The sequence below is a fragment of the Podarcis tiliguerta genome (genome assembly GCF_965153285.1).
Source record: "Podarcis tiliguerta genome assembly, chromosome: 1".
Taxonomy (NCBI): Eukaryota; Metazoa; Chordata; class Lepidosauria; order Squamata; family Lacertidae; genus Podarcis; species Podarcis tiliguerta.
In genome coordinates, this window is record NC_139534.1 from 100,331,444 (window position 1) to 100,475,622 (window position 144,179).

The following is a 144,179-nucleotide window of genomic DNA, read 5'->3' on the forward strand; positions in this document are numbered from 1 at the left end:
TGGGTAGTGGCCATGCCTACTTTTAGCCTGGCCACATCCAGCATGTGCATGCTGCCTCTGGAAGACCGGCTAAGAAGGAATACAGTCCTTGGGGTGGGAAAAAATGGTTTCCTACCCTGGTTTAAAACTTGTGAAAGTGAGGCTTGGCTCCCAGTATACATAGCCAGAACTGCTTTGCCCAGGAGAGCTGTTAACCTCTGATGCTACTGCCAGGTGGCTCAATGGGTCAGTGTGTCTGGCTGATAACCAGAAGGTTGGTGGTTTGAGCCCACCCAGGCACAGTTGTGGGCAGCATTCCTGCATTGCAGAGGGTTTGACTAGATGATCCTCATTGTCCCTTCCAGCTCAATGATTTAATTCTATGACCTCTGCCACTTAAACTTATGCTTCAGGTTGGGCATCTATGGTGCGGGGGGGGGGGAGAGACACTCCTTTTTTGCTTTTGTTGGGATTTTTGTCTTACTATACAATAAAATTGTAAGGGGGTTGCCATGCTGCAGTTTGCATAGCTGCCTACTGGAACAGCCTGGACAGGCCGGGGCAGCTCCTCCGCAATTGTCCTGCTTTGCTGTCCTCACACTGATGGTGGTATTTCGGCCTCAGCAGCACAGGAGACTGAGGAAGAAAGAAGCAGCAGAACAGGACAGTTGCTAGGGAACTGCACTACCCTGCCTGTTCTTCCGTGGCTCGCTTGGGCCACAGTCAGACCAACCTAAAACAGAAGGGGAAGGGAGTGGCATGGGTGAGGAGAAAAATGATTCTGAGGAAACCAAAGGAAGAAGAAGAAGAAGAAAAGTTTGGATTTGATATCCCGCTTTATCACTACCCAAAGGAATCTCAAAGCAGCTAACATTCTCCTTTCCCTTCCTCCCTCACAATAAACACTCTGTGAGGTGAGTGGGGCTGAGAGACTTCAAAGAAGTGTGACTGGCCCAAGGTCACCCAGCAGCTGCATGTGGAGGAGCGGAGACGCGAACCCGGTTCACCAGATTACGAGTCTACCACTCTTAACCACTACACCACACTTGCTCTGTGGCACCACACTGCCACAAAGGCAGACAGGCAGGTGGTTGAGAAGGCTGGAAAGGGCCCTGAGCTTTTATAGCCCTCTACAGCCAGAGTACCTGAAGAACTGCTTTCTCCCACAGGAACCTATCCACCCATTAAGATTTGCATTCAAGGCCTTGTTTTGGTTTCCCTGTCTATATGAAGTATGGTAGGGTATTAATGTTTTAGTTCAATAAACATTTTAAAAGTTACAGATATATTTATCAGGGTTCAGCTACGTCCATTCTTGATAGTTTTATTTATTTATTTCATAAAACTTACATACAGTAGTACCTTGGATCCTGAACACCTTGGAACTTGGACGTTTTAGATCCCGAACGCCGCAACCCCAGAAGTAATTGTTCCGGTTTGCGAACGTTCTTTTGGAACTCGAACGTCCGTTGCGGCTTCTGCGGCTTCTGATTGGCTGCAGGAGCTTCTGCGGCTTCTGATTGGCTGCAGAAGCAAGAGGTATAAGCATGTTTGCAGTAGAAATAAAATGTGTTCAAAGATAAAGGGGTATCTTCCCCGCCCCCAACAAAAAGCCAAAAGAGTATGCTTAGCCATGAAACATGGATGTGGAAAAACCAAAGGAAAAACCACGAGGAGAGGAACAAAATGGGAGAATACATGGTCAGCTGGCTGTAGCCCTGAACAGGAGCTCTTCAAATAGGAGGTAAGAATGCATTGCAACATTTGGTTGCAGGTCCCACTCGTTTCTTCCAAATCCACATTGTAACCCAGAACAGACACAATCTGGAACTCCTTATGACCATTATATAAGGCTGCAGGTGATGACAAATTTACAAGCTTTACACTCACCTCTTAGATGGAATAATTATTGCCCAGGTAGTAATCCTAAGATTTCTGTTTAGAGTGAATAAACAGTCTATATTCATTTGAAAAGGCTTTCCCCCCAGCCACCTAGAAGGATATAAACATAAATTTGAGCATTTCCCGCCCTATTTCATTCCCAGTGGCTTTTTACTCTGCATAAACCTCACCACTAATTGTTTTTCCTAGCTTTAAAACTACCTATAAAACTTTGAGTGTTCAATAAATATTTTTTTTCCAGAACTAGAGCAGTTGTAAAGGACCTGAAATATTAAAAGTACCCTTCAGCTGTGTGTCACTACGATCTCTAGTTTCAAAGCAAATCGTTCTCCCCGCCACCTCCCCGCCCTTTGGAATAGTTTCTGAACTATTACAAGCTATCAAAAGCTCCCTGCTGAATGATGCTTCTAAAACACTATTTTAAGAGGGTTTTGCTTCCTTTTAGCAGGCAGTTTCACATTTGTTAACCTTAAGAGTCTACTCTCCCTTTCAGGAGGAAGTGGGAGACTTTGGGATATGTTTGTGTCTGGGAGAACATGCATAAATTCCAGCAAACCTCTGGGGAAAAGTTACAGACACCAAGAGAATAGAGACATGCTTCGGCTGATTCTTGTTGCATTTTCCTGCTGCTGTAATGATTTTCTAGATGAAAGAAATGAGGCAACTTTCAGAGTGAAGTGACTACGGGCCCAGCCACACTTCTCCTTAAGTCTGCACCTCTTTCACCTGTTTTCAATTTGGGCATTCCCACCTGTGTTTTTTGCCTCAGATTTTCCTTAGGGAAAGACCCCTGAGACCTTGTTCATTCTTCCTATAATATTTCCTGTTCATTCTTCCTACAATGAACAGTCTGGGTTACCTCCAGCTTCAGCTCTGTCCTCCCATGGCAGAGAGTCAGGGGCAGGCGGACAGATCCTTGAGGGATAGGAGATGATGTGAGAGTGGACCACCCCTTGATTGCAGCTCTGGGAAAGGTACAAGGAATCCTGTTCAACGGGGGTCAAATGAAAGTGTGGATGATCCCTTATAGACCCGAGCGGAAGGATTGACCCGTAGTGCCCTCCTTCTGACAAGACTCCTTTCTGCAGTAAGGAATTGAATTGAAATTGAAAGTCCGTGTAGACATGCCAGAATCTGAACTCCAGACCTGCTTCTTACAAACTCCCCATCTGAAGTAACTTTCATCTAGGGAGTAACATGAATTCTGTCTGCAGCCAGGGACCCCAGAAGAGGAGGGCAGGAGGGGCTAGAGCAGCCTTTCTCAACCTGTGGGTCCCCAGATGTTGTTGAACTACAACTCCCATCACCCCAGCTAGCAAGGGATGATGGGAGTTGTAGTTCAACAACACCTGGGGACCCACAGGTTGAGAACCACTGGGCTAGAGCCTCCTTTTTGACAGGTCAGGGAGAAGCTGAGCCAGGGCAGAAAAGAGACTGCTGTTGTAGTCAAGGCCAAACTGAGAAAGCTCCCTTTCCAGTCATTTTACACTTCACGGAGGACAGCAGGGTAACTTGGAGGAGAGCCTTTGTAGATGAAGCTGGTGCACAAACAAATTGATACGGGTTCAAGCATTATTTCAGGTACACACGTCCCAAGCCATGCAGGGCTTTTAAAGTAAGCACTGGAGTTTTGAATGGCACTTGGAAACCAGAATCAGCCCTGTGTAGCAGCTAGTCCACAGAACAGGACAGCTGGATTTTTCTTCCTTTCTGTATGGTTTGACTCAGAGCTGGATCTGAAGGTATATCTTTTACATGCAAAATTGCTGGGAAAACGCTGGCATGTTGATATGCATAAGGGACTTCTGAAATGTTTTGTATGATTATTATTTATTAATTCATACATCACATAATGCCAAAATTTTCTCCGAAGCCTTTTACAAACACAGTCAAACCTTGGTTGTCGAATGTAATCCGTTCCGGAAGACCGTTCGACTTCCAAAACGTTCGACAACTGAGGCGCAGCTTCTGATTGGTTGCAAGAGCTTCTTCCACTCAAGCAGAAGCTGTGTCGGATGTTCGGGTTCCGAAAAATGTTTGAAAACCGGAGCATTTACTTCCGGGTTTTCACATGCAGAAGCCGAATCATACGATAACGGAGGCGTTCGGGAACCAAGGTTTGACTGTACAAAAACCAGTCACATTTAATGTGTAACAGTGTAACACCACATTTCCTTTTATTTGTATAGGGATTTTGTGTAGATTGCTCTTTCATTTAGCAACTGGAAGGTTTTTTTAGTGCAATAAATTTATGTGCTTGTTTAGGAAGACTGTTCAGTACAGAATTGCTTTCTTACCAAATGAAATATTGTAGACATTGATTGCACAATACAAACCATTAAGTATGAAACTAGTTTTTGAAAGCAAACAGATGATGATGATGTTTCTCTGACTAAAAACTGAGTTTCTGTGTGGAAAATATTACGACAAATAACTATATGGAACTGAATATATGTTTAAATATCAACTGCCTAACTACCTTACGGGAAGTTGTGAGTGCAGGTATTTATATTAATATTATTCATAACTAATGTGTGTGAAATTATTGTTAGAATATGCGCCAAGAACAGACAACATTCAGAGAGGTATTCTTTGTGGCTGCTTTCCAGCGCTTGAATTTGCTTCTTCTAAGAGCTTTGAACATCTCCTGAAAGTAATTAGTGTGTTCATTACTTGTTTCAAGGGATACAACAACAGTATACTCAAAAAGGTTTAATATTACTTCCCCCTAGGAATCCTGGGAGTTTCATTTCTTTGGGACGCCTGAGAATTCTTTTGCAGAGATTTCTAACCCTCCTTAGAAAAAAACAATTCCTATGTTATGTTCCGCTTCATTCGGATTAACTGAGCTAGAGGGACTCTTTAAAAACTGATTTTATTCAAGCTACAACAGCATAACAGTATACGCCAAACCAGCTTGTCCAACCATCTGCTGGTTAGGACTGTCTGGAACTAGTTTAGTGAGGAAACATAAACTGTCCTTCAGGAAAAAAAACACAGCTTAATTCCCTTTCAGCTCAGCAATGCAGTTACAACTAGACCTCAGGTCTGAATTCCAGGGTCTGGCAGTTCCCCCTGCCCCCAATGTATGTGTTTATTTATTAGGATTGAATGTATTTCCCACCATGCTTCCCGAAGAACCCCAGGTGGCAAACAGATCCACAATTTAAAACAAAACAAAAACATCATAAAACAGTTAAAACGTCCTAAATAAAATGACCACCGACAAAACAGTAAGTCGTCGGGACAGCAGCAAGCAGACCCCATGTCACACCCTCCAACCTTTTTGTCATTTCACCACCCAATCAGGATGCAGAAGGGGTGTACCTTCCGGTCTGGTGCTCTGACGTGACCCTGCTGAGAAGTGCTGGACTGGAAGGTGTGCCCCTGCTGCGCCCTGATTTTGGGGATGAGAATGATGTAGGGTATGACATGGGGACATTCCAGGATGCAAACAAGACAGGATTGGCTTCTGTGATTCCAGGGTGTCCTGCTTAAAATGGGACAGTTGTGAGTTATGCCATGTCCCACTAGATACTGCAAGTTGTATCTCTAGCATCATTCCTTTCTTCTTTTAAAAACAGACTATAAACTGGTTACAGACTATACTGAACTGGATTTGGCTCACAGACCAGATCCAAATCTTCTCCATCCTCCATGGGCCACTTCTGACAAGTGGACAAGGCTGTCAACTTGCCAGTTACCTGACATCATATTATGTCAAATGATTCAAACTTCAAAGGAAGATTCGGGAGCATACTCTTAGGGTGCACTTCCAGTTGTTCCTTTGCAGTTCTGCTTTGATTTAAGCTGGGGTTGGAAAAGAATAATCTCGGCAGTGTGGCTTAAATTCATAATGGGACTGCAATAATTCCTCTCAAAAGTGAGGCTTGTGTTAGGCACTGGATTTAATAAATTAAGCATGGAAACAAACTCTGCTTTCACCAGGGAGCAGGTCCACTTGGGCACTTTCTAATTGAGTACTCCTGAATGCAGTTAGTCCCCCTTGTTCTTCCACTCTCTGGTTCAATTTCTCATTTCCCTTCCTTTCTAATGATAACAGTGGTTTTTCATTACATGTGCCCTGACACAATGTTTCAAGCAAACCATTTCCTGTGTAAGTATGGTTTTCAATCCCACTTAAAACCATGATGATAACCTCTAGTTCGTGAGGGAACCATGGCTTGCATTACAGTGGTACCTCGGGTTACAGATGCTTCAGGTTACAGACGCTTCAGGTTACAGACTCCGCTAACCCGGAAGTAGTACCTTGGGCTAAGAACTTTGCTTCAGGATGAGAACAGAAATCAACTGGTGGCGATGTGGTGGCAGCAGGAGGCCCCATTACCTAAAGTGGTTCCTCGGGTTAAGAACAGTTTCAGGTTAAAAACAGACCTCCAGAACAAATTACAGTCATACCTCAGGTTGAATATGCTTCAGGTTGAGTGTTTTCAGGTTATGCTCCGCAGTGACCCGGAAGAAACGGAGCGCGTTACTTCCGGGTTTTGCAGCTTGCGCATGCGCAGACGCTCAAAATGACACGGGCTACGCGGGCTACGCGGGACACGCAGACGCGGGCTACGTTCACTTCAGGATGTGAACGGAGCTCCGGAACAGATCCCGTTCGCATCTAGAGGTACCACTGTAAGTTACCACTGTAGTTGTTGTTTGTGTAGATAGGAAGAATGGGGAGCACACATTCAGAATCTGGCTGGTTATCAATGTGCAAATGGTGGTTTGCAGGAAGATAATCTTATGTCTGCACTGTACCTAATTTGCTATACTTCCCATTTTAACCAATCCCCAGTTTCCCCCTCGTCACAATCTTGCCACCTTCTCCCACTTGAACTATGACATACTTTTGGGACTGTCCTAGGCCTTAAAAATTGTTACTTGTCAGCATAGCGAGAGCAAAGAACCAAAACAATAAGGCCTTGTCTGCACTATACATGGCTCATACCACTTTAAACAGTCATGGCTTCCTGCAAAGAATGCTGGGAAGTATTATGGAGGCCCCTATCCCCCTTACAGAGCTTCAGTTCCTGGAGTGGTTTAAGGACCAATTCCTCTTCACAGGGAACTCTTGAGAACTGTAGCTCTGTGAGGGGAATAGGAGGTCTCCTAAAAACTATACTTCCCAAATTTATTTGGGGGAAGCCATGACCATTTAAAGTCATATATGATAGTACAGATGGGGCCTTAATTAATAAATACATACATACATACATACATACAGCCCCACCTGAGTCATTTTACACATGCAAGAGTAAAAGGAATATGCTTCTGGACAACTGTGCGCATGCTTATTTGTCGAGTATAACGCAGTACCTTAACTGTAAAAAGTGCTGTTTTGCTGAAGCAAGCGCTTTGAAAAAGCTCTGCTGCTTTTGTAGGCACATCCTAGATACCTACAATAGAGGCAAAAATAAAAGATCATGTTTATAAGGGCATCGTATTGACGGACTAATTGGAAGGATACTGACTAAATTCTCAGTGGAGATGATCTACAGTACCATGACTTTCACAGTCAATATTCTTCTTAGCCAGCACAAATATTTCTTTTAATGGCATATAAATCCATTTAAATTGAAAGTGCCATCTGTCAAACTTCTTAATCTGACCAGAGGTTCAAAAACAACCAATCGCCATTGAGCAGATGATAAAATGGATGTCACCGCAGTTGAACAAATTTGTATTAAAGATAGATGAGGCTGTGAGCCTCAAGCCTGGTTCCACTTAAATCTGCAGGAGGTTTCCTCGTTTGCTTCCAATGAGAGAGGGGTGACATCCTTTATATCTTGTAGCAAATGTTTCTTTCTTTCTTTCTTTTAAAAAACCACCTATTTATGTGTTACCCTCCCCTTCCCGCATTAGACTCTGGAATATTTTTCTGCCTCCTCCTCTGTGATGCTTACTGAATGATGATATTGTATCATATTTCTCAGATACAAAAAGCCACTGGATTATAGCACTGCTGAAAGCGCCAGTCAGTTAGAAAAGGATGATTATAGAGGGAAGAGCTTCTGTTTTTATGGTAATCCTTGTCACTAAGAAGCAACAAGAGTAAAAAAGCAAGAAGCTATACTGCCTAGAAGCAAATAGACGTGAAAAATAAAGGGTGTGTGGGCAGATGTATCTTTCTGCAGTGGCAGCCTTCTTTTGGCAAAACCGCTCCATATTATAATCCTCATTGTTCTATCTCATATTTGGCCTACTTTAGTCCCTTGCTCTCTAGGTCATCTTACTTCCAGTGTACTGTCTAGTTACACGTTTGCACTTTTTTCCCTGCTCCTTTTCCTTGGTCTCATTTTCTCACATTTCCATTCTCTGTGGCACATGAGCGATGTTGACGTGGCCTAAAATGGTTTCAGAGCAAACCAACGTGGTTGGTGTGGAGCCATTTTCAAATCAGGTATATGAATTTAAACCCTTGGGGCAGGAGAGAAATGACTGCAGAGTTCTGACCGCCCTTTTCACACGTACAGGGGAGCTGTTTTCCTGTCATGATACGTCACATGGCAACCTTGTGTTAATAATAATAATTTATTTATAATTTTCCCCAGCCACTCTGGGCGGCTTCCAACAAAATATTAAAATACAATAGTCAGTCAAACCTTAAAAGCTTCCCTAAACAGGGCTGCCTTCAGATGTCTTCTAAAAGTCTGGTAGTTGGTTTTCTCTTTGACATCTGGTGGGAGGGCATTCCACAGGGCGGGTGCCACTACCGAGAAGGCCCTCTGCCTGGTTCCCTGTAACTTGGCTTCTCGCAGCGAGGGAACCGCTAGAAGGCCCTCGGCGCTGGACCTCAGTGTCCGGGTAGAACCCATGTTACCCATTCCATGTAGGCAGAACCAATAGTTGAGGTTTCCCCATCAAATCAGCACCCCAAGAGGAGGTAAAAATTAGAGCCAAGCAAGAATGCCTCCCCTTTATGGCTCTACTAAAGTAGAGTCTTCTCCTACCTTCTCCCCACCACAAATTTTTCTGTAAATGATGCCACATTATGACAGTGTGTTGTTTCAAAGAAAGGATTGTGGAGGGAAATTGCAGCCTTCCAGCCACTTAGTGTTGCAGTTCTGCTGTTGTGTGGGGTGGCAGAGCAGTGAAATAAGCAAATTAAAATTAAAAAGCCTTCTTTTCTTTAAATTTAATGTATTATGCCGCCTTTCTGTCAAGGCACCAAAGGCAGCTTACAATTTCAAAATACCAAAGCATATCAACGATATGCAATGTAAAGTTTGCAGCGGGGGGCACAATACAAGTGGAATGGACTCTGATCTTTTCTTTGCCTGCCTGCCTCACTCTCATATTCCTTCCCACAAGGCAGATGGTGTCAGGTCCTGTCGTTTTTCCTAGTAAGTCCATCATATCCCAAGAATGTGAGACTTTTCTCCCCTCCCCCGCATTTCCTTTTGCCTTCCCACCTTTTGCTCTGCCCCATTCAGAGCAAAAATAAAATAAAATTCCGAAAGACATTTGGCTGAGTTCTAATGTATACATCCATTCAAGAGCATTACAGTGTTGATAATGCACAATTTAAAAGATTAGCATAAAAAGGTTTGCACTCTCAGCTATGCTTTAGCAATAATGTTTTACACTTGGAATACTGTTTTACACTTGGAATACTGAGGACAGGTGTATCAATATCATTCCAACCATCTCTATACCCTGAGAAAGATGAATTTAAGTTGATGAATTCTGTAAGTTACAGGAACTGCAAGAAATCCAATAAGAAAAGAGAGTTCGGTCCTTCAATATATTGCCCATCCTGCTCAAAATGTGTGCTTTCTCCAGGCAGAATATATCTACTGTGAAAGGTTCTAAATGCATTGGTTTCACATAAATTGTTGTTTTCTGGGTTGACAGAGCTAGCATTATCCTGGTTTAGAAGATCAGGGTTTCCCCCCCCTTTTTTAAAAATGCTATTTTTCTACCCACTATGGAAAACATCGTATTAACAAACCTTGGGATGTAGGGTTAAGAGAGACTCACGCAGAAAGTGGCACATCTGAACCCCAGTTTTATACATGTTGTAGCATAAGGTTTGCCTTATGCTTAGGATCTTTTAAATACCGCTGAAATGTTGTGCCATAAGGTCCTCTGTTTACTTTCGTGTGCACATTTCTGCCTTCGTTTGCTAACAAACGCTAACAGAAAGCCTGTTTGTTTGGGAGGTACTGGTAAGGGAATGAATGTACATGGAGATGGACGTCATAATGGCTGGCTATGTCTCAGCCAGGATTGAATAGCGTAAAAAATGTGTGCGACTTTCTCTTTCCTGGAAATTCATTATGTCAGCCTTAGAACAAGGGGGTAAAATTCTGCTTGCCTGACTCACACCAAAGATTGTGGTAAAGTGAAAGGGACAATGGGAATGAGATGGTTGAAGGCAAGGCCATCGTTAACTGTGGCTTTCAAAAATACCACTAAAATAGCTATGAACCGGTCCACAGAATGCAAGCACTCTCTGATTACATGACTTGTACTGTGAGTAATTGTTTGGTATTGTGTACTGTTAAATAATTATCATAGTAACCAACCAGATGCCTATGGAAACAGGACATGAACCTAATATCCTCCTTCCCACTTGTGATTCCCAGAAGCAAGACATACTGCCTAGGACAGAAGAGGGAGAACATAGCCAGTAAAGGAATGAGTGCAGGAGAACCTCCTGGGGGATTGGACTCAACATTGCCAAATGTATGTTACAATAGCATTAACTTGTTGTTGTTTAGTCGTTTAGTCGTGTCCGACTCTTCATGACCCCATGGACCAGAGCACGCCAGGCACTCCTGTCTTCCACTGCCTCCCGCAGTTTGGTCAGACTCATGTTGGTAGCTTTGAGAACACTGTCCAACCATCTCGTCCTCTGTCGTCCCCTTCTCCTTGTGCCCTCCATCTTTCCCAACATCAGGGTCTTTTCCAGTGAGTCTTCTCTTCTCATGAGGTGGCCAAAGTATTGGAGCCTCAGCTTCACGATCTGTCCTTCCAGTGAGCACTCAGGGATGGTTTCCTTAAGAATGGCTAGGTTTGATTTTCTTGCAGTCTGTAGGACTCTCAAGAGTCTCCTCCAGCACCATAATTCAAAAGCATTAATTCTTCGGTGAGCAGCCTTCTTTACAGTCCAGCTCTCACTTCCATACATCACTACTGGGAAAACCATAGCTTTTACTATATGGACCTTTGTTGGCAAGGTGATGTCTCTGCTTTTTAAGATGCTGTCTAGGTTTGTCATTGCTTTTCTCCCAAGGAGCAGGCGTCTTTTAATTTCGTGACTGCTGTCACCATCTGCAGTGATCATGGAGCCCAAGAAAGTAAAATCTCTCACTGCCTCCATTTCTTCCCCTTCTATTTGCCAGGAGGTGATGGGACCAGTGGCCGTGATCTTCGTTTTTTTGATGTTGAGCTTCAGACCATATTTTGTGCTCTCCTCTTCCACCCTCATTAAAATGTTCTTTAATTCCTCCTCACTTTCTGCCATCATTAACTAGCATTAACTAGAAGACGCTCTATTCCGACCCTAATTTTAAAGTGTTGAATGGTGGCAGTGGTCAATTGCAACCTGAAGGCATAGCATTCCATTTCATAGTGTTTTCGTGAAAGGGCTACCTTTTCCACAATATTTTAAGAATCCCCCTCACCCCACTTTGAAGCTCCATGAAAACAATCTACAATGCAGTCAACTGCTGCAACAAGTTCTTTCTTCTTCAAAAGAGAGTGCAGCATCAGAGTCTCAGCTGAAGGAGTAGAGGAATAAATGTGACCACATTGAGTGAGTCTGACCACATTGACTCAGTACTTTTGTAGGCTGCAGAAATGGCTCTAATCTTGTTTGGATCAGGGCTGGCTTAGCCTTTCCTTTTTCCAGAGCCCCAGGCAGACCTCAGGAATAGCGCACATCTTCTTGTTAAATGTCTGTCTTGTTGAGCATCAGCTGCTTAGTTTCCTGGCTATTCCCCAGTCCATGCTGGTGGAGAAATAGGTGACATGTCTTTAGGACTATTTTTTAGGTTGGGCGTTATGGCATGTTCCTTGCATGAGGCCCTGAAAAATATTGTTACACAAGGATGACATATTGTTAGATGAAGGTGAATGTCAGGTAGAGGAATCCATTTCCTAGACCCTATAGCTTCAACATTATGTAGGAGCACTACCGAGAGAGCCCAGGTCTATGTAAGAGGCAACAAATCTCCAGCATAATAATAATAATAATAATAATAATAATAATAATAATAATTTATTATTTATACCCCGCCCATTTGGCTGGGTTTTCCCAGCCACTCTGGGCAGCTTCCAACACAATATTAAAATACAGTAATGTCTCAAACATTAAAAGCTTACCTAAACAGGGCTGCCTTCAGATGTTGTCTAAAAGTCTGGTAGTTGTTCTTCTCTTTGACATCTGGTGGGAGGGCGTGCCACAGGTCGGGTGCCACTACCGAGAAGGCCGTCTGCCTGGTTCCCTGCAACTTGGCTTCTCACAGTGAGGGAACTGCCAGAAGGCCCTTAGAGCTGGACCTCAGTGTCCGGGTAGAACGATGGAGGTGGAGATGCTCTTTCAGATATATTGGACCGAGGCTGTTTAGGGCTTTAAAGGTCAGCACCAACACTTTGAATTGTGCTCGGAAACGTACTGGGAGCCAATGTAGGTCTTTCAAGACCAGTGTTATGTGCTCCCAGTCATCAGTCTAGCTGCCACATTCTGGATTAGTTGTAGTTTCCGAGTAAATTGTACAATCTAATAGCCAGTTGCTCCAGGTCCTATCAGCTTTGGGCGATCAACTGCCACCAGCTCAGTTAATGGAAGTACTGGTAGCCAGCATTGTTCTCTCAGCTCGGGGAAGTATCCAGGCCCTTCTCACACCTGACCAGGTAGCCTGAAGAAACAGAGGGCGCTGATTCATTCACTATCTTGAGATGATTTGGATTTAGTGCAAGACTCTGTGCAGACACAGTAAATGGGATAATGCTAATGGTTTGTGATGGGATGAAGGCTTAATACTCCCTAAGAATGTAGTTAGCTCCTAACTGACATTAGTGAATTGCACGAAAGCTTTTTAAAAGCATTATATTAGAACACCGAGGTTTGTCCCCATATATTAACTATAATGGTGTTAATGCTACTTGACTTCTGCACAAGGGCTTCTAGGGTTAGGTGACACTTCAAAAAGGAAGAAAAGGTTCATTACACTTTGTGAACCACGAGTCTCCACTAATGTGACACTCGGTTGTTTTATTTCAAAGAATCCGCAACTGCAGACAATAAGTAATCAAGCAGAGAAACCACACACATGGACTTCTGTTACTGTAATAAAAAAATCATTGCAATTAAACAGGGATGTTGACATAAAAATGAACATCTGAGGAAATTGTGTTACAATGACATAATTATTATCTTGTGGGAATCCTCCAGAGCTATCATGTTGCCAAATTTGTAATGATCACATACCAGTGTAAAGAAAAACAACTTGGAAAAGAAACATGATTTATATGCAGAACAAGGCAGATTAAGTAAAGCAAACGAATTAAAGAATTACCTGAAACCTCTGAAATTTCATATCTAATCACACTGGCTGTATATTATTGACAATATTCACCAATAATTAGAAAATTATCATCTCTGAGGAAAAAGGATCATTTTTCATAATTGATTATCTTACCGAGTCCTTTATTGTACTTGTATCCTGCTCTTCTTTGGGGAACTCTGAGCAACTTACCCAGAACTTTCAAGAATTCTCCCACTTACAACCCAACTTCTCCACTGAGTGTTTCTTCAGATGCAACATTGTGGTATGGATAGCCTTTCCAGAATAGAGCTGTGTACATATTATTAGCTTAATATGCAGTGCCAATTCAAAAACCAGTGGGAGGGAGTGCAATAGATGTAAAGTAAACAGGAGTGTGTGTGCGGCCGACGTCTTTGAAGCTAATGTTAGAACTTCCTCAGGGTCCCAGAGTCCACAAAATGGTTCTTCCCCACCCACATGATCATCATCAAGGGTCACCCATGCATTAAGTGAGGTGAAACCGTTTGCCTCAGGCGGCAGATCCAAACGCCCCCCCCCCCATTGTGCTGCTGCCTGACCTGCTGGGTCTTCACCCACACCACCAACACTGCCCTGTTGCCCTCACCCGTGCCACTGCGCCCACACCACTACACCCTTGCAGTGCAGTTGTGGTGATGGGGCTGGCAGCAGCATGGGCAGGGTGGACATCCAGATATGCGTGGGGGTGGTGATGTGTGGGCATGGGCAGTATTGGGATGCTTTGCCTACGGCAGCTAAACATCACAGGGGTGAGAAGGAGCTGCAGTGTAGACTTTTGACATGCGACTTGTGGCTTCTGATGTCATCTGGCTGCTGGAAGGAACATGGAGCAGCTGCTCCTTCACCACAGAGATAAGGTGAGAAGAGTCTCTGAGACAGACAGCTTAGCTTTATTAGTTTTTAGTTTAACTGCCCTACACCATTCCCTGGACTCATTTTAGTTATAATATGAACTATGACATCAAACCCACCAGTTGTTGTGCTTGTTTTTGTTTTGTTTTGTTTTTTGGAGTGAAGCCAGAAATACTGGAACATTATGGTGTATTTTCCTCCACTGTACACACACAAAACCCTACTATGATGTCTTTATGACAGAGTTTGACATATTTTCTACAATAAACATTTTGAACAACTCTTGTTTTATTCAGCAGTCTAAGTTAAGTAAAACATCGCTATGATATGATGCAAGATGGTGTGAGCTTTCGGCTTAATATCTAATCAGCACAAACTTAAACCAGTTTAATCGTTGTCATGTGGTGAGTTCACCCTTTCTCAAACTTGGCTCCCCATATGTTGTTGAACTACAACTCCCATCATCCCTGACCACTGATCCTGGTAGCTAGGGATGGTAGGAGTTGTAGTCCATCAACATCTGGAGAGCCAAGTTTGAGAAAGGCTGGGTGACCTAGTTGGCCTCCTCTACAAACATTCCAGCCAAACAAAAGTCTGTGTGCACACCTCTCTATTCGTCTAGCAAGCGAAAGGTATTGCCACAATTCAAGGACGCATTCCAGAATAAAAGCACTTCAGGAGTGCCTGGAACAGGACTGGTGAGTGGTGTGGCCTCCAGACTGTTCTGGGGGTTGGATAGAGGCCTGAAGGGCCACACCTGGCCTTTGGGCCTAAGGTTCCCCAGCCCTGCTTAGATGGATTTATGTATCAGTGTGGAGAAGCATGACACCAAAACCCATTACCATTCCTACAGAACGAGGATGTGTATGAAATAGTCCATAACAGTGTCCCCCCAAGCAAGCAATAGGATGGAAGTTCTGAAAGGGAGCTCTAGCAGATTTCTAAGATGTTTATAGAATCCCCAGTCCCAATGTGTGTGTGTCTGGTTTTATTTTTTTGTGGGGTTAGGGAGGTTCACCCGTCCAGCTTGTGTGTGAGAGTGTGACAGAGCGAGTTGAGACTAAAGTATTTTGCAGTCCTATTACGAAAACAGAAATAAACACCAACAATTGATTCCCCTCCACCCAAAATAGGGTTGCCAGGTCAGGAGTGGCCTAGACCCTGAGATTTCAGGGCCCAAACCTGAGACTTAGGGGCAGCTTCTGGTGATGTCTTGGGGTGGTGAAGTCACAGGGGGTAGGCCCCGGTGATGCCATTAAGCATGGCACATTAAACATTAATCAGTCAGTGAGAACATGTCATTCAGATAAAAAGCACAAAGTCTAACACATGAGTCAGGCATGCCAGCATAGTCAGAACCCTCTCTTCCTCTTTAGCCTGGCCCAGTTCTTTGTCTTTCTCTGCACTCCCTCCTACCACCGAGCCCTGGAGATGGAGGCTAATTGCAGGAGAGGAAGAGGGCAGACACCCCAGAGAGTCCATGCAATAATTTGCAGCTGCCTTCTGATGAACTGAAGATTGTAAGCTTCTTAAAAAAACTTTTTATAAAAAAAACTTTTTTTAAAGGTGTTTTTGTCTATCGAGAGATTCAAGCCCTCCTTCTGCTACCTTGGCAGCATGGCAATGGTTGTTGTGGTTTAGTTGTTTAGTCGTGTCCAACTCCTCGTGACCCCATGGACCAGAGCACGCCAGGCACCCCTGTCCTCTATTGCCTCCCGCAGCTCAGTCAAACTCCTGCTGGTAGCCTCGAGAACACCGTCCAACCATCTCGTCCTCTGTCGTCCCCTTCTCCTTGTGCCCTCAATCTAACCCAAAGTCGACCCTGAGGGTTCTGCCAACTCTACCCCAACGCCTTGTTGAACTGCATTGGTCTGGGCAGGAAGTGGAAGGGCAGGCTAACTTCTTTTTTACATTGCACAGTTGCCTCTCCCCCCCCCCTCCCCTTGAGCCTTGCCCCAAGAATGTCCTACTTTGGGGGCCCAGTGCTAACTACCACCAGAAGGAACACTTCCAGCTATAGATCTGCTGCATGCTCATAGAGCTTTCTGTGGGTCCAGCAGGGCCTTCTGCAGCAGACATGACCCGGTGGAAGTCTTTCCTGGTGGAGGAACACTTGCACTCAGTTCTAATCTCCTCCATCCAGTTGATCTGGGGTTTAGGACTATTCGACCCATTTGAAAAATAAATTATTACTGTGCAGCAAGAGTGCTTTCGTAACAAAAAAAAAAAGCAAAAAAAAAAAAAAAGCAAAGAAGTTCCTCTTTAAAACAACATGAAAATAAAATGACATCATGAGTTCCAGGGAAGGATATGCATGATTCATTTATATCTTGGAATGCATTTACTAATAAATCACTCCAAGGTTGTTCTAATTTGCACTTCCCGCTGTGCTGAAACATTGCTAAATATTTTTCTTAAAAGAAAATAAAGGTTCCTTGTTGTTCTGACTTCGCGGAACCTCTCTTACTGTATAATGTATTTCATTTCTGAACTAATCATCTTTTCCTTCCAGCACAATAGGAAGCAAAGGAATGAAGCCGAAAAGGTGATGATAGCTTTGGTGAGGAATGTGTGAAGCACAGTTGTACATCGTTTGGATGCAGATGTAGCTTATAAAAATCTGATATGCTTCCCTGACTCTAAACTGCGCTGAAGCAGTCAATATTTAAGAGCAAAATTGTGCTTTTTACCAATTGATGGATTGCGTCATAAATAGAAGTAATCACTAAAATAAAAGTGGGAAATTTATCCACATTGGGAATTTTAATGTAAATTATTACCAAAAGAATAATTTGCTTCAAAATAATTTTGACAAAGGGAGAAACTTCACATCATTTTTGGATGTCACTGGCCATGTACAGTAACAGAGCGCAACAGTGGTGGCATGTTGGCCGGACCATTGGGAAGAAGCTGGGAAAGCGGTCTGAATGCTCTCTTTGTACAGCAGAATTCTATGATTGCTTGGGAAAATTGAATCTGGCTAAATGGAGCGGGATTTAACTCCAAGCAAATACACATAGGATCGCAGCATGTATTCCAACACATTCTGATCAATTACCAGGCAAGTCTGAAAACGTTACGTCCCTTGAAACCCAGGACGTGAAGTTCATGTCATTACATCAGCCTACACTTCAGCAATTTCTGGGACGGAGTCTGGGCTGTGGAAACTCCCTTCCCACACTTGAAGCAGCCTCAAATTGGGGAAGAAAGACTTGCTGTGGCAGAAAGTCTGAAAAGTGAAAATGGAACAAGCGTGTGGGACTGTTCCCTTGCTTTATAGAAGTGCTGATTGGGGAAAGAATATCTGATTTAATCTAGGCATTTCATCAAAGACAAAACCAATGTTTTGCACATTTTACCTTTTTTTTCCGTTTTCCGGGGAACTGAGAGGCCGGGGGGGGGGGGGAGGGAGAGAGAGTTACTCATTCCATGACCTATCAGGGAGAAACAGAAAGAATGCTGAACATCTGGCCAGCTCCAGCACTTCTCCACTTAAAAAGAATAGTGATGCCTGCATGCTGGGCAGCATGCTTTTGGTCTTATGGCCAGGCATTTTCTAAGGCCTCCAAGCTTCTTAAATAAAGATATGATGCAATGGTGCCTAAAATGCTTAATAACTCAATCCTAAACACATTTAGTTGGAAAGCAGTCCCGCTGAGTGCAGTGGAGCCGCCTCCCAAATTATTGTGGTCTGGCAGCCTAGCAGACAGAGAGAACCTGTCCTCAGGTTATGCTCACGTGCGAGACAGGACCACTTCCACAACTCCATGCATCACTGAAGCACAACACTCTGCTGAAGAGGAAGAAATGATCAGCACAGCAATACTGTTGAGCTGCCAAGACTCCACCAGCTCAAGGGGCAAATCAGCCAGACTTGGGTTGTGGCAAGGAAGGAGCATAGTTAAAAGTCTCTGCGCACACAGGGCTGGTTCTGCCTCTAATGACAGCGTGTTAATCCTGCAAAGGATAGAACATTTTTTTAACATTTCCATCCATATGGACGGCTTGAGTCCCAAGTTGCCCTTTTGTGAACGTGTTATGTACCGAGTTGAATAGGATCCAAAATGCAGGAGTCTGATTGTCCCTAGAACAATAGGATCCAAAATGCAGCAGTCTGATTGGTCCTAGAACAATAGGATTCAGAATGCAGTAGTCTGATTGGTCCTAGAACAATAGGATTCAGAATGCAGAAGTCTGATTGGTTCTAGAACAATGCAGCAGTATGATTGGTCCGCAGGAGCCACCCAATCATGCTCCAGATAGAAGTGAATCCACAACCTGATTGGCCTACAGGAGAATCCAGGAATCAGCCAATCACATGCAGCCCATTGTGTAAATAATGTATATAAAGCAGATATTGTGCGGGAACTTTCATTCCTCCTCACCACTATGAGCTGAATAAAGAGCATGAAATCCACTCTCAACCCCGAGTATATTTCATAACAGAAGAAGTTCTTCTGTTCAAGGAATGGGCACCAGCCCAATAGAGGCTTCCATTGGTGGGAGGTGGAGGAAATTTCCGCTAATTCCCCCTGCAGCCCCCATGTTGCTCTGGAGGGTTCCCTGCAGAAGGTTTTTGGAGGAATGAGGACTGCAGGGCTCAAGAGATGTTAGGGTCCAAGCTCTTGAAGAGTCCTACACATTCCCCCTCATCCTTCTCCACCCAAGTTGGCTGCATTGGAGTATAAGATTGGCCTCTCCTCTGGAGGAGGACCAGCAGGAAGGGAGGGGTTCCCAATATTCAACATATTTCTGACCCTTTCCTTCTGCTTACTGTAGGTATGATGAGCCAAAATCAAGTGGAGTGGAGCTGGGAAAATTGATATGTTTTGAGGCAGTAACGACTGGAAACTGGGAATTATCCTAATGAACATAAGGGCCTGTGGCTGAATGGTATAAAAGAAGTTGACGATACAAACCCTTTGAATTTTGGACCTCTTGTATGTGAAAGTGGTGCTATTCCACTGAGCTATGATTCCACATTACTTCCCTTGGAGCTGGGCTATATGTCTGAAGTCCTTCCACAAAGGAACAGGGAGGGAGAGAAGTGAGTGTGTGGGATAGGGACTTTGTCCCTGGGAGACTATAATATAATACAGAGATTCTGCCTCTGGATTCTCAATGCAGGCCTCAGATCTGTAGCAGTTTGTGCAGGCAGGAAGGTGTTTTGGTCTCCTTTCTGGCAGCATGGTTGTGCATTGTGTCAGTGTGTATTTTTGGTTAGATGATAGCAGGAGGTTCCTCGGCTGTTGTTGTGCATTGAGGCCAGTGCTTTCTGTGTGTGGCAATTACATGTATTGTTGGTGTGCAATGCTGTGATTAATTGGTGGTACCAGGTTTGCCAGATGCTACATTAGCTTTGGTTTCAATAGCTTTTGTTGTACCGTTAACTTTGCTACTGATTGGTCAGTATTGCAAAATTTAACCTTGAAAAATCATTCCAATTATGGTCAAATTGATTTAATTTCAATTGAAAAGAGATAAGTGAAAATGGTATGTTTTTCTAATTCAGGGAATTTTGATGTTGTTTAGTCCATAAACATGCAGTTTACTGAGAGATCCTGCTCAGTTCAGTGGTGCAGATTCCACAAAGTCCTGCTGCAAGTGGAGCACCTCAATATCAGCGAAGAAAATCCTCATGTTGTTTTCCTCAGTGCTCCAAAACAAACCCCTCACATAAAAGGTGCAACCCTTAACCTATTGAATAGCTGATTGTGTAACTTTTTATTATTAAAAAAACAACACCACAGGAAAATACTCAAATCAAACTTATATTAACATATTTGTGTGTGTGTGTGTGTATTCTTTTTATGTCTGGCAAACTTCCAGCTGCCAACAAATTCTCATAAATTCTAAAGATCCCCCTTCAAGTTTATGCAGATTTTTAATCCACAAAGTGTGTGTCAAATTGAGGAATTTTTGTCACCACAGGCGCTTACTAATGTTAGATACACTTGTTGCTGCTTCATATTGTTTGCAATCATCTTCACTAGTGTCAAAATATTTTTCACCACTTCTGCCAAGACGTTTCGCACCTTTCCCTTTTAGAAAGAGAAATCTATTGTAGCCTTAAAATAACCAGGAATCTGCTTTCTCTCTCTCCCCCATTTTCCATACTCTCGAATATCCCTGAGGCATCTGGCGCTGAAGTGTTCTGGCACCGTCCAATTATTTTACAAAAAGCCATCATAGAAATAATCTCCTCCCCAACCTCTCCCCTCGGTGCTGCCCCAAGCAGATCAATGCATTTCAAAGCGGAATGGCTTGAGAGCAGTGAGGGAAGGAGGAGCATGAATGGTAACAGGCGCAGCACCAGTCAGCCTCCTCCTTCATGCTCTGTCTCCGAGACTTTTTGCTGGCATCTGCCTCTCACAAGCCCCTTTTGTGTTCATGTGATAAATCTAATCTCCCCTCTAGCAGCTCCCATAGTGTCTCATTGATTGATTCAATAACAAATGGAAGGTTTATTTACAAAGCTTTATGCCTCTGAGACTATTCTCTCTATAAAAATTATAGTACACCTAGCATATTTATGAGTTTGCATCCAAATAATTGCAGGTCTCCGCAAGAGGCCTTTGCAAGGTTTTGGTGAAGATGCATGACTCTGCTGATATATGAGTGATCTACTGTTGGGTGAGCAAATGTCTTACATGCATACAGCTTTACTGTGCTCAAGGATCTTCCTGCTCCCAGATTACAAGGCTGTTGCTGTTGGGATTTCCTTATGCTAACACGACTGCAAGGTCTCCAGTTTAATTGATATTAATGCATCGTCACTGCCGCACCCGTGTCTGGCTTGCATGTCTATTCCTTTTCAGGGTAATGAGGCTACATGAAATGAAAAGTCCTTCCCACAGGTGTGCCTCTGTTTTCCTGTTCTTAGCCCTCACACAGCAAATTGGCATTGCTAAGACTGAATGCAATTCTCTCCTCAACCCAGTGCCTCTGCTGCTGCTAAAATGCTACCTGTACATGGCTGCAGGCATGTATTGGATAGTGCCCATGCTATCACTGACGAGGGACACAACCTGCACTTGCCATGCCTGTACATCTCTGGTATATAAAAGGAGTTTTAAGATTTGATTTTAAACTGGTTTAGTTCTTCATATAGTTCTTTGAAAGAAAGCTGCTATTGCAAGCTAGGCTACCACTCCCCCCTCCCGCAGCAACGCCCCACCATTTCCATAGGTTTTTTGCTTTTTACTTCTGTTTCTCCCCACCTATACCCCCAATAGCAAGGCTATCTCCTTCCCTTCCATCACTTTGAACAGTTTTAACACAATTGCTGTAAGATCAAAGCTACAGCTATGGTAGTGTTTTGGGAAAAGGGGTTGCCTGTACAAGCCCTGCTTAGGGGGCGGGAGGGTATTACACAATCGTAAAGGGCCATTCTAGTTCCTGCAAAATTTACAAAATCTGAATGACAAATGTGTAATAACTTCTCCAATTTAATTCTTTCATGTATTGGCTGGATTTGTCATAACATTTGGCAGCCTGCCCACAGGAAGTTGTTTTACGTTCCCAAGGGCTTAGCATGAGGAATGGAGTGCTACTTCTGTGGGGCTGGGTGAGTCCAATTGCGTTCATGCAGAGGCAGCATTTGGAAGCAGATTTCACCAAGTAGTTGGAAAGAATGTTTCGGATGCCCCGTGAACTATTAGCATATGCTTAGATGCAGCTGTATCTGGAGAGTAGGGCTGTAAATCTCCATGTGATCACTCTTATTTCCTCAGCACGCACCTTTTCTGGGAAGCCTTTGGATCATTCCCCAATTCCATATTGTAACTAAGCCAAACTATGTGTAACTGAGGTAATTCCTCCCCTGCCGACCTATCCATGCCTCTGTTTCTTTCCTTCCTCCATTTGTATGCCTCCAGGGGGAGGGATCAGTTGAGCCTGTTGTTGTTTTTTGTCAAGTGCCATGTGCATAGATATCACTACATAAATAAAGAAAATAATCCTCTGCTCAATAGATCTGGTAGAAGCTTAGTACAGTGCTACCTCTGGTTATGTACTTAATTCGTTCCGGAGGTCCGTTCTTAACCTGAAACTGTTCTTAACCTGAACCACCACTTTAGCTAATGGGGCCTCCTGCTGCTGCTGCGTTGCCAGAGCACGATTTCTGTTCTCATCCTAAAGCAAAGTTCTTAACCCGAGGTACTATTTCAGGGTTAGCAGAGTCTGTAACCTGAAGTGTATGTAACCTGAAGCGTATGTAACCTGAGGTACCACAGTAGCACACCATCAAGGAACTCCATCAAGAGCTCTGACTGGCAGCAGAATCTAGTCTAGACAGAGTCGTAAAATAATTGAATGGTTCTGTTACTTCATATTCTGGGCTTTGATAGCAGAGACCTCTAATAAGTGGTGGAATACCAGCATTGGGTCAGTAATACAGTTTTGCTGCAACCATAATCCATGCCTGAGAATCAGCAATACAGGTGAACATTTCTTTATACCATTTAGCATTTTGTCTGAACCTCCATAAAACTGAAGTTGCTTTTTTCAGACACTTTCTTTCCACCCTTTCATTTTCTGTGTTGAAGTGTGCCTCCACACCACTGATGCCTAAATAAGGTTACAGCCATGGGTTTTATCTGAGCAAATATTGACTCTTCTTCTAGAAAGATTAATGATGGAGAAAGAGTGATCATCATTCTGTTATCACAGTTGCCAAAATCATTGTGAAGCAGTACATTGGAAAAGTAAATCATTCAGTGATTAAATGATGGCAGTGATCTTCTCTTGTAAATCACTGTTATGAAGCAAGGTGTATATTGCATATTTTTCTGTGCTATAAATGGTGAAAGGTATTCTCTTGACCTATGCCCTCAACAGTGTTAGGTCAAAATATGAGAAAGATAACTTTATTCAAAAAATTCAGCACCTTACAGTCTGATCTGGAGCTCTGCTGGGTCAGATCAAAGGCCTATCTAGTCCAGTATTCTATTCTTGCAGTGACCAACCAGAAGCCGCCAAGCAGGACCTGTGTAACCACGCTCCCCTTTTATGATAGCCAGCTACTGCTATTCAGAGACATACTACCTCTGACAAGCGATGGACACTAATCATGGACAGCCTTATCCTCTACAAATTTGTCTAATTTCCTTTTAAAACCAAGTTGGTGGCAATCATATCTTATGGGAACAAATTTCAAGCTGTACGAAGTACTGAATCAGCCAACATTCAGCTTTATTGGTAGCTTTTTCCTAGTACTATGAGGGGTCCCTATGTACTTTTTCCACAACATGTAGAATCTTGTACACCTGTATCATCTTACTTTTCCCTCTAAACTAAATGCCACAACCTTTCCTTATAATTGAATTGTTCCTGTCTCATGATCATTTAGCTTGCCCTTTTCTGAACCTTTTCTGACTCTACAATATTTTTTGAGGAGGAGACCAGAACTGCATACAGTATTCCAAGTGGAGCTGCACCATAGATAACGGTGTTAAGATATAGGTAGTTTTATGGGGATGCGGGTGGTGCTGTGGTCTAAACCACTGAGGTTTGAATCCACACAACAGGGTGATCTCCCATTGCAATGTCCCAGCTTCTGCCAACCTGGCAGTTCGAAAGCACAACAGTGCGAGTAGATAAATAGGTACTGCGGCGGCAGGAAGGTAAACAGTGTTTTGTGTGCTCTAGCACTTGTCACAGTGTCCCATTGTGCCAGAGGTGGTTGAGTCATGCTGGCCACATGACCCGGAAAGCTGTCTGTGGACAAATGCCAGGTCCCTCGGCCTGAGAAGCGAGATGAGCACCGCACACCAGTCATCTTTGACTGGACTTCGCCCTATTGCATTGTGCACCCTTTTCACTTGCTTACATTGAATTGCATTTACCACTTTAATAAGAGAACTTTATGGAGTTATTTACTTTATTTACCACTTTACTAAGAGAACTTTATGGAGTTCTTCACCAGCAAGCTTGGCTACATCACTAGCCATCTCTAGCTCTAGATTGTGAATAAGCAAGCTAAAAAGCATGGATCCCAATACTATTCATTTGGGAAGTCCATCTAAAATATGTGCTACTAAGATTATTCTTGGACCTTTGCATCTTTCAACCTGTCTAGTTAAGATCCTATAATACGCTCTCATATGGTTGGCCATTCAAATTGTATTCTATCCTTGGTGTTCAGGGGCCTTTCCCCATAGATTGGAAGAGCAGTGAAGGAACTCGGGGCCCACCGTAATAATGCTGGGAGAATGCCAAGGTGACATTGTAGATCAATCCCATCAATATTGCATTGATTTCCCTGCACACTGCAGAGAAGAGTATCATTGCACATAACACTTTGATGTTGTGGGGTGGTGTCTGCATGGCTGTGGATTGTGATCACTGTTTTCTCTGTGGAGATATGCCCTGATGTTAGCTCCATGTGTCTGGAGTTGCCACTTGGATTTTTGGCAAAAAATCCTTTCATGGGAGCAAATGCTACCAGTATTCTATAGTATTCCATCCTCTCCCTTCCAGCCTTGCCTGTCTCGTACACGGCAACTAAGGCCTTGCCCATTGCACTTGAGTAGCTTGTACCCAGCTAGTTATGCTTCCACACCTCCATCATGTGCAATGCTGGCACTGACTAGGTAGCACCAATTCCAGAGATAATTATCCTATCCCACTGGTGCACCCCTGGATTTAATTGTTTACATTATTTGTATCTCATACCTTCAAGAGAACACTCTTCCTGCAGCAACTTACAATTAAAATGAAAATACAAAGTAAATAAATCAAAAACAGTAGAACATACAGGTAAAGGACACAGCCCATGCAACTGAGGGAAGCACAATAGAATAACATTGGTGTTGCAAATAATGGCTAGGGAATTTCAAATTTATTCTGCACCATTTTTGAAGCACAACATTAAATAAACCCATTAATCTAATTTTAATTATGACTGCTGTTGCAAACATTTCACCATGAATTGTCACATCTTTCTCAGAGGCAGGGTGGTCCTACCATTAGGCAGAATGAGGCAGCAATTATGCATGTCATGAAATGTCAGCAAATTGTTAATTTGTTATTACTGCATTTTCACTGGTGGTGGGGGCAGTAACATCAGGAAACATCTCCACTTACATACCTCTGGTATTTTTTTGCCCTAGGTTCCAAAATAATGCGGCTGGGTGCTGTCACTTAATCTTCACAGAACTACAATTCCCAGCACCCTTGACGCACTTCAGTTCCCAGGATTCTTTGTGGGAGGGAAATTTACTTTCAATGCATGGTATGTATGCAGCTGGTGGAGGGGACAGGGTGCCATGTGCTATTTTGCCTCTAGCAGCAAAGGGAACAACACATATTTCCCATTGATCAGTTTAATTTCAATAATCTAATAGCGATTTAGCAAAAGAAATCTGCAAGTGAAGGTGTTTTGTATTGGTTTCTCTGTTCATACATGGTAGATACATATCAACTCCACTTCCTTGAATCCAGAACTAAGATGTGTATATACAGGACTCTGGTATCCCATGCACTTATTATTATATTGTAGTTCCAATAATGCTGGATGGTAGAGGGACTTTTAAAAGGATTTCTCTTCCATCTCTCCCTGGGAAACAAGCTGACAACACCAACCATCTAGTTGAAGGAGAACTTTGCATGCTACTCTCTGGCACGCAGGAAGACCTGTTGCTTATAAATGTACATTTAATATATTTGAACATTCTGTCATGTTAAATATTATCTGCACATGAGAAGTTAGTGTGCTAGGAGAAGGCTAGGCTGAAACACTCTCCATGGAATGCAGTATTTCCACCTAATATTCTATTTTTGATCTTCAGGAGACAGTGTTAGTGCTTATGTAGCCAAAACAACACTATCCCAACACAAGAGGTATTGACAGACTCTGAGGGATGACAAGGTTTGCAGAAGTACAAAAAACATAAGCAGGAAAACCCTAAGGTAGAACCCTCCCCCCCCCCCGGCTGAGCATGCATGCTCAGTGAGCATGAAATGTAGAGTAACTGTGGGGGGTGGGTGGGAATGGAATAGCATGTCAAGAAAATGAAAGAGGAAGAAACACAAATATAAAATGGGAAGAAAGAACTCTCTCATTGTTGGAATAGGTTACTGTGGTTCGCAGACAGAAGTTTTTTTTTTTTTTTAATGGCCACAAGAAAGGAAGTGAAAGCCATGCATAGAAATCAAGGGGGGAAATCCAAGAATTTAATGTGCAAGAAAATTTACAAATAAATTGATATCTGCCTAGGAACCATATACTCTCAGTGGGAGATTAGTGGCCAAGTAGGTGTTACTTGTATTAGACATGGCATTGGACTCCAGAATTAATTGGGAGTTTGTGGGTGGCAAATGCCTACAGCTCACACCAGTGTTGTCTCACAACACAGGGGGCTTTCCCTGTTGCTCTCCTTGCAAGTTAAATCACACACACAGTCTTGGGGCATGCAGTTTCAGTTTCAGAACAGAAGAATGCTCAAGAACGCACACATCCTGGCCACCTGGCACACTGCTGACTCTATGGGTGTAGTCTGGGGGGGGGCAGCTGCCACCCCAAATCAAGAAAATTCATTAAAAATACAAAGCTAACTGAGGTTATGCCCCCCCCAAACAAAAATCCTGGCTATGCCCATGGCTGACTCCACCTCCTCTTCCTGCCAGGTTAATATGCCCCCCCCCCAATAAAGGAGGGGATCTGCCAGAGGGCACTTTGCCCAAAGTCCTCATACACTTGTTGCTAACCTTTCTCGAGCTCAGCTCAGATGGGAAGGTTCAACTCCCTTTTCCATTTTGGTTACAGTTTATCGGCTAGCCTTGTTTAAGTCACTTCTCTCGTTGCAGTCGCTGTCCTAAACGCTTGGGTGGATGGCTAGATTAATAATAATTAAAAAGGTATTAATTCGGAGCGACTGGAGTTTCAAGTATGGAGTTTTAGTTAACTGCCCACTTGGATTTTTCTCTCTTCAGTCGCGGGCACATTTCGCAGGCGATGCGCTCGCCCACTCCTTCCCTTAAAAAGAGCCGAGGATGCCACCACAGGTTTTCCAAGGACCACGGCCACGGGCATAAACCTCGCGCGTGGTGTGTGTGCATGTCCCAAAATGTTCCTTCTTCACTTCCACACACTCCTTTAAAAATCCCAGGGGCTGAGGCGGGGACTATGGACCGCCTCCTTTCTCCCTTCCTCCTCCTCCTGACGGCGCTTTCGGCCAGCAGAGGGGAAAGGGAAGAAGGAAAACACACACACATACACATACAACCCGGCCAGGCTCGCGCCCGAGAGGCTGCTGTGTCGCGCGCATGGCGGCGGCAGCAGCGGCGGCGGCGCGTGGGCAGGGCTTCACCGGAGGAGCCTCGCGACGTCCGCCCCGTGGAAGGAACGGAAACGTCTCTCTAACACAAGGTCCTTCTGCCGCGCACGCGCAAAAGCCCGGGTAAGGCCTCGGGGGCGCGCGCGCTGAGCCGCGGCAGCGGGGCGAGAACTGGGAGGAGGGGGGAGGGAGGGAAAGGCAGGGAAAAGCTGCTGAGGTAAAGTTAGAGGTGGGGGCGGGGGAAACAAGGGAGCGAGGGAAGGAGGGGGGGCGGCGGAGCGTAAGCGCGAGGGAGCGGGCGGGCGAGCGGCTCCGTCGGCGAAGCCAGTGCCGGGGAGGCTCGGCCGCCGCCATTACTAAGCCCAGATCACCGGGGAGGGAGGGAGGGAGGGAGGAGGAGGAAAGAGGAGGAGGAGAGATGGGGCCAGGCCGCCGGGAGTTCTTCTGAGGGAGCTGCGGGTCCGGGAAAGGGACGACGACGACGACGAGCCGCCGGCGCTGAGCGAGAGTCCCGGGAATGGTGCCGCGGGAGAGCCGGAGACTGAGGTGAGGAGGAAGAAACCGCTCCTCCTTCCCAACTCCCACCCCCCCTCCCTACACACAACTACACCCAGCCCCATCAGCTGCCGCACCGCCGCCGTCGCCGCCAGCAGCAGCAGCAGCGCTGGGGCTCGGGAGTCGGGGCGGTTGCTGCTGCATCCGCCGGAGAGGTGGAGGCTGCCGCCAGTTCCGAGGAGGGATGGGGCCGCCGCCGCCAGCAGCAGCAGCAGCAGCAGCAGGAACTGCTGAGTGAGTGAGTGAGTGAGAGAACTGGGAAGACCGGAGCTGCCTTTTCTTTTCTCCTTCCTCGCTTCCTTCCTTCCTGCCTCGTCCGAGTCTGCTCCATACCTACACACCCCGCGGAGGAGGAGGGGGAGGGGAATGGTCGGACGCCTCCCCTGCTTGCTTGCTTTGGTCCCAGACAGGTGATGAAGGCCTGAGCCGGCGGGGAGGGTCGGAGCCTGCTCTACCAGGCTCTGGTGGTGGTGGCGGCGGCGGCTGCCAGCTGGTCACGGCCCCCCCAGCGAGGGAGGAGGAGGAGGAGATGAGAAGGCAAGGAAAGGGGCAACCTACCTCCTTTCTTTCTCTGCCTGACCCCCCCTTCCCTTCTTTCTCCTTTTTTTAAAAATAATAATAACCGTAGGTCTTCCGTTCTTGCCTTTCTCTCCAGCACCCCACCCCCCGTTTCTCTTCTTTCTGGTCGTCTCTCTCTTTCTCCCTCTCCGCCCCCCCCCCCCCCCAATCACGCCATAGAAAACTTTCCTCTCAGGCGCGAGTGGCCTGCTCCTCTTCCCCCTCCAACCCTTCCGAACTCCATAGGGTGGATAGGAGGACTTTTGGAAACGGCGGTAGGAGGCGGGGGCTGTGTGTGTTGCTGGTTGCAGTTCTTTCGTGTTCTTTCTTGCCTCTAAAAAACAAAAAAAACCACCACTCCCCACCCCCCACCCCGGATTTCCTCTTGTCAAGGAAAAGCTCTAGATGGGAGTCTGGGAGTGACAGTTCGACGTGGGAAAGATGCACAATAACTTCAGTGGGAGGGTGAAGAGAAGGGGAAAGTGTGGAAACCTTCCCATATGTCCTTTTGTGCATTAGGTTTTTCAGCAACTCCAGTGCCGCAGATTTGCCCGAAAAGTAGGTGGGAAATGTTTTAAATCCAGACTAAAATAGGCCAGTGGGTGGGTGTGCATGTTAAGTTTAGGCTTTTGGAGATAATTAGTGTATTTTCCCTCTTGCTTAGATACTGCAATTGGCAGAGATTTCTTAAGTCTACACTGCACAATAAAAAAGGCAGTACAATTGATCCAAACATTTGTGGATCAATTGCACATTCATTTTGGCTGCCTGTTTAGACAGTTTTCATTGAAGGGAATTATGGAATTCATATTTGTGATCCCCATTTAAAAATGAATGGAGAGTTCATAATAGAATCTCTCTGGCATGGACAACTATGTATTTTTTTACAATCGAGTATATGTATTTATTTTCTTTTATGTAGTATATATTTGTTTCAGAATATTAACGATTTCAGTCCACAAGTTTTTAATTGGTAAGGTTAGTTGTGAGTACTGTATAAAGACAATTGCCTGTGAAAGTTAGTGCCATGATACATCAGTTATAGTGCAAGCCTAAGCATGGTTTGTACAAAATCCCATTGAGTTAAAAAAATCTTAAGAATGCTTGGGATTGCCCCCTTGCAATGCAATCCTGTAGTGTTTACTCAGAAGTCACACTAAATTCAATGGAACTTACTTTCAGGCAAGTATGTGTAGGTTTGTAGCCTTCAACTCTTAAAATACTACTCTGTCATAGGCCCCAAATTTGGAGTAAACACTAGTTAATTCTAAGCTTCACTAGTTAATTCTAACTTAATGTTAAAAACCATTAGCTGTTTGGCATGTAATGAGCTAAGTAAATGGTTATTATGAGTGATAATTAATCATGTTCATTCACCAGCAGAGTGGACTTCTGCTTGTTCAAGAGGACCTATTCCTCCCCTTCCTCCTGCAGCCCTCTGCTCACTATCAAAATCCACTTCCAGAATTGAGGAGCAGATTGAAGAAAGTGGGGCTGTTGGGGAGAGGAAGAGGTCTCGCTGCATTGGTGATCTACCTGGGCAACATTAGATTTCACATTTTTAAAGGAAATAGTTGTTTTTACATATACATACATATATAAGTATGATTTAAAGCTTAATCCAGGTATTCAGCCTTCATTTGTGGATTGGTTTGCAAATGCTATTTACAACTTGCAAGACCATTTTAGCATTTTTCTTTGTACAAGATTTTCCTTCTGTGAGTTCTAGTAGAGTAGTGCAAATACAACCATTCAGCATCTTAAATATGTTTCAAGAATTTATTCAATCTCCAGGTTGTAAAATTTTATTGAATTCTTTTGTTTCTTTTCTGTTTATAAGTCATCACATCTTTCCCCCCACTGAGCCTATTTTAATCAGTAATAATATACTCTGTAGTCCATAAACCACTAACTTCAGAATAGTTTAGCGAAAGACCTGTATTGAAGATTCAGTATTGTTATTTCTAGATGAGTTCTTTATTTTTAGTCTGCTAATAGTCTAGTGTGACTTTTTAACAGATCATCTTAAGGAATGTAATAAGATTTCACTTCCTAAGCATGTGCATGTTTTATATATAATGTACATGTACACATACACACAAAGCTTCATCAAAAAGTTCCTAAATAGTTGTTCTGGTGTATTTACTAAGGATTTGTTGCATTGCTTCTCTGATACTATTATAAGAAGTCTGTACACTTTATGGAACACCAGTATAAGTAAAGTTTGTGATGGGTTTGTGAAACACCTTGGAACTTTGCTGTTCATGTTCACTTCTAATATCTGTTTCATTAGAAGATAGGTTTGAAATAGTCAGGCTTACCAAAATTTACTTAATATTATCAAATGAGCTGGCCCATTATTTAAGTTAGCTGGTGTTTGTAATATGAGGTGTTTAATATTTATAACTTGGTTGCCTTAATTACTTTAAACCCTAACTTTATGAAAGGAGAAGGAAATAACTACTTTGATTCTTTGTATATTTGACAACAATGTATATATATCCACAGTAAATCAAATGATACAACAAATTTCTCCAGGGAGTACTTATATTGTTGGAAGGACTTTGACAATGTGTTATGAAATATTTAATAGGACAATGTGCTCAAACATTTACATTGGCAATATATAGTCATTGAAACTGATAATATTTATTTTGAAAAGCTACTTTTAATCCAAGTAATTCATTTGTTGATTTTTATCTTTTTACTTGATATAAGCAAAACATTTGAAACTATACTAATTATCAGTATATTTGAACATATGGGCTCCTTATTTTAAGAGTTGCTTCAAACTTTTAAAAAGCAAAAAAACTCCCATAATATTTGCACAACACTATTAATCATGTGTGGCTCACACATGATTAAGTGACCTGGTTTCCCTGCATTAAGATATGGAAGCAATAGTTGGGAAAGGATTGAGTCTTTTCCACTGTGAATCTGCTGTACAAATATTTTGAAGCTTAGAAACTGAGTAATGAAATATGTAACCTGTTGAGGTCACAGAAGTCAGTGTGTGAGCTTGAGTATTTTGTCTTTTTGGGGCATTCTGCACTGTAGACTTGTCAGGATTTTACTTCCCAGCATGTTGTTAGGCTTTCTCCTTGCTACTTCCAACTTTCATTGATATCTAGTGTGAAGAAGGATATGATTATTCTTGCTAGGCTTAGGTGGAAGGTTGGAAGCAGCAAGAGCAACTCAAACAGAGGGGTTTTTTTAAAGTTGTTTTTAAATCCAAGCCTGATAAGAAGTGAAAGATGAGACTACCCCCTCCTAAATTCTCTGTGTGCACAAACACATGGAGTAGGGTAGGCTGGGTTCTCATGCCAGACACAAAATTTCTCCCTTCAAGTTACCTTCATTGCAGGGGAAAGTTATGAAAAGAGTGAGGGGCTGTCTCATCTTGTGAAGTGCATTTAGAAAATGGATGAGCAGCCAGCAAATTACCAGTAGTGGTTAGGCCTGATGGACCTGGGAACAACATTTTGGATCCCAACATTACTGTGTACAAACATATTTAGTCCTATATGTGCTCATGAACTGCTCATGAATTGCAGCAGTTACTGCAGTTCATTAGCTTTGGCTGTGGTCTGCATCATTAGTTAACTCTGACTCTGTTCTGCATGTACTTGCTGTCAAAAACTGTGTCTGTACACTAGGTGTGTTCAGACATTTGCCTCAACAGGTGGATGCTGTATGTGTAGATAGAGAGCAAGGGCATGCAAACCCTGCTCCTAGTGTTCCAGCAGCCCTTGGTGCTCTGTTTCTATCTTCCTCCATGTTAAATGGGCAAGATATGTGAGGATTTCTTTTTAGGCTTGCTTAAATGCCTTGCATGAATAAGGATCCTGCTTTACCAGCCTCCCTCATAGTGTGAGATATTCTTCTTGCATTTAAACAAATGTGAATAAAAGCCTACAGACCTCCACACAGGGAAGAAAATACGAAGAGCCCTACTTGATCAGGTCAAAGGCCCATGAATGCATTTGTTAATGATAGAGATTTTATTATGCTTGATGGCAATTATGTTCAGTGTGTACATACTGCTTAGGCCAGGGGTTAGGAACCTGTCACCTTTCAGATGTGCAGGACTCCGATCAGCCCTAGCCAACATGACCAAAGGTCAGGACTGATCAAAGCAATGTCTGGAGGGTGACAGGTTCCCCTTATAGGCCCTTCACACCTATAAGCCTTGGGCTCCTCATATCAGAAATATGCTACAATCTTGGTGGGAGTCTGCATCCTGCAGCAGCTTTCTTCTCCCTGCTTCTTATTCCCCTACCAACTCTCTGTGATAGGAGGACACCAAATAGAAACAGAAGGGTGGCAAGAAAAGTCAGCTGCTCTACAGCTCTTGACCCAGACACAGTATGCTGTGTAGTGGGCCTGTTTGGCTCTGTCACCCTGTCATCTTCTTAACCAGCACAAGTTCTAGGGGTGGGATGGGATGGGGGCTTGCACAGTGGAAGGCAGCCACAGCTGATTACTAAGGAAATGGAATATGTTACAGTCAAATCTTACATCAGGTATAGCCAGCATTTCCTTAAATCACACATAAAGTGATTTATGTGTGTCACTAACTCCCCACCTTTCCCTGTTCTGGCTGTGAGGCATCACCACGTGTTGGCAAAGATGTGGAAGTGCCAATGGGTGGCCTGGGTTCCCACTGGGTCATATCATTCGTTAGTGTCTCTGCTGCCTCCCCCCACTCCTCCATGTATGAGCCTAGAGAGCTCCTCTCTGGCTGGGGGAAAGAGCTTTCCTCAAGGGGAAGAATTCAGGAAATGATAAAAAACAACAAGGAAGAAGAGGCAGTGGGGCAAGGGGAGGGCGATGAAGGCTGGCAGGTCCTAGAGATGAGAAGAAAAAGGTTGGAATGGACCTTTGGATGGGTGGATGGGATCCTAGCAGAGGGGCGGAGGAGTAAGGAAAACAAAACGGTTCCTTGCCACTCTTGCAGGAACGACAGATGTCCTGCTGTGGAGTTGAATTTGCACAAACTAAATATACGCATAATGCCACTCAGCCGTATTGCTGGTGGGGTTATAGTGTTGCCCATAGGTGTCACGAGCAAGGATTCACAATGTAACACTGGGGGAATGCTTCATTGCTGTGCAAACAGGAGGAACGAAACTACATGACCCATCATGCAGCGAAGCCAAGAACCCAGCTTCCATCAAGGGTTTTTTTTGTTTTTGCGACCAAGGGTGGTGGGGAGACTGCAATCCCAAGCTACTCAAACAGGGAACTGGGAATCAGTAGTAAAAGCCGTAGATGATTTTATGGCTATATCCACAACATAAAAATTGCATTCTTCCTTTCAGTGGAATCCTGACAACTATATTTTGATGTAGGGAGATTTTGATTAAGACAGAGCCCTGTTGGATCAGACCAAAGACACATCTAGTCCAGCATACTGTTCTGATAGTGGTCAACTAGATGCCTATGGGAAGTTTGCAGGCAAGAGAGCACTCTCCCTATTTTTCAGCTTTCAGGAATTACAGTAGTATTCAAAGGAACACTGCTTCTGACCGTGGAGGTAGACCATGGTCATCATTGATAGCTCTGTTCTCCATGAATTGGTCTAATATTTTAAAACTGCCAAAATTGGTGGCCATCACTTAATCTCATTGGAGTGAATCTATAGTGCTTCTGTGAAGAAGTATTTTCTTAGTTCTGTCTTGAATGTTTCAACTTTCACCTTCATAGGATGGCCCCAGGTTCTAGTATTAGAATCATGCATAATTTTAAACACCTTTATTAAGTCTATTACTTATGAGTCTTTGGTGAGGTGCTTTATCAAAAGCCTTTTGAAAGTCTTAAGTACAGTATACAGTATCAGTGGGCTCACTCCTATCTATAGAACTCTAAAAATGATGCAGAGCTTTTCCTTGCAGAAGCCATGCTAGTTCTGCTTTAGCATGACTTGTTCTTTGATATGCCTGGTAACTCTGTAATTATGCTTTACATATTTTTTTCTTGGAACAGATGTTAAGATACCTGGATTGTAATTTCCTGCATCCTCTTTTAAAAAAAGAGTTAAATTATACACTCTTCAGTCCTCTGGTGTGGAGGCTGATATAGGGGACAAGTTACATATTTTTGTTAGAAGATCAGCAACTTCACATTTGAGTTCTTTAAGGTGAATGCCATTCAGACATGGTGATTTGTAAGTTTGTAATTTAACATTAAGGCCAGGAACATGTATATTGTCGCCACCCTTGGCCTCAGTTCTTCGGATTCCATTCCTATAAAAAGTTAGTTGAGGCACAGAGATCTGTCCTCCATCTGCTGTGAGTACTGTTGCAAAGAATTCATTCATCTTCTCTGCAGAGAATTACGCATTAAGAGTTGATGCAGTTGGGTTTGTTAGGGATGGGACTTGCATGTGTGCCCTTGTCTATTGATACAGAGTTTGCATGCCTGAACGTGGCTGTTGTTTCATTTGAAAACTGAATGTTTGAAATACCCAGCAGCTCAAATATGGGTCATTCATCTTAGAATAAAACAGTAGCTTCTGATTAAGCTATCTGGTTAAATATTGTAGTGCTTGATTCAGAGGAAGTTAGTCACATTTTAGTTTTATTAAAATCAATGGAACAAGTTAGTTATAACAAACTTAAACACCATTGATTTCTGTGAGACTAACCCATGACCCAATTTAATCTGGGCTAGCCATTCATATTCTCCCTGTTAAGCCAATAAAACTTTATTTAATACAAAGCAAAAATCATCAGCATATTTATAAATGCAAAATGCCTGTTTCCCAAACTGCATTTTTTGACACTAGAACTCTCCTATCGATCATGTTAATGCCTGAAAAAGTTAACATGGATCGGTCAGTATTTGTGGTCTGCTTGAATAAAACATACAGTAATGTCTTAGTATGTAGATCTACATCTTGGGTTAAGAAGGAATCTGGTTAGTCTTCTTCACAGCTAACATTGCTGCTGACATAATTATTAACTGTGGTTAAGCTTGGTAGGGAAAAATAGTTCTTCAGAAGAGTAGGATAAGTGAAACAGCATGCAGTTCTGCAGTTTCCTCCCAATTGCTTAGGCTTCATTAAGCATCATATTTGCAATAGCTGTATAACTGAGTCTTTGTATCTGGTTGCTAACTTATACCTAAGATTTATTTAGTGGCATCTAAGGTTTTTTTTAAAAAAAATCAGTGTTGGTGAACAATTAATGTCACTCTGATTGATAAATTCTAAGAAATTATTCCCTATTTTACTCAGTTAGTAACGCATAGGAGGAAGATTGTTAGTGAAGTATGTGATCATTTCAACAATTTATATTCTTGGCTTCTTTCTAGCATGGTTGCCACAGGGCCACTTAAATACTGGCTCCTCGCTGCTGCTTTGCTCCTCTTGTGCAGCTGGCGAAACAAACCAAGAAAGTTGGCTTGCAAATCTTCTTTGGAAGCCATTAACCATAATTCCTGCTACTCATGTAACAGGAAGCTCTGTTTAACTCTGGCCTCCTAGTCTGTTTTGCAGCTTGTGTGAAGAGAAAAGCTGCAGCAAAGGGGCAGGTAGCAGGGCTTTGGTTGTGTGAGTGCAGCTTTAATGTACAAGTTTTTCACTTGCTCATGGTGGTCTTTGTATGAATTTACATTTATGGGTGGAATTCAGTGTCACACTCTTCCAGCCTCTTCCTATGCAAGCAACATCACAGTTTTCCAGATGGAAGGATCCTACTCTCCTCCCCTTGCATGCAGTTTTCGGGGTTCTGACCTCCCCCGAGGAACTGGGCAATTAGTATTCATATATCACACTTCTTTTCTTGTGAAGGTGATGTTGCCCTAAGTTTTATATGGTCAGTTTAAAATATGGCTAGAGCTATCATATTCAGATAATTGTTGCAACACTCATCAACTTGCAGTATATCATAAGGAAAGGAGGGAATTTTTAATTAGTGTAGTGACTGAATCATCTATGACAATTAATTTCTTTAGATTTCTACGGGTCACCTTGGAGGGAGGACTCAGTAACATTTTTTTCAGAAGGATTCAATCAATAAAGGCTCCTAAGGAAACGGGCCTTTGGAAAGCCTTTGACCTGTGCTCAGTGGATGCTGCTACCTTGCTAACTATGATTGTGCTCATATGCTCATCCTATATGCTTAATACACAGTACTAACAACTGAGACTTATTTTAGAGAGCTTGAATGCCAGGAGTTGGGAATTTAACAAGTGGCTTCCGTAAAACTCCATTGGCAACCAAGATGACAAATTCTAGTGTAACATCTCCTGTTAATGAGCAAAGTGATATTCTCACCAAACTAGCTAAGTTACAGTCCAGGTTGATCCAAATACAACAGCATGGGCAACAAAATGTTGATGAAACAATTGATAATCAAGCCTTTCACCCACAAGCTGTTTCTCCAAAATGTATGGTTAAAAAGAGGGCTACCAGAGAAACTTTTAAGTGTATAGATGCAGAGCTGCAAACTCAACCCCCCTTGGGATATGATATGGTGAGGGACAATCCTGCCCTAAATGATGTGGACGAATCTTGCACCGCTTTCACTAGGTTTCAGGTATCAGATGATTCTGCCTCCCACTGCAATCCTATAAAACAGCCCACAATGTTTGGTAGCCCCCTCCCAAATTTACAGATGAGGCAGATCAGGGGATTACAGGGGGAAGAAGAGGTGGGGAAAGGTCAGTTTCATAACCTTGCCCTTCTGCTCGCATAACATTGGATACACTCATATGGGGTTAAAAGCTAGTGACATTAATAACTGGTATTTGGATAACACCTTTTCATCTAGTCCAGATGAAGTAATTGTTGTTCTAATCTGATGTCTGATGTCACTGTTGAACTGGATTTGGGTGAATAAACTGAAACTGAGTCCAGAGAAGTTGAATATATTGATGATGGGGAGGTCTGTTGACTCTGATGTCCTTTTCTGGATTAGATAAACACTTGCTTTTAACAATCAGTTAAATATTTAGGAGTACTCCTCTGTTATTGGATGCATAGCTGATACATGTGACCAGAACTGGCTTTTCGCTAACTTCCAGTGCTAGCTGCATTCTCTTCTGAAAGGTTACAGATTTGCCATTGTCACCCATGTCTTGGTAATGTTTTGATTATTGCAATGTACTTGGGGTTGGGGTTTTTGAAAATATTCAAAAATTGCATTTTATCCAAAATAACTGCTACCTGCTGTTTTGGGAACATAAGAGAAGTGCTCGAACATCACTTCCAGTTGCTTTCTGTGCTGTTGAGAGTAAATAGCACCTTTGGTGGCAAATATCAGTCAGGAGCAAGGATAACAGTTGGTAGGAAACAGTGATGGGCCCTGATTCAAATGATGACTGCTTTTCATTCAGAAAAAGCAGAATTGTTACCTGTTTTAAAAGTGATTAGTTTATGGTTTAGACTACATACTTTTTGTTCTGTATCCCTGTTGCGTATTCCTCACTCAAGATGCCCAGTCTTGGAGCTTTACTACCAACATTCTCTCTTTTTGCCTCACCTATATCTCTGCTTTTTTGAAACATCATTCTACTGATTACTCATGCTGGAATATGCCATCCTTCATGACTTCTTTCTATTTCTGTACCTATATCTCACAAGAGAATACTCTCCAACACATTTTCAGGTACCAGTGTGCTGCTTGACATGTTGATTATATGCCTGTCTTTCTTGTCCCCAAAGCTGCCTTTACATGCTGTAATAGTGCCTCCTGAAGGACATGCTGTGGTTTTTTTTCTTTTTTTGCAAAAGTGCCCTCTTGTGGTCACAAGTAGTCTCATTGTCTGCACTGGTGAAAGCCGCATTGTTTGAGATTTTTTGCTGCAGCAAAACCCCCCAAAATGTTATAAAATAAATTGAAATCTAAACCAGCCAAGCATCTACATCATGGTTTAAATTATCACAAATGAGCCTAGGTGAGTCTTAGAGTCACATTCCTTCTCTCTCTCTAGGCATAAGAGAAAAGAGCAAAAAAATTCGGCTTTCATTCAGAATTGATTTCATCTAAAGTTTCCTGTTATGTATGAAATTACAGTTTATTTTAGCTGTACTTAGTCAAACCAAGATATCCGACTATTCTTTGCTGGGTGATTTGCCACTACTGCCCCATCCTTAAACTTGTGTTTTCTTACGTATTGCAGCCTTATTACTGGTCTACAAAAGATTTTACATGCCTGCTTTTTACTCATAAGAGAAGCTGACAAAGGATGGACCAAGGGCTTCATCCCTCCTTTGACAAATCCTTCTTATGAGTAAAAAGTAGGCTAGAAAAACATTTTGAAGGTTAGAAATTCAGTAGGCTAGGAAAGGAAACTCACTCCTTCACCAGCCCCATTTTTATGGTTGATAGACAGCACTTGGTTTGATAGTGTCTTGGGCAAGGTTCCCTAGTAGTTTCCCTAGAACATTCCCCTTACTATAAAGACTTATTTGGGTAGATGGCTACCAATGGTGTGATGTCTGTGACCAGCACCTAGTGCTGGAGTAGAACAAGAGGGGGAGATGGAGCTTGCTCAGGACTTATCATACTAGGAAGAATGTAGGAGAGATGGAGATACCGTATTTTTCGCCAGATGTTTTGGGACTACAACTCCCATCATCCCTGACACCTGGTCCTGTTAGCTAGGGATGATGGGAGATGTAGTGCCAAAACATCTGGAGGGCCGAGTTTGCCTATGCCTGTCCTAGTCCCTAGCTGTGCTGGATTTCTCCATGGAGTTCCCTGTCTCTTCCTCCAAGAAAGTCTCCCCTGGATCTTGGTTAGGCCCTGATGGGTGACCAATAGCACTGGCAAACAGCATAGGGGACTGGTGTTGACAACTAGCAAGGGCAGCCATTCTAACTACCTGGTACTCCCTCAGGAGCCCAGCAGTAATTGTGAGACAGATTCAGCTGGCACTCACTTCCTTATTCTCAGTTCTTCTGGGCCTTGTCCTTGAGATATAAAAAATAAGGACATGAGTTGCAGCTTTAGTTGTACCCTGTTCTGTAAATAGAACACTGTATGTGAGACAGCTGCCACTGACTACTTGAGTGTCAGTTCTTCTGATTAAGAATAAGGAAATGTGTGATGGTTGTGTGTCCCAGCTTGCTTCTTTACAGTACTGGATGTGAGGCAGATACATCTACTGCCTCTTCTTTATGCCCAGTGCCTCTGGGCTCTCCCCACAACATGTGTATAGGGGGCAAGGCCCAAATAAATTGAGAATTGAAAGGGAGTAGCAGCTGCGTCACACTAGACTGGCCAAGAGGATGCTTGCTAAAGGAGCAAATCATGTGTGATAGTTAAAGGATATTTGCATTTTTTATGTTACCAAGTTTGGGGTGGTATATATGGAGCATCCCTTAAGCTTTCAAGGTCAGAGGGTTAAGAAGAAAACTGCATATCACAACTGTGCCAGCCTGGAATGCTTTCAGATATTCTGAGCAGATTAACCAACATAATCCAGATTGTGTGCCACAACAGGAGAGCAGGAATGAGTAAATTATGCCTTGCTAGAGGCTGAGGAATATGTTTCAGTAAAAACACTCCATTCTACTGAGGAAGACAAAACAGTCCTCCGTGGTCACCAGGCCATCTGTCATGCAGAAAACTACATCTGTCCTTCCTCACTACAAATATGGCAATTAGTCTCTGAACCATGAAAACACAATATCAAGCAAGTTTCTCTAGGAAAAAATGATTTCAAATGTAGATTCAAGCAGAACAGTAACTGTTCTCCAAATATTTGTTTCAGAAGAAAAAAAAGCCTTTGAGTACCCCAGTAGACAACTGTTGAGGCACTAGATTAAAATTAACCATGTATATCATTAATACAAAGGATAGTCTTGATTGCAAACTATTATTATGCCAGTGACTCAGTGTATTTTAGGAGAGAATGAACTAAAATGTGGGTCAGATAAAGGCCCCAATCAAAAGAAGTTACATGTTTGTGCAGATGAGTACTGAGTTCTCATTAGTGTATGTTTTCTGGGCAGTGGTTTATGCAGCCACTGAGGCAAGATGGTTTTTAAACTGAGCAATATTTTCCTGCCTTGGCAGTGGGAATTGCTGTGGTGAAATTAAAGAAAACTTGAGATACATATTGAATTCTTGACTCTAGCTTTATTGTATTGCAGGCAAAATATTTACAATTTTGGACATTGGTTTTGATGGGTGTATGCTTTCAGTCAATTAGAGACTTGCTCTAAGTTTTTGTTTATGGCATATATGCATAGGTACCGTATATTATCGGAGTCAGGTTACCAAATTAAAACCCCAATTTGGTGTTTCAATCTTACGACTTATCTTTGCTTATGTCCACTATAAGTAATTGACACATGTACTAAATTAAACTTAAAAAACAACAACTCCTTGGGTTGGATGCTGAGGTACCATGTGTGATCAGAAAAGTATTTCTAACTTGTTCAGGAGGACTCTTGAATTCTGTTGATTCCCTTCCTTCCACTGCAGCATCCCATGTTCTGTCCAGAGGGTCCACTGATTCTTAAATTCAGATAGCTGTGAAACATGGGAATCTACAACAGGGAAAGGATTGGAAGAGCTCTGCGTGTACTTTTCTGGATCCTATCATATGTGGGTACTCAGCATTTTTAAAAAAATTTAAAAGTCACACATGAAGATTCTATTTTCAACATTTCTGTCCTGCTTTCCTACTTCTAAGGTAGCTCAAAGCTGCTAAGCATAGAGGGTTGGATTTAGGGTTGCCCTTTGCAAATGGAAGGGACCAGTAGCCCCCTCCCCCCGACACACTGGCACCACTCCTCACACTTTTATGGAGTGTCTCCGAACCTTCCGGAGCAGATTTTCAGGAGATACAGAGGACTCTAGGGGGATAGAGGAATATGCAAGGTGTACCTCTCATTCCTCACTCCAGTTGGAGTGCCGTGTGAATGGAATCTTGCTCATGGGAAATGGGGTCCATTGGACCCACAGATATATTAGGCAGTGCTTGGTTGTTCATTCATTCTCTTATCTCTGGTGCATTATAATAAAATCAGCAGATAGAACAGATTAATTGGGTATGGGTTTCCATAATTGATTCATGAGTGATCAGTTTTAATAAAAGAATGAGCTAGTTGGCCCTTAGCAGGGTCAGTAAAAGTTGAATAGTGGCTCTCTTTGCAGCTGCCTTGCGGAGCAGTCACTGTCCTTCAGTCTCTTATTCAACCTTCAATGCTATGGCTGTATTATAGGAATCTACATTGAGTAATGTTTTGAATGCTAAAACTTCTCAGATTTGTCCCTTTTCTCTGTCACTAACAGTACCTATCCTCTGCTTAGAATAATTTCACCTCTTTCCTTGTCCCCTTTGTGTTCATTCTTTTGCATTTAGAGTGCAGTACAGCTGCATCAGAATGCAGAGGAGCCTGAATTTTGATTAGGAAGAAGCTTGGAATAGTCGTCAAGTGCCATTACATAGGTTCTGTGATTAGTAAGAGCAAGCAAACTAGAACAGTGGTCTACAGTACAATAGTTAAAAATTGCTGCTCTGTGCTATTATAAATACTTCATTGTAATTATTTTCAGTGATATGGAAAGTATTTATTGCTAATTCATATAACCATCCTATATATTAATTATTCTCTACATTGTATATTAGTTGACTTTTTTTTTAAGGGTAGAGGAGCAGGAAAGAGAAAACATTTCTTGAGAACTATTTACAGAAAATTGTAATATCTTCTGAATTTATGGGGGAAGGGACTGACAATCTGATTATTACCTTAAATATCGTTTGGAGAAGCAATTCAATGAACAGTAGCGCTTCTCAAATTTCATTGTTGACAAGGGGCCCCTGTGTAAACACACGCTGTGGATTGTGCCCAGTATGTGGAAACAGTTACCACTTAGATGAATATATACACTGAGGTATTGGGTATCATTATCAATATTAGCATCTTCATTCCATAAACATCAGACTCTTTTAATAATCTGTTATTTATGGAGTCAGTTATGTGAGGTCTTGCAGTGGCACATGGGGATGGCAGTAGAATGGCAATAGGTGGGGTGAGGTGTTAACAAGGTAAATGGTATCACCATCTCCACCCAGAGTTCCCCCAACCTTGTGTCCACTTTTTCCTGCCCTGTCCCAGTTAATGTAGCACCACTGCTAGGAGGTTACCACTGCAACTTCATTCCCCTCACACACTTCCTGTGGAGGTTTATACTTTGATCAAATGGTGTCATTGGTCATCATACTGTTTATTTGGTAACACTTGGAAGTTATATTTATTGAATGTTTGTAATTACCGTATTTTTCGCCCTATAGGACGCACTTTTCCCCCTCCAAAAATGAAGGGGAAATCTGGGTGCGTCCTATGGGGCGAATGCAGGCATCGCGGACCTCTCCGCAAACAGCAGGAGCGCTCCCGCTGCTTGCGGAGAGGTGCCTGCATGCTGAAGCCTGCGCGCGCTGAGCTCAGCGTGTCCAGGCTTCGCGGACCTCTCCGCCAGCAGCGGGAGCGCTCCCGCTGCTGGCGGATAGGTGCCTGCATGCTGAAGCCTGCGCGCGCTGAGCTCAGCGCGTCCAGGCTTCGCGGACCTCTCCGCCAGCAGCGGGAGCGCTCCTGCTGCTGGCGGAGGGGTGCCTGAATGCTGAAGCCTGCGCGCGCTGAGCTCAGCGTGTCCAGGCTTCGCGGACCTCTCCGCCAGCAGCGGGAGCGCTCCCGCTGCTGGCGGAGGGGTGCCTTCATGCTGAAGCCTGCGCGCGCTGAGCTCAGCGCGTCCAGGCTTCGCGGACCTCTCCGCCAGCAGCGGGAGCGCTCCCGCTGCTGGCGGAGGGGTGCCTGCATGCTGAAGCCTGCGCGCGCTGAGCTCAGCGTGTCCAGGCTTCGCGGACCTCTCCACTAGCAGCGGGAGCCAGCACTGGGCTCCCACGGCTTGCAGAGAGCTGCCTGTTTGGGGGCTGGGGTCGGGGGAAGCTCGGGCTTCCCCAACCCTGCGCCTGGAGGGGAAATAATTTTTTTCCTTTATTTCCCCCCCAAAAAACTAGGTGCGCCTTATGGGACGGTGCGTCCTATAGGGCGAAAAATACGGTATTCATAGATTCCCCAGGTTTCTGTTTGAAGTTTGTTTTTTTAAAAATAATAATTTTATTTTGCTAACTTTCTGCCTTTTGAAACCTCATTGTTTGGAAAGGAGAGAAAAATCACCCATGCTGAAACATATGCATTTTAAACATATTTTAGGTTCCGTTTCTAAATGCATTTAATTAGAAATAAGTTCAGTTGAAATCAGTGCAATATTGCAGTAGAAAGAGCTTTGTCTGCATTCATTCTGCTTTATGTGACTATCTTCCCAGACAAGTTCATAGTGGATGGTTAGCTTTACATTGGTTATCCAATTATTGGAGGATAGGGTTCATGTTATTATTGTAAAAGCATTATAAGTGCACTGATGAGCATTGATTGCTCTTTCTGAGCAGCAGAATCCTACTTGGACCCCAGTACACTGGACCACATATAATTGCATGTATGTTTCCTTGGATTGCCTTTGTTTGATCAGGGATCTTAACTGGAAGCAAGTGCCATTGATGTTGATGGAACATGTTCTTCATGTAAATGTGCTTAAAATAAGAGCACTAAATACATGTAAGGTGCATTTAAGTGTGGACATGTGAGCTACATACCCATTTCTATATATCTAACTTACTTAAAAGCATCAGGTGTGTGTGTTTGAATTTATTGAAACATTGAAAGTAGACCTATAGGTAACTGTAATTAACAGAGTGTTTCTTCTTTCCCTTTCAGAAATATGGACCACTTGATCTGAACATATAAGTTTATTGCAAGCATGAGAATCCAAGAAGAACTGAAAATACCTTTGAAAAATTGGAGATAAATTTTTAGTGTGTAGAAGCACTTTTAAGAATGAACACTACAGCTGGTTGTGTTGGTAACTACAGAAGGATGAGAAGAACACTATGATGGCAAAGAACAAAGAGCCTCGTCCCCCTTCCTATGCTATTAGTGTGATTGGACTTTCGGGGACTGAAAAGGATAAGGGGAACTGTGGAGTTGGGAAATCGTGTTTGTGCAATAGATTTGTGCGTTCAAAAGCAGATGAATATTACCCCGAACATACCTCTGTGCTTAGCACAATTGACTTTGGTGGACGAGTTGTTAATAATGATCACTTTTTGTACTGGGGTGACGTAACACAATGTGGAGAGGATGGAATAGATTGCAAGATTCATGTTATTGAACAGACTGAGTTCATTGATGATCAGACTTTTCTGCCTCATCGGAGTACGAACTTACAACCATATATAAAGCGTGCAGCTGCAACCAAATTGCAGTCAGCAGAAAAACTTATGTATATTTGCACAGATCAGCTTGGATTGGAGCAAGACTTTGAGCAAAAGCAAATGCCTGAAGGGAAGTTAAACATTGATGGATTTTTATTATGCATTGATGTAAGTCAAGGATGCAATAGGAAGTTTGATGACCAACTTAAATTTGTGAATAACCTCTATGTTCAGCTATCAAAATCTAAAAAGCCTATAATAATAGCAGCAACTAAATGTGATGAATGTGTGGAACACTATTTACGAGAGGTTCAGGCATTTGCTTCAAATAAGAAGAACCTTCTGGTAGTAGAAACATCAGCAAGATTCAATGTCAACGTAGAGACGTGTTTTACTGCACTGGTACAAATGATGGATAAAACCCGGGGTAAGCCTAAAATAATTCCCTATCTGGATGCCTATAAAACACAGAGGCAACTTGTTGTGACTTCAACGGATAAATTTGAGAAACTTGTTCAGACTGTGAGAGACTATCATGCCACTTGGAAAACGGTTAGTAATAAACTGAAAAATCACCCAGATTATGAAGAATACATTAATTTAGAGGGAACAAAAAAGGCCAAAAATACATTTTCAAAACACATAGAGCAGCTTAAGCAAGAGCATATAAGAAAAAGAAGAGATGAATACATCAATACATTACCAAGAGCTTTTAACACACTTCTGTCAAATCTTGAAGAGATTGAGCATTTGAGCTGGTCTGAAGCTTTGAAATTAATGGAAAAAAGGCCAGATTTCCAACTATGTTTTGTGGTGCTGGAGAAAACACCCTGGGATGAAACTGATCACATAGATAAAGTGAATGACAGGAGAATTCCATTTGACCTTTTGAGCACGCTAGAAGCGGAAAAAGTCTATCAAAACCACGTGCAGCATCTAATATCAGAAAAAAGGAGAGTTGAAATGAAGGAGAAGTTCAAAAAAACACTTGAAAAAATACAGTTCATTTCTCCTGGGCAACCCTGGGAAGAAGTTATGTGTTTTGTAATGGAGGATGAAGCTTTTAAATATATTACAGAGGCAGATAGTAGAGAAGTATATAGTAGACATCAACGGGAAATTGTTGAAAAAGCCAAAGAGGAATTTCAGGAAATGCTCTTTGAGCATTCAGAACTGTTTTATGACCTGGATTTGAATGCAACACCTAGTTCTGATAAAATGAGTGAAATTCATGCAGTTCTGAGTGAAGAGCCTAGATACAAAGCTTTACAGAAACTTGCACCTGATAGAGAATCTCTTCTATTAAAACACATAGGGTTTGTATATCATCCCACTAAAGAAACCTGTCTCAGTGGCCAAAACTGTATGGACATTAAAGTAGAACAGTTGCTTGCCAGAAGCCTCTTGCAATTGGACCACGGTCGCTTAAATTTATATCACGATAGTGCCAATATTGATAAAGTTAATATTTTCATTTTGGGTAAAGATGGTCTGGCGCAAGAGCTGGCAAATGAGATTCGGACTCAATCCACGGATGACGAGTATGCCTTAGATGGAAAGATATATGAACTTGATCTTAGGCCAGTTGATGCAAAGTCACCTTATCTTCTAAGTCACTTATGGACTTCTGCCTTCAAACCACATGGATGTTTCTGTGTGTTTAATTCAATTGAATCACTCGCTTTTATTGGAGAGTCAATCACTAAAATCAGGACCGAAGCATCTCAGATAAGAAGAGACAAATATATGGCCAGTCTTCCATTTACATTAATACTGGCTAATCAAAGAGACAGTGCTAGCAAGCACTTGCCGATTCTGAGACACCAAGGACAGCAATTGGCAAACAAGTTGCAGTGTCCTTTTATAGATGTGCCTGCTGGTACTTACCCACGTAAATTTAATGAGGCTCAAATAAAACAAGCTTTGCGGGGAGTTTTGGAAGCAGTTAAACACAATTTTGATGTTGTAAGTCCCGTTCCTACAATTAAAGACCTTTCGGAAGCTGATTTGAGAATTGTCATGTGTGCCATGTGTGGAGATCCATTCAGTGTAGATCTTATTCTTTCACCCTTTCTTGACTCTCATTCCTGTAGTGCTGCTCAGGCTGGCCAGAATAATTCCCTCATGCTGGATAAAATTATAGGTGAAAAACGGAGGCGAATACAGATAACAATATTATCATATCATTCTTCAATTGGTGTAAGAAAAGATGAACTTGTTCATGGGTATATACTAGTTTACTCTGCTAAACGGAAGGCATCTATGGGAATGCTTCGAGCATTTCTTTCAGAAGTACAAGATACGATTCCTGTCCAATTGGTGGCTGTTACTGATAGTCAGGCAGACTTTTTTGAGATTGAGGCTATCAAAGAATTAATGACGGAAGGTGAACATATAGCTACTGAGATTACAGCTAAATTTACAGCTCTGTATTCTTTATCTCAATATCATCGTCAGACTGAGGTTTTCACATTGTTCTTCAGTGACGTTTTAGAGAAGAAAAACATGATTGAAAATTCTTATATGTCTGATAGTACAAGAGAGGCAACACATACAAGTGAGGATGTTTTCCTGCATTCTCCCAGAGGAGGTGCTCTTACGTACAATTACTATCCAGATTCAGAAGATGATACCGAAGCCCCACCTCCTTACAGCCCTATGGGGGATGATGTACAGCTTATCCCAAAAGATCGATTCGATTTGGAAGGTAATGAATACCCTGTTCATAGCACACCACTTAACTGTCACGATCATGAACGCAACCATAAAGTGCCTCCTCCAATAAAGCCAAAACCAGTTGCACTCAAGCCCAATGTGAAAAAACTAGATCCAAACCTGTTAAAAACTATTGAGGCAGGTATTGGCAAACCAAGAAAAACTAGAACAACTCTGGCACCATCTGATGATCTAGATCAATCTGATAATTATGCAGAACCTATAGACACCATTTTCAAGCACAGAGGTGTTACTGATGATATCTACGCAATTCCAGATGATAGTCAGAATCGCATGATTAAAATTCGAAACTCATTTACTATAAATAATACCCAAGGAGATGAAGAAAATGGATTTCCTGACAGAATGTCAAAGACCCATGGCGAAAGAAGACCTTCAAAATACAAATACAAATCTAAAACACTGTTCATCAAAGCCAAATCTTATTATAGGAGAGCACATTCAGATGCAAGTGATGATGAAGCTTTTACAACATCTAAAACTAAAAGAAAAGGAAGACATCGTGGCAGTGAAGAAGATCCCCTTCTGTCCCCAGTGGAAACATGGAAAGGTGGCATTGATAACCCTGCTATTACATCAGATCAAGAGTTAGATGACAAAAAGATGAAGAAGAAAACTCAGAAAGTAAAAGAAGACAAAAAAGTAAGACATTTTTTAAACTAACTTTTCTATTTTAACGATGCATTAAGTTCTTTTTGGAGTTGTGCAAGTTGGTCTTATCAAATGTTGATTGCATTGTCTGGCTGGGAAAAGGCCCCATGGAAAATTGGATGGAGGGATCTTGCATCAAAGGGACACAAGATTCCTCAGTCTGATTTGGGGTGATTTCCCTTCTCTTCCTTGGATGATTCAGAGTGCTTTGTTTGGTAGGTCCCCTTGATGCCTGAAGAAGCTTTTCAGAGGTATAAAGGGGTGGGGGGGGGGATCATTTCAGTTCATGCAGTGTTGGTTACAACCCAATGTCTTTGTTTCATATCGCAGAATCTTTTTAGGAATGTCAGCTATATTTCTGGTTAGATTTGACAAATTTATATAGAAGGCTATTCAGACTGGCATATTTTAGTGACTAGGATAATGTTACTCCTATTGGTGAATGCACTGCTCTTGTCGGGCTCAGGTTTTTGATTTGTTTTTTAATTAGAAAGCAGCATGTATTCAGTGCACAGCAGGTTTAGCATAGTCAGTGCTTTATTACTGGCCATTGTAAAGGCAATAAATATGTAGCGTTTCAGATGTCAGTGAGGTCAACATTTGAAATAACTGTTTTGTGAACTTTGTATGTTGAATGTGGAAAGGGTGGGAGGAGAAATTGTTCCCTTCAAATTGTAATACAGTTATTTGTGAATTATCAGCTATTCCTTTATGGTCTTGTGCTGTGTTAGATCAGATCTAGTCCAGTGTTGTGTTGTCCTGGCAGTGGCCAGCTGTGAGTCTTATACATAACCAGGATACAGTGTTGTTATATAGATGTATATTGTTATATAGATGTATATTGTCATTGGGCATAGTAGGTTGTTGGGCAATCTTTGGGCAATCAACTTGTGATTGCACTTTTGGAAAGAGTGTTGTATGCAGAAGAGTACTGTGCAGGGAGGAACCCCTGCATCAAAACCTGCCTATGACACTATTTAGCTGTCTCTTCAGGTAATTATTTGACACAGGCAGTTGAAGAACTTTACTGAATAAAAGTGTGCATTGCAGATAAAACGTTTTGCCAGCTTCCTACACGTTTTAGTAGCTTGTATGGTTAGTTTTGAAAAGATATTGGCCCCAAAGGACTTTTGTGGTGATTAGTTCTGGTTTTTCTAATATTTCCTGTGCACAGAGAAGCAGTTTAAAAAAGATTAAATATTGTTTAGAGTAATAATTCTAAAAGTATATATAGTGCAGGCAAACTGTCAGATTTTAGAATTGCTTTATAGAATTGCTATGTCTTGGTACTGATTATATCTTTATATAAAAGAAGTTCTTTGGGCAAAGTTTTCTGGGCAGCATTGATAGAGTAGGAGATACTAGAAGGACATCTGTATAAAATACTGAGTAAGCAAGAAAATAGGAGCTTAGATCCAAAGGCACACAAGTGAATTTCTGCTTGCACAAGGGGAGATTCCCCACTGTTGCTTGTTTGTGTCCTTAAAGGCCATGCCAGAGCATGCCACAGAAGGAAAGATATATCATAAACATCTTAAGAAGTGGCCTGTTGGGCTTCAGTTGGAAATGGAAACTGGCAAAAAATGGATTGCGACTTGATATTTAAGCCACAGTTGTATAAACCCTTAAGTTTAAATATGGTATTCCAAACCATATAGTGCTATGTGTTGTGGATGTTCAGTTGAGCAGATAGGCTCAGCACAGGAAGCAACTGTGTAATTGAGATTGCTTTTACTAGGCAAACATGCACATGCACATGCTATACACACATTATTTGTAGTTGCCAAAAGATGTCTTCACTCTCTGAGCCCAGAGATGGTTCCAGTTTACAAAGTCCTTAGTGAAACAAAGTCTATGTAGCAAGTGCAAAGCCCAGTTGCTAACAGAATCCTGCAAGTGCCAGAGTTCTCCAAATCCAGAAGTCTTGGAAGTTGTCCAGCTTCCCTCAAGCGAGCTCTTCACAAAGTGTTCCACATTTTCACAGGATTGTTCCTATAGTCATTTCCATGTTTCCCACAGATTCTCCTGTACTGTTCAACAATGAATGCTGTAATCTGAGATTGAGCCCTTTTCTACCCAGTGTTACCTGCTAGGTTGCCCAGCAACTTAGATAAGACAGTCATAAGATGCTGCAGTTAGAGAGTGGGGGCATTTCTGCCTACTCTTGGACATTTAATTTACCCTTTATTGTTTTCTTATTAAAAGAAGAAAATACTTACATTGAACCATAATATAGAAAATTACCATTCTTTCCATATATATACCTAAGTAATATTCCATATATTACAAAGGAACTTTTTTAAAAAAAGGAATTTCAGAAAACAACACAATCAAAGATAGCCTCCCATATGTTGCGTAGCTTTTTATCATCTTGCATGAATTTGAGTGCAGAAAGATTTTAACATTGTTGAAAAGCTTGTTTGCTCTCTTTATTGAATACATTATAAATTAATACATTCAAAATTAGTTCTGTTACTAAGATTCTTTTGTTACAGGTATGATTTTATGTAGATATTATTAAATTTTTACTTTCATCAGTGATATACTTGGCTAAGAATGCTGTTGTTTTCTTGTAGCAAAAAAAGAAAACCAAGACATTTAATCCACCAACTCGTAGAAATTGGGAAAGTAATTACTTTGGAATGCCCCTGCAGGATCTGGTTACACCTGAAAAACCTATACCACTCTTTGTTGAGAAGTGTGTGGATTTCATTGAAGACACAGGTAGGACACAAGTTGGAGCATCAATAACATTTTACTATTTCTTGGTAGCTAACTATAAAAGTCTTGTAAGCTTCTCATCATTTTATACTATGTGGTAACAGAAATAACAAGTGTGCGCTGAGGACTGTATACTTTCACATATTTACCAAAGCAAACCCTTGAAGGATCAGTGCCTTTTAATTTGTTCATAAATATTGTAGAGTTGGGGTAAGTAATGTGGTAGCCAAGTTTGCTGATGCTACTGAATTGTCACTAAAACAATTTTAGGGTCACTAAAACAAAAATAAAGATCGTGGAGTGCTCCAAACTCAGGGAATGGGTGGTAAAATGGGAAATGCAATTTATTTTAAACAAGTGTAAAGTGATACATATCTGGACTTAAAAAACAACAACCCCTTAATTTCACATATACGCTCATGGGGTCTGAAATCATATTGACTCTGGACAGGACTTTGGGGTTAGAGTAGATAGCTTTATGAAGATGTTCACCCAGTGTGCAACAGATGTAAAAAATGACAAATTCGATGCTAGGGGTCATAGGAAAGGAATTGAAAATAAAACTGCCAATATAACAATGCTGTTGTGCAAACCTACTGTGCGACTGTTTAGAATACTGTGTACAGTTCTAGTTGCCTCATCACAAACTGGATATTGTACACTTGGAAAAGTTTCAGAAAAGGGCAACCAAAATGATCAAGGATTTGATTGGAGCAGCAGTGGGTAAAATTATGCATGGCATAGGGAAAGTGGATAGAGAATATTACATGTAGTACATTTATTATGCAGTACATTATGGACATTACCTCTACTGGGGGCAGTGATGGTCACCAGTGTGGATGACTTTAAAAGAGGATAAGACAAATTCATGAAAAATAACCTGGACTAAATCTGATAGATACTTTTTGCCTCCACTATTGGTGGCAGTGTGCTTCTGTCCCACTTGTGTGCTTCCCTTAGGCATCTGGTTGGCCACTGTGAGAGCAGGATGTTAAACTGGATGGGCCATGGGCCTCATCCAGCAGGATCGTCTAATATTCTTATGACTCCTGGAATATGGAACTGGGAGGAGGGCAGATTTCTTCTACTCCTCTACATGCTGCTCATGGTCTTTTCTCTGTTGTCTTGTGGTCTCCTCTCCCTACCTGACTACATTTCCCTGACTTTGCTCAGTTGGCCTCAACCACAGACTTAGGTTTGCTGAAAAAACTGAAATCTAACATACAGAAAACTCACCTTTAAAACATGTTGTTAATGCAAATGTAAGCATGCAAGATTCCAGCGAAACTTGAATTGGGATCTATAGGATTAGTGTGATTTCTGTCTTCTGCCTACCTTTGTTCTAAAGTGCTATATAAAAGCTAACTAATGTGAAATGAAGAGATGTTACTGATGAACTTTTACAACAATTCAGCCCCACTTCATGAAGCAGCAGCTTCCCCCACCCTTTGTGCTGCAGCCCAGATCTTTCCCGAGTATTCCCCAAAACTCAAGAAAGGCTTGGGGGGGGGGGCAGTATGCTAAAGTTGGAGAAGGGGTGGCAAGCCCCATTGCACAAACAGCATTCCCCTTTTGTTATAAGAAGAGTGCAACCCTGCTTATTAAATTATGTCAGTACTGTACAATGCCTTCAAGACTGAAGCAGGTGCTGCAGGTTTGAAAAAAATCAGCTGAAATAATCTTTTAAGTGGCTTACATTTTGTTCCCTCCCAACCCCCATTTATTTCATATATAAGCATTCAGTACATTTATGGATACCAGTATACAGACCTACCTAGAAGTAAGTCTCATTGAACTCAATAGGACTTACTTCAGAGTAAACATGTATGGAGTTGTGATGTGAATGTCTACATCAAATTAAACAATACCTTCTCTAAGAATAACAGAGGCCAAAATGAACAAACTTAACATTCCTCTTTCAGTCACAGCTCATTCCATTGATTGTAAACCTTAGTAGGAAACTGTTTTAGGAAGTAAAGCAGACCCAGCATGTCTTGCCTTGTTGCCAGTAAAAGGGGATTGCTTCAATGACTCGTTTAATAAGTGTTGCTGAAATAGTTTCCTTTAGCTGGCAGTAAACCTGAGTACGCTGCATTGTGCACTCGTTAAATGTTACGTTTGAATAACTGAATGAGTGGGCAGCTCAACTATTTCTGTGTACAGGAGCAAAGATTGTACACTTGTTGTATGTAATATATTACACTACTCATAGGTAGCATGATTTATGCAGCCCAGGACTCAGTTTGTTGGCTTCTAGGCCAGAGCAAAAAGTAACACAGTGATTCTAACAGTGTTCTGTAGGATCAGTTTTCATTTGGGATTAAGCTGTAGTCAGCAATTGACCCAGGTGTTAATTTAGATTTTGAGAATTCAAGCTGCTTAGGTGCCGATCGCACCTGTTGGTTTTGAACAAGATTTCCTTGCAAAGTTTTTCAATTTGATAGCATATACTAACTTATGTGGGGGACGTGGGTGGCGCTGTGGGTTAAACCACAGAGCCTAGGACTTGCTGATTAGAAGGTCGGCGGTTCGAATCCCCATGAGGGGGTGAGCTCCCGTTGCTCGGTCCCTGCTCCTGCCAACCTAGCAGTTCGAAAGCATGTCAAAGTGCAAGTAGATAAATAGGTACCGCTCTGGCAGGAAAGTAATCGGCGTTTCCATGCGCTGCTCTGGTTCTCCAGAAGTGGCTTAGTCATGCTGGCAATATGACCCGGAAGCTGTACGCCGGCTCCCTCGGCCAATAAAGCGAGATGAGTGCCGCAACCCCAGAGTCAGTCACGACTGGACCTAATGGTCAGGGGTCCCTTTACCTTTACCTTTTTACTAACTTATGTAGCAGTGTTTTAACAGCAACCTTTATCTCCATTGTTTTATTTTTAAGTAGAGTCAGTAAATTTAATAACATTCAGAATGCATGAAAACTAGCATTTATATTATTACACTTGCAATAATAGCTAACATTTAAATAACTACCAATTCTGAAGTTTTCTAAGGATGGTATACCAAGTAATGCATTCCATTTGTGGAAGAATTTAGTCTTGTTCAGTGGAATCCCCCCCCCCATCTCCTTCCAATGCTAGGAGTTCCCTCCACTCTCAGGGGTTAGACTAGAAGATCATTGGGATCCCTTCCAACTCTACAATTCTATAATACTGTGACTCAAATTAGAGGTTAACTATCTGGCAAACATTTTTATATCTGGAATATTTTACCTAGTAATTATTTAAGAAAAGTCTTTTTTAAAAAGCATCTTTTTATCTATCCTGTGTTCAGTTTTTGACAGCTTTTCTTCCCCATGAAGCTTGTGTTTCCTTTTGTGATTCAGTGCATATGATATGTGTTGAGTTAGGAGCATTTGTAAAGTTAGGTGGCTTATTCTTTGAGTAGTTCTTTTAATTAATAGAATTTTTCAAAATGAAGCATAACCAAATACAGTTAAACAAGACAAACAAAATCATTATAAACCAATACAACATGTTATTTGTGTACAAGGGAGAGAATGTGAAGTGTGGGGCAGAAAAGTTGGTGGTCCAGGCCAACACGGTGCTCAGACATTTCAGATATCAGAGAATTTCCCATCTTATGTTTATAGAAGGCCACTTTCTCATAGACACTATCTGTGACTTCTTTCAGTATTGAAGCATTGGACATACATTGTCTGTTTGTCAGGATCCAAAGGACTGGTACACATGATTCAGTAGAACATTAGCATCTGTAATTTGCAAGGAGGTATCAAAAGCCATATTTATGTGGCTGCTGACCTCTGACCAAAAGACTGTGGCTTTAGGGGAAGACCAAATCATGTGACAAGAGTGTTGCTTGTGGGGCATTGCAATGCCAGCACCTGTCGGTGCTAGTTAAGATTTGCTAAAAAGACTTTGTATATTCCAGTAAGGTAAAGGTAAAGGTACCCCTGCCCGTACGGGCCAGTCTTGACAGACTCTAGGGTTGTGCGCTCATCTCACTCTATAGGCCGGGAGCCAGTGCTGTCCGCAGACACTTCTGGGTCACGTGGCCAGCGTGACAAGCTGCATCTGGCGAGCCAGCGCAGCACACGGAACGCTGTTTACCTTCCCGCTAGTAAGCGGTCCCTCTTTATCTACTTGCACCCGGGGGTGCTTTCGAACTGCTAGGTTGGCAGGCGCTGGGACCTAGCGACAGGAGCGCACCCCGCCGCGGGGAATACTGTAGATTCCAGTAAATGCTGACAATTATTTTTTCTTGTATCAAACCTTTGACTAGGTTTATATGAGTGAGAGTGTGGGTGGGATTGAAGAAGTGAAGAGGGATTATGGGAATTCAAATCACATACATTGGCATGAGGGCTTATTCATAACAGTCGTTAAGACTGTAAATTATGTATGCATTTCCTTTTTTAATGGTGATTAAAATATAAAACTTTGTGAGACCAAGTAGTAGTGCATGTTTTGTTTTTAAAAGAGTCTGATGATTAATCGCAGTATGAATTAGAATTAGCTTACTATTTTTACAACCATTGTTTACTCTGAAGTAATGCCCACTGAATTGAAGCTGAGGGTTGCTTTCCTTAAAGCATTCGTAGGATTGCAAATAAACCAGAAATCAAACCATATTAATTGAAGAAATCAATAGTGCAAGTCTTTTTTTAAGCCCTAGCCTGTTAGCTGCAGACAACAAGGAATTACATGCAAATATGAAGATGGAGTTTCATGCAGGCATAGAGTGCTCTAAGAGGGATGGAGTGTTCTATCTCTCATCTACATCTGGCATAATAACCAAATGGACCCCTCCTCTGTATCAGAATAGGAAGGCTGCTCTATAGCAGAGGCCGTCTAGTAAAGCATTCGGCAGGCTACTTGTTGAACTCATGTTCAAGAGTGTGATAGATATTTTAATACGAATTTTGCTTATGCTTAAATAATAACTTTTCGTTTGCAAAATATAAACATGTGACATTTGCTTTCCACCCCCAAAGGTCTATGTACTGAAGGTCTCTATCGTGTTAGTGGGAATAAAACTGATCAAGACAACATTCAGAAGCAATTTGATCAAGGTAATGGGAGATATGATGCATATCACAAATAATTTTTGGTGTATCAAACACTGCAGTCTAATCTTTGCATTCCAAACAGATAATCATAGAAGCTGGAGAGTGTGCATTTGTATAGTTCTATGAAGTACAAATTACGATTTGCATGTTAATGTATTGAGAACATGCAGTGTAAGCAGTGTGGTAATTGTATAACTTGTTCATTTACTGTTTAGATCTGTAGCCTGCTTTTCTACAAGTTGATTACAGTAAAGTTGATTAGATTAAAATAAGCCAATTCAATTTGAAAGTCACAATCATTTATCAAAAACAGCAACATCTAAATAAAACCCCGCCCCTTCCGTTTCCTACTTGTCCCCCCCAAAAAAATTCTGAGTGGTTGATCTATAACTGAGCTGTACAGGTACTAAAGCATAATTTTACTGTAACAACTGTCAATTTGGTTCTAACAGTGAAGCGGATTCATTCTTTGGAAATGAGATTTCCAAACTTTCAGACAGGAGTTTTCCCCAGGCCTCCCTCAAAATGCCAGAAATTGAGCATGGAACCTTCTGCATTCAAACCATTGTTCTCTGTTACTGAGCTTAGAAGATTAGGAAGACTTTCTGCTTCTGAGTGCCTACAAAACTTAACATGACATTAGATTTGTTTGGTACTTTATTTAAGTGTTTCAGTCAAAACTTCCACCCTTGAATATGGAGTGGGGCAGAGTTTTTAATTAATACAAATCATAGTTGGCCGTCGGGGACGTTTAATTTGTGGACTCCTGATTTAATGAGTATTTTTTTTTTACCAAAAAATTATAATTCTTTCATGTTGTCTCAAAACCTTGCACTTCTGCTAATGATGCATAGGTTTGTGGTTTAACTCGCCACCAAATTTGTGTCTCCTAAATATTTTACTTTGATGATATAACAGTTCTGGTATCGAAAAATTAGTAACTTACTGTCACATTTATAAAATGTAATTTTTTTTGTAATTTAGCACAAATACACTTTTTGTATTGCTTGCAAAGGAGAAGGTTTGAATTGGAGAGAAGGCAGTGCATTAGTCTTGTATACTTTATTATTTATTTAAAAGTTATCCTATAACTTTGGAATATGTGGGTTCTTCCTCCTTCACCAGTTTTAAGTGTGAAGGTTGATGATGTGATAAATAATCCATTGCCATCCATTGCCGCCTTAACACAAGGTTTTTCTTCTCAAGTATCAGGTTAGAGTTTACTTGCACAATAAATAAATAGAGTGTGTAACTTTGGAAATAAATTAGGCTAACATCCAGTGGTGTCCATGCCTCTGCAAAATGAACTTCTGCTCATGTGATGGGAGTTAGTGTTGCTCTCTGCCTCCCTCCCATGCCCCCTCCCCACAAAATTAGATCCAGTAGGGTTGTGGAACAGCAATCTATATGCAAAGTACCATTGCATAAGCAGATGTCTGCTTCCACAATGTTGGATTTCATCCTTAGTCTATACAGTTCTCTTGTGGGGAATAATCTTGGCTGCTGATAGCATGGTGTAAGAATATATATTCCCTATTCCTAACTCTGAAAGGGGGATAAATTCTGATAATGCTGATTATGGTTGGTGTGTGAGTGTATAAAACCCCAGGGCAGACTGTCATTTTCATAACATCTGAATAGATGATTTATAATATTGATAATTATGATCAGTGCTTATGGCAGACAAGTCTACAATAGCCCATTATTCCAGGGTAATTTAAATTGAGTGGTCAATGGCTGATTTGTATTTATAGTTCAGTATGTCATTTTTAGAAATGTTGAGTTCTCATTAATAAAATACTGTTTTGTGTTGTTTTACAGATCATAATATCAGTCTGGAATCTATGGATGTGACAGTAAATGCTGTGGCAGGAGCTCTGAAAGCTTTCTTTGCAGATCTACCAGATCCTTTAATTCCTTATTCACTACATCCAGAATTAGTTGAAGCATCAAGTAAGCAATTCTTTTTTTCTTTTTCTTTTTTTGTGGCTTTTTTTTTACTGGTTAAAACATTAAATCCAAGTCTTGGAAAATTTAAATAATTGAAATAACTGTAAGATGTTATACTGATCACTTTCTAAAAAGAATGTGTTATGCTGCTTCAGATAGCTGTGGTATGATAACCTGTTTGTTGTCTTTGAACATGCTGTTTGCTAAAGAAGTAGCAATGCAGTAGAGGATTCTGCTCATAGAAGTCAGGAGATTTATTTTTGCTGATTTCTATTCGCTTGGCAGCCTTCCAAGCCATCTCCCATGTTCCAAAGAGCAGATTTTTGACCTCTGTGGGTGCAAGTAGCTCATGAGGGAAACAAAAATTGGTTAAAATTGTCTTTCCATTAGCAGGAGTGTTCAGTGAGTGGAACCCACTCCCAGTCTTCTGGAATATATTTTGTTTCTGAATATCTTTGGAAAATTCCAATAAATAGGAAAATCTGCTTATAGTGATAAATATTGAAGTAAAATTCATTGGTGATGGTTGTCTGTCTAATATGGCTATATAGCACATAGTGGCTGCACTTCAGAAAATCATAAGCATGTAACATTCCCAGTTGTCTTCTCTGAAAAGCAAAGATTTGTGCTTGTGAATATATGTGAAAACTTCTGCCACCCATGCAAAAAACCATGCATGCTGTTTAAAAGCACAGATCTTTGCCATTTTATAGCTAAATGTAGAATTACATGAGGAAGCAACATCCTTTATAACTTACTGCTGACTTCACTTCCCTGGGATTTTACTGAAAACAAGAGTTAGTAAAACGCATCCTACTAAAGCATTTAAAAATATTGCTAGCAGCTCTTCCACAAAGCTGAATTTTACAGTTCCCTGTAATTTATCTGTAAAGATAACTTATGCAGCCATTTTATAATAGTGAGTGTGGTAATTAGAGAGATTTCTAATAGGCTTTGTAGTGTTTATCATCTGAACAAATTAATACATTCATCCATGAATAAGAAGCACATTTGTGGAACTTTCCACTGTGAATAAATGTTCTAAAATTCTGTACACATAGTTTCAAACTTTATGAAACTTGCCTGCCCCCTTGCCTGGATATACCCACAAAAACCTATCAACATTATTTGGAGTACCAGTTGAGCATCTTCTTTCTCAGCCCCACCAACCCCTAGGCAAGAATCCAGGTTGCTACCTGCATTTGAGAATCCCCCCGCTTGTCTATATGCTTGTTCTCTAGAAAATATGCTGTAAGAATATTTTGTGGCTTCAGTACTGCCTTCCTATAAATCAATAAAAGCATTTAATACATGTTCATTCATGCATTTGTAATCTCAAGATTGACTACGGTAATGCTCTTTATGTGGGACTATCCTTGTATCTTTTACAGAAGCTGCAGCTAGTGCAGATTGAAGCAGGAGGAGGCAATTGGCAACATGTTACCCAGTTGCTGAGAGAGCTGCACTGGTTGCCAGTTTGCTACTGGGTCAGGTTCAGAGTTCTTGTGTTAATGCACAAAACCTCAAACAACTTGGGCCCAAAATACTTTTGAGGACCTATAATGTGGCAGGCCCTGTACTGTCAAACTCCCTGCCAGTACAGATTCAACAGGAATCATTCCTGCTTTTTTAAAAAAAAAATCACCTAAAAACAGTGTTGTTTAGTAGATATGCCTTTGAAAAGTTCGTAAATAGAGCTATTCTTAAACCGAGGTACCACTGTATGAGGAAGGAGGGTGAGAAACTGACAGCATAGAATACTTGATCAGCAGAGGGCCATTGTTTAACTTCACAGTGCTGTTAATACTGTTCACATTCAAAGCCTTTTTCAATATTTGGCAAAAAAATCCTTTCTTCTACAGAAATCCTTGATAAAACAGAGAGGCTCTATGAATTAAAAGAAATTGTGAAAAAATTCCATCCAGTGAACTACGATGTCTTCAGATATGTAATAACTCATCTGAACAGGTATTTGTTTTTCAAATTATCTATTTAAATGGTTGCTAATAGAATTTAGGCTACAGTCCTATATACTTATACCTTGTTGTGAATCCCATTGGCCTCAGTATACCTTACTTTTGAATATACATGTAGAAAATTGCACTGTTTGTTATTATCTATAAGGAATAGTTATTTATACCATTTTGCCCTGTTTAAACTGCTGTTCTATGATATGCCAATGACACCCATGAGCACATGCAACATTGGTTTGCAAACTGATAACGCCACAAGAAAGCCTTGTCTGCAGTATTCCTGTAATACGTTGTTAGTGTCTAGTGTTCTGTATGGATGGATGTGGATATGTATTGTAGTAAGTAGGTGTTACTTCTATTTTTGAGCTCTGGCTTTTGATGTGTAAACTTAACATGCATGATAAAAACATTCCCATGTTTTATTAACACCAACCCATTCTTTCTGGGTAGATGTTAATAGATCTCTGCGATCTAGCAATCCATGCAGATACAAAGCAGATCCATGGAGTTCTTGTATAAAACTGTATGTGGTAGTAATGTTCACTTAGGGAGAATGGGTGTGGGTTGACACAAGTCCAAGACTAGTTCTCTTTCATCCTGCATTCTGGATGTAATGTTTAACCAGATCCTATATCTAAAAGTTGCTGCTGCTGGATGTTTTAAAGCAATTGTGTGGAGTATTTCTAAATGCACTTACTTTTATCTTTTTAATTTTGATTTATGAACGATTAATGCTTTCAACATTTTTATTCTTATTGTAGGGTTAGTCAACAAAGCAGAACCAATCTTATGACTGCAGATAACTTATCTATCTGTTTCTGGCCAACATTAATGAGACCTGATTTTGAAAACAGAGAGTTTCTATCAACCACCAAGATCCTTCAATCTGTAATAGAGACATTCATTCAACAGTGCCAGTTTTTCTTCTATAGTGGAGAAATTTTAGAAACCTCTGACAGTGTGGCACACCAGCCTCCACCTTCCAACCCAGTGCAGATGGTGGATCCCATCATACCACTACAGTTACCGCCACCTCTACAACCTCAGTTGATACAACCCCAGTTGCAAGCAGATCCTCTTGGGATTATTTAAATATAACAACTGATAGCAAAAAGAAGATGATTGTAGGCAGCTTGGCATTGGATAGAAAAGGAAAACTAGACATGCATGTTTCAAGATACAAAAGCAACGATAGTACTTATGACAACATCTGGATTCAAGCTCAGACCTTTCTGTTGTAGTCATACTATACTCCTTGTTTCTTAAACACTGCAGGTCAAAATTATCTGATTAGCATGACTGGAGCGGTTTAATTTAAAAAAACAGAACCAGAAATAACTAAAGTGCAAAGCTGCTGTTGCATGAACATTTATTGCAATCACTATCATTCCTGTGACGGTTTGTCACAATATATTGTGAATAAAACTTTTCTATAGAAATGTAATGATTAAATAAATCATTTATGGAACATTCAATGCTTACAGCCTGCTTTAGGGCTGTTTTTGTTATTTAATGTCCTTTTTTCCTGGCAGTTTCATTCCCATTTAACCCTTTGCTGTGGACAGCTAAAATAGAGTTGTATCTTATTTGTAAATTCCAAACTACTTATGTTACAGTACAATTTGTTTCAGAAAGAACATAATATGTACTGTTATAAATACCACACTCTTGTACCTTCCATTTCTCTTCAAGAAACCTGTGGACATTTTTGTTTGAGGGGTTGATAAAATTATTTTTTCTTACAGCACAATACCAAGGACATGCTTATTGTAAAAGTGAGTTTAACCATTGTGCAAAAATGTTGCTATTACCTATTTTTCCCTTATTTTGTAATACTGTTAATTCTGTAAACAGCTGCATGTTTGAAAGATCATTGATGGTCTTGTAAACCTAATCTAATATATTTTAGAAATTTTAATTTTTCCCACTGGGAATTCATCTAGTATATAGAAAATAGTTTGACATTTTCATATAAGGCTATATAACTTTTCATACATAAATGAAAATTTTGTTGTAGTGTAAACTTGCTAAACCAAACGATTTAGGACTTAAATTTAACATATACGCTATATATATTTTTCTGTGGCCCTTTAAAGGTATAAAAAAGCATTGCTAATATATAGCAATAAATACTTTGGGTACTGAAGCATCTTAATATGTACATAAAATGATACTTGTATTCATGTGGTTTTCTTTCTGTGATCTGTTGTACTAAAATTCAAAATTACTGTTTTTGCACCATTTTAAAATTATTTTTCTTTTACATTGGTACAAGTTTTGCTGTAAAAGAATGCTGCTTAATTTAAACATCCTTGGTTAATCTTTGGTGTTCAGTAAATGTGATAGAAGGCTAATTATCATGCAACAAATTATTGCAGATCCTAAAATTATTTTTTGAGTTTCTTTCTTGCTCAAAAAATCAACAACCCCAGATTTCTTCAGCTGCTGAGATATCTTGAGTAGATGGGAAAACCTTATAGACACTATTGTAGTTTTCATTCAGTTGGCTGAATATAGCAAGTAGAACAATTTTGAATTTCAAGCTTCTTACGAATTGATCTGCATTTTCATTTTAAGAATTAAGTTTCTTAAGAGTTTTGCTCCATTTCTCAAAAATAAAAATTGCCTTTTTCAATTGTTATGTCCTAGGTATTGTACTTCCAATTATGACTTGGCTTATCATTCTAGCTAAGATTCCTTAAACAGGCTGCTGTTAAGTATTTGTATATTATAAATTATCTTGATATTTGTGTTATATTCTTGCAACTATCTTTTTTAAATAACAACCACAAAAAACCCTCTATTCAAATTCAAAGCACACAGGATATAAATACAAGAATAAAATTTCGTCCTATAAACGTAGTAGCATTAACTTGTTTTACATTACATCTGTTGTCTAAATAGCTTTTATTTATAGCTATCAGTTTAACATAGGCATGTTAAGAAAAAAAAATTAAACTTCAAGAGTTTTATAAACTGTTTCTAGGTTGCTAAAGAATTTATTTTTCTACTATAGATGGTTTAAACAAAAGCATCAAACTGTACAGAAAAAGCTTATTTCTATTTCAAGTAGGCTTACATTTTTCATTCATATCCATTTAAAGAATTTGTCTAACAGAATGAGAGTTGAGGTTTGTTTTTCCACTTAGAATTCCATTTTTTGTAAGCTAGTGTAATTTAGTTCACCGTGTCGATATACTATTTTATTACCTATCAGATAGGTTTGCAGAACTTGTTTTCAAGTCGTTATAGACAACTATTTGAAACAGCCTATTTTTGTTAGGAACTTCTGCTTATCCTATAACCAGTTAGAATGCTGTTCTTTAGTTGGCCTAGAATATGATCCACCGTCACGGCTGTCACATCAAAGCAGCCTTTCACAACCTTGTGCCTGCCAGGATGTTTTGGGTTCCAGTTTCCATCAGCCCCATCCAGCATGATGAGGGATGGTGGGAACTTTAGTCCAAAATACCTGCAGGGCATTGGGGTGGAGAAGGCAGCCTTACAGCAATGCACAGGGCATACAACAATGCACAAGTATGTCTGTATCTGCATATCCCATAATCTGAAGGCAACTTTAGCACTCCCTGCTGCTACGTAAAACTCAATGGTGCCCCTAGGTTGCAAGCTGTGTTAACACTTCAGAAAATACTTGCATGTGTCACCTACTTGCTCCTTCTGTGATCTTTACGTTGAAATTAAAGCGCTACGGATGCTACTCAGAAGGCTTTCAGCAACCCATTTTTCTTTTGCCTGTCGTTTTTTTGCTTTAGCAGCTTTTCATACACACATACCCGCTTAAAACATTTGGTTGTTAAGTGAAAACAGGGGGCAAATCAGACACACATGGTCTTTGGAGGCCAAGTGCCCCTCATAATTTGTGAGAATCCTATGCATGTCATAGATGTTATAAACAGCTGACCTACACAGAATGATTACTCATCCCGCAGTTTGGCTTGCTCATTTTGGGAATCCTTTATCGCTTACTCCCTGCCCCCATGTTTCAGGTCCTAGACAATTTGTTGATATTGTGAATTTGGTCAGTTACAGTAATGTGAACAGTGCTCAACAGTTGTCAGTTTGATTTCCTCATGCTTCATACTGACCTTTGTTATTTTCTGTGTGTTTCTGAAATAAACAGTTTAGGCTGCAGTCCTTGGCACAGTTGTGCTTGAGCAAATTCCATTGAGAATCAGTGACATGGATTATAGCCTTAGTCTATGATCCTGAGCTTAGTTACTAGGGAGTCAGGCCCATTGAAGTTGGTGGGACTTATTTCTAAATAGCTGTGCTTAGCATCATGCTGTTGTGTGTCTAATGCGTATTTGAGCATTTTATGAGTATGTTTAGTCTCACACATAATACATTATAAGTGGTATTTTATATTAAATGATGTTTTACAGATTATTTTTACATTACACTCAACTTTAAGGATTTTAACATAGTGTAAATAGGTATACAACTTTAATGAAGAGCAACAATTTTTCTCATTGTATGATTTCTGCATTACTTGAATACTGGTCGCTAGAAACTACCATTGACTTGTTTATTTTTGAGGTACTGGAGTTTAGTTTCTAATCTCTCTTTAAAATGGTAAAGAAATGAACTAATTGGAGAACTTTAAAAATTAGGCCTTAGCTTCCATTGTGATTTTTTTTTTTACAGTAACTGTGATGCTATATCAGCTGAATATATATATACTTTTAAAGTTCTTTATAATTCATGTAATCTTGTCACACCACCTACAGAATGCTACAGTGAATTAAATATCGGTGAAGCTTATCTGTATGCAGAATGCAATGAATAAAACATTAAGATGCCTACTGTGTATAATGTTTAGTTGCATATTCAACTTCTGAAGGGCAAACAATGGTGAAATTCTGCAATGGGTATTTTTGAAATTCACTTTTAACAAATTGTAAAACATTTCCAGTACAGTTTTAGGCTACCTTATTTAAATGTAGTATGACAAGTTGAGAGAAAGGAACATCTACTTTTTAATATAGATGAGCAAGATTTATATGTACATTGATGAAGAGGAGAACACAGTGGGGTGGATCCAGACTTGCCCTTCCACAAATAAAAGCATTTGAGATCTAGTGGATCTTCATCACTTCCCTATAGCCGCTATCAGCACCATCTCACATACTTTCTTGAGTGTTCCCCAACCCTCCATAGCAGGCTTTTGGCAGATTGAAGGCTCCTGCAGAACAGCCAGAAAATAGCATTTGACCCACAGAAACGCCTGTTTCGCTCTATGCAAGTCTGGATCCAACCCAATAGGTTACAGGCTAAATATGATTTATTTTGGGTTATATGCTACCCTGATAACTTGTTGAAAAAACATGACATAAATCCTTTAAATTTGCCATTCTTGTTAAATAAGATAGGACTTCTATGCATGTAAACTTTAGAATGTGTTTCTTACACTCCTACTGAAACTTCACATTGCTGAAGATTTGTTTTCTGTTAAGGCTGCAATATGTGAGGCGTCCACCAAAAAGAAATTATTTCCACTCATTTAGTTTTAATTCGTGAAATAACCATGATACAAAAATCAGCAGACTTTTGAAGATAATTTGACTTTTATAATTGATTTTTTTATACACAAAGCAAGTAGTGGCTCCACTGATAGATATGTAAAGCAAAAATGTCATTTTTAAAAATTTGTCGTTGGAGCTCATGGGCTTATAAGGTTTTGCATGTTTAGCCACTATTTATTTATTTTTCTCTGGCATTCTGTGTTAGCCTAACTCATGCTAGGCTAAGTTTTCAACCCAAATTTTCATGGCAGAAATGCACTTGTCTTCGGCAGCTTTTCCTTCTCTGGACTTAGGAAGATGCAAATTGACATTGGCTGGAATAGGGAGGGCTGTCCCTTCAAATCTGACTTACTCTCTTTGTCTTTTTGAGTAGGAAAATCAGTCTCAAGTTTCCTAGTTACTACTTTCGCTGGGTTATTACTTTGTGTTTGGTACCCTCACTCATATTATGTAATATCAAAAGTTCACTCATCTGAATGGACAGAAGGAATGAATTATTGCTTTGGTTGAACCCAGGGCACTCAGGTTTGTCTGCAACTTCCTGGTAGTTGCCAACAGTGGGTGCAAACCCAAGGAACTGGAAAATGCATGTGGACTAAATTACCTCACGGTAGTTTTCTGGTCTCATAAAAACATGAAGAAAAAAAAAACATTCATCATAAAGTTGTGAAAGCTCACTATAGCATATACTGAAGAAATGTATGCCCTGAATTCCACTTCATCAAAAGTACTATCTATATTTCCTCTCTGTTTAAGCACAAAAGGGAATGGGAACAATTACTGAGTTCTCCCCACCGTCCAACCTTACATTGGGTCATTTGGGTATTCCAAAGACTAAAGAACATGACATGCTATCGTAGGAGGGTGCACTCAACACATGCATCTGATGTGTACAGAACACTTATGTGTACAGTGGCACTATGGGTTAAGAACTTAATTCATTCTGGAGGTCCGTTCTTAACCTGAAACTGTTCTTAACCTGAGGTACCACTTTAGCTAATGGGGCCTTGTGCTGCCGCCACACAATTTCTGTTCTCATCCTGAAGCAAAGTTCTTAACCCAAGGTAATATTTCTGGGTTAGCAGAGTCTGTAACCTGAAGCGTCTGTAACCCGAGGTACCACTGTACAGATGTTCACAGAAATGTGTGAGCAGCCATTACTGAAAAAAAGATTGGCTGCTACTTTCCAATCTAAAAAACACTCATAGACATTGGCTGAACTACTAAGATGTGATAGAATTCTCAAACCCTTTTTCTTAAAATGTGTTGATGGTGGCTAGAAGGTCAGTGCACTCAGAATTTTGTTGATCTACATCTTCACACACACTGAACTTACACGTAATGCTTTATACAAGACAGCTATTGTGGTTTAGAGTCTTGGACAGACAATGGAGACCAAGGTTCAAATCCTCCACGGGGATGACTAGTTGCACTCTGCCTCAACTACCTTACAGGTTTATTGTGAGAATAAGGTAGGGAACACCATCTATGCTGCTTTGAGTGTCTTCAGGGGAAATCCCACCCCATATGTTCATTCCCTCATGTCCCCTTAAGGTGCTTGGAATGACATTTTAGCCTTAACTTACCAAGAGAAGACTTGATTCTTCCATGCTTATACCTTTGTTTGCTTTTATGCTGCTATTTTAAAATTGTGCTAGGCTTTTGTGTGTGTGTGTGAAATTTAATTGTAATTTTTGATTCCTTGTAAGATGGCCTGGGAATTGATTGAAGGGTGTGGTATAAATCTCAGTACTGTGGTACCTTGATTCTCAAAATCCGTTTCAGAAGTCCGTTCTAAAGCCAAAGCATTCCAAAGCCAAGGTGCGCTTTCCCATAGAAAGTAATGCAAAATGGATTAATCCGTTACAGACTTTTAAAAACAACCCCTAAATCAGCAATTTAACATGATTTTTACTATCTAACAAGACCATTTCTGGGTTGGGGTTAGGGTTAATTTTAGGATTGGGTTAGTGTTAGTGTTAGGGTAAGGATTAGAATTAGGGTTAGGGTCAGTGTCGTTTTATGCTTTGTGATTTTGATTCATTTGCGGTTGGTTTGCTTTTTTCAATTTGTTGCGTTGCTGCTTTTCATGAGTTGCAAGTTTGTTGCCTTTGTGGTTTTCTGGATAGTTTCAATTTTAATTTTGAATACTCAGCTGGGGAGTTCTAAGCCTCCACTTCCCAGCTGAGAGATCCCCACCAGCTCCTGCTTGCACGGGAGTAGGAGCTGGATCGGGGCAGCTCAGCTGGGGAGGTGCAGGCTCCCTCACACTTTCCATTGAGGGGTCTGGGCCTGCACTCCCCTCAAGGGAGAAGTTTAAAGGAGCCTCTACCTCAGCATCAGAGCCCCTGCACCACCTGAAGGCAGGCAGGTGGAATAGTTGCTGGGGTGGTGAAGGTGGAGGCAGGCCGGCAGCTGCATCTGAGAGCCCCTAAACTGCTGCTGAGGCGGCTGTCGGGCTGTCTCAACATTGCCATGCTATGCTCCTTTAAACTTCTCTGTTGAGGTGAACGCAGCCATGCACCCCGCAGTGGAAAAGTGACGGAGCCTGCACCTCTCCAGCTGAGCAGCCCCGATCCAGCTCCTACTCCCGTGCAAGCAGGAGTGGGGGCACTCAAAACGGAAGTGTGCCACTGGAAAAGGAAGTGTAACACTCAAAACAGATATGTTCAGATTCTGAAAAAAGTTCACAAACCAGAACACCTACTTCCCGGTTTGCGTTGTTGGAATTCCAAGTTGTTTGTGAACTAAGCTGTTTGAAAACCGTGGTACCACCGTATTGTGTAAATACCCACCCTGGGACCTTAGAGTAAAGGGGTGGGTGATAAATAATAAACAAACAAACAAAGAGAAGAGCCTCGTGGTTGATTAGGCACCTATGTCCAGCTTTTCAGCCCTACTGCACCACAGTGGCCTCGGAAAAGTGGGCATAAGATGTTTCAACTCAAATTGCAGTTATAAATATGCACTGAATTGGTTTGAGCAATTTATTATTTGGAACTGTTTGGTCATTCCTGGACAAGAAATCGCAACTCAGCTGCTCCAAAGTGGTCAGGACACCTGAATGTATTATGTGGATGAGGCTCTCTGATCTATAGTTTCGTAGGATACATTTTGTGGTGACAGATGTAATGTTGAAATTGGCTGGTGAAAATAATGAATAACCATGCAATTACATATTGCTGCTGATGGCTACCATATTAAGGAATTGGCATGTAAAAGGCACAGTCTGTTCCAGGAATATGTTGTGGTGTAATTCTACTAATATTGATATAAGTAATTGGCCAGGTTCTGGTCATATTTGCAGATTGTGGCCTCTTGTGTTTTTGCACAAGACTTCAAGGTGCTAGATGAGTGCTAGATGATTGTATGATTTTTGTAAAATGTGGCAACTTTGATAGTAACTGTCCCCTGACTGCTGATTTTTGCCTTTTTCTTCAAAAGGTGTGAATAGTGGTTACTATAGAAAGCAGCATGGCTTCCTAATCTATTGAGATGTCATGCCAAAACATTCTAATAGTATATATAGCATAACAAATTGGCTACTGTAAACAAGCAGTTATGAAAGTCTTCACTTGACTAGCAAGTGTTATGAACTGTCTGGCTTTGGTAGGTCAATGCAAAACAACAAACACACAATTAAATTTCACTTGGGAAGAGGATGAATGCTTGTGCTCTTTGTGTTCCAACTTAGAATCATTGATCTGCCAGCACCGCACCCTGATACAGTATATCAGCAAGGGCAGTGGAGCCATGCTGCCTTCAGGATTAACGTTGCCTTACAGGCCAAAATAAGACAACCTGGCGGGAGAAGGGTTCCTCAAATTAAAATATTATTGTAGGTCTGAGACCGAGTGTGTGTGGAAACGGAGCAGGATTTAGTCTGTTTCAGAAAAAGGGATATGACTTCAGATTTTTACAGGGACCAATTTCAAATTGGTGATATGTGGAGAGCATTTGTTTAAAGGAGCTAACGACATGCAGTGAACTGTCGGGAAGCGGCAGCACGCTGCTGGTGAAGTACACACTGCTGATAGACTCCATATTTATGGCACATGGATTGCAGGAAACAGATTTAAGATGAGATGGCTATATCACGAAACACTAACACAGGTAAGCACTAGCCTGTTTAAGTGAGGTCTAAAACTAACCAAGGTATTAAGTCTGGTGGAAGAGATTGTAAGAGAAAGTAAACGTTCCGAGTGTGATGAGTCAACCAGATGAAGAAGTCACCACAGAATATATATTGTTTTCTAAATAGTGACAGGTGGTGTAGCGTAATGTAGTGTAGTGTAGTGTAGCAGCTAATAGAGCTAAAATATAACTACTGAGAAGTGTGAGGTGGTTTTTAGCAAGCTTTGTTCTTTCACCCAGCCCTGTGCCATAGGGGGGTTAATACTTAGGTACAATACAGTGTGAGACTTAACAGTGCTCTGTTATTTTTAACTGGAACCTGCTTATCTTTCAGATTAATTTAACCAGCATGTCTTAAAAGAGTCATGACAAGTTTTTAATATTTTAGTATTTTTGGTACTTTTTTTTCGTTTCAAAAATTCACGTTGCTCAAGTGAGAAAGATGAACCATGCTGAAAATCCTCTCACATTTGCCCAAATTTACTAGCCAGTCTGGTCCTGTGAGAACTTCTGTGACTTCAAATACGATGATCTTCTGAGTGCATCCCACACATAGCTGTCAAGCGCCCCTTATTTGGAGGGACAGTCCCTTATCCCAGCGCCATGTCCTGCTGCTGTCCCTTATTGAGGGATGTCCCTTAAATTTCCTGGGTTTCAAAGGAAGCAGCTCCTCTCCCTCTCTCCCTGCAGGCTATTCCCACCCCCCCGCCCCACCTGATGGAATTGAGAGCTGCAGATGGAGCACAAGAGAAAAGATACAGAACTGCAGCAGCATCTTCGTAGCTTGGACTTCGTATTGCGCAAAAAGTGGTTGCTGCTTGTAGTTATTTAATTGCAGTGTTTCATCGGCTGGTGTCTTGAGCAGCAACCTCTGGAAACGAAGGGCTAAAAATAGGTGCTGCTCTCCAAAATTATCTGGTCCCTTTTAACTGGTTGACTAAAATCCCTTATTTTGGCTGCTGGTCCCTTATTTTCAAGGCTGCTGGCCCCTTATTTTCAAATCTGTAAGTTGACAGCTATGATCCCACATTCCAGATGACCTGCTTACTAAACATTCAGCCCAATTTGTCAGCAGGGTGATTAGGTGATGTTGCCTATTTAATCAGCATCCACTCTTAATTTCTTTGCAGGGCTATGTTGTGTCAAAGCAAGTGATATCTCAGATTGCATTTTCCGATCACTTTCCTTCTTGCAAGAAGCCTGATATTTTGGGAGAAGCAGGCTTGTTGCGTGAGAGCTCCAAATCAGCTTGAATTGTGCAAACAGAATTGGACAGAATGTGACTGAGTCCCACCCCAAAATAGAAGCTGTCTAGAAATGGTCCAAGCCATAGTAGACCTGTTTCTGTATGGTGCTTCTATTCACCTGCAGTGTATGGGTGTGGGTATTGGAAATGGCATCATGCCGCTCCAATACTTTTCTCCCTGCCTCCTACCACAAAGAAGAAATAATGAACAGACTACCTACCCAGTCTAGTTTTATTTCCACTATGACTTTGTCCTGTCCATGACAGGCATATATTCAATGGATGCAAACTCATGTCATTTCTTCCCAAATGTTCAGTTCTTGCATATGTTCTTTACAGTGAATATCTATCCTGTTCAGGAAAGTTTCATTTCTGTAGCATCAATAGAATTTCAAGGGAAGTGCTTGGTTTGCAATATTTCTAGCTTCCGTTTTAGTGTGGTAAGGAGCATAAAGGTTAGGTGGACCAAAAATATTGCTGGCATTTTATATTACATTGGCTTTCTCTGAAACGGGAACATGAGCCAACTGTCCTTGTCACAAAACGACCTTTAAAGAACAGCTGGTGCAGGATTGCAACAATTATACCCCGGTATTAAACGGTGGGTTCAAGGCAAATATTTGCATTCTTCCACATTTCGTCCCATCAAAAATGCATGAGAAATGACATAGGCTTACTATGTCAAGACACACTGCAGTAACACATTAATGACTCCAGATGCTGGAGATGCTTGAATCAGAACTTCATTTGTTGTGCATTTTTTGGAGTTCATATATTCCTTATGTGATTCTACATGTGTAGAGCTAAGACTGATATTAATGTAATGCAACACGGCCAGAAACCGCTGGTGGTGCTGCTGAATTCTTGAAAATGCTCCCATTTTTAAGCAAAGGCTTTCAGTACTGCATATGGACAATGTATAGCAGACCATCAAAATAAATGTTATGGATATGGTTAGGGTTACACTTCTAGCTTCCGCACAATTGCTTTGTGTTCCAGTATTTCAAAACTATGATTTCCTCCACCTCCCCAAGACCTCACTTGCAGTTAGGGTTGAGAAACTCGCTGCGATAAAATGGATTTTCTGAAGCTGATGGGGGAAATCCTGTCAGTGAACCCTCCACTAACTGCACAGTTAAGGCCTAATTAATGCAGTCAAACAAAGGAGGTGAGTGAAATTGTTCTGGGTCTCACAGTAGGTTTTAGAACTGCATGGCTGAAAAATACATTCATAGAATTAGTGTTGGAGGGGGTGAAGACAATTGGCAGAGGAGTGGGAACATTGTCTGGCCCACTGGGGGTTCTGGGAAAATTTCAAGTACCACATGCCAGTGGTTGGTGGGTCCAGTGGTGGACTTTCGGCTCTCAAATTTTAGTGGTGCCCTGTGCAGTGCTAAAATTCGGCACCCTTGCCTCTTGCACTCCATGTTACAGCATTGTGGTGTTCCTTGCAGCATGGCACCCCATACAGCCGCAACACTTGCACTACCTTAAAATGCCACCTTTTGGAAATTCCCCCTGGACGTCAATCCTCGTACATATGGCAGCCCTGCATTATCTGAATTGAAGTTCACATTCTAGCTGGACAAAAGCACACGGGATATGAAGCAGGGCTAATGAAGAACATGACCAAGGAGAGAAATGTGGCCTGGGCCAGATAGAGAGAGCTGGAGGACGGGATTCAGCCACCAAGCCTGAGGTTTTCTGCCCTGTTCCAGTCTAACCATCTGAAATGCAGGCAGTCCAGAGAAGGACACATCCCTCAAAATGTTCCTAGAGCACACACTGAGTTAACTCCTACATATGGGGTCTTTTAATGTAGGGAATGGTGAGATCACAGCTTAGTTTTTAATAGTGTGCTTATGATAGGGTTCCCCACCCCCCTTTCTGGCTGAAGGATCGGGAATCTGTGATATATATTCTGCAGCATTTTGGACCCAAGAAGTATTTTAGTGATGCTGTTAAATTTATAAACTCCGATAAGTTTTTAAACTTCAGCAAACTCTTAATGGAAGGTTTTGAGGCAAGCACCATTACTCTTTGGCCATCCAATCCATCAATTAAGGTGTATTTGTTTAGTCTATAACCCCACTTTTCTTTGACAGAAAGGGAGAGTGTTAGCTCTTAAATAGCTCAGGTCAGGAATGCAAAAAATGCATTTACCCCACTTTCCTTTTACTGTTTAAATAGCCCAAGAATGGAGAATGTTTCAGCAAGTCACACCCCTGCCTAAAATGTCACATGGGAATTATTACCACTGATTCCTCCATCCTAGACTGGCTGTGGCTGCCTCCAAGCCAGCCCTAGATCCCTGGCAGAGGCTGTGGTATTTCAAAAATGTTACTGTAAACGGATTCTTGCTTGTTCTCAGACTGAACAGCTCGGTTAAAATGCACTGGTTTCTCAAGTGTGAATAATTAGTATTTCTGATATTGGACACTTGTCTGTTAAACTACTTGAGAGCAAAGGCCTGCCCATTTCTCAGCCCTGCTTCTACATCAGCACCAGCAAACCTGATGACCTCCAGACTACATCTACCCTCATCGCTGACACTTGGCCATGTCAGCAGGGGTTGAGGAGAGTTGGATAACAGCTGGGAGCACCAGGTTGATAAAGGCTGTTCTAACTATAGGAGCCAACTTCTAGGGACTGAGGGGGTCTTCACCCCCTCAATAAAATATTTGGGGGGCCTGTGCTCCCTCCCCCAGTTGATGGGCATTGCCACTCAAATGGTAGCAGCTGGTGGGAGGGCAGCTAAAATGCGAGAACTGGTGAAAGGGATACTTCCACTTGCCCCTCCCAGTAAGGAAGGTTTGGATTGCTCTGCCAGTGTCATTCTGGGAATGGTCAGTGGCACAGAAATAATAAAGTCAGAGAATATTATTTTTCCTAGGGAGGCCAGGAGGAAAAAATCCCTCAAATTTTCTGAGCAAAGCAGCTTCTGAGAAATTTCAGCACAACTCTTCTGAGCATACTTTTAATTAATTTTTTCTTAATATGCACATAACGAGTACACAAAAGAGAGTGCCATTCAATAACCATGCCCAATATATTTCGCTCATATTCTTAGCCCATTGGGTTTGTAACAGGCACTTCTACTGACTTCTTTTTGCATTTTGGAGCAAATTTGCTCTTGTGTGTCTTGCCTTTATGATAAGCTCCCGTAAAAAAACAGAGAGGCTATTTGTCTTCTTTTAACAAGTTTGAGGCACCAGCTGTGTGTTTCTCTACCGCAATTGATATCAGGGTTGCAGCCAGATAGCTTCTTGGCCCGTGCGCATAGCTACGGATGCCACCTTGCTTTGCACATTAGAATGGAGTTTATGCCTGCCTCGTGATTTTTTGAGCACAAGCAGATGGTGGGTAACTGAGTCTAATGAGGGGATAAGTAGGATCATGATGGCAATGTCAAAGGGGAGATTACTGGATGTCTGCTTTACAGAGACTGAAAATGAAACAAATAAAAATCATTGCAGAAACATATTGTTTTGTTTGTCGGTGTTTCTGATTGACTTACCCGTGTTTTTACAGCAGTCCAGGACTCTCTGAGTTATTTTTACCTATCGTCTACAACAAAAGGTTTCTTTCAAGCCTATAATTTATTTATTTTTGGGGGGGATGGGGGAACAAGATCCCACAGACACCATGGAAGTGCCCATTGGCCATGTTGGTTGGAGCTGAGGGGGGCTGGAGTCCCAACAACATCGGGGGGGGGGGGTTTCCTGCCTTAGAAGTTAACTTGTGGGCAGCCCCAGCACCAGGATTTGAAGGAGTCTTTAGCATGCCATACTCAGTGGCTTCAGGGAGTCTGTTGGGTTTTTTCCCTTTTGGTTAAAGGAAAACTAGGTAGAAAAATGAGAAATCCTGGATGCCAAGATCTAGGTTTGGGGCAAGTACTCTTTGGTGAGAGAACCCGGGCAGAGATTTAGAATCGCATGATGTGCAGCTAAGTAAGGCATGGAAATATAGGCAGCTAGAGCTTTAAAATATGCCTTTCTAAGTTGCTTCCAAAGTTCTCCTCTTCCCTTAGCACAGAAAGAGACCACATGTTTAGTAAGTTAAAAGCAGTTTACTTACAAACTCTTCAAAGGTCAGATTCATGTGCTTTTCCATACAGCAGTCAGAAAACACAGGCAGTAAAACTTAGGCTCCAAAGTGGGGAAAGTTTCTAAATTATTTGTATAGAAACACAAAGATGGTTTGTAAGCCAGACAGTCTGAGTTTGGAAAAACCAACTGAAAATTCTTTACTTGTAGGAGTTCACATGGTGAGGAGGAGTGACGTAGCTAAGACTGACAGGAGAGCTTACTCTATGGTCTTAACCCTTTCATGCATTTAGACTTAAGGAATGTTTGTTATATGAGGCCGGCTATACCACAGATTCTCTCCCTTCCATGCCATTGTTTGTACCTGCTCCTGCTCCACTATCTCATTATTGTACTTCCTGCTTGTTTTCCAGATACACCCTATGAACAAACAGGTAGTGGCAGCCCCACCTTACCACCATTGGTGTTCATTTGTTCATTCACTCTGGGCCAATGCAATCGACAGGCAGGCAAGCAGGTTGCAATGGTGAAGAAGAGGAGCGGGTCCAGGAGGCTCTTGTCAGTGACCCCCCCCCCCACCAATGGGATGTGGAGCATTGACAAGTGCCTAGCTATATCAGCCCTTGATGCCAAGTTTTAAATATTATTATTCTGATGTGGAAACTTAAGCTGACAACTAGACCACAGGTAACCTGTACTGCTTTGAAAATGACTAGGATTCAGCGCTTCTAGGACGTACCAACCAATAAAATGCAATAAAATTAAAAGCATTTGCAATGCAATTTGAACTTTCTACCCTGTTAGCACTTTTTACTGTTATGGGCAACGACTGTTCCAGAAACTGCAGCTTTGAGGTGGCCTTGAACAGATGGTCTTTAATAGTTGCCTTCGAGCAAATCTGTGAAGAGTATTGGGTAGAAAATGGATTGTGTATTGCAACCAAGCCACATGAAGTTTAAGTTCTAAACCGAGCAGATAGAACTAACTGAAATTAGGGTTGTCATACGTCTGGTGTTGTTTTTGGCAATTTCCCTTAAAAATAGCTTCAAAAACTTCGATTTATTCCAAGATTTTACAAAACAACAATTCCCCCTCCCCCCAAAGCTTTTGTGTCTGGATTTTCACTTTTGAAATATGCCAACCCTGCTGAAGTTCCTTTTATCTTAATGGTGGGGGGGGGGGTGATACCAATATGGATGTCTCGAGATTTGAGCATTTCTAAGGCAATCCACAAGTGTGTAGCAATGCATTTGTTGAGTAGATGAAAGCCAAGAGATTGGGTGATATCCAGTTGTCGCAGGCACCTTGTGCAATGGACAGCTGGTCTTGCATGTGTGTGCGCGTATGTGCGCGTGTGTGTGTAACAAACAAACCAATAAATCAATAGAAACCAACAACAACAATAAACAGTTTAGTTATGCCCAACTTAAGATAACTGCCAATCCCAACTAAACATTTTATGAACCCCAACCCAACAAAAACAAAACAGAGGAACCAAAATTATAACCATTTAAAGCATTGTAAAACATTTTAGCCAGTTGCCCCAACCCAAGAGTTGTTCCAGCAATGTCCCAGTGGTCTCCCAGGAGCCTTTTAGCTGTTCAGAGTGAGTGTGGACCCTGCCCCTTAGCCCAGATGGAATTGGGTCTTTCAACAGGGAGCAGGTCTTCCTTCCAGCACCCACAGCAGCAGCAGTGGAGGAAGCCGCTCGGGCGCCTGGGGCAGTGTGTCCAGGAGCAGGGTGAGCTGCCTATAGGGATGGGGTGAGGGTGGGCTGAGCCACCCATAGGGATGGGGTGCACCGGCTTCTTCCTGCCTCCTCCCACTCAGTCGCCCTACAGCTGGGGGGGAGGCAGCGGGCAGACCGTTTGGCCAGCGTGGAGCCTGCGCATACCCAAGCCATCACGTCTCTCCCAGGAGAAACGTGTGGCGTAGGTGTGCTGCAGGCCCCATGGTGAGTGCCACCCGGCATTTTGTCACCCGCCCTCAGTGGTGACACCTGGGGCAGCCAGCACCCACTGCACCCCCCTTCCTCTGCCCCTGCATGGCATCAGCAATTGGGAACAGAGCTTCCTCTTTCTCTCTCCCCCCCCTCCATAGCTGCTCCCAAAGCCCTGAAATGTTGGAGGACCTTCTGGAGCAAATTTGGGGGGTTGTGGAGATCTTCAGAGGAGAAAAAGATGTGCCAAAAATGCTTAAACCCAACCCAATTTTTGTTTAAATCTATTCAGATTCTGCCTGCTTTGTTGTACCCATAGTAATCTTACTTAAAGTACCAAAATCCCATAACATGATGGAATCCTTAATAACAACAGAGAATCATTTTAGAATAAATTTGTGAAAGCCAAAAATCTAGTCAGCAATAACATTAGGGCTGGCCAGTTTTATCAACTAACGAGAGTGTAACTTTTATTGGAAAAGTAACTAAAATCAGGTGTTTAAGAGGATTCGATTGCTGATGAAAAACAGTGACTTAAATCTATTCTGGCTTTCTTTTCCATTTATATCATAACTAACACAGACAGTGTGTCTATACATGAAAGGCCTGCTGGGCTTTTTCATATATTTTCTCATTGACTTTCAGGTTGTTCAATAAATTATGCTACTTAGCATTTCTAGGAGATTTGGAAGCATTAGTCCTTATCCTGCAGATACCAGAACATCTCAATGGCAAATCAAGTCCAGTGAAGACGGAGACTCACATTCGTGCAAACCAAATTACTGTTTAAAGTCAGAGGTGTCTTAGGCCCCCTCTGCACTATGCATTTAAAGCAATATTGCACCACTTTAAACAGTCATAAAAGGTAAAGGGTAAAGGGACCCCTGACCATTAGGTCCAGTCGTGACCAACTCTGAGGTTGCGGCCCTCATCTCGCTTTATTGGCCGAAGGAGCCGGCGTACAGCTTCCGGGTCATGTGGCCAGCATGACTAAGCCACTTCTGGTGAACCAGAGCAGCTCACTGAAACACCGTTTACCTTCCTGCTGGAGCGGTATCTATTTATCTACTTGCACTTTGTGCTTTCGAACGGCTAGGTTGGCAGGAGCTGGGACCAAGCAACAGGAGCTCACCCCATCGCGGGGATTCGAACCGGCGACCTTCTGATCGGCAAGTCCTAGGCTCTGTGGTTTAACCCACAGCGCCACTTGTGTCCCTTTTAAACAGTCATAACTTCCCCTAAAGAATTACGGGAACTATAGTTGTTGGGAGTCACCTGTTCCACTTACAAACTACAATTCCCAGAGTTCCCTGGCCAGAGAGATTGACTATCAAACCACTCTGGAAACATTTTTTCACAGTTTTTTTAAAGTGTACGTTTGGAGCACTAAGAACAACTTAAAATGATCTTTGAGCTAACTGAGAATGTGTCCTCTGTTTATAAATAGCATATGCAAAAGCATGAGGTGCAGTGCAATCCTGTTATTGTTGCCGCAATAATGGGGTAACACTAGGGAAACACTGCAGAACATATACAATGGTACCTCAGGTTACATACGCTTCAGGTTACATATGCTTCAGGTTACAGACTCTGCTAACCCAGAAATAGTACCTTGGGTTAAGAACTTTGCTTCAGGATGAGAACAGAAATTGTGTGGCGGCAGCGGGAGGCCCCATTAGTGGAACTGGTGCTTCAGGTTAAGAACAGTTTCAGGTTAAGAACGGACCTCCGGAACGAATTAAGTACTTAACCCGAGGTACCACTGTAGTAGGAAAACCCCGCTGTTCATAGACTTTTGCTCCAGTGAACAGAGAACAGTTGTGGTCCAAGCTGAATAGGCATCATTATTTAAACTTTTGTATGTCATCTTCCTCCCTTATATTTGCATGGATTCCTTTCATTCTGTTTTCCTGCAGCAAGAAGATATTTGTGTGGGTGTGTTTTCTTTGGAAACCCTGCTGCTAAACATGTGCCAGTAGTTTTTAAACAACAACAAATGTCACTATCAAAGACTTTACTCCACAAACTATCCCGCCCAAATCATGACTGGGGCGCTCTTTCAGACACTGATTTTCTGTTTGCTTAATCCTCCCTCTGCTAAGGGCTTGTCTCTTTTTGCCTTTCATTTTTAAAGGGCTTGAAAGCTATGGGAGGTTTAATTTGTGTGCCGATAGACAGGGCTTTTTCACAGGCTTGCTGGCGACAAACCAAATAGCAAACTGAGAATATGTAATGGATTTCCCTTTTCAATCTGCCTGAGAAAGGAAATTACAATTTCTTTTGTAGGAATCCAAAAGTTCCCGATTTCCAAAAGGAGCTGGAAGCCTGGAAAAGTGTGTTGATTTAATCCAGTTTCATGTTCACCTCCCTGCAATATGCATAGAACACTCATAATGAGGAAATAATGTACTTCGAACCAGCATTTGGCTGGTGTTTCTGGCCAATGTGACATCATGCTGTGACAGTTCAAAATGCATATGTCTTGGCACATTTTTGTAATGGGCTATCTCATTGTGGAAATAACTTTGGTTTTTCTATATGCCAAAGTGGAGGAAATACCTGGAGGCTTTTTCAGTGCTTTGGCTGCCCATTTCCTGCACCTGTTCATTTGTTTATTTATGAGTTTTTTCGGAGGTCATTCTGGATGGTAACCCGGGTCCCTTCCAATTCTTGGGATCTTGTATCACACCAGTTCCTTTGTCAAGTTAATGGAGTTGGTTTATTAGTTAACTACTATGACTTAGCATAACCAAATAAGTTGCTTTGTGCTGTAGTAGAACAAATGGGGGGGGGGCCTTTCACATGTGAGAGAAAATTCCCCTTTAGGGTTCAATATGGAGGCTCACACCAAATTCTCCATTAGAGTTTTATTCAGCAGTGCCATACCGGAAAGAGCCCAAAAGCGTCTGTGAGAGCATATCCATTAACATACATCCTATATAGGAAATATACCTCAGCTAGGCTGCTTCATCCTCTAGGCAGCCACCCCAGAAAGAGAGGGAGAAATAATATGAATTATATTTATTATTTTTGTGGCATTATGTGCCAGTGGTGAAGCAACAAGGGTATTTTCCAAGATTTTTGAGATGGTTCTTGAAGTGAGGACTGAGTTTTGGTTTGCACAAAGCTTCAGTGGAGAAGCTAAGCTCTCTGCCAACTTGCCCCAAGTCTGGTGCTCAGCAGAGATACTTTCAACCATACAGGATGCAAGATTTCTCAAGCCCCCAATGCAGAGGTTTTCAACATTTTTTAGTCCATGGCTCGCTTGACCAACTACATTCTTTCTGTGGCAGCCCTGTGGGGTTCAGGAGCCCAATTATGTTGCCTCTTGACTGAAGAGCTGGCAACCTCTTACTCTTTTTCAAACACCCTGCCTTGTGGAGTGTTCCCTCAGCCTCCTCAGCCTTCCCACTCCTTGAGAGTTCTCTGTGCAGCAGCAGCTGCTGCTCCCCCCCCCCCACTGCCCCAAAGAGAGGTTCCTCCCAGAGGCACCATTTGCCTGTGGAGCTTATAGCCAGGGCTGCTACAATAAACAACTGTGCAAGGCTTCGGGAGGCAGAGATGTGTGAGGGCATCAGAGGAGGGAGGAAAGGAAAGATGGACAGTGTTGCCCGCGGCACCCCTGACCATCATTCAAGGCACCCCAGGGTGCCACAGCACACCACTGCCGCAATGTATTCTCCAATACATTTCAGGTTTTCACATCAAAGATCAAGTGGCTAGACCTCCCCCCATCAAACAAAAGTTCTTGGTGCTCTATCCAGTTCTATGATTTTTGGGTGTATCTCAGTTGAGGTAGACTAGTATGTCTGCTGTTTAGTCTGTGCCTGCTAATTAAGTTCTTATGTCAGTGTCCTCCTTGGCCAAAGAAAACCATGCCTCAGTAGCAGCGAGGCTGTAATGCTTAGAAAGCATTTGATCAAAGCGATTTGCAATACTTGGTTTGTATTTTTAGAAGCGTTTGAATTTGCTGTCTTCCTTAACTAAACAGATCAGGTCTGTATCTCATTAACAGATGGCTAAAGTTCAAGGTATTAGTGGATTTCAGAGATCCTTCTCCTTGACAGGATGTTGTCCAAGCCTCTTTTGTATGGTATATTTAGCTACTCTTCTAAAGGTCAGCAAATACACAATGTCCCATAAGGTTAGTTAACAAGCAATTAACTTTTTTCTTTCTCTTTTTTAGCCCGTGCTATTATTTCAATTCTGTTGAATAGTCTTATTTATCTATTCTATTTAGCATTTCAGACCACATCAGCTAATGAGATTATAGATGAGGTCAGGCATCTCTACACAGATTTCATGTGTACTACCAAAATAACTAGCCCACAATTTCTTCTGGAATTTAGTTGGCCTCTTCCTCACCCCCAGATGGCAATCCAGCAGTTCAGAAACAATTTCTAATCAAGTATAAGGCCATCAATGGCTTCTGCTGGTTATGATGGCTATACACAACCTACAGGATCAGAGGCAGTGGGCTTCTCATAGGCATCTGGTTGGTCATCGCAGCGTCATGAGTTTGGGGAGTCAGTTTGGATGGGACTGTTGGATCCCTTCCAGGCTTGTGATCCTGTATGCTAAGGCTTAGAAACTAGTAAAGGAGGTTGCTGAAGCGATCAGACAAGTTTCTTTATAAGACAATGGCCTTAGCTGGCTACTTAAGTGTATCTCAGCATCTCAATTAATGAGATAAGTGATTGTTATCTCCCGGAAAGGAGGTATGCATTTCATTTTCTCACCTGGCTGGTGGCTTTGTGATATCAGGCAGAAGAACAATAGGCAGAGATGTTATGTTGGTATGAAAGGAAAAGCGGGATGCTGAAAACCAGATACACAGAGACATGTTTTGCTCTGTTCTGAGCTTATGGTGGACTTGGGAGGATTCTCTGGAAACTTAAAGGGGAAACGAAATCTATGAACCTGCTAATGCTGTGAGCCCCTCCATCCTATGCTCAGGTTGTATATATGTGCAAATAAAACCAAATAGCTTAAGGACACCCCAGTCTTTGCTGACCTTCATTTTAAGGAAACAGAGGCCTGGGTAAACAGCTTAGAACCCCTGAAGTCTCTGTCCACTTGAAGATTGGGATGGCATATAACAGTGGGTACAGAATGCTTGGCTAGACCACTTTAACACCATACAATTAAAGCACATGGAGTCCCTCAACACCAGACTTGAAATACATACATTGGCTCCCAGTCTGTTTCTGAGCACAATTCAAAGTGTTGGTGCTGACCTTTAAAGCCCTAAATGGCCTCGCCCCCGTATACCTGAAGGAGCGTCTCCACCCCCATCGTTCAGCCCAGACACTGAGGGCCTTCTGGAGGTTCCCACACTGCGAGAAGTGAGGTTACAGGGAACCAGGCAGAGGGCCTTCTCGGTTGTGGCGCCCACCCTGTGGAATGCCCTCCCATTGGACGTCAAAGAAATGAACAACTATCTGACATTTAGAAAACATCTGATGGGTGGGGTATAAATAAATTATTATTATTATTATTATTATTATTATTATTATTATTCCATTGCATTTCTCCTTCCTTGGGGATTTAACATGGATACCTGGCAGAGGGGGTGGGGGGTGGAGAGTGGCTGTTCTGGTGCACTCTGTATGCACCCTGGCATTTTCTTTTAATGGCTGATTACTTCCCTCCACCACCTAAAATGGTTTTAGTTTGGCACTGGGGTCTCTCTCTAACAGTATCTGAACATAGGGATTCATACAACCATCTATTTTCACTTCATGTCACTTTCACACTATTATTCATTCCATATTAATCTGCAAATCCTTTGTTAAATTGGCATGAAAATTCACATTTTAATACATTTTAAATATTTATTTTAATTGTTTTTCTCTCAACGTAGGTGTTTCCAAATGTATTTTAAAAAACAGATGTTTGTTGTTGTTTTTAACTGAAAACAATGTTACATACTGCAAAATCAGTCGGGAAAGCTGTACTTCAATCTGCACATAAGCCTGTGAGATTCAGCTGGTGTCTGAAGTTACAAATATCAAATTCATCAAACATCACTACCTCAAGATTTCTAATCCACGGGTCTGCAGTGATACTAAAACTTCAATAGAATAAATGTCTTCTGGATCTGTATCAATGTGATAAAATTGTGCAAGTATTCAAATCAAATCATTCCTAGTTTCTTGTTTTTGCTTCTTTTATTTCAGAATGACATTTTGTCATTGTTTTTAAAGGTACAAGTGCTCTCTCTATGTAGGATTAATAGATTTATTTTACAAATTTCTTCAAAACTCATATAAGATATGGATTTAGAATAGAGCATCAGGAAAAAATATACATGGCAGGGAGAATGTTGGTGTAGATGTTGCGCTGATAAATAAAGCTGACAAAAATATTGGAGAGGGAATTAAATCCAAGCAACACCCAGGATTAAGCTTTTCACATGCTACTATAAAAATAGTTTCCCATGCTTACAGTGTGTGTGTATCTGTGTCCTCCCCCACACCCCCTGCACCCTGGCCTAAAAACAATAAAATTATTTTGAAATGAATGAATTTGAATTTGCTTTAAAAGATACTCATTTTACTCCATGGCTTATCATGACTATATTGCTGAGGGTTAACATTGTGTGTATGAACAGCGAGAGAATCAGTTTTCTTTGTCTATTGAAATGAGTTAGATCCCCCTTGTTATGATATTTATTCAAGATATACTTGCTTTGTTACAACTATTCCACGACTTAAGAGGACTGCTGAGCTATGCTACAAATAAAGAAAATGTTGATACGTTGACATATGCATTTTATGTGTTTGAAACTTTGATATACACTGTCTCAATAATTTTATAACAATACTGTAAGGGAGGCCAGTTCTATCCCCACACTGCAATTGTGGAGACTAGTCTATGGTGGGCCTTTTTGGGATGAGAGGTGGCAGCAGAGGTGATATTTCAACCAGAGACTCCATAATTTTGCAGCCTTAAACTGCTACACCAGTTGAACACTTCTGGGTAGGGATAGAAATCTGATGGAAAAGAAAAAGAAGAAGGGGAAAGTTTTGATTAAAGGGAAAGTATTACTGAATTGGGCATTGGTTGTTTGACAATGAAACTGGAAGTCTTCAATACTTCTCCATCTCTCTTTCTCTCTCTCTTTTAACAGATGTATACCAGGAATAAAAAACACAGGCAGCACTGCACAGGCTTGCTGCTGTCAGGCGCTAAACTGGCACCTTTTAATGCTGGAAGACAAAGGGTTTCCTTAGCTAAAAATAACCACTCCTTTCCTTCTTTTCCTAATCTTCCTCTCTTGCTGCAGATTCATTATGTGTGCTCAGCACCCAGCAGGATTTACTGAGATTTAATGACATCACAGATTGGAAACCAGCTTCTGTTGCAATGATTCCTGTGTGCTTAGCTGTTCAAATGCAGCTAAATAAGGAAATACTGTAGTGTGTTTACACATGTGTATGACAGAGTAAGTGACTGAAGCCTAAAAAATACCTCTGTGTATTTTGTGTTAAGTAATGTCTCCCCAGGATATTATATGGTTCACCTATTTGGCTCAAGAGTGCCTGGAATCCATTTCCCGCAGAGGTTGTGGTTAAAAATGAGCTGCGAATTGAAAGTAGAAGTTCCTGGCAAAAAGTGGGATCTAGATCAGATGTTTTAGTGGACTTTCCCACGAACAAAGGTGTTGTTCAACTGATTCCACCTCCTCCTTGCAGCCCCAAGGTCTGAGAGCCCTCCTATCTTCTTCCTAAAGCTGGAAAGAGACATCACCTTGTCAACAAAGGTCCGTATAAGTTAAAGCGATGGTTTTCCCAGTAGTGATGTACGGAAGTGAGAGCTGGACCATAAAGAAGGCTGATCGCCAAAGAATTGGTGCTTTTGAATTATGGTGCTGGAGGAGACTCTTGAGAGTCCCATGGACTGCAAGAAGATCAAACCTATCCATTCTTAAGGAAATCAGTCCTGAGTGCTCACTGGAAGGACAGATCCTGAAGCTGAGTCCAATACTTTGGCCACCTCATGAGAAGAGAAGACTCCCTGGAAAAGACCCTGATGTTGGGAAAGATGGAGGGCACAAGGAGAAGGGGATGGCAGAGGATGAGCTGGTTGGATAGTGTTCTCAAAGCTACCAGCATGAGTTTGACCAAGCTGCGGGAGGCAGTGGAAGACAGGAGTGCCTGGCGTGCTCTGGTCCATGGGGTCACGAAGAGTCAGACATGACTAAACGGCTAAAGAACAACAAAGCCCAGCGCATCACTTACCTGACTTTGGGAAGGCAGTGTGAGGGCTGTGGGAAGGGGCATCAAATGTTGGTGAGGACTGCAACAACAAAAAAGCCTTGAGGGGTGTGTGGGTGTGTGTTAGACCACCTTGATGTAGACCATTGCTCCCCACAGTCCAGAATACCACTAAATCTTAAACATAAGAAGAGCCCTGCCAAATGCTCATCTAGTTCAGCACTTGCTGTGAATACCGGAAGACTGCAAACAGACTTTAAGTGCAGCAGCCCTCTTCATTTCACGCATAGTACAGGTTCAGCCTTGAAAAAGCATCTTCATATGAGAAGGGCTTGCTTTCAAAAGCCTGTATGTTTCCTTGCAAAAGCTTACAGTTGATTTTCTTCATCTGGAACACGAGAATAAATGCCAGTATTTCAAGGATTTCCCTTTAGGTATTGCCTTTAACCACACACACACACACACATTCCATTTGTTAGGAAGTTATTGGGCAACAATAAGATACGAGAGAGAGAGAGAGAGAGAGAGAGAGAGAGAGAGAGAGAATTAGCTTCTCTTCTTCCACTGAGTTCCAAGCAGAGTGGAAGAGTTACTCGGGGACATAGCCTTGATGATCAAACAGCTCAGAAAAGATCAAGTCTCTGAGACTCTTGACAATGATGAGCGAGAGTGTTATCCTGAGTAGGTATGATTCTAAATGACAGCTTGCCTTGGCATGAGAGGCGGAGACAGCACAAATATTAATTTCCTTTGCCGAGAGTGGGTGAATTATTTAAACTAACATTGATATGGAAAATGACGAAACAAGCCTTGAGGGTTCTTTCGCACTTCAGCAGAGTGAGCACATTTTTATCTTTGCTGGAGTCATTCTTTCTGATGCACTTATGCCAATTAGCTATAATACCCCTTCCAGAATATTTCCCATTATGCATTTTAAAATGCATTCAGTTGAAGATAATGTGCTCGCAGAGAGACTTCCATGGATTATAGAGGATTCTTTAAAGCCTGAGTGAAAAGCCTTCTGCATGCAAAAGGGGCCGGGTTCAGTCCCAGGCGTCTTCAGGGGGGAAATATAAAAGTGCCAGGTATCAGAGACTGGAAGGACATCATTGGAGAGCTGCTCCCAATCGAGGTAACAAAAAAGTAATGATGATAATAGGCTAGATCAGGGGTATCCAACATGGGTGCCATCTAGACATTGCTGGAGTCCAACTCCCATCATCCCTCACCATTGGTCATTTTGGTTGGGGCTGATGGGAACTGTGGTCCAACCTACCAAGCCAGGTTCAAGATCCCTGAATTAATTTACAAAGTTCAGAAGTAATTAGGTCTAGGGAAGCTTAGGGACTGCCTGAACCCTTATAACCCACCTTGATCACTGAGATAATCTGCAGGACCCTCTCCTGGTTGTCCCTTGAGCTGGTGAGGCTTATTTGACAATGACACGAAACCAAGCCTTTAGTGTCATTGGCCTGGCCCTGTGGAATGCTCTTCAAACAGAGTTTCCCCAAGCATCTTCTATATTGACCTTTGCTGAAAACTTTTCTTGGTCTCCATGCTTATGCAAATTACAGTGGTACCTTGGTTTGCAAACAGTCTGCTTTAAATACGTTTTAGATTGCAAACACGTCAAACCCAGAAGTGCATGTCCCAGTTTGCAAACTTTTTTTGGATTACAACCCATTTTTTTTGGATTACAAACAAATTTTTTTTAGGAGGCCCCATTGGCGAAAGCGCACCTTGGGTTGCAACCTATTTTGGTTTATGAACGGACCTCTGGAACGGATTATAGTTGTAAACCAAGGTACCACTGTATTAAAAAAAAAAAATGGTGCTGACCTTTAAAGCTCTAAACGGCCTCGGCCCAGTATACCTGAAGGAGCGTCTCCACCCCCATCGTTCTGCCCGGACACTGAGGTCCAGCGCCGAGGGCCTTCTGGCGGTTCCCTCACTGCGAGAAGCCAAGTTACAGGGAACCAGGCAGAGGGCCTTCTTGGTAGTGGTACCCGCCCTGTAGAACGCCCTCCTACCAGATGTCAAAGGGAAGAACTACCAGACTTTTAGAAGACATCTGAAGTCAGCCCTGTTTAGGGAAGCTTTTAATGTTTGATGCATTACTGTATTTTAATATTTTGTTAGAAGCCACCCAGAGTGACTGGAGAAGCCCTGCCAGATTGGCGGGGTATAATTATTATTATTATTAAGCAGGGAACCAGGCAGAGGGCCTTCTTGGTAGTGGTACCCGCCCTGTAGAATGACCTCCCACCAGATGTCAAAGAGAAAAAAGACTACCATACTTTTAGAAGACATCTGAAGACTGCCCTGTTTAGGGAAGCTTTTAATGTTTAACAGACTTTTAATGTTTAACAGACTATTGTATTTTAATGGAAGCCACCCAGAGTGGCTGGAGAAACCAGATGAGTGGGGTATAAATAATAATTTATTATTATTATTATTATTATTATTATTATTATTATTATTATTATTTCCTCTAATAGCTAACTGGTGATCTCTCTCTCTCTCTCTCTCTCTCTCTCTCTCTCTCTCTCTCTGTTTGTGTGTGTGTATCTTAGTGGGTAGATCATGACACTCTTATCTCAGGGTTGTGGGTTCGAGCCTCATGTTGGACAATGGGTTTAGATTAGATGACCCGTGTGTGTGTGTGTATGGGTGCATGTGCATGCTTTGTTTTTTTTAATGACATTGCGTTATATAAGTATTTCTATGAAATAAATATTTTATTCTTTATTCTCTATTATATTTGTATCCTGCCTTTCCTAACAGAGGAACTCAGGGCAGCAAACACCAAGAAGTTAAAGCAATACAAATTAAATGTAAAAAAATTTTTTAAACATCTAAAAAACCTGTATGACCTCATGATTAATTATTTCAAGGGTGCCAGGTATCTTTCAGCTACCAAATGCCCCAGTAAAAATGGATGTGTTTAGTTTCCATTAATAATAAGAGAGAGACAGCTTAACAAAGAGGGCATTCCACAAAAGTACATAGAGGGCACCAACTGGCAATGACAGGCCAGATGGGTCTGTTGTCTAACTATGTAACGAATACTTACTGTATTTTTCGCTCTATAAGACGCACCAGACCATAAGACGTACCTAGTTTTTGGAGGAGGAAAACAAGAAAAAAAATATTCTGAATATCAGAAGCCAGAACAACAAGAGGGATCGCTGCGCAGCGAAAGCAGCGATCCCTCTTGCTGTTCTGGCGTCTGGGATAGCTGCGCAGCCTGCATTCACTCCATAAGACGCATACACATTTCCCCTTACTTTTTAGGAGGGAAAAAGTGAGTCTTATAGAGCAAAAAATACAGTAATTTCATGTAGGACTTCAAACCACCTGCAAAAAATTGTGTGTAAATGTCTTCTGGCGGTGGTACTGGGCAAGAACTGGAGAGGCCTAGATTCAAATCTGCCCCCCTCCATGAAGTTCATGGTATCTTTGACAATTTATCAACTGTCATCCTAATCTACCTCAGAAGGTTGTTGAAAGAATGAATTGGGAAAGAACCATGTACAGTTGAGCTCCTTGGGGAAAAGGTGTGATAAATACATAAATAATAATAATACTTAATGTATGCAAAACTGATTTTTTGGGGGGGTGGGATTAAAGCAAATTTAATTTTGAATTTTCTTTATCATTTGTTTGAGGAACCGTACTGTAATATGAAGTGTGTGCGCTACTCATGAGAGAGCAAAGTCTATGCAGATGAAGAGGACATTCAAGACCTTGCAACTCCTTTAAACTCTTGTTTTATTTGATTTTATTGGAATCCCCCCCCCCATTTCATTCTTACACTGCATTAATTGTGCAATGGAAAATGGCTCCAAAAGTTTCACAGCACAGATAATTTCTTTACAGACTCTTTCTGGGACACCTCAAAAGAGACTGGCTGGCTGCAACAACTCTCATTTGCTGACCATGTGGTCTTTCTGCCACCTTGTGGAGAAGTGCCACTTAACTCCTAAAAATTAGCAGGAAAAGTAAAGAATGATAGCATGATCTGCTGCTATTCCTGTCGATCCAGTGGACCTCCCTCCCTGGCTGCAAATATATAGATCAGGAGACATTCCTTTCTCACAGCTTGTTCCATATGCACACTGGAATTCTTGCAAAGCACAGGATGCTTTTGATCAAAAGATAAGTAACTTTCCCCCTCTAGCATAGCTGTTTTCCCTCCTTTCAGTGGAAGAGAACAACTACGATGTATATAACGCAAGTGAGATTCTCTGTGGGTTGAGTCACCTATGTTTATCCCCTCTTCACAGTGTCTTTTCAATGGAGCCTGCAAAGTCATCTGTGCTTTGTCAATGTCAACTGTAATGAAAATCTAATGTAATTGTATGCGCATGTCTGAACCAAAGTAGGCATGGAAAGCGGGGAGTGGTTGTCTTAAGGAGCAAAAGGGATTCACAGGTAAGGATTGCAGACTCTCCCCCTGCTTATCTCCTTGCAGTTCCTCTCCTCAGGCATTTTTAGGCAACCAGGGCTCTGAAGAAGACATGTGGACAAAACAGCCCCTGAGAAGTGCTGAAAAGACGTGAATCTAGTTCTGGCGTTGAGTCTTGTTTCTCCCTATTGCAAATGAGTGCTTTCCATGCTGACTGGAGCTGGCTGGAGTTGTTGTCTCAAACATTTGGAAGGCACCAGATTGGGAAAGACTGTACTGATGGAAAGCAGTCTTTGATAGCAGCTTAGTTCCCACTTACAATCAGAACCCAGCACTTTGTTCTTTGCTTTCACTCAGTTTTGGATGATACAAATATTTACGTGTGTCTACCATAAAATTTGGTCCTGATTCCATTTCATTCCTTCAGTCTGAGTTTACTCAGACAATCTGGCGGTAACCCAATTTGACTTGGAGGTCAAAATGTACTTTATTCCATCCCCCCCCCCCCACTGGAAAATTAAAAAATAGCTTACCTTTTTTTCCTTTCGGCAGAAGTGGGTGGAAGTTGTAGGCCTTATGTCCTAGAAGATACATTCAGCAAAATTATAGGCAAGCAGGCACAGGGGCTTTTGTGCTGGTCACCTTTAAAATATTCATTTGCTTATTTAAAAGAAATAATTTTGGCAGAACTGGATGAATTTTGCAGGTAAGAGCATGCTTCCAAGAGCATGAATCCTGCCAAAATTCACAAGGTTGGATGCACTGGTTTTCCTGAAAAGTAGTCATTACCCTTTTAGAGTGAGTTATAAAGGAATTATTTAATCTTCCCTGGAGTTTTGGAGGCAATTGGATGGAAATTTAAGAAATGAGAGAAGTGTCCATGGGTAAGAAACTGGCCAAATTGCAGACACATAGGTCCAGGGACTTGTGTGGGAATAAGTAAAAGGGATCCGTCTTCCAGGTAAAAATCACTGGATTTCATTCAATCGTTATCATAAAGCTACCTGATGAGCAAAATTGAGCTCAGTGCCACTGCGTAAATTATGTTTATTGTAAAAGGAGTGCAGGAAATGACCTGGGGATGTGAGGTCTGGTTGTTGTTTTTAAATAAAACTTGTAATATAACCGGACAAATCTTGAAAGTTGTTGCAACAAATCTAATGCCTCCAGTACACTGAATCATTAAGTGTTTCTCTTTTCCTGTTTCATCTAGTTGTTTTCCTTATAAGGGAGTAGTGCTAGAGAACAAACAAGATCTAAAGGAGAACTAGAGGGAAAAGGTATTTAAGTGGCCTGTTGTTAACATTTCTGTGCTCTTCTAGGTGGATGCACATCGTATCTTCAGGGAATGGAGTGCCTTTTGCTGCTTTCTCCGTCTAGTAGTAAAGACGAGAGTAGTGTACAGGCATAGATAAAAGAGATAAAAGCTAAGGAGCATCTTAGGATTGGGAACGTAATTGCTACTGAAAATAGTATTATTGTGTCAAGTTCTCCCTCTCCTCCTATAATGTGTAAAATCCCTTTATATTATTCTGGGGTGTCATCAGCCAGTCTCAGCTCCCATCAGCAATAACCAACGAGAGGATGCCATTTTCCGCTCATTTGCAATCACAAGGAGAATTGAGAGGTGCAATACAAGGCCTCCTTTCTCAGTTGCATCATGGTCCTTATTTTCTAGGAACCAAATGGCATGTTTTTTGCATTGTCTTTTCCAAAACTGTTTATATGTTTATGGTTTTTGGCTTGATCACACTTATTTAGAATATTTATGCATCACTTTTCACTCAGGGAAGAATGTCTCCAAGCAACATAAACCATAAAATACATTTAAAAACCCTGTATAAAACCATCATAAAGCATGGGACCTAAACATGTTCATGCAAATATATTTATTAAATGGCAATCCTGCTGACCTCACTAAAAGATGTGCACTAAAACAGGCTGAACAACCCTCACCCTTAACTCACTATTCTCCAGATTAATAGCCAAAGGCCTGAATTAGACTGGTACCTAAAAGCAGGTGATCATGGCAGTAGGCGTGTTTCACTAGAGAGAGGATTGTGTAAATGGGGAGCCAGCACCGAGAAGGTCTGTTTCCATCTTCCTATCCCCTACACTTCCCTCAGTGGGGTTGCCATATGTACGGAATTTCCCGGACATACCCAGAATACTGTAGCTGGAAGCAGTGTCCATGCAGAAATTGGGAAAATGTCTGGGAAATGCAGACATATGGCAAGCCATGTTGTCATTTTTGCCAATTTTTTTTTTAAAAATAGCTCAAAATAGCTCAAAAACAGCAAGAGGCAACAACTTTTGTGTCTGGATTTTCACTTTTTGAAATATGACAACTCTAGCATAAGGTCAAGACCAGCACTATGAATTGAGTCCAAAAACTAATTCGTAGGCAGGATATATGTGTCAGAATTGGTGTTATATGCTCAGATTACCTTATCTGGCCACTAAATTCTTCACTACCTGTACTAGGTGAAGAATCTGAACCATCTTCAAAGGCAACCCCATGGATGACACATTGCAGTAAACTGACTTAGAGGTAACCAGAGCACAGGTAACAGAAGTTAGGTGATCTCTGTCCAGATAGAATTGCTACTATGCTACCAAGCAAAGCTGGTGGAAGGCCCTCTGTGCTACCAAGGACACTTGTGGTTTGAACAACAGCAACAGATTCAGAAGTAGCCCCAAGACAGTCACCTTTCCATTTATGGCGAGTGTGACCCTTTTCAGAACAGGTTGAACCACACCCCTCTGGTCTAGGGATACCGCCTATTGTCATCAGATAATGTTTTGTCACCATTACACTCCTGGTTTTCTCTGACGGCAATAGATCTATATGGATAATGGATTTATTGAGGTGTCTCTCATTTGGCTGCTGTTGCACATGAGACATCTTTCACCCCATTCTCCTTTTGTCACATTCTTGAAGATTTAATTTGCCATATATGTAAAATCCCACCTCCTTATTCTAACCATTATTTAGTTTGGTGAACTGGGGGACCAGTTGAGGGTGACTTCCAAATACTCAGCTGCCCCATGGTGGTGGCAGCTGTTAAAGCCACGGAATTGGACTGTCATCAACAAGGAACTCATTGATCGTACATGCAAATGTCAGCAAATAGAAAGGGCTGAGTGTGCAGTTGGCTGTTGCTGCTTGCAAGAACCAAGGATGCTATTGGCCAGCTGACATCTGTAGAGAGAAAGAGAGAGAAAAGTCCAAATGTATAAATAATTTTATCTGACAGGTATGTATAGTGCCTCTACTTCTAATCATTATCGTTGTTACAATGGTGAATGTATGTAACCAAATATATCATCTTGCCTAGTAATTTTTTATGGCAGTCTAGCAAGGGGCATTCAATAGGCTTTCGAAAGCTTTCTGATAAAATGCTTGAATACTTTAAAAGCCAATGTGAATAATGCATTAAAGGCCCCATAAGGACTGGGTTTGGCTTGCATACTTTTTGCAACACCTTCTCCCTTTAGAAGCTGCCCAGTTGCTAAGTTAGAGGCTCTGTTGAGGGTTACTTTCTTCCAGGAGGTCCAGTTTCTGAGTTCCCAAAACTTGTCCTTCCCAGTAGTGGCCCCTGATTTTGGGAATTCCCTCCAGGGGTCACATGCAGCTGCTTCACTATATAGTTCTAGGCAACCTATCAACACATTTATATCCCATGAAGATTTTGATATTTTTGCTATCTGTTCAGCCTGGCTGTGCCTTTTGCAATTTCTCTGTGTTCTTCCCCATTAGTGGAGATTGTTTATGATTTTGTTTTGAAATCTGAAATATTGTTAACTTGTTGGTTTTTAATGGGGTTTTTTAATTGTACATCACATTGTGTACACTTTGTTGTGTGATAAATCACTTTGCATATTATTATTTTTTGAAAGGTGATCTCTACATTTTAACTAAGAAGTGGTTTTAATACTTACTATTTAATACTTACTATTAACCACAGCCTTGTATCCAGCATTGCTTGGGGATGCTACAAACCAAAAAAATCGCTGCAGTTTTGTGATCAAGGGTAAAAATCAGCACCAATTTCAAAGGTTCAGCCTGCCATCTTAATTCAAGATGCCACTCAGTTGTATCCAAACATAGATGAAAACCTGCTCCTTGATCTCAGGAAGCATCATGAAAAATTTGGTTATCATATCTTAATAGGTGTTCAAATGCATAGCAAACAGGCAAACAGCTTTCCAAAATATAAACTGCACACCAACAGTTAGGTGCTGCGTAGTAATTAAATGTTTGTGTCTTTTTCTCTTTTGTGTTTAAGCATATGGCACAGTTGCCATTGTTACTAGAAGGGCCTCATTTGAATAGTTTAATAAACAGTTTGCATGGTCTGCTGAGTCAATTAATCTTTGAGACAAGTGGCTGATCTCTAAGAAGGATCAACACTGTTTGCTCAAGGGCAATCCCTGGAGGATTCTTGGGTTGTGACTTATTCCTCTCACCCTTCTTGACGTTGTCTGCTGCTGTGGATGCTGATTCAGCTGCTTATAGAGCATCTTGAATGAATTCCACATGCTGCCTTTCCTAAGGTCTAGAGAGAAAAGAGCACCAGTAACTGTGCATCGTTCCATCTGGAGGTGCAGGCACTTTGGACAGAAATGGACCGCACAGTGGAGCTGCTAAAAGCACACACTCTGGGTTGGGATGCATCCTCAGTTCTCTCCCAGTAACTGGGCCTCAAGGAAGACATTGTCAGCCGAGTCCTGCTTAGTATAAAGGATAAGCTACTGGACATTTGATACTCTCTCTGTGTGCATGTGCTGCTGCTTATTGCAATGCTGTGCATATAGAGCAGGGATGGGGAACCTGACACCCTCCAGATGTGGATGGATTAAAACTTCCATCCTCTCCACCCACTGGCCCTGTTGGCTGGGGCTGATGGGAGCGGGAATCCCACATCTGGAAGACTCCAAGTTCCTTTCCCTTGAGGAGCTTTCAGCAAGTTATTGGGCTAGCATTCTTTGCCCGCTCCAACTTCCCTTGCTTTCCCATCTCTTTATTTTACATCCAACCTGTGTCTGGGCATAATGTAAGCAGGAGTAAGGAGCAGAATGCCCTTCTTCTTCTTTTTATTTTTGCAAAACACCCCCCTTATTTATGCAAGGAAAGTTATGCAAAAAAGGATAAGTAGATACATTACAAAACAGAAGGTCAGATATATTTTGTCAGTGAGGCTATCTTCCTCTGATTCAGATGTTTTTCAGGATTTTACAGGGATCAGTGTTGGCTTGTGTCAAAAGCCAATCAGTTTGCATTTTCTAGATTTCCAGATTTTGGGATGGAGGTTGCAGCCAGCCAAGACCAAGTCTTTGTTCTGCCACTGATGTCTGCAACAGTACTGCCTGCCAGTACTGTACCTACTATGGTACCTGCAAAATAATATCCCCTCAAAAATCCACAGTTTGTAAGAGTATTTGCTCTTTCTGTTCAGTTCAGGTTTGCACTGGCTCAGTATGCTCCACTTCGAACAGATCTCCTCAAACACATTCACATTTCAGTGGATGCCAGGATTAGATACCAAGCCTATATAGTCCTGAAATATATATATTGGCTCTCAGTACGTTTCTGAGCACAATTCAAAGTGTAGCTGTTGACCTTTAAAGCCCTAAATGGCCTTGGCTCAGTATACACGAAGGAGCCTCTCCACCCCCATCATTCAGCCCAGACACTGAGGTCCAGTGCCGAAGGCCTTCTGGTGGTTCCCTCACTGCAAGATATGAAGTTACAGAGAACCAGGCAGAGGGCCTTCTTAGTAATGGTGCCCACCCTGTGGAATGCCCTCCCATTGGACGTCAAAGAAATAAACAACTATCTGACTTTTAGGAGACATCTGAAGGCAGCCCTGTTTAGGGAAGTTTTTAATGTTTGATGTTTTGTTGTGTTTTTAATATTCTGTTTGGAGCCACCCACAGTGGCTGGGGAGACCCAGGCAGATGGGCAGGACAGGACATACATGCATAAATATTATTATTATTAACAACAACTGCAACAGGGGATAATCTTGCTGTTCTTTTCCCCACTGATGGAAAGAGTGCCATCTGTGGTGTGTTATGCAAGCCCCACCCCCCCCAGCAGCCATGTTGTGTTATACCATAGCCTCATGACAGCCATTTTGTGACTGGCACCCATAGGATCCTAGTTTGCAACAATCAATGGCTAGTTTAACAAGCCAGCTTCATAACCCATGGTTTGAAATTGGCTTGTTGTGAAACTAACCATGGTTTGCAGCCATGATCTCTGGTCTGATCATGCTAAGTGCTAAGTGAGGATCCTTTAAACTCTGCCGAAGCATTTGATATAGACCATGACATACGCTTTTAGATACAAAACTATGCTTGATATGCAGTAAGCATTTCCCAAACTGCCTTCAGCATGGCTGTATATTTCCATTTTCTTCTCATTTTGCCTCAAGCAAAAGTTATGAAAGACTAGCCTGAACCATCTTGTTTTTAGTTCAGGGATGTTTCCCAGAAATTCAACACCCACTGTCTTTTTATATTGAACCAGATGACTCCTCAAGAAATCCCAGTAATGATGATTAGCACCTTTTGTTCCTCATCACAATGACTAATCTCTAAAGCCTTTTCTTCTAAATCGAAATGTAACTCAGATGATTTGATTGGTTTTCACAACCACCTGCTGGATCAGATCATTCACTACATTAGAACCTATTCTTTATTACATTTGCTTTTCCATGTGCTTTATCACAGAGTTCTTGAAGTCCTTGCAAATGTTTTTACTAATGTTGTTGTTTCGTCGTTCAGTCGTGTCCGACTCTTCGTGACCCCATGGACCAGAGCACGCCAGGCACTTCTGTCTTCATTTTTTACTAATACTAAACTAGCATTGCATGCACAAGCAGTACTGAAATCTGGGCTTACCTGATCCTCATCCATGATGAGATGAGAAGAATTTATTTTCACTTTTAAACTCATTATGTCCAAACTCAAAGAACTTTGGCTAAACTCTAGCTGCTGCAGGCAAGAATTGGTTGGTGGCTTATAATGCTGGTTTGAACTCAAACTATAGTTTAAACTAACTAGAATTTATCTAGGTTTGGACATAACTAGTAACTCCGGAGAAGTGGGGAAGGAAATGGGAAGCAAACCCAAGGCATGTGCTAAACCATAGTAATATTGATAGTGCATGTGCTAAACCATAGTTTAGTGTTGCATTCAAAGAAGAAGAAGAAGAAGAAGAGTTTGGATTTGATATCCCGCCTTTCACTCCCTTTAAGGAGTCTCAAAGCGGCTAACATTCTCCTTTCCCTTCCTCCCCCACAACAAACACTCTGTGAGGTGAGTGGGGCTGAGAGACTGTGACTGGCCCAAGGTCACCCAGCAACTGCATGTGGAGGAGCGGAGACGCGAACCCGGTTCCCCAGATTACAAGACTACCGCTCTTAACCACTACACCACACTGGCCCACTGTTCAGGAAAGCTCATGGGGTGGTGATGTGGGGTAATGCCTTCACTGTAGTGACACCCTGCCTATGGTACATATCACAATGTTATTGTTGGCATTAAGGCAATCATTAAACGTGCAGTTTCAACATGGTCTTTGGAAGAGGATTTGACAAGATTCACAATAATTTAATGGGCACTGCGTCCTATTCTGATCATTTTTTTTTAAAGTTGGTTTTAAATTGCTAGTTGAATTTTAACATTTGAATGCTTTTATGTTTATATTGTAGCCCACCCTGGCATCATAACTGACGAAGAGTGGTTTAGAAATTGAATGAACAAATAAACAATACTTAACCTGTTTTAGAATGCATCACCATGGTATCTCCTGAGGGCAAGTCTGCTACATTAGAAACAGGTGGTTCTACACTTTGATATTAGTTCATGGCAGAGTACAACAAAACTGTACTTGTTGATGGTTCTTACTACTATTGTTAACTCTCATGAACTGGCAGGACTGTCTGGAGGGGAAAGAGGAGGAAGAGATCCCCAAGAGTGGTGTAGTAGCCAGGACTGGGACATACTGGGGCAAGGAAGGAGAGGTTGGTGTTGGAAGTACTCACAGGGTGATGGAGGATGACAAGGGAATGGGGGGTCAGTGTGGTGTAGTGGTTAAGAGCGATAGACTCGTAATCTGGGGAACCGGGTTTGCGTCTCCGCTCCTCCACATGCAGCTGCTGGGTGACCTTGGGCCAGTCACACTTCTCTGAAGTCTCTCAGCCCCACTCACCTCACAGAGTGTATGTTGTGGGGGAGGAAGGGAAAGGAGAATGTTAGCCGCTTTGAGACTCCCTAGGATAGTGATAAAGCGGGATATAAAATCCAAACTCTTCTTCAGTGCACAGGAACCGGAGCAGCAGGATCTATAAGCAGAGCCACAGGGGCCCTGTCAGCACAAACATGGCAGGCTCTGAGGCATAGGGAGCAGTGGGCAGGGCACTCCAGGAGGCTGCGTCAGGCAAAGGCTCACAGCCCAGTTCACTAGTTGGCCAGGTGGGGCTTGCTAGCTCTGGGAGGGGTTATGTGATTCCTCAGCTGGAGTAGGCTTGCATCAGGGTCACTTGTCTCATCAAGGCCGAATGCTGCAATCAGCAGGCAAAGTAGAAAAGGGCAGCAGGGCTGAGGAACTGGGATGGTCAACTGCCCATGTTGAAAGACCTCTATTTGGATGTTCCAAGATATCTGTGGGACTGTGCTTCACTTGGAATTTTGGACCCTGAACTTTGGATTTTGAACTTTTGAATTGGATACATGGATTGATCCTGGACTGGGGGCTTGGCATACTGACCTGCTGCCAGGTAGGCCAGGGATTCAGGGCACTCTCGGCTGAACCTACCTCATGGGGTTGTTTTGAGCATTAAATGAGAATGATGTACACCACCTTGAGCTCTGTGGAGGAAAGGTGGGATATAAATGAAAATACATAATTTTCTTTTGTCCCTGACTTTTACGCAATATCTCATACATGCCACAATGTCCATAGTTCATTTAAAGAATCCTTCTGTGTAATTGAAAATTGCTCTTACGTAGTTTGAGTTCTTTGGCTATAACCTTTAAAGGAAGATATAGCCACAAACCAACCACACACACACACACACACACACTGTAAGGAGTTTGGCTGCAACATTGCTTTTGGCCATAAAACAGCACCAGAGATGTTCAGCCTGATTCTGTCAAGATCATATCTGCTCCCAACAGTTTCTCTTATACCTTGATAGTGCACTTAAATGTGTCCGGACTACTAAATGTATCCTAATCTTACATCTTAAAAAGGTAAAGGACCTCAGACAGTTAAGTCCAGTCACGAATGAATCTGGGGTCGCGGCACTCATCTCGCTTTACTGGCTGAGGGAGCCGACATTTGTCCTCAGACAGTTTTTCTGGGTCATGTGGCCAGCATGACTAAGCCGCTTCTGGCGAAACCAGAGCAGCGCACGGAAACGCCGTTTACCTTCCCTGCGGAACGGTACCTATTTATCTACTTGCACTTTGACGTGCTTTCGAACTGCTAGGTTGGCAGAAGCTGGGACTGAACAACGGGAGCTCACCCCATCGCGGGGATTCAAACTGCCAACCTTCTGGTTGGCAAACCCTAGGCTCTGTGGTTTAGACCACAGCGCCACCCCATTACTTCACAAGTAATGAAAATCCTAGAGAAGTTACTCTTTTAAGCTTATGCTGGAAACTTTGCATTTTAGTTGCAAATTGAGGACACACAGACACACACAAATTTAGTATGCAGGAGTACAAGTGCTCAAGGCTTGCAGACATTGGTGCATGAACTTATGTGGCATACTTCAGGCTCAGAGGCTCTCTAGACCTTTTGTTTTTCTCTTGGGCATATGCCTATGAAGCCTACAAAATCCAGAGCTTTTCTGTTGTGTTGAAAGGGGGTTTTCATGCATGGGAAAAGCAGTTTTGCCAAAACCTCTCTAATCTAAGTAGCGCTGGCAAAGAGCCAGAAATGTGTCATCTTTGTTTAAGTGTGAATTGTCACACTGCTCTATTTTAATTGTGCACAACACAGCCAGTATGAGTTGCATTCCCCTCTATGTTCAGATGGAAGATAGACTCCAGGTGCTGAAAGTAATGGGTCTCTCTCTCCCCCCCCTCCTCGACCCCCCACCAATCACGAACCACAACAATTAAAAAGGAAGGTCTGTTTACTGTACTCCTGCTTGGCCTGTGCCACTGTGGCCCAGAAGGCACACAGATTGCTTGCAGCCTCCCTTGAATCTTCATTTGTGTGTCTGTCTGATAGACAGATGAAAGGCAGGCTACTCAGCATGCAGATGATATTGCAGGTTAGTTTACAGCTGAGAAATGATGGGGCGTTTTTTTTGTTTTCATCCCTTGACTGGCTAGAAAGTTCTCATCTTGTAGAGGGGAAAACAGCTTTCTTCCCCCTCCCCCCGCCCCCATTTTAAAAAGAGCTTCGCAAAATAGCTGGCACAGGATAGCTGGCAAATGTACGTTCCACACAAACACACCCCGCCAAGCAGACACTAGCAAATAGAATTTCGAAGAAGCATCAGAGTATAGGAACAAATTTGTGTAGGACAGGATTTAAAAGACCTTGGTTCATGTTAAGGGCCCTCAACACTGTAAACAGTGTTTCACAAATTGGTCTCCACAACTTATGCACAGTGTGATGTTTAGAAGATGATTTTCATAAGCCATGCTGAATTAATGTGTGGATTTTATGTTTTCCTCCGTTTAAAAAAAAAAAGTGGTGGATTACAGTTTGTATAGATCAAAAATGCAATTAAAAACCTTTTTAAAAAAAATAATGTGTTGAATATGTATGCATGTGCATAGTTTGCAATTGCACACAGAGAGAAATGCTCAGGCAATATTTTCCCTGAATAATAAATATATTGTTACGATACTTAGGTTAAAAAAAATAATACAATGACACTGCACTTTCCCAATACTCCCTTGCATTTCCTTTCCCTTTTTACTGTCTCTTTAAAAACCTTCTGTATTGTCTTGGGCTCCCCTGGAAATGCAGTAAGGATTCCTATCACATCTCGGTTGCCATGGCAACAGCAGCCTTTCCCATAATGAGCTGCATCATCTGAACTGATGTCACAGCATCATGCAGCAGGTCAAACAAGGCACCTCCTAGTATTGCATCCTACAGATTGTGCTGTAAACATCAAAAGAGGATGGTGTGAGCAGGAGATGGTGAGTGTTAAACATCCGCCTATTCTTATTTGTCTCTGCCGCTTGCCTTATCTGTACGAGGCTCTCCTATTTTTAGAGTGTCTGAGTTTTGCCTCCTGAGGATGGGTTTGGAGGAAAGATGCTGCATGTCTAAATATAATTTTTCAGGCAGAAAGGCTTAGACAAAGGCCTACAAGAGCCTCACGGAGCCCAAAATATTAGTAACTGACCTTGCTGCTTTCCGGAAGCGGGCCACAATGTATGTAAATTGCACACCTTAATTTGTGGCGCACCTTTTCCAATAGGTTTTGTGTGAGACAGCGATAGCTTATTCCTATGTTGTGGATTCAAAAATATTTAAAATGTCCACAGCCACTTGCCTCGAAATGAGAAGTGAGCATCTATATTCTTAATCTTTGGAAATCTTTGGGGGTTTTGCAGAATCATTATTTACCTCCGGTGGGCTTTGATAGGAGGAGAGGAGGTTAAAAAAAAATGCTAACCAGTGCTGAATAAGCACTTGGCACTGCGTTGACTTTAAATGGAATTTTCTGCTGCTATTTTTTAATGGCTTATAAACCATAAGGCATGAAAACTCCCCATCTGTGGAGGAGAATGGGGTCCCCCCCATCTAAGAATGTTGTTGTGAACCTGTAGAAGGGAATATTTAGTGACTCTTGGGTATACTCCTTAGAGGAAAGAAAGCAAGTCTTCCACTGCAATTGCAGTAAAGGAGTAGCCAGCAAAGCCAGGTTCCCATTTGGTCCTGCTAGTCTTACATAAATATAGTAAGTATACACTATGGTTGTATTAACTGGCTCTTAACCAAAGGCAAAACAAAATATTCTCTTAGAATGTCAGTTGTGTGTTTAACATCAGGGTGATTTTGAGCCCTTATTGATGGCATCTAAATGTTTTTGCTTCGTAATCATCCCCCTCCCTCCCTCTCTCTCTCTCCTGGGAGCCAAAACATGGGCTTCATTTAGCTTTCAGTAGGACCTGGGTGGGTGAGATAGAGCAATTCATTGTCTCCCAATGTTTAGATGAGTCATTGTTTTATCTATTGCTGTTAAAAGTAAAGAAAATACCAGACACGTGTTGGTTTAGCTGACCAATATGTCCACTAGGAATTAGGGAGTGGTCTCCATTTCTGCTTTGCTTATTATAGTTATTATTTTTTAAAGAATAGACGTTGCTGGTAGTTTTGTTGTTTGATCAAACAGCCGAAAGTGCAAGAGGACACTAATACAAAGCATAAGCGAGAAAACGTAGGAAAGAACTAATTGTTTTTCATAATCATAATAAGCACAAAGGCCTCATCTGGCATTATCTGTAATGGATCTTTTTGATCTTAATTGGGTCGCCTGCACTGTAACCTCCGAGCATTTGCTGGCATGGTCTAAGTCTACATCTGTCCTTTTAAACCAGGAAAACGACATCAGGGAGTGCTTTATTTACTGTGACAGTTTTAAAAGGGACATTGTACTGTCCTAAGAAAGGAAGTCTCTGGGGTCTACCGGATGATGCAAAAAAGGCATGAGTTAGCAAGACAGGGAATGTCTGGCTACTGGCTGGATTATGTACCCCAGGCAAATAAGTTATTATTTGAGAATTGGCTCCTAGAGCAGATGCACCTGCTCGGAAGCAGCACCCTTGTTGTCTGGGTCCAACAGCACTTGACAGCAGTGGACGTACATCTCTGGGACAGAGGAAAAACATGAAATGTGCAAATAGCAGACATTGTCCAGGAAAAAGCAATCCTGCATCATCTGGGTACATCCAGTTTTATGAAGCTTTTTGGTTAAAAGACTGAGAATAATTTCAGGCAAGATGGAAGGATTAACTAAGATGCCCAGTGCGTGCTACTTAGTACTGGAATTCTACTAAGTACCGTATTTTTCGCTCTATAAGACGCACCAGACCACAAGACGCACCTAGTTTTTGGAGGAGGAAAACAAGGAAAAAAATATTCTGAATCTCAGAAGCCAGAACAGCAAGAGGGATCGCTGTGCAGTGAAAGCAGTGATCCCTCTTGCTGTTCTGGCTTCTGGGATAGCTGCACAGCCTGCATTCGCTCCATAAGGCGCACACACATTTCCCCTTACTCTTTAGGAAGGAAAAAGTGAGTCTTATAGAGCAAAAAATACAGTAAGACTCGATGGGGATAGTCAGAAACAGAACATCCCCACAGAATCCCCGCAAGCTGCATTTTCCAGAAATATAAATTTGGTTCCCATAGCAGAGAGAGTGTGCCTCCATTGTGAAGTACCTTGTAGCCAAATGGACAGGGGTCATAGGTCAGTGGTAGGGCATGCACTTTGCATTCAGAAGATCCCAGATTCAATCTCTGGCATTGCTAGGCAAGGCAGGAAAAGGTTTCTGTAAACAAGGAGCACATAAGTCAGTGTAGAGAATACTGAACTGGTTAGACCTATGGTCTGGGTCAGTATAAGGCAGCTTCCTGCATCTCTACTTGATAGACTGAAAGCAGAGTTGCATGTTTGCATGAAGGACCTTATTGCTACATAATGCCACTACACTTACAGTTATTTGACTCAATTCGCTAGAAATTTTATAGAAGACTGTGATAAAATGGCCAATCGTCTTCACGTTCATTTTTCAAGCATTATCTTTCTCTTGGCACTACTTCTCATTGACAATACCCACTGCTAATAGATCGGTGATAAAATAACTTCAAGATATCATATCCAGTATTGAGCCAAGTACTTTAATTTCTCTGTCTATTTTAAAACAAACATTTGTTTTTATTTAAACTGATTGCTGGCCACTTTCTGTAGAAAGTTTCTAGAAATAACATGATGCTGCCTGCTGCTGGGGTGGGGCATAATGACAGGGTCTGAACAATAACTGGCTCTTATTTGGAGCAATTAGCCTGGCATCCATCAAAGAGTCTTACACAATGATCTCAAGTCTGATATCCTGTCCTTTCCGATCATTTACTGGTCCTGAAGGTAGCACTTTTCTTCTTCATACTGCTGCATTTGATCTTAGGCAATTTCTTTTACACATGGAAATACTCAGGTGGTCAGTAGTAAAGTTTGAGGTGTTCTTAAAAAGTCATTGTTTGGGGCCACAAGGACAGCATAAAATATTATAGAATGAGGTGCATTTGTGGTTATTCAACCTTTACTTTGCTAATAATGTTATCGGTAATTTTAATTAAAATAAATGTTATGAGTCCTATGGCCAAATAAGAAGAATTCAGGTAAGCTCAAGATAAAAGATGTACTAATTTCTAGAAATGGGAGCCTGTCTTTGTAGGTATTAAGTTAACATATGTTAGCAGAACCAAAAGGACTAATTATCACAATTAGTAGAATTAATCACAAGCTAAAAGTGTGGGTTTTTAATTGGAATTTCCTCTGAGATGGGAAAAGCTATTCTATCCTGATGGAACTATGTGATGCACATCTGTTGACTGAATATATAGAAGATTCTGTGTGTCTCCTCCACCCCCCCAAAAAAAGAATTATAAGAGAATTATCTTCTTTAAATATCATATCACCTGTATTAAGATATAGCACTGTTTTACTTTAATCAATTATTTTAACCAATTAATTAAAAGGAAAGGTGAAAATTGCCTAAATGCTTTAATCTCTTCATCTGGCAACTATCAGCATGAAAGCAACACAGTGATGCTCTGAAATAAGAGGTCAATTTGCAGCTTCCTCTGTTAACTTAAAAAAACTTGTTTGCTAGGAATTTATTTCTTGGATTACTGGTCCAGAGAACTGTCCTCTTCTCTAGACTGGGCATGTCCAGCTAGAAACTGATTTCTATTAAATGGAAATCTGCAAGCATATGACTCAACAGACCAAATGCATTTTGGACTGCCTGGGACATGACTATCCTGCCAGTTTTTTGCAATTCCAGAGTGTTGGCAAAAAGCAGGTGTTTTATGTAAGCAGCCATATATTTTGATGGGTGTCATTTGGCTAGACAAGTTTTGTAGACCTTCAGTAATGAAAATTATAATTACAAAAAAAAGATGCAAGTATATATAGCAGAACTGGAATTTTCTAGCTCATTCCACTAGCATTCTTTACATAACATCTATTTACTGTTGCCGTTAAAGATACATTGTTCCTTAGGGATGTTTGATGCCTTTATCTTGGTTTAGCCATAACAGCAAAACATGCTGTATTCCTCTGTATCATCTGAGTCAGGTTTAAATAAATACGGTTACGAGAACTAGCAACAGTGAGGTTCACATGTTGCTCTACAACTTCCCTTTCCTTCATCTACATGGAGGAAATTATAAACTTCTGCTTTTAGTTTGTGGTAAACTATGGTTTATTGTTTTCAAAGTTTGGTTTGCTCCAAGCTAAAGGTGGAAGCTGCCACCCTGTAGATGTTGTATGATGTCATCAACCCCAGCCAGCATGCAGAGCTCAGGGCTAGATGGGCATGTTGATGTCAGGGGTGGGAACACAGCACACAATCCTGCACTCTCTTCCAAGCATTGAGAGGGCGTCTGAACTGGGCAGTCAGCTCATGGTGAAGTGTGTCTTTCATAGGATCTCCTGGCTTGCATCGTATGATCTTGGTATGACCCCAAACTACTTTCAATCTGCTGAAAGTTGTGGAGAGCCTCACTCCCCCACACCTGCATTGATTCAGGGCCTATGCTGACTTGTGTTTGGATCCAAACTGCTAATTTAAGGCCTGCTTCAGTTCATTACAGTGGTACCTCTGGTTACGAACTTAATTCGTTCCATTGGTCCGTTCTTAACCTGAAACCGTTCTTAACCTGAGGTGCCACTTTAGTTAATGGGGCCTCCCGCTGCCGCCGGTGCACAATTTCTGTTGTCATCTTGAGGTAAAGTTCTTAACCTGAGGTACTACTTCCGGGTTAGCAGAGTCTGTAACCCGAAGTGTTTGTAACCCGAGGTATTTGTAACCTGAGGTACCACTGTATACGGGACTATAATCTGCCAGATGAGATTAATATACTTATTTAAAACATTTTGCAGTCCCATTTATGGACAGGATGCTCCTGACAGAAGAGGCAGATAATTCTCCCCCTCCCCCTCCACCTCTCCTGCTGCTTCAGAGGGTCAATCTCCAAAACAGATTTGGATGAAAGTTACCGTTTTACTTCCTCCAGCAGCAGCATCACAGGAGCAGAATTCTATTCAGAAGATGGCCTTGCCAACAACAGGAAACTCAGCACCCCAACAATCAATAAAATCAAAACAAAAGCAAATAAGCAATAAAAGTGAGAATGCATGAAAAGGTGATTGGAGCCACTCATGCTACATGCCTGTAAGCCCTCGTAACTCCCCTATCAGTTTTGCTCCCAGGGCTTGCAGGCTTCCATCATGTGGAAACCACTTCCAGTGGCTGGAAGTCAACCTGCATTCTAGCTTCCAGTCCTTGTGACTTCCAACCAAATGACGTTTTCACCTCTTCCCTGTTTTCACCTCCAAACTTCCCTGAATAATTAATTTAAAGACTTTTGAAGCTTGCTTGCAGATCTCCTCCAAAGGTCTTCTGAAATGCTGTGATTTCAGCAGGGGGTATCTTCTTCATCTTGGTTCTTTAAAGAAACAATATGGTGATTCCAAAATCATAGCATACCCTCCAACATTTCTATGATGAAAATAGAGACGACCTGTTCCATAATGATAATTTTACTATTTATATCCCACACATCTTACTGGGTTGCCCCAGCCACTCTGGGCAGCTTCCAACATACATGAATAAAACATTAAACATTTTTAAAAAACTTCCCTATACAGGATTGCTTGGGGGTTGGATAACTCCATACCCTCCAAAATTTATCCAATGAATACAGGGACATTTTAAGGAAAAGTAGGACATTTCGGGATCAAATCAGAAATTGTGATGGCTTCTCTAAATTGGGGACATCCCGGGAAAATAGGGATACTTAGAGGGTCTGTCATAGTTATAGGGCCATGCCCACACAACCTCTGAGCAGTGCGTAGTTCTGGTGTTTAGTTTTCTCTGGATGGCAGGTGATCCTTTGTAATATTTGTGTTATTTACAAATTTACAAGTACAGTGGTACCTCAGGTTACATACGCTTCAGGTTACATACGCTTCAGGTTACAGACTCTGCTAACCCAGAAATAGTGCTTCAGGTTAAGAACTTTGCTTCAGGATGAGAACAGAAATCGTGCTCCGGCTGCACGGCGGCAGCAGGAGGCCCCATTAGCTAAAGTGGTGCTTCAGGTTAAGAACAGTTTCAGGTTAAGAACGGACCTCCGGAACGAATTAAGTACTTAACCCGAGGTACCGGTGGCAGGAGGTCTCTTTAGGAAAAGTTTAAGAACGGTTTTGGTTTAAGAATGGACTTCCAGAATGGATAAAGTTTGTAAACCGAGGTACCACTCTAGACCATAATGGGAGCAAACAGGCACTCCTTCACCAGGCAGCAGATCATCTAAGAATTTATGCATTCCTCCTAAGGTTACAGCCCCAGTGCCAGCTGATTCCAGCTCTTTCTCTTTCAAAAGTTGTCACCTACTGTGTTTTCCACTGTTCTCATTCATACATGGGCGTGTGCACACACAGACACGCATACACACATTAGCAGCAGCTGTGGCTTAGTCTGGCTAATCAGCTTCTGGGAGAGAATCCCAAAGTACTTTGTTCCTCTTTCATGTAATGATGAAATACTTGTCTTTCCTGGACAGTTTCAATCTTAGCAAGGCTGACTCAGCCCTTTATCATTCAAAGGTCCAAGAAAGAGCTTGTAAGTTAGAGCAAGCTACCCAGCAGACGATGTCTGGATCTTGTCTCTTAGACAAGACGTTACAAACACTGTCTGTTTGGCATAGATATGGTATGTTTTCCAAATGAATATTTTATCCTATCTCTTTTCAGACAAAACTCTTCCTCTTTCTCCCTCCCTCCCTCTCCTATTTTCCCAATTGTGATCTGCTTTAATTCTAAATACAGGACTGGGGGAGAGAAGAAAACAGCAATATAGTAATTACACTAAACATGTTTAATAAAAGTAAAATGTACACTCCCCACATCTTGTTAATATCACATTGTGTTTCTCCATCATGGCTATCACAGTGATTTTGCATATAGTATTGCAGTGTTTTCTCTTGCTTTCAGAAACTGAAAATTAAAGTTTTGGAATCCTTGTAGACCCAGGGGTTCCAAACCTGGCACCCAGGGGTGCCATGATGCCTGTGGAGGGTTTTCCTGATTTCCCTGGACAGGGGCCTAAGATGCTGAGCTTCCTTCCTTTCAAAAACAAGTCTATAGCTCTCCTGCACAGAAAGTTCTTACTCAAAATGTATAAGCATTTCTTCAACATGAGAGTGGGTGCGGTGTGCCCTCCTTGTAAATTCCCCCCAGCAGGATATTCGGAAACATGCATGTTGTTACACACACTGAACTTTTGAGGATAAATGGGGCTTCCCCCCCCCAGCCAGAACTCATCGGAACTGAGTTCTGGCATCTCTCAGGTGGGCGCCATTTCCATTACAGTGGTACCTCAAGTTACAGACGCTTCAGGTTACAGACGCTTCAGGTTACAGACTCCACTAACCCAGAAATAGTACCTCAGGTTAAGAACTTTGCTTCAGGATGAGAACAGAAATTGCGTAGTGGCAGCAGGAGGCCCCATTAGCTAAAGTGGTGCCTCAGGTTAAGAACAGTTTCGGGTTAAGAACAGACCTCCAGAACGAATTAAGTTCTTAACCCGAGGTACTACTGTATAAGAGAACAAGGGAGCCGTTCATGGTGAGTTACAACACCTCTTTGTCTAGAAAAATAGCACTGAGGATAGAGATATTTAAAAACCCAGACAACACAATCATTCCTCCACACCCACATTTGCACACCTTTGGGAAAATTGAGAATTTATATTGTTCATTTTGACCCTTGTCCCAATGTTTGGCTCAAATTAGGAACACAGAAAGCTGCCTTATACAAAGTCAGACTCTGGGTCCATCCAGCTTAATGCTGTCTGCACTGACAGAAACAGGCTCGGCAGGGTTTCAGTCAGGCGTCTTTCCCATTCTTGCCTGGAGATGCCAAGGATTGAATCTGGGGCTTTCTGCACGCAGAGCAAATGCTCCTCCACTGAGCTACAGTCCTTTCCCGTAAAGATATCCATGACATTTTGCCTCAGAAGAAACACTAGGTAGCTATGCAGTTGAGGTAGGGTCATATAGCTTAGCTTGCTGAAGAAAAAAGGTGGAGCAAACCTGCTGCCCTGATCATGCATATCTGGTATCTGACTGGTGCACCTAGTAGTTTCCTCCTTTGGCAGATGCTAGGCTGTGGTTGAGACATTTAAAACATGCAGAAACAGATGCATTTGTCTCAGCTATGTGGTCAATCCACTAGAAATGACTCAAATTCTCTGTCTTTGGTAGCCGAAAGCGCTGGGCTGGGCTCCAAAGAATGCAGCGCAGCTGGAATAGCAGCATTAGTGCAGAGCCTGTGTGGAAGTTGCTCCTTTGACTTGCAGCATTTTTCTTTTTCTTTCTTTCTTTTTTAATGTATTTTTCTTTTGATCCGTCTGCAGTTGCAATGGTTTCATTTCAAGCTCTTGCTTCAATAGGCCTCCACCCATTCTACTTGGCCAGTGTTCAAAAGAACCAAAGGCTATATTTTTCTTGGAGAACCGTGGAATTCTTCACCCATGGAACTATGGTCCTCATTTTAGAAACAGCTGCTGAGTAGATTTCTCACCTCCCACGAGCTTAGTGGGAGTTCACATGCTTTAAAATGATGGATTCTGTAGTATCCAGTTCCAACTAATGACAGTGTTAACATTTGCCTGAAGGAGCTTTTAGCCCAGACTTCCTGTAACCTGATTCTTGACTCCTTACCTGGAAGTGATTCATGCTAATTTCTTAGATTTATTCTCCATCCATAGTAGCTTGTCTTACACTGCAAATCAAGAATCTCACAATCGGAACATCTTGAAATTTCCCCTTCTCAGTTATTAGCTTGGAGCTCAGTGAGCTATTAGTATTACTATTGCTATTTCATAGAATCATAGAATCATAGAGTTGGAAGAGACCACAAGGGCCATGGAGTCCAACCCCCTGCCAAGCAGGAAACACCATCAGAGCACTCCTGACATATGGTTGTCAAGCCTCTGCTTAAAGACCTCCAAAGAAGGAGACTCCACCACACTCCTTGGCAGCAAATTCCACTGTCAAACAGCTCTTACTGTCAGGAAGTTCTTCCTAATGTTTAGGTGGAATCTTCTTTCTTGTAGTTTGGATCCATTACTTGTCATAACAGTTAAAAATTCAGAATTTAATACAATTTAATACAATTAAAAGAAATTACAAGCACAGGAATAGGGTGGGCCCTGAAGACGCACATCTCAGGTGTCAAAGGCCAGGGGAAAGAGATGCATCTTCAGCATTTGCCAAAAGCTATATTGTGAAGATGCCTCCTCTGTGGGGAGGAAATTCCAGAGAATTGCTTGCAAAAAATGTACACATTAGTAAAAGCTGCATACAAAAGCTGCATTGGACTACTGCAATGCGCTCTATGTGGGGCTACCCTTGAAGGTGACCCAGAAACTACAACTAATCCAGAATGCGGCAGCCAGACTGGTGACTGGGAGCGGCCGCCGAGACCATATAACACCAGTCTTGAAAGACCTACACTGGCTCCCAGTACATTTCCGAGCACAATTCAAAGTGTTGGAGCTGACCTTTAAAGCCCCAAACGGCCTTGGTCCAGTATACCTGAAGGAGCGTCTCCAGCTCCATTGTTCTGCCTGGACACTGAGGTCCAGCTCTGAGGGCCTTCTGGCGGTTCCTTCGCTGCAAGAAGCCAACTTACAGGGAACCAGGCAGAGGGCCTTCTCGGTAATGGTGCCCGCCCTGTGGAACGCCCTCCCATCAGATGTCAAAGAGAAAAATAACTACCAAACTTTTAGAAGACATCCAAAGGCAGCCCTGTTTAGGGAAGCTTTTAATATTTAATAGGTTATTGTATTTTAGTGTTTTCTTGGAAGCCGCCCAGAGTGGCTGGGGAAACCCAGCCAGATGGGCGGGATATAAATAATAATAATAATAATAATAATTATTATTATTATTATTATTATTATTATTGGGAGAAGTTAAGGGGAAACACTTTTCAGGAGGATATTTAAAGGAGCAATCGTAAATTTGTTGCAGAAATGTGGAGAATTGAATTTAAGGTTTGAAAAATATGAAACTTGGAGAACTGAAATTGACAAATTTGCCCATCCCTAAGTGCAGCATTAGCAATGCAAATAGGCATTGCAAAGATCATTGCTTGTAACTGCATTTCGTAAGTGCATCTGGGCACAGTCTAGAAATCACACAGGTAACATAACCAACTTGAATAAAATATTGGTGGGGGGTCAGGTAAGTGGGGTGGGCCCTGCATAACTGATCACATGCAACCCCCCCCCCTTTGAATGGCAATGCCCATCAGTTTTGGGGTGCGGCCCCATCAAATATTTTATTGGGGGACCTGAAGGGACCTTGGCCCTTAGGAGTTGGCTCCCATGTACTTCCATTAATTCTAGAAGGATTTAAGCACATTAATTGTACATTAAATTTCATCACTTAATCTTCTCCCCTTTCCTTGAGTTGTTCTGTATTTCTGTTTTGCTCATCTGATCTATAGAATTCTCTAGAAAACCCTTGGGTGACTATCTCTACTCCTGAAACATTCAGTGGTCACACTTGGATCCTTAATATCTACTTGCTCCTACTTATTTTGTCTGGTCCATTACCTTGTAAAGCTTTAAATGGGATGAGATTGCATACCTTGTCTGAAAGCTGAAACAGAGGGTGGTCCAAGTTTTATTCTGGGAATCTCTCCAGTCCCGGAGTTGAAGCTGCAAATGCTGCTTATTTGCAAAGATGCAATGAACGCATACACTATTGAATACCTCCCCTGTTCCTGTCTTCTAAACTAGTTCTAGTGGTGAGTATGTAAATGTACACCTTGGCCATCCTAACAATCGGATTCAAGTTTAGCATCATGTCTTGACTGGCACCCTAAACCGGAGGAAGATCAGGATCTACTGTCAGATCGCTGGTTGATTTGAAGTAGATTAGCAAGGATTTCTGATTCTCTAGTTTTTTAACAACGACAACAGCAAAACATCTTCCTTAATTATACATCTAATATGAAGTGTGTGGGAGGGGGGTTTATGTGGGCAGATAATAAAATTCCTGGGCTCCAGGTTATTTTATTCTAAATGCATGTCTTCCGCTACAGACTCTCTTTGGTGAGTCTCAGGATTCTGATAAACAAGACAAAGTAGATCCCAAAAGGTTCAAGTCTGCCTGTCCATGCCCTATACTAGTTTTGTTCTCAAGAGGCTCTCAATCTGGTGCTATTACATCAATAGTCAGAAGATTTGACTGAGTGTCTCATTTGTGCCAGATGGCTATAAAATGAGAGTCCGAGAGTCATCAGTATCAACATCAGCATAGGAACAGATGTAAAGTGCTATTAAGTGCCATTTTAATGCATATGTGACAGAGAGAACAGGAAAGCAAATGACTTAAAAATAAAACGTAAAGATACATACAGCAAGTCCCTTTGAAAAGTGCAAAAATGTTTAAATCATGGCGTTGTAAAATAAACAAACACACCCAGCAAGTCCTGAAAACCTGCTAAATTAGCAGTTTGTTTTCTTTAGAAGACTATTGTTTCTTAATAAGTGGATGGCACTTGCATCTTACACTTACGAAGCTACATTGACACTAAACAACAACAGCCACAACTAAAGAGAGAAAGGGAACTGTTCATGCAATGCTACTTGAAAGGTAGATGCACTGTGCAGTAGTTTACCATATAGTACCAGATTTGAATGACATATAACCTCTGCACATGTTTATTTGGACTACTGGGGGTTGGTGTCTATTTGATTCAGCATTAACAAATGATAGAGAAAGCAACCAAATTGAATAAAAAAAATCTGTTTCTCTCCCACCTCTTGCCCTGCAGTAAGCCTCTCTGGTACATTAGAGAGAGGTTTGAGTACGTTGTCAGCGATATGCTGATGACACACAGCTCTACTACTCCTTTACATCTGCAGATGTGGCAGTGGACATGCTGGACCGTTGTCTTGACTCGGTAATGGACTGGATGAGAGCCACGAAACTGAAGCTCAATCCAGATAAGACTGAGGCATTGTTGGTGGGTGGCTCCTTAGACTGGATGGAAGGGAGGTTGCCGCCTCTTGATGGGGTTACGCTCTGTCCAAAGGGTAGGGGGTACTTGGGGGTACTTCTGGATATTTTGCTGCCGCTTGAGGAGCCTGGAGTACCTTCCATTAGCTTTGGTTGGTGGCCCAGCTGTGCCCCTATCTGGACAGGGATGGTCCATACCCCTCCAAACCAATAATCCAGGGGAGGGGGAAGATGGATTTCCAATGACTAGCAATGGAGATATTAGCTGCTGCTAATATAAAAACAAGAGGTTTATCATTGAATCGTAGAGCTGGAAGGGACCACGAGGGTCATCTAGTCAAATCTTTTTGTCCAAGGTAGGGCTTGAACCCTCAACCCTGAGATTAAGAGTCTCATGCTCTACCAACTGAGCTAATGCAGAATAGGGTCTGTGGGAGGGAGGGGTTATTGGTTAAGCATTTCTCCATATTCGTGCAGTGGACCAACTTCTTGCTTGTTCTTCTCTTGCTTCAAACATAACCAAAGAAACCTCTTTAAAAATAATTTTAAATCTATCTTGCAAGCCTGAAATCATTCTGAGCTTTGACATGCCTGACCTTCTCCCTGCAATTGCTGGCCACTCCTGTATACTATTGTTTCACGATTTTTCCCTTTCTTCCCTTTCTTATACATGCCCTTCTTAAATTTCAGCTCATATAAAATCTCCTTATGCAGCTATTCCAGTTTCTTTAGATGCCTCCTGCTTTTTGTTGTTGAAATTGTCTGCATTCGGGCCTTAAATATTTCTGCTTTAAGAAACTCCTATCCCTTTTCTGACCGTGGGCTCTCACTCAGTAGGTCCTTAAGCTCTTTGAAATCAGCCTTCTTAAAGTCCAGAGTCCAACTACACTCAGCTTTTCCTCTGTATAATGAAAACCGAGATGACATTATCATGATTGCCAGTACTTCCATTCATCAATCAGTTCCTCCCTGTTGGTGAGAACCAGGTCCAGGATAAATAGTCCCCTTATTGCTTATTTCATCTTATGGGAAATGAAATTGTCAATCAGGCAATTGAGGAATTTCTTGCAGAGCTGGAGTTCCAACATATATTGGGATAGCTGAAGTCTCCCATGATTACTATATTTCTCCTATTTGAATGTTTGGTAATCTGCTCTAGGAAGGCATCATTCAAGTGTTCAGTCTGGCTTGGAGGTCTACAGCAGACACCTAAAGTAAGGTCACTGTTGTTTCCCTCTCCTACAATTTTTACCCATATACACTCAATGTGCCTTCCATGCTCCAAGTCATGGATCTATTCACAAGTGTGCATATCCTTTACATATAATGCTGCTACTCCTCCTTTCCTGTTTCATCAATTCCTTTTGAATAGATTATAACCCTGAAATTCTACATTCCATTCAGGTTAAGTAATGCCTATTAGATTGTATTTGCCACCCTGTATTAAGAGCTCAAATTCATCCTGCTTGTTTCCCACACTCTGTGCATTAGTATAGAGACAACTTAAACTAAGAATAGGTCCTTTCTTTCATGCTCCTTTCTGCACTCCATTCAGTGAATTAAAGAATGCGCTGAAAGCTTTCCATTTCATTGCAACCTGGTTGCTTAAGGGTAAAATGATTAATGAGTAAGATGATACCAGAGTTGTGGTTTTGAATGAAATATTTTTGAAGCAAAGTTACTAGTGCTTAGGAATGCCATTATTTTATTTTAATTTGATTCCTTTTTTATACCATAAACTCATATAAAATATATATCTATGGGGTGTACAAAATGTCTGGGCAAATCGAGCGCCTGTTGTTATAAACAATAAACTAGGCTTATGTACTGGGTACACATACAAAAGGAACAGAACCATTTACTTAAAAGGGGGGAAATGACTTTTGAAGTGGGTTGGTAATATGGCTATATTATTATGATATGTGTTACACACACACACACGGAAATAAGCAATGCTTATCTATATTGCACTATAATTTTGAATACATCCAAAACACAGACCTTTAAACCTTGCCAGGATGCTTGCAATTTGCAGTGGTACCCCTGCATAGTTTTTGTTCTTGCAATGCATAATAATCATAGTACATTTTGAATCCTCTGGTGTATTTGCAAAATACATCCTTGGAATCCAGTCCTATTCAGAGAATATGAAATAAGATTATTGTCCCTTTCCAAGCACAGTTTACTGCAGGTCATTGTGCCACTTACACATGTTGGAGATAAAATATATTGTTATGGCTCTCTTCCTTACCCCGAGGGCTTGTGTGAGGACATTTGACTGCAGTGAGAGAGAATGAAAAAGCAGTAAAAGGGTTCATGATTTTAGTATTTTTATTATTATTTTGTGGGGAGTTTTTTAAGCATAATGGAGGCAATCCATCAAGTTCTGCTTCCAAATGACTTCCTTTCAATCCCATTGTAAAGAATGGAAATAGCAAAGCAGCAGTGCTTGGGAGATAATGCCCAATGTGTATACCTGCTTTGTGATAATGAAATGCTAGTATAAAAAAGGGCAAATTAATGTGTGATATAAAATTCACTTGCCTCCAGAAACTAGTACAGCATGTTTTTCAGAGGCCAAAGAATGAATTTTATATATAGTTCGTTGCTTTCAGCTGTATACTATTTGCTATCTGGTTTACAATTTGTGCAAGTGGAAGAAAATGAACCCCCCACCCAAGCAATGACACTGATTAAACAGGGGCAGTCAACCAAGTGCCATTGCTTATGCAAACATCATTCATGTTCACTGTTAAGCCATGCACAAAGTTCTTTGGAGCGTGGGTGGCGCTGTGGTCTAAACCACAGAGCCTAGGGCTTGCCGATCAGAAGGTTGGCAGTTCGAATCCCCGCAACAGGGTGAGCTCCCTGCTCCTGCCCAACCTAGCAGTTCGAAAGCATGTCAAAGTGCAAGTAGATAAATAGGTACTGCTCCACTGGGAAGGTAAACGGTGCTGCTCTGGTTCGCCAGAAGCAGCTTAGTCATGCTGGCCACATGACACGGAAGCTGACTGCGGACAAACGCCGGCTCCCTCGGCCAGTAAAGCAAGATGAGCACCGCAACCCCAGAGTCATCCGCGACTGGACCTAATGGTCAGGGGTACCTTTACCTTCACCAACTACTTGGCCACCTGTCTTTAGAAATGAATTTCACCCCTCTGCTCTGGTATGCTCAGTACATTTTGAAAAGCTAAAACGTTTTTGGAGGGACAATAATGGGACAAGCTGCATATAGGAACAGGCAATAAATAGGTTTTTATTTCCTTTGGTTTGTGTAATTAATAAGAATGGATAGGCTGCTTAACAAAGAATCCCTAAGCAACACACATACATAGAATGATTTAAAGCAATTATCATCGAACAATTTAAAAAACCCCACAGATGTACAGACAACGTCCAATATGCATGGGGGTTACGTACCTGACCCCCGCATGCGTTGGTGGAGTGCACACAAGCCCGCATCACCCCATTGTGCTCCCACAGCACTTCCAGGTCCCTGTGATGTGCACAGTCATGTGTCAATCGGACATGTGTGTATCAGTCATTGCCTGTACATAACTTGTTTACATACAACTATACATGAGCTGCATGTTTATAGGGCATATATTTAGAAGTGAAAACATATTGTTTGTCTCATGAAACTCTATAGAAATTATAAAATCATGGCTGTCACAGAAATGAATTACAACTGATTACTTACTGTAAACCAAATTTGTCCTTTCTTCTCTATTAATTAACAGCATTCATAAACCACTTAATATTTTAAAAATCTCTAAGCAGTGTATAGTCCAAATATATATATATATATTACTAAAACATTAAAAACAAGAATGCACAGTCTAAAACAAATAAAACAGCAATGTGTAAATGCATTAAAGTATGTACAAACCAATAAAACAGAAAATCACAGGATTCAAACATGTAAAACAAGGTTCAGACTTGTGGGTTTTATTTAATTTTATTAAAAATTGTGGATAACCTTTCAGCACACAAAGGGAGAAAATGGAAAAAGTTTCATCTTTAAATTATCAACATGGACAAACCTGATGATTCAAAAAAAGAAAGAAAGAAAACACTTGGATAATCATTCTTTAGTGTCCAAAAGTTGTATTTTGAAGCTATTTCATTTTGCCTACAGGATATTTCAAGTAGCTGTGTGTGGAAATCTGTATCCGTTTCTTTTTCTGTAAAAGAGGCTCCCATTTTGCTGCCTCGCTCTCAGGGTACCTCAGAATTTTCTTCAGAATGTTAGACACATTTTTGAGCTTACCTCCTTGCTCCGAGGTGGCCAAGCATGCTGTATGTAGTTTTCCTTCCAGTAAAAATTTATCTAGCACTATGTAGCCTCCACAGATGACAGCACTTCCTGATCTGAAGAAAGCCCAGTGGGAGGAGTTATTTCATGATGTCTTCCTCTGGGCTTTGATTGACATGTGGGCACCTAGGGAAGCTGCAGAGTGCCAACCACTGGTGAGATCATTGTACAACAAACACTATCAACCAGCTCAAAAGTAAAGTAAGAACATCAGAAACCCTGCACCTCATCAATGAGAACAGTTTCTCTCTCTTGCCCATTTAATAATTTTAAGATCCAATTTCTTTTCTATCTTAACTGATGAAGACTGGCGGATTAAAAAAAATGCAGAATACATTTTCAGCATAGCACTAATTTCAAGAGCGTTAAATTAGCCCCAGTCAACAGCCTCGGTTTGAAAAGCAAATATTTCTGCCTGTGTATGTTCCAGAACCCTGGGGAGTTTCTGTAGGTGATAAAGGCAAGCCCTGCAATTAGAGGAGTCAGTGGCAGATGGGTCACAGACAAGAAAATCTCACACACCATATGTTCATTCTAACAGGGAAACAGTCAAAAGGCAAAAGGTCTGGCTTAATCCTTGCTACGAACAATTACAGTCAGGCTCAAAGCCAGGGATTCCCCTAATCTTATTCCACAGAGCAGCATCAGCATCTTTGAAGTATTTTTCGAATGGCGTTTTGGTGTCCTGTCAGTCCTCCAGAATAAAAGATGTAGAAAAAGCAAAATATGGTCTCATGTACAAGCAAGTGTAACTGTTAAAACAAAGGCAAAGAGTCAACAGATTAAAATGAACTGGCTTCTCTTAGGCATGGAACAATTCAGATTTGGGCTGTGAAAGGCCCTTCCCAGATCTGATTTGGGGACCGTCAGCAATATGGATCCAGCTCTGATTTGGTTTGGATCAATCTGGACCCAATGTGATCTGGACCTGGATCCAGAAAACCAAATATTGTACTCCACTTGCATAACTGCATGTAATTTGGAGACATGATTGCCCCTCGGGAAGGAATTAACCCCAACAAATTTAAGACAGCTGCATCTAGAGCTTTTTGTGCCACCTTTACAGTTAGATTTTTTTCTATGTCTGTCTCTGTCTTTATTTCACCAATATATGTGTGCAGCTCAAGCTGACTGTGCACAATGTACAATGTATTCACCAGATGATGACACAGTACGAATACAGATAGGTACAGAAAGCAGAATGTAGCCTAAATGCTTTGTTCCTTTAATAATGCCCAGTTCTGTTGCAGCTAAGTTCTACGACTGGCAAGTGCCCTAGCCATGCCTGCATTAACTGTAACAGCGCTGAATATATGCCTGCCTCATTTTAAGTTCCATTATTGTTGATGTTCGATTTATATGTACAGCATAATGCCAAGATGGCTTCTAAGAGGTTTATGAAACTTAAATGACATAGCATACCCTCAAAAGCTGTATAATACTGTTCTGTTCTGTGGTGTGGTGAGCTCAGAACTATTCTTTGTGAAGGTGAAGTATTCTCAAATGTCCCTTGTAATATCTATCAGCTAACCACAATGATATTTACCATCATTATAACTGGGTCCTAAAACCCCCCCTGTAAGTTAGAACAGTAGTATTCCCATACTGCAGAATACTTTGTGTACGGCTTGCCTAAAGCCACCAACTTCATGGCTGAGCTCTGATTTGAATCGGGTCAGGACTTTCACATTATTTGCCAATTCACTGCAGGAGCTCACACCGCAATAGGACCGCAATACCTCAAGGACCGCCTCTTTCCATATGAACCTATCCGGACCCTGAGATCATCTTCTGTGGCCCTCCTTCGTGTGCCTCCTCCTCGAGAGGTCTGGAGGGTGGCAACACAAGAATGGGCCTTCTCTGCAGTGGCTCCCTATCTGTGGAATTCTCTCCCCAGGGAGGTTTGCCTGGTGCCTTCATTATTCACCTTTAGGCGCCAGGAAAAAATATTCCTTTTTAACCAGGCATTTGTTTGATCTGATTTACATCCTATGCCCTTTTAAAATGTGTTTTTTTTGGGGGGGGGCTATTAGGTTGTTGTTTTCATTTTTATTATGTATTTTGTGCTTTTATATCTTGATTTTGTTCTGTGAATTGCCCTGAGACTCCCGGGTATAGACCAGTATATAAATTCAATAAATAATAATAAATAATGATAATTATTAGGTGAGTTCAGTGGTGTCAGATAAGAGTTCCATACTGAGTTTCTTTTCAGCTGATTTTTACTGAACCAAAATGTTCCTTCTTAGCATGAAGACTTTCCTGCTTTAATTTGTTTTGTTTTTAGTTCACATGCTATAGTTAACTTTTTTTTTTTGCAATGTAAAGTGGGGTTGTTGTTGTTTTGCATTCTCTTACCAAATGATTGTTTTCAGAGGCTTGAAATCAGTGTCAGGTAGGTCAAACCAATGTGTAGTTAAATGCATGATACATTATGCGGCTGGTAATTTGTACCAAGTGGAGCACAAATAAAGACCATCTACTAGTTACAATGTGGAACTGAGCTACTTGAAAGCCTGCATTTTAGTGCTCAGTTAGAAATGTACGTTGGTGGAACCAGATGATGCAGTGAGTTGCAAGGAGAAAGCAGGGGAGGTTTTAGGGTAGCGTGACCTCTGCAGTCGCCCTGGGCGCCACCCTGCAGGGGGCACCAATGCAATGTTGTAGAATGGCGCATGAGAGGTGGGTGGACACTGGGGAGGTCATTCCACAGCCAGGGTACTGTGCCTGAGAAGGGCGCTGTTGGTAGCGGGAAGAAGAATTGAACCAATTACCTTTATTCTGGTCCTGCTTCTCATTCCCTAGAGTTTGTTCTGTCCTGGCTAGAATGGAATCCTAGAATCAGTATTAGGTTCATGTTGACTGTATCAGATATACAGAGGAGACGCATTTAATTTGGGAAATTGCATCAATAAATCATATTTCAATGGGATTTCTTTTTTTGAAATGCAAACTGCAGGTGTGGACCCCTCCTAATCTGTTTCTAAAGTGCTTTGCCCCCTTCAACTGCATCCGATCCAGATAGGGTCTCCCACATTGCGGTGAGGGGTGGGGGTGGGGGGGAGAAGCTGCCTTTGAAGGCAGGAGTTAAAGCCACATGTAGGTTGACTGAGTTCTGCATTCCTTCTGAGGCATTGTTTGTTGCACACAAAAAATGTGATGGAGCAGACACTGTAGAAAACATTGTAGGAAGAGCAGGGCAAAGGATAGAAACGTATTCTATGTGGGAAACTAAATTATTTATTGGTTTTAATATTTAAAATGCGTACTGCCTTATTACATAAAAGGCAAAGATAGCAATGCTTTTTTCATAAGAAGAAACCTCCCAAATCCACTGTTAGGCAATACTTTTTATCACACAATCAACAAAAAGTCGCAAAAGTGTGGCAAGATTTATTATAGTCTAAATTATAGTCATTCTAATTTATTTCACTGCATATTAATCATTTCTTGTCCGCGTAAGACTATCAGGCTTAGGCTGTTACATTGTGAAGCATTGCATCTACTGTTCATGGCTAACATGGCAACATGATCCTTCGGTTTAAATATAAATTTCTGAAATGTTTCTTGGAGACGCCAGCATTTAAAAATTACTTGTCAGGTTATCTTAACTTGCAATTTTTTTAATGAACCAACACTTTTTTTTTAGTTAGTTATGAATTTATTTTGGAAGAATATCTATGCTCTTGTTTCCATTTTGACAATTACTAATTTGTGTCTAGCAAGTGGGGTATCATGAAGTTACCCAAAAGAGTCTGACATCACTAAGCAGTAAGTAATGCCAATTAAGCACCATTAAATGCGTTGGTTTAGCAGTTTTTAGGTTTATGGGCCCAGCCCCAAGTCTGCATTCGATATCTTCTGGAAAGGTACATCTGTTTTGCCTGTATCTTCTGTGATGAACCTTACCTTTAAACATACCAAATCAGTGATGGAGGAATGTGTGCTGGGATACAACTCCTGTCATCCCTGATTCTTATCTAGGCCACCACGGCAGCCAGAACACTGTTCTGGGGCCTGTACAGCCACTTCTGATTCAGATGCTGTGAAGAAATAGAGCTGTGTGTCATTGGCATATTGATGGTCCTGAATGGGGTAACTGTGCCCCTGAAGGACCAGGTGTGCATCCTGGACTCAGAGCTGTCCATGGAGGTGCAGGTCAATTCTGTGTCCAGGGCAGCTGTCTACCACTCCATCTGGTATGCAGGCCGAGACCCTACCTGCCCACAGACTGTCTCACAAGCATGCTCTAGTTATCTCCTGCTTGGACTACTGCAACACGCCCTACATGGGGCTACCTTTGAAGGTGACCTGGAAACTGCAACTAATCCAGAATGCGGTAGCTAGACTGGTGACTGAGAGTGGCCACCGAGACCTACATTGGCTCCTGGTACATTTCCAAGCACAATTCAAAGTGTTGGTGCTGACCTTTAAAGTCCTAAACGGCCCCAGCCCAGTTTACCTGAAGGAGTGTCTCCAACTCCATTGTTCAGCCCGGACACTGAGGTCCAGCCCTAAGGGCCTTCTGGAGGTTCCCTCACTGTGAGAAGTGAAGTTACAGGGAACCAGGCAGAGGGCTTTCTTAGTAGCGGTGCCCGCCCTGTAGAACGCCCTCCTACAAGATGTAAAAGGGAACAACTATCTGACTTTTAGAAGACACCTGAAGGGAGCCCCATTTAGGGAGGTTTTAAATGTTTGATGTTTTATCTTCTTCTCCTTCTTCTTCTTCTTCTTCTTCTTCTTCTTCTTCTTCTTCTGGTGGGAGCCTCCCAGAGTGACTGGGGAAACCCAGCCAGATGGGTGGGGTAAAAATAAATAATAATAATAATAATAATAATAATAATGATGATGATGATGATGCTGTGCTCCAAATCCTCAAATGACCACTCCTTGTGGCTTCATATAAATGTTAAGCTTGTAGTCCAAAAATATCTGGAGGGTCACAGTCCTTGCGCTAAGTGCTGTGAACAGCCTGAAAGTCTTATCTGTATACCTGTGTCTTGTTTCAAAGCATTAATGTTTCTTCTAGAACAGATCTTGCCTTGCTTTTGGCCAGGAGTAAGACGTGACAAACTAAACTTCACTCAAGTTACCTGCTAAGTGGAATCCTGAGATTTTTCATTTTTTTAGCACTTCCATTTGCCCCCTTGATTATTTGTCCCGCCACTCGAGGCTCTCATGCACCTGTAATACCAACTGCTGATCGAATGTTTCTGTCACATCTTTATGTTACTTGCTATTAAATCAAACCATTTTAGCTTCTGTCATCGAAATGCTTTTTAGCTTTTTCCACTTCACTGCTAGCAGAAATTGTTCCTGGCCTTTTGGTCTGCCTGGGTGTTAAAAGACTATTGCTGTAATACCAATTTACTTATATAGTTTTGTCTCTGTTTCTGTAGATAGCGGCTGCATTACGTGCAGCAAGGCATTGTGACAAATACTTTCAGTCTCCATGGTGAAGACAAAATTAAAACTGACCACAGCATTTGAAATCTGTTTATGGTGTCACTTGCTGTTTCAGGCTGTCTGACTCCCAGTTTCATTGAATGCTATGAAAGCTAGGGGAAATGTTTATTATCTGATGGCTGGAATACACACTTTTCTGTGTATTTACACTCTGGTCCTTAAACATATCAACTACAGTCATACCTTGGAAGTTGAACGGAATCCATTCTGGAAGTCTGTTTGACTTCCAAAACATTCGGAAAGCTCCTGTAGCCAATTGGAAGCCGCAGAAGCCCCGTCGGACATTCGGCTTCCAAAAAATAGTTCGCAAACCTGAACAGTCACTTCCGGGTTTGCGGCGTTTGGGAGCCAATATGTTCGAGAACTAAGCTGTTCAAAAACCAAGGTACGACTGTACTGTATTTGTCTCTGCTCCACACAGAATCTTCTTTTAATTCTTAAAACATGTTATGGGTTGAATTAAGTTAATGAGTCACTTTAAAGAAAAGGTGGGTGATTTGCCTCATGCACAAGGGACAGAACAGATGGCTGATGAAGCACTCAAGTTGCCAAAGTATTTATCTGTGTGCTGCCAGGGTTGGGGGCTGCTAGATGAGATAGTGGTGAAGACAGAGAGAGGTGGCCACCTCAGGCAGCAAGTGCTGGAGGGCAATGAACAATGGTAGCCAGTTGCTGGAGCTTTGTAAACCATTCAGCCTATCCAGTGCTCCCCAAGCTAGCCTGCTGCCTTCAGGTGCGGTCCATTCAGCTTTGGAAAATGAAATCGGGGAAGGCACCATGTTGACCTTTGCCTCAGGCAACAAAATAGCTTAGGCTGGCCCTGACAGTGGAATATCTTCACACCTAGTATCTTCTTGTGGGGGTGGATTAAGATTTCTAGTTTGTGTTGTGCTATAAAGGTAAAGGAACCCCTGACTGTTAGGTCCAGTCGTGGACGACTCTGTTGTTGCGCGCTCATCTGGCTCTATAGGCCAAGGGAGCCAGCGTTTGTCCACAGACAGCTTCCAGGTCATGTGGCTAGCATGACTAAGCCGCTTCTGGCGAACGAGAGCAGCACACAGAAAAGCTGTTGTGTTGTGCTGTAGGTACCTGTATATCTTTCCCCACAGGGCAAATAGCAGCACCAAGAAGCCAGAACAGAGTAAAGGTTAGTTCCTTCACCCAGCATTGCAAGCTGCAGCCCTAATACAAATTAGAGAGGGGTGTTATGGGTATTTGGTATTATGAACTCTTAAGAAAACCAACCAGAGATCCAGTCTCCGTCCCACATGTTGCATGGGCTATTGTGCTCTCTTATGTTGTCTTCTGTCTAATAGATGCACCTCAGGATCTGTAGGAGTTAGCTGACCCCATGCAATGCCCCTTCCCTGCTACCATGCACCTCGTTCTATCCCCTCATTTCCACTTTTATTTTTGCATCAACTCTAGAGAGGCCACTTAAAGGTAAAGGGACCCCTGACCATCGTGGCCGACTTTGGGGTTGCGGTGCTCACCTCGCTTTATTGGCCGAGGGAGCTGGCGTAGAGCTTCCGGGTCATGTGGCCAGCATGACTAAGCCGCTTCTGGTGAACCAGAGCAGCGCACAGAAACACCATTTACCTTCCCGCTGGAGCGGTACCTATATATCTATTTGCACTTTGACGTGCTTTCGAACTGCTAGGTTGGCAGGAGCTGGGGCCAAGCAATGGGAGTTCACCCCATCGCGGGAATTCGAACTGCCAACCTTCTGGTTGGCAAGCCCTAGGCTCTGTGGTTTAACCCACAGCGCCACCCACTTATGTCCTGTCAAAAAAAGTGAACACGATTTGCTTAATAATAATAATAATTATACCCCGCCAATCTGGCAGGGCTTCCCCAGTCACTCTGGGTGGCTTCCAACAAAATATTAAAATACAGTAATGCATCAAACATTAAAAGCTTCCCTAAACAGGGCTGACTTCAGATGTCTTCTAAAAGTCTGGTAGCTGTTCCCTTTGACATCTGGTAGGAGGGCGTTCTACAGGGAGGGTGCCACTACCGAGAAGGCCCTCTGCTTGGTTCTCTGTAACTTGGCTTCTCACAGTGAGGGAACCCGCAGAAGGCCCTTAGAGCAGGACCTCAGTGTCCGGGTAGAATGATGGGGGTGGAGACGCTCCTTCAGATATACTGGTCCGAGGCCGTTTAGAGCCTTAAAGGTCAGCACCAACACTTTGAATTGTGCTCAGAAACATACTTTTGCATATGTTAATTGATGCATATAAATGCAAATTTAGATAAAACTACCTTGTGATTTGTTAAGGGTTGCTGCAAATTGTAACTCTGTGACCTGTGCCCAGAATTCTTTGAGGGAAAGCATGTGCTCTGAATGTGCTGTAAAGGTATAGTTGTATACACAGCCTGAGCCAGGAATCAGAGCCCCTCTGACATAAGCTGTGTTGGATGAGAGAGGACATATCTGCTGTGTGTGTTGTTTACTCTTGAGAGAAGAAACCAGGATGGGTGGTGAGAGAGGCATATGCAGAAAGAGGAAGAGGATAGCCAGGTGTAAGATTAGAGCTTTCTGCAGTCCAAATGATTTCTTGATAAGTATTCACTATATGCTATGTAGTATATGAAATACAACTTCTTTCACGCCTGAGGCAGAATTGTAGTCTTTCACTGCCAACATCCTCAGCAACTAGTTATTGCATTGTGAAGCATTGTGAAATGAATCCACAAAGTAGAGAAGCATTGTTTGCTGTTTCCTCATCCAGAAATGGAATTGCATCTGGGTTGTGCCAGCCATTGTTTGTCAGCAATCACATGGAAGATGGCTGTAGGTTTGCAGTTGACTGTAGGCAGCCCTGGAGCTCCCAGATCCCAGAGCATACATATATCAGAGAGGCGCCTCTGCTGCTTTTGACGTTAACAGCAGGACACGAGAAACAGCTTGGTGAGTGACCGAATCTGCTGTTTATTTCTAGGTCAAATGGACATTTTTCATTCTATCATTTGCAGCCTTAAATGCAATGAAAATGTTCTGTGAGAATATCCACCAATTTAATCGTGTGCAATGCTGTTCTTTCTTTTTTTGTTGAAAATATTGATGTCAGTGCTCCCTGGGCAGTCACATTTAGCAGCCCTTTTTTAAAGGATAGATTCATTTTTCAGCATGGGATAGAGCTCTCTCAGCACAAACCTACTTAAAAGCCACAGTTCTCTAGTTGTTAAAAGACATTTCTTAAAATAATAGACCCTTTATTCTGGAATATTTACATTTCTCCCCTCTTCCCTTTCCTTTTCATATTTTTATTCCCCAGCATTACATATATTTTCTATGATGTTCATTTTCTGTCATGTTGCATAGATCTACAAAGGATGTGCCTTAAGGACAAATCCAATCCTGCCACTCTGAATTTGCATTTTGGAAGCAGCAGGGTCTATTTTTACTGACTGGCTGGCTGTGGGCACCTCCATTGGAGACAATAATTTGCTATGACAGACACCCATAAGGTGGCATTCTGTCTGTTTGAGGCTCTAGGAAATGGGAGAGCACGCTTAAGCAGAATCTAGTTAGAGCAAACTTCAACATGGCTGAAATTGAGATATGTACCTTTTACATTATTTAAGGTATCTATCAAACGTTCTTCTAAAACAATCCAGATGATTGCATAGCAAAGAACTGCTGAGTACAATCAACCATGTGCATCCAATATTGGAATTATCCTGGGCAAGTTCTCTACACATCCTGAATAAAAATCAGCAAATGGACATAGAAATCTTCATCAATATAGGTACTGATTAAATGATCATCCTTAAAATGTCAAATGGAAGGTTTGTATTATGTGTATATTAAAAATATGATATTTGGGGAAAGCATTATTTCAATATCAATATTTATTACGGCATCTACAGTGGTACCTCAGGTTACATATGCTTCAGGTTACATATGCTTCAGGTTACAGACTCCGCTAACCCAGAAGTAGTGCTTCAGGTTAAGAACTTTGCTTCAGGATGAGAACAGAAATCGTGCTCTGGCGGCACGGCAGCAGCAGGAGGCCCCATTAACTAAAGTGGTGCTTCAGGTTAAGAACAGTTTCAGGTTAAGAACGGACCTCCGGAACGAATTAAGTACTTAACCCGAGGTACCACTGTACGTGCAGTGCAATCTTGAGCATATTTGCTCATAAGTACATCTTCCTTAGTTCCCTGGGACTTGATCTCTACTCCTTGTACCTTTATGGTGCAATCCTAGGCATGCAAGCATGCTCAGAAGTAAATCCTATTCAGCTCATTGGGACTTACTCCCAGGTTAAACGTGCACACAATTTCTGCTTTAGCTGCTTTGGCACTACTAAATTCTTTCCAGGGTGTTACACCTGGATCTACAAATAGCTTTCCTGTCAGATTTGCTGCTGTGCATACGAGTTTGTGCCTTTATGGAACTGCCAGCTCCTCTAGACGTCAAGTATGAGACATGCGCTTTCTTTTTACTCTACTCCCATTGGCTGGTTAAACTGTGCACAAATAAGCCATTCATGGACCATAGCAGCACACTTTCATTTTATTTGTCGATCACAGACATTGCTGCCATCCTGTTTGTTTTGGACAGTGTTGAGATTTGAAAAATTATTTCTTTCTGGAGAGCTCCATCTATCCCTGCCTCAACTATGCCTTGCAAAAAAAATAAATATATCATTTCAGAGGCAAGTCTGTTATATGTGGGTAGATGGGTACTGTAGATAGGTAACAGCATGTGTTTGAAGACTACTGTACAGTGTTCTATCTGAAGAAAGCAGATCAAATGCCCCATCTCCTAAGAAATGGAATAGAGAAGAAACATAGGAGAAATGGCCTCATGGGTCAAAAGCTAGGACCTCTGCCAGGCTTAGTTAGTCCCATGGGCCAGAGAGGTTCTCTTCCCTCCAAGTTAGGCCCAAGGGAGCACCATCTCCAATTGCTTATTTGTTAATTAAATTTAGATCTGGATCTTCTGTGATAACCTCAGTATGGCATAGCTGAAGATTCCAGGCTACTGACCATTTTGCTAAGTTTCAGCATGGTTGCTATATAAAGTGCCATTGCAGAGCATGTTGCTCATATGCTTTCACAAGCAGAGGAAGGTTACAGGTGACTTAGAGCAGGGGTGCCAACACAACATCTGTGGTCACTGGTGCCTATGAAAGCCTGCATTGGCACCCCCAGGCAGTCTTGCCAGGCTCTGAGCTTGCTTCTTGGCACTGGAGAAAGCAGGATTCATGCCATTAACAGCTGCATCTCCATAATGAGGACCAGCAGGACATTGGGGGAGTGGAGAGAAGCAACGACGAGTGTACTCTAGTTTTGTGTTATGTCGCATCCCCATGGCAGCCTTTTTGGGCATGGCTTTCACAGCATCCTCTCCCAAAATTTGGAATGGACCCACTGGTCCCCAAAACTTGGCAACCCCTGGCTTAGAGTGATAGCGCAATCCTGTGCTCTAGTGGTTTTGATTTCCATTGCAAGCCTTTCTGTGTCTAGATCCATTCATCAGAAGAAAGTTGCTGAATCATTGCTCAAGTGCAGCCTTTCTGATTGCTGTAAGTGAAATTTATTGTCTGTGAGTAGACCCAGTATCAACAAACCATCAATTACTGCCTGCATAGGAACCCACATCACACCAAGTAAGATCATTGGTTCTTTTAGCTCAGTGTTGTCTACACTGGAAGTAGTTCTCCAGGGTTTACGACAGGATACTTTCCCTTACCTACCTAGAGATGTCAAGGACTGAACCAATGACCTGTACACAAAGCAGATGCTCTACCAGTGAGCTACGTTTGTTCCGCTAAATGACTTTTCCTCCCTTATGCAGTTTTGGCTAGAACAAAGTATGCTTTGTAATCTATACATAATTTTTTAGAACTATTTTCTCCTCCGACATAAGAAGCAAAAATTAAATGACCCTCTTCTGCGTGATATTTTTCTTCAACTTTGGCAGATCAAACATTTCACATGTTTTAACAGCAGTATCATCTCTACAGGAGCATGCTCATTTAGAGAAAAGCCTTTTCTAAAAATGCCCATGCCATGCAGACTAAAAAAATCTAGGACATACGTTTCATAGAAAATAACCCTCTAGTGCTGTCAGAGTACCTGAATTCCCACCCTCCAATAGCTGTCAGAATTGCTGGCATTCTCCTGTCTCAAGAGACCACCGAGTGTGCCTCCAGGGAGAAGTCAAACCACCGTGCTATCAGCACCAAAGTGACCTCACCGGCCAGAGCAAGACCTTTAGGAGCCCTAACTTGCTGGTATCTGTCTGTTACAAGAGACAATGGCGTGCACCTCCATTGTCAAACTGCTGTGTGACCTCCCCAGGGTGCAAGCTAGGGCAGTATGTATAAGGAGGTCCTGGTTGCCCAGACAACAAGACCTACCTCTCGGCCTTGCTTATGTGGTCCAAAGGAAAGAAGACCAATTAATTTCACACCAGCTTGGTTGCAGGAGTTGCCAGAAGGTGCCATCCAACCATCATGGATTTGTGTGGGCTTTACAGTGGTACCTCGGGTTAAGTACTTAATTTGTTCCGAAGGTCTGTTCTTAACCTGAAACTGTTCTTAACCTGAAGCACCACTTTAGCTAATGGGGCCTCCTGCTGCTGCCGCGCCGCCGGAGCACGATTTCTGTTTTCATCCTGAAGCAAAGTTCTTAACCCGAGGTACTGTTTCTGGGTTAGCGGAGTCTGTAACATGAAGCATATGTAACCCGAGGTACCACTGTATTCCTTAGCCCTTTCTTCTCCTGAGGATATCGCACAAGGCAGCAAGGTTTAGGATCAGAGTTTTCCTTCTCCTAGATGGGCCACCTTCCCAGGCTGACACACCCCATCTGCCCGTCCTTTCCCTCTACCGCCTTCTTGACAGTACCCATGGTTGGTCTGCTCCCTCACCTGCTCAATCAACCAGAGCCTGTCTTTCCATGTAGAGGAAATACTGTATCGAGAAAGTAATAAACAATTGAGAAGCCTTATAAACAAACAATTAGGGGCGTTTCACAGGGGACTGGTGGGGGCTGGCCCATTTGGGCAAACAGGGCACTGCCCTACCGATCTCATTCTGCCTTCAGCCAGTCTCCAGGGGAGAAGATGGAAACAAAACTCAAATGAGTCGGTCATGCCTACCATTGGCTCTGGTTCCACCTACTGTTTGAACTCCCAGCATTCTGCCCTTCTGGTCCCAGTGGGCACCAGCCATCACTTCACGGGGCACCAGCTCTCTACCACCCTACCATCCTGCTCTCTGTGATCAGGGCCAGATTTAGGTTTGATGAGGCCCTAAGCTACTGAAGGTAATGGGGCCCTTTATATGTCCAGCTGTCCTTTGTCCACAACAAATTGTTGTGGACAAAAAAAGCTGTTTTTTGTGTTGAATATATGCTATATGGCAAGCTTCCTCAACCTCAGCCCTCCATATGTTTTTGGCCTACAACTCCCATGATCCCTAGCTAGCAGGACCAGTGGTTAGGGGTGCGGGAAATTGTAGTCTCAAAACACCTGGAGGGCCGAGGTTGAGGAAGCCTGCTATATGGTAATTTATGGACCTAATAGATATCTAAAGCCATTTTATTTCTTTTTTATCTTATATTTTGGAAATGTACATCCAGTCCCCCCCCCCCCCTTGAATTTTTTTCTGGTCCCCAAGAGTGTGCGGCCTTAAGCTATAGCTTGTTTAGCTTACACGTAAATCCGGCACTGTCTGTGATGCATCATAGGCTGCTCCTTAGCACATTAAAATGCCAAATGGGGAGGAAAGCTATTATATAGCCCATAAGTTCATGAATACACAAACAGGATTCCATAATATCTTGGTCATTAAAAGGGTTTTTGTGTGTGTGATAATCCCTTGCCATTGTAAACACAGTGAGTACAGTTTACTGAAAATATTGTTTAATCTAAATTACTGGGGCATTCAAAGTGTACTTGAGATATCTTGTTTAACTAATTAATTATGCAAGGTTGATTAATTTTTCTTGATGTCCTGTCGCTGATGAAGTTCACCCGGATGTCAAGGGAGGAAAAATGTGAATAGGTGCAAGTCAATAGATTGGTTAGTATCATTTATTCAAAGGAAAAACCAGAACTGTACAAAATCTTGTGGTTAATTATAGTATCATTTGATGTCCTACAGTGAATGTAATTTGACTCAAGCCACCCACTGTTACTTTTGTTTAAATAACTTGAGCTATACAGAAGACAGAGAAATTTAACTTGGCCTGATTACATTTAATGCTTTGTATCATTACAGCCATATGGTTTTGTTCCACCAGCTCCTTGAGATGATATACTTAAATTGTTTTAGCTTCATGGAGTGGTGTAGAAACAGTCACAGATTTCTGTACTGGAACAAAAAAACTGTTCCTTAAAACACTGATTTGATTGATTAAATTTTCATGTGTATCAGTAAGCATTTCCTACTTGAAGCAAATGCTCATTTTAATTTGGTGATCACATACTCTCCAACATTTCTCTGATGGAAATAGGAATGTCCTATTTAATAATAATAATAATAATAATAATAATAATACCCCGCCCATCTGACTGTGTTGCCCCAGCCACTCTGTGAGGTTTGCAACATCTTGTTGTTGCTTAGTCGTTCAGTCGTGTCCGACTCTTCGTGACCCCATGGACCAGAGCATGCCAGGCACTCCTGTCTTCCACTGCCACCCGCAGTTTGGTCAGATTCATGTTTGTAGCTTCGAGAACACTGTCTAACCATCTCGTCCTCTGTCTTCCCCTTCTCCTTGTGCCCTCAATCTTTCCCAACATCAGGGTCTTTTCCAGGGAGTCTTCTCTTCTCATGAGGTGGCCAAAGTATTGGAGCCTTAGCTTCACAATCTGTCCTTCCAGTGCAGAAACATTTAAAAACTCCCCTATACAGGACTGTCCTTTAAAGGTTGTATAGTTACTTATCTCCTTTGCTGGGGGGGGTCACACAACTCCATACCCTCCAACATTTTCTCCAATGAAAATACGGATGTCCTAAGTAGAAGTGGGACATTGCAGGAACAAATCAGAAACTGGGACAGTTTCTGTAAATCCAGGACTGTCCCTGGGAAATAGGGACACTTGGAGGGTCTGTGATCACTTGCTGGGATCTGTGTATGGAGGTCCTGGGATGCACAGACAACAAGATTACCCACAAACTCATGTATAGATGGTGACCCAGGTGGATTTTTCAATTTGAGTGTGTGTGCAGGAGAGATCCTAAGAGCCAGTTATAGTGTGCAACATCGAGTTCCTGTAGCCTGAAAGTTTAAAAAGATAAAAAGCTGGTTTAGAAAGCAGAATCTGGTGCTGAAAAGAATCTCACACTCTTGAAACACTTCCTGGAGATTTACACATTTGTAAAATAAATAAATACATAATAAAAGAGTGTCATCCCACCCTTGGCATAATATATTAACAAGCCACGGCATTAACTGTTTAATTGTTTTCAAGGTTTTGGACTGGCAATGTGGACAACACAGCCTTGAAGGTGACAAAGTCAGGGTATAATTAATTAGCTGTTAAAAATCATGGTGTATTCTTGTCAATTTCACGAGAAGCTGCTAATTTGTCTTTGCTTGCCTAAAGCTGTTCTCTCTCTTTGTGCCATTTCCCAATTGCTCTGTTTTTGAAAGACACAGAGAGTAACAGCAGCTTGTGTTACAAGTGAAAATGGATAGGAAATCCTCTCATCTCAACAGGTCTCTTCTCCTGAGACATGAGGGAGCCCTGATACTTAAAACCATTTTTTCACAGTAAAGCCTTCCAGCAGAGTACACATTCTGTGAAGATCACTTTTTATTACAGCTGTTCCGGTTCCATTGGCTTGTTATAAAATGCACACACTTTCCTCCAACGGTGTGTCTTTTGTAATGATAGATTTGCACCAGCTATTGCACATTGCGCTTTACATCTGCCTGAGGGGTGTGGGAGACAAGCTCCCTGGTCCATTCAGTCTAACTCTCTAGAACTGTGCTTTGTGGCCCTCTTGCACTTTGTGATTGGCAAAGGTTTCTCATAGGCAGTCATCAAGGAGAGGTATAAATAATCAAAATCCCTCCTGGAATAATTGAGCTGGAAGACACCAAAAGGCTACATAGTTTGACCACGTGCCCTGTCCACAGGGCAATTCACAACACATTGAGTCCCAAACTGGGACGTGCCACTTCCTGTTCGTGCTCCCATGAAAGTCACATGACATTTGAGAGATCACGGAGCCCACAAGACACACTTTGCACTTTCACTGCATTAAAAAATGTGCGTTTTGAGGTGCTGCATGAGATTGCAGCGTGAAATCACGAGATATTGTGGTACCCAAGATGGCTGCTGTGCTCTTATGGGGAAAATGGGATGTCTCAGTTTTTCTGGGACATTTGTGGGGTATTTCAATAGGGACATCATATGAGAGCCAGTGTGGCGAAGTGGTTAGAGTTTTGGACCAGGACCTGGGAGATCTGGGTTTACATCCCCACCCAGCCATGAAGCACCTTGGGCCAGTCAGACTCTTAACCTAAATTACCTCACACAGTTGTTGTGAGGATAGAAGAGGAAGTAGGGAGAACCCCTTAGGCCACCTTCAACTCCTTGGAAGAAATGCGGGATATCAGGGTAATACCATAAGTAAAATATGGAGTGTATAAAGTCACCCACCATGAAAGTCTTCTTTACATGTGTTGGTGCTGACCTTTAGAGCCCTAAACGGCCTCGGTCCAGTATATCTGAAGGAGTGTCTCCACCTCCATCGTTCAGCCTGGACACCGAGGTCCAGCTCCAAGGGCCTTCTGGTGGTTCCTTCACTGTGAGAAGTGAGGTTACAGGGAACCAGGCAGAGGGCCTTCTTGGCAGTGGCGCCCGCCCTGTGGAACATCCTCCCATCAGATGTCAAGGGAATAAACAACTATCTGACTTTTAGAAGACACCTGAAGGAAGCCATGTTTAGGAAAGTTTTTAATGTTTAATGTTTTATCGTGTTTTTAATATTCTGTTGGGAGGCGCCCAGAGTGGCTGGGGAAACCCAGCCAAATGGGCGGGGTATAAATAATAAATTGTTGTTGTTGTTGTTGTTGTTGTTACATGCCATTTGTGTGAAGAGAGTAAATGAATAGAAAGGAGCAGCAGAGCAGCACAGCTTCCTTGACTTCTCTTTTGATATCCACCCTGGGGTCACCCACACTTTCTCTTCTCCTACTGCTTTCCTTTTGGTGTAATGTTTTAAAGATTTTTATTATTGTTGTTGTTTTACTGTTTGTTGTTTACCACCCTGAACTCCTTTGGGAAGAAGGGTGGGATATAAATTTAATAAATGGATAAATTAAAAAATGAATTTTTGTCCCCTAAAACTCTAGCTCATCCAGTCTTGAACTGAAAATGTTCTTCTGCCCAGGTAGATCAAATTGCATTTACTAGCATTTAGCAGTCATCTTCTTCACATACATACATACATAAAACCTACTTTAAAAACAGCAGTAAACAAAAATAGGAAGGCCATCATAAGGCCAGAATCAACTCGTAGTAATAATAACGATGATGATGGTTTTTAAAAGCCAGTTAAATAAGTCATTGTGCTTGAATGCTTGTGAGGAATGAGTACAGGAAGATGGGGATTATCTGAATTAAGTTATTTAATTCCGAAGCCGCTTCATAAAAAAAGAGTTATTATTCAATGAATGAGAATTCACTTGAATATAAAAATTAACAACCCACTCACCACTGCCTCCAGTGTTTATGAATTCCACATCACTTGATATGCTTAAACTACTCTTAAAATGTTTTATATTCTGTATGTGATGGAATTTCCTCTTGAAACTGCATATCAAAATACATGGTATTTATTTTGCTTTTTACCCAGTTATCTTGCGGTGGTAGTGGTGTTCCTTTGCGTTTGGCTATAAATTACAGATAGATAATGTTGCACGCAACCCCAATCTCTGAGTGGTGTGAGATTCCTGGGGTTCCATGCGCTTGACAGGGGTTCAGTTTCCTTGGAATGAGGGACAATGGAGACTGTGTTGTCTTTAGGATATATGGTTTATTTACACATATATACAACCTGAGCCTAAGATGGAGGGGATAACAGCACTCACACCCCATAAAGTCTTGCTTCTCCCATAGTCCTAGCCTTTGAAGCAAACAGGAATCAAGCATGACTCTTCCTCTCTGGCTTCTGCCTGCCTCTCGCCCAGGTCTCTCACACAACTCTTGGCTATTGTCCTTCTCACTACAACACTATGAACAAAGTGTGTATTATTTAATTGAAATGGGGAAATGAAGTTTTATAAATAGCAGCAGATATAGCAACTGAAGAAGTGGTTTTTGTAGTGGAATGTACATGTCAATAAATAATATTCTGTGCCTGTGGTAGATTGTTCTAAGGATCAACCGTATGACCGGGTTTGGATGTTCTTTCTTGGCTTCATCAACCATGGTTTATGAAGCCAGGAACAAGCATAGGGTTTGCCAGCTCCTCCATCACCCCTCCCCACACTTCTCCTCATACACAATTCAATTTCAATTTCCTTTTACACTTGAATTACAGCAGAATTACACATCATGCCCAAACCAAACATAATAATTCAGACTTATTATCATGGTTAGTTGAGCAAAGATGAAAACAGGGTGAGGTCTTCAACTTTTTTTTTACTCCGTTTACCCATTGGAATTAATTAACATGACTAAGTTAGTCTGTTTCAGCAGGTCTGCTTTGAGTAAAACTTATTTGAAGACCACGCAGAGTACCCTGATTCAGGCTTAACAGTGACTCAGATTTATGTGCAAGTGAGGAATGCAGTTTCAAAGCCAGCATTTGAGTAAAGGAGGAGAGGGGTGACAGACGAGTACCGAAGCCTAGCAGTTATATCTGGCTTCATAAACTATGCCTTGTGAAGCTGGGAAATACCATCCAAGCCTGTATTTCTATATTCTGTATGTTGCATAATGACCTGGTTTGCATGTCATGCTAAGCCAAGCCATGGGTTAATGTGAACGCATGGACTCTGGGAGAAGAGATCACGGCTGTTCTTCCCTCTCCTGTTGTTCTGGCTGCTGTGCTGACCCAAGCAATAGTTCGACTTAGCATCATGTTGTCCAAATCCAGTCTTGTGGTTTAGCTTTCTCCATACTAACCATGAGCTCATGGTTTGTCCAGGGGAGCTAAACCAGAAGCCTAGGTTCAGACGCCATGCTAAAGTAAACCATGGCTTAGCTCAGCAGCGGACTGACCAAGGAAGAGCACAGTAACCATGGACTCATCTCTGGCAGCGTGCGTGTTTGTGGCAAGCCATGGCTTGGCTTAGTGTGACATCGGAACCAGACCAATGTTTTGTTTTACCTAATAAAGAGATCGATTTTCTCATTCTCTCCCTCTTTTTATCAAAGTTAGCTGGTTTAGCTTCTTCATAGATTTTATAAAGAGGAAAAGAGATTAGTTGCATTGCAGCTGAATGAGGGATAGATGCGATCTGGACAAAAATAGTTTCCTCCAGCACCAGCTGTTACGTAACTTGATTTAAAATTCAGCAAGAGAGCGTGGTTAACGAAATACCTTTCCTCAGCCTTTATTTTTAAGATCTCTGAAATTGAAACTGAATTGCTTTCATAATAGGCAGATGGCTGCCTAATGAACGGAGGCTGGCTTTAACAATATGGGTCATTGGGGGGGGGAGGGAATTAAGATCTTATTAGGAAACACACTATCCTGGGGACACAACATTGATCGATACATGTCCCCTCTCTGTACCCTAACATGCTTAATGAGTTTTTGTCTGTCATGAACCAATTACTGTTACTGATGGGTGCACTGATGGATTGCTGAGTCAGCGTAATCTGAGGACCAAGTTCTGTGAGAAGCTCCGAAAGCTTATTGGCTTACGCACTAAGGGTGAGGCACAGATCTCAGACATTGCATAAAAGGCTTTGCATCTAGCTGCACAGAAAGCCAGGAGGAAGAAAGAGGCACAGATAAAGCAGTTATCATCTGTACCTTACGTTTGAACGGGATGTGTTTTTGTGAGCGCTGTATTAAAGGGACATTTGCCCAGCTGTTTCTTTCATTGTATTTGTGGTGTGCCCCTGTGGTGTGGGCATTCAGGCACTGCCAATGTTCCAGGTCAGCTCGGTAGGTGAATAGGCCAGCATGGAACAGCTGTGGCATGTTGCTATGCAGTAATCCTTTAATTCGATACTTCTGATACCAGAGACTCATGGATTGGACTGTGACCATCTGATGCACAACTAAATATATGATAGATCATGAAGATCTAAAATGCTCAGTCAAGCTTATGTGTCCTCTAAGATGTAGAAGGAGAAATGTAGGGTTGCCATTGTTTGGAGCTTTTTTTAAATCAGCAAAAACAACACTGCCGACATGGTTTCCTGGACATTTTCGCCTGGACACTGCTTCTGACTGCAGTATTCCAGGTATGTCCAGGAAATTCGGGACATATGGCGACCCTAGGAAATGCCCACTTTTTCTTTTTCTTTACTTTCTTTTTCTTTTTTTACACTGGTTATATCACACCTCTAACTGTTTTGTTCACTTTTTAAAGGTGCCATGTATTTATATCATGTATAATTCACTTCCAATGCAGCCTTATCATGCAGTTGCGATATGTGGAAATGCCTTATTCCTGAGTCAGACAAATGGTGAATCAGTCGGCAGAGTTCTGACTCTGGAAACGCAGGCTCTCAACAGAGCAATATGGATCCTTAAATCCATTTAGCTGCAGGAGATAATAGTGCATTAGGAGACTACCAGCAACGGCTGAATTATCCTGTTGAGTGGTCACTTAGTTTATTAGGGCGGATAGCAGCTGGAACAGTCTGTAGCCTTGACCAAAACACTCTCTAGCTCAGACTAAAAATTTCCTAGCTGGATTTGTTAACCTTTTCTTTAAACCCTGTGGTGGCATTTTAGCTACTTTTCTGACTTCATCAGAGCAATAAGGCTCTTGGCAAGTCCCCTGCCTTTCTCCCCACTTTGCCACGTGCATCGAGCTCATTTTGTTTCGGCTATCTTGCCTGCCTGGTTTATAGGTTGGTGTAGAGATGACACGACAGTTGCCTTGCTCTGCCAAGCAGAACGCTAGTGGACGAAGAGAAGGACGGGGAGGAGGAGCCTGGCGTTCCTAGATTAGTAGGAAGAATGACAACCCGGGGAGGACACTGCCTGATGATGCCATTTCTCTTGGGAATGTGTGTGAGATCTTTGCTTTCCTTTTGTATCTAGGGAGCTGGATTAGAGCAGCTTTTTGTTCTTCTGGGAAACCATGTAGTGAATTAGGTGCAATTATTCAGTGATTTCTACATGCCGCAAGCAAGTGTGAGCTTTTAAGGAACGGGGAGGGAAGGGCTGGAAAGCCCTGGCCTGGGATGTTTTGATTATGTTTGTAAGAAATTTGACAGTGTGGAAATGTGATAGACTTTCAGCCTCCGTGTGTGTGTGTGTGTGTGTGTGAGAGAGAGAGAGAGAGAGAGAGAGAGAGAATATGCAGTAACTGGCAGTGATTCATGGTGACTTTGTTATGGGTAATAGGAGAAAGGATTTGTCTTAATTTTAATAGCTGCCAGTATGACAGCGGTAGTATTAGTGCTGTGCAGACTCAAGAGTGCAATGAGAGGAAGCAGACCAGCAGTTACTCATGCCAATGAGAGTCACCAGAATATCTTCCTCCAACATTCTCTTTTCAACCCCGGAGAGGTTTCCGTAATGTGTTTATACAGAAACATGCTCTAAAGGTGTATGTTAGTGGTTAAGTGTTATTTTCCTTGTTGAAACGCACATACAGTACACACAGAGAGGTGGGTGGTGAGAGAGAGAGAGAGAGAGAGAGAGCAGCTTAGAGAGTTTCACAAGGAGTCAGTTTTATATACAACAGCCACTGGGCAAGTGCTGTGTGTTGTGCTTCCTGGGGTTGTACTAGATATTGATCAGTAGGAAGTAATTAGTTTGCCTGTGAGCGATGCTCAGATTGGCAATGGTGAATTTTGTGGGCCTAATCAGAATCCAGCATTCAGAATGCAGAATGCTGCTGAGAGTAGTTTAGGAACCATGATAGCATTCATAAAATTCATTGAAATGGCACAGTTAAGACTGGGTTCAAATAATAATTAAGATAGGTGTGTTTCTTTGTTCTCAAGCGGGGAAGGTTTTCTCAAATTACAAAATGGCACCATGCAACTGTGACACTCAGTGGGGACTATTTGGCTGCTATTGTCACCATTAGATGGGACATTATGGCATATTTGTCAAAACCACATGTGCAACACAATCCTAGACATGTTTCCTTGTAAGTAAGCGCTGAGTGTGCTCAATGAAACTTTCTTGGAGTAGACGCATGTGCTTAGGATTGCATCCTTAGAGTTCAATCCTATGTACGTTTACACAGAAGTAAGTCCCACTGAATCCAATGAGAGTTACTCCTAAGAAAGTGTGTTTAATATTGCAACCATAAAGTACACCCACCCACCCACACCAGTGTTTTGTGTTGGGAAGTATTGCATTAGGAACATGTTAAACCTTTCCAGATTAGCAGTATTTAGCACAATAAAAAGTGCATATGTTTGCTGCCTGATTGTTGCATATGGCATGTTTCCTTTCCTTGAGGTTCAGCTTTTGTTGCTGTGTTGATTTCCCCCCCCCCCCCAGCATAATGCAGTGTATCTTAGACTATTTTTAAAAACCTAACTTCTTCCTCCACAAATGGTACTCATTGCCAAAATGTGGTTGCTCACATGTCAAAGATAGCAATATCAGTGATGTTCATGAGGATAAGCAATACACACCCATGCTTTTGCGAGATTTTTTAAAAAGCATTTGTGATTATTGCTATTTATGTATTTATTATGGCTATAAAGTGTTCATTGCAGCATAGAAGTGCTCAGGCAGCTAACCTTTAATAAAAGTGATAAGCAAGGCTATTGGATGAAACAAGGCTATTGTCTCTCCTAGCAGAACCCTGACATATTTCTGTTTCTATTTCTATTTCTGTTTGCCATAAATTTATTTAGTGGTTTGAAGGCCCCCCCCTCCCCTGCTTTCTACTGCTGAAGCATAAAACTACACTGATTATTTTTTTAAGGACCAGATAGAAACATAGTCCATCACAGCAAGGCTATTCAACCCTCAGTCCCAAACATTTATGTGTCGACTGGATATTGCACAACTGTCTTCAAATGTGGAGAAGAGGGGAGAGTAATCTGTATGACCTTTATCTATAGCTATCACTGGAGCTGTGTGGAAATGGCCCCATAAAATTCCCCACTGTATTTGTGGGCAGAAAAATTGGGATCCATTTCATTGAATTTCTTCAAAAGGGAAAATAAATTCTCCAATGTTTCTGCAGGGTTGGTGATCGCCATTAGCAATGGCAGTACCAGAGGGGTTGTTTCCCCTCCTAAAATTTTCTTTCTTTTTTGCTATCAGACTGGCAGCCATTTCCCATCCCATTATACTCTTGGGTTTTTTTATTCTTTCACTTTTATCTTCCAAAGCCAGCCTTGCATGTAACTCAACTTATGCTCAAGTTTCAATAAAACCTCAGTTTTCATTAACTCTACACGTCCCTTGCAAGTTTATGTGTCTTTTGGCAATGAAAGTGTGCTTGAAAATGTATAAACAATGAATACTGTAATATCAGAAACTGGAGGGTGGGGTGCTAATGGGAATTTCTAGTGGTCAGAGGCTGTATTGCTGTCTATAAATTCTCACACCAACTCAAAACCAGCAGAAGCAAAATCAGTTATGGAAACCTACTTAATTTGCAAGGTTCATAGCAGCTATCCTCAGTGTTGAATTGGGGTTGTGTTTCTGCAGAATTTTAATTTAATTTAAATTTTTTAGCTTGCGGTGCACACGGGCTGCTTTTCAGGCTTTTGAGGCTAAGGTGGAACCCTTCCTGAGCTTAAGCAGATATATTATTAGCAATCCAAACTGATGTGCATTTTGGGTGGAGTGGGCAGAACACTTATAATCCAAGTTTTCACTTTTAAAACAATTGCCTTTCTTCTCTTTTGTATACACAGCAGGAAGAATTATGGTCTAGAGCTCCCGACATTAGCCATGGAAGTAGCACTTTCTCCCATCAGGTCTCAGGAACTGGATTCTGTAGCTGCAGATGCATCTCCCATGGTCATTAACATGACTCCCACCACCGAGCAAGATGGCGGAGAAGACGCCATGAAAGATATTGATTCCGGGCAACAGTATGAAAAGCCCCCTCCACTTCACACGGGAGCCGACTGGAAAATCGTTCTCCACTTGCCTGAGATTGAGACATGGCTGCGGATGACATCAGAAAGGGTCAGGGACCTGACTTACTCGGTGCAGCAGGACTCGGACAGCAAGCATGTGGATGTGCATTTGGTGCAGCTGAAAGTAAGCAGAAGTATTTTATCTCTACATGTTACCTGTGAGGGAGAGGGTACCACTAGGCATGGGGGAGGGATTTGGTTCAGGTCACCTTGAAATGTGAGTTTACCCCAGTTCACAAATTTCAAACAACAATATGCGAACCAAAACACGGCTATCCTTCAAAATTCACATCTCTCTGAATTTTGCAACGCGGGGTGTAATGTGTACACAAATGCATCTGCTGAGGTAAAGCAGGCATATAGACGCATGTAGTAGTGAAAGCAAATGCATTATAAGAGGGAAATGTAATGGATTGGCTGGATGCAAAGGAGTGTTGGGAGACACCAGCTGAGGACCCCCTCAAGGGGAAGACGGCTCAGAGCCAGGAGTTTGGTGGTGGGATGATGATACATGGTCAGAGGGAGAAGAGAGAAGCTAAAGAGGCAATGGGGTTTAGTGAGAAGGAAGAGGCTGTGCCAAGAGCAGTTCAGATTCTGAGGCAGAAGCAGAGAGGGGTCAAGAGATAGAGATGAGGCAGGCTGCTGAAGAAGCCAGGGAATCTCCCCTTCCTGCTGTGGCTAGCTCCCCTCCCTCCCTGGTCTCCCAGAACACAGAGAGAAATGGAGAGGGCAGAGCAAAGAGAGGCAGGAAGCCAGAACCTTAGGCTACTAGGGAAGGAACTGGCAGAGGAGCCTTAGGGAGTGGTGGGAAGGTGGGGACCTTCAGTTCTCACAACTGCCTCATTGGGGCAAGACCTACTGGGAAGAGCTGCTGTGATCACTGGGCCTGCACTGGTTTGGTTTCTGTGAATAAAGAGTTAACATCACTGACACTGGGTGCTCACCTGCCCTTGACTCTCGCTTCGGACAGGAAAATATGCTTAGCAAAAATATGTATATTTGTCAAAATTGTCAATAAAATGTGTATATTGGGAGAAATCCTAATTAAAATGCTAATGAATTTTCATGAGGGAAGGTGGCACATGTGATGTATAGAGCCATCCTCATGCCACCAGTATTGCTGCTGCTTACCTGGACAGGGCTGGGACAGGACCATGTGGATGCACCAGAAGGACTAATCCAGCATTCCTGCTGAAACACCTGAGCAGCTCGGGTCTCACTGTTGCCCTGTACTGTCCCATACCAACCCAACCCAAAGAAGTGGCTGCGGTGCTAGGGTCATGAGGCAGGTCCATGATTCCACCCCACCTGTATGCCTCATTACCTAGCTTCTGCATTACCCTTCTTGTTGTTCTTCCCATGTAACTCGAGTTTGAATTCTGATGGATTTGGCCCTTCTGCTTGTACATACCAGGCTCAGCACTGACAGGCTCTAATATGGGAAAGGGCAGATAAAAACTGTGATAGTGATTAGAAAATTTGATTAAGGGTGTTTATGTCCTCGAAAGAAAGAAAGAAAGAGAAGAAACTGCTCATCATTTGGAAACATTTTTAATCAGCCTTCCTCGGTCTTTTACTGACTAATAGTTTGTAGAAGTGGATTTAGGGCAGGTTCCCTCACACCAGGGCCAACGGGGTGCTTCCCCATCTCCTTCCCAAGGCCTAGTAAGCGATTGCTTCAGGAAGGAGGTGCAAGGGTCCTGGCAGGGTGCTGGAATCCTCCCACCTCCTTCCCAAAACCCAGTTAGTGCTTGCCCAGCTTTGGGAAGGAGGTGGGACCTCTAGAACCCTACCAGAGAGCGCTAAATTTTGGCCTTGCACATGGCACCATATAACCAAGGTCTGCCCCGATAGTCTGGCATCTGAGCGTATGTACAGCAAGAGTTCCAGAACAAATAATTTTGCTACCTGGGGTGAAGGACCAGATGGTGCCCCTTTCACATTCCAGCAGACCGCACAGGCAGTTGAGTCTTGAAAGAGGATTAGACAAATTCAGGAAAGAAAAGGCTACCAGCCACAATGGCCATGTTTTACCTGCACTGAATAACAGTTGCTGGGAATCACAGGTGGGCAGAGAGCACGCAGTCTTGCAGGCCTCCCACAGGCACCAGGTTTGCCACTGTGAGAACCAGATGCTGGATTAGATGGGCCACTGACTTGATCCAGCAGGCTTATCTTATGCCATACAGCTGCTCCTGGGGCCCCTAATTGGGCTTCCTGCCTCAGGTGTGGTGGAGGAACATGATCCTATCATAAGTGTTGAAGAAAGGCTCAACTGCCTGCCCAGTCTGCTGGCCGTCCAAGTTGCTGGCCATCCCTTGCCATCTGTGGGAGTGATTTCCATAGTTTACCTATGGACAGTGCGAAGAAGTATTTTCTTTTATTTGTCCCGAATCTTCCAACACTTAGCTTCATTGGATGTCCATGAGTCCTGGTATTATGAGAGAGGGAGAAATACTTTTCTCTTGTCTACTTTCTCTATGTTATGCATAATCTTACAAACTTCTGCCACGTGACCTAAAAAGTTCCAAATGCTGCAACCCTCCTTCATAGCGAAGTTGCTCCAGCCTCTTCATCATTGTGGGTGCCCTTTTTTGAACCTCTTCAAACTGGTTCTGAGGTGTCAACAGATGGGAATGGTGGAGGTGGCAGAGCAGGGGTCAGCAAACTTTTTCAGCAGGGGGCCAGTCCACTGTCCCTCAGACCTTGTGGGGGGCGGACTATATGTTGGGGGGGGGGCAATGAACGAATTCCTATACCCCACAAATAACCCAGAGATGCATTTTAAATAAAAGGGCACATTCTACTCATGTAAAAACACGCTGATTCCTGGACCGTCTGGGGGTCAGATTTAGAAGGCAATTGGGCCAGATCTAGCCCCTGGGCCTTAGGTTGCCTACCCATGCGGTAGAGGCTCAGGAGGAACAGTTGAGGAAATGGGCTGCCCCTAGCATCTGTTTCCTGACGTGGTTTCTTACCCTGCCTAATGGTCAGTCTGGTTCTATACAGCAAAATGACACAATAAATAAATAAGCACTACCATTTTTTTTAAAAAAGGCTTAGAACTCCGACATGAGTACATAATACACTTCGTTACGGGAACAGATAATGGATTTGGTAACTGGTCATAATTATAGAAATGGTTTTCCTCAGAACAACCACTTCTGTGTGAGTAAATGCTTTGCACAGAAAGCAACCTGCAGACAAATGATTGGTATTCATCTCACACACCTTCCTAATGTTGTGAAGACAGTCTGCCACCTCTGCTTTACAAGCTTTCCGTGATGTGCATGAGCTTCTTAGGAGAATTCAATAGACAGACATATATGTAAATCTCAATTTACATGTGGCTTTGCTTTCCGACCCAAAGCGA

The 144,179-nt window shown here is 42.0% G+C and overlaps 2 protein-coding genes across 6 annotated transcripts in view; both read left to right on the forward strand.

Annotated features, from left to right (window-relative positions):
* The first annotated feature begins 27,448 nt into the window (after nt 1-27,448).
* Nucleotides 27,449-64,780, forward strand: ARHGAP5 (Rho GTPase activating protein 5). Of its 2 annotated transcripts, none has more exons than XM_083452321.1 (7): nt 27,449-27,679; nt 44,403-48,277; nt 50,863-51,010; nt 55,962-56,039; nt 57,858-57,989; nt 59,849-59,954; nt 60,721-64,780. In XM_083452321.1, exons 2-7 carry the CDS (start codon nt 44,576-44,578, stop codon nt 61,049-61,051), a joined length of 4,497 nt encoding a protein of 1,498 aa, XP_083308447.1. In that variant the 5' UTR covers nt 27,449-27,679; nt 44,403-44,575; the 3' UTR covers nt 61,052-64,780. The 2 variants fall into 2 exon arrangements, with proteins under 2 accessions (XP_083308447.1, XP_083308446.1); XM_083452320.1 differs by having other exon boundaries at nt 27,668-28,102.
* Nucleotides 64,781-100,561: 35,781 nt separating this feature from the next.
* AKAP6 (A-kinase anchoring protein 6) overlaps nt 100,562-144,179 on the forward strand; it is a 247,747-nt gene continuing 204,129 nt past the window's right edge. For 2 of the 4 annotated variants that reach the window (XM_083452109.1, XM_083452110.1), the window contains exons 1-2: nt 100,562-100,672; nt 140,579-140,930. In XM_083452109.1, coding sequence (XP_083308235.1) covers nt 140,616-140,930 — 315 coding nt within the window. In that variant the 5' untranslated portion in view covers nt 100,562-100,672; nt 140,579-140,615. Of the gene's footprint in view, nt 100,673-137,672; nt 137,750-140,578; nt 140,931-144,179 lie in introns of those variants that run through there. The other 2 variants (XM_083452107.1, XM_083452108.1) reach the window with 1 other exon arrangement.

Bases quoted from the DNA above. Each gene is read 5' to 3' on its own strand.
- ARHGAP5 (XM_083452321.1), top strand. From the start codon at position 44,576: ATGATGGCAAAGAACAAAGAGCCTCGTCCCCCTTCCTATGCTATTAGT. The intron at 56,040-57,857 runs GTAATGGGAGAT...GTTGTTTTACAG, and splicing joins TCAGAAGCAATTTGATCAAG to ATCATAATATCAGTCTGGAA. The intron at 57,990-59,848 runs GTAAGCAATTCT...TTTCTTCTACAG, and splicing joins AGAATTAGTTGAAGCATCAA to AAATCCTTGATAAAACAGAG.